This window comes from Electrophorus electricus, chromosome 12 (genome assembly GCF_013358815.1).
Source record: "Electrophorus electricus isolate fEleEle1 chromosome 12, fEleEle1.pri, whole genome shotgun sequence".
NCBI lineage: Eukaryota > Metazoa > Chordata > Actinopteri > Gymnotiformes > Gymnotidae > Electrophorus > Electrophorus electricus.
In genome coordinates, this window is record NC_049546.1 from 13556965 (window position 1) to 13701143 (window position 144179).

The window sequence follows — 144179 nt, forward strand, 5'->3', positions numbered from 1 at the left end:
TTTAACTAGATTGCTGATAGACAGTATGAAGTGTACACTAGTACACTAAAATCTGCACAAGTGAAGGTCACTTCTTTATCCCGAATACCTGATTTCCCAGAGAGAGGTTCTGGTACTATTGCAACAACATGAGTGATATCATTCCAGAACCACTTCTTGTCACCTCAGCTTGACACTTCAGTGTTTTGCCAGATATATGGGCAAAACACAGGGAAATCACATAAAAATGACTAAAAATGTTTGGTCATACATTGCTAGTCTTTTGAGAATGGATGGCCATTAATTTCATTGATACCTGTACATTATGTTGATTCTATTGAGTCTGAAAGGTCTTTGTTTAAAATTTGTTGAAATTAAAAAAAATATTAAGCCTCATTTAAAAAATATTCAACTTAATTTTTCATATTAGTTAAATATCCTAAAAAACAAAGAAACTCTTCTGGTATCTTGGTGTGTCAGATTAAGTTCATGACAACTAGATTATCTGATCTCTATCTCAGATGAGTAGATCTACTTTTTTTTTTATTTGTTGCCAGTGAGAGTATAGTGAGAGATCAGACATTTTGTGGTAATTGAGAAGGAGTCAGACTCATTTAATTCAATATGTGCTTTGTCATTTTGACTTTTCCCATTAGCTTCAATTAGACACAAGAGGGCGTAGTTGACTTACTTATGGTTAAACTGTAATTTCAATGTCATTTTGTAAAAATGACTTGAAACATTAAAAGTGAAGGACATTGCAATATTTACCACTATGCATCACAAGAGAATTGATTTAATTTTGGGGTGCAGCCTATCATGATCTTAGCTAAATCTGTGGCTTGGTTGCAACTTTCCAGTAAGAAGTTTGCATATATTGGCCTATCAAATGGGGTTTAATGATAATAGCACTGTTGGGGTAGATCACCTAATACCAGGGCACATGTACATGTTAGGAGCAGTGCTGGCAACCTCAGATATGACTTGCTTCTGTTAAGAAATTTTGTGTGATGAATTTACATACAAGAAGATCCAAGCCATGATCATGGATTGTACAGATGTCCAAAAATGAAACATAAAGAACAGTATTTACAGTATTTAGTTTTCCTTGTAACTACAAAATAAAGTTTTATTCATGTACTTTGTGGTTTGAGCTGTAAGTAACAGCCAAAAATAATGCTGGGAAATGTTTAGTTACAAGTCACATGACATAACTAGACAAGTTACAAATTTAATTGCAATTTATTCTATTTGTAAACAACATAGCTACCAATAATGTGTGTAATTTTGCAGGCTGTGTAATAAATCTATAAAGATTACTACTGCACACATCTTTTGGTCCTGTAAAAAGTCTGGTATCCACATTTGAATTAAAATGTATGCTGTATCTACGCCTGTGTAATTCTGCAATTCATTTACCTGTCCAATATGACAGCGTTAATAAAATATGCCATAAAACATAGAATTTCTTTGTATTTCCAGAAAAACTAACTAATGAAATATTTTGTTCAAGATTTTTAATTTCAGAAATGTTTATTTCTTTCTTTTATTTAAGGAACTGAATAAAATCTTTCCTAGAATCAAATAATAATTTCAGGTCTTCCACAGTGTCTTCAGTTGCCTAGCAACACCAGCCCTAGTAAGGACTAACTTCGCGATGCTGTCTGGGTTTGTGAAGGTAATTCAGGGGACAAGGAGATTTTAAAATAGGTTTCATGTGGGTGGGACCTGAACTTTACATCAGTGTTACTGTGGAGTATCGCTCCCAGTTTGGGTTGCATTACTGTCGAAGCCAATATGACTATTAACACCTAAAATAATTTGTCCAGTCATCATTTTGCTCACTGAGCCCAAGCAGAGGGACAAAGGTGAGTGGATGCATTAGGGGCATCATAATGAATTTAATTGAGAGAATATTAATTCTTAATTACTTCAGAAATAATACTGTATATATTTTGTGGTGAACAGGATCCAGAATTGTCCTCACGGCCAACAGTCATAAAGTTTGGGTTCTTTTTACTGGATCAGATGGTGAACTTGTGTTCAATCAGATGCAATATCAATTTTGTCAGCTCCCATAAAGAGTCTTCATTTGTTGTGGAGATAAGATAAGACGAGTCAAATTAAACATGAGGGTCCTGTTCTGAGCCGACATCCTGCTCAAACAGACTTCAAAATGAAGGCCATTCAAAAAATAAAATAAAAACAGAAAAATGCAGGTAAGTCTCTCTGCCATCATGGAAAGAATGAATAAGCAAATCTGCCTTGTTTCGGCAGGGGTAGCTCAGCAGTTAAGGTAATGTAATATGATAAAAATATAAAGTACAATGAAGTAAAAAGTAAAAGCACACACACACACACATACATATATATATATATATATATAATACTCTTGTACCATCAATATCAAAAGTCAAAGTGAATCTCATATAAAGAACAGCTTTTTCTCTGGAGAATGATTTACATTATTCTTGGCATCCAAATGGCTTACCTCCATTAATACAGAGACTGCAATCCCATAGCCCTTGGTTGTTGTTTCTGCTGCCTTTCCAGGTCTTTCCTTGCTCTGTCAGGGTTTGCTCTCCTAAAACAATTCCACACTGCCTGCAGCAAATCACCTAGCCTTTCATCCCACTCTCCATCCCTGCATACATTAAACTTTCATGCCTGATTTTTTTTTTCAACTTTGATAGGATATGCATATTGTATGGGAGAACAGTGAAAGCAGGTTGCATCAAGTGGCTGGCTACTTACACGTCTTTATTTGTGCTGTAGCATCATATCCCTTGTCTGTCTTTGGCTAAATGTTTTACTTTTAAGGCATCAAAATATGAAGATTGAAAATGCTTCTTTATATAATTCACTTAAGCACAATCACTTGGTACATCCATAGCAACATTCAGAGCTGTTTATGCATTGCATGTTCAGGTGAACAAGCCATAATCAGCTGCAGTGTTGACTTTTCCAATGCAGGAACATTCTGTTCCATTCTACTTGCACTTTTCTATGTGAGAAGACGTGGTTTCGTTTTAATAATACAGGGGCAAGATGACCAGGGCAGAGAGAATTTCGGGTGGCAAATGCCGCAAGACAGGACCGTTATTAAAAAATCCATCACTGTCTGGGTTATGGACCTACTCTTTAGTCAAGGAACAGTTTAGTGGCCCAGCATTCAGGAAGAATCTCACAATTTTCCATCTCGCAAACTTCCTGGAAGAAGCCAGGCCACCGTGATCCTGCTAGAAGGGGTCAGACATGACAGGTCTGTGAGATGGAAGGTGTAACATACCTATGCATGCCTGTGTCAGGTTGAGTCAGGGAGGCTCAACAAACAGCATCCCCAGTACATTTGCACAGCTCTACTTTCGCCTCAAAATCACTTTGTCACATACTGATGCATCATTTCACATGTTGAGCTTTTAAAACTGGGGCTTGGAAGTCCTTTCTGAGCATACAAGATCCATTAGGGGAGCAAAGAAAAATGATTCATGTGACTCGTACATTATTTATCAGATGATGAAGAAAAATATGCGCTCCTCACTTTATCACCATTGTTGACCCTCACGTGATGTATCTCTTTGGGTCGGCCACCTCATTGCTCAGATAGTTCTCTGTAGACATGGTGGGTGCAAAATAATTTTAGATTAAACAGAGCTATGGCCCTTGAGTGGCTTGCGTTTGTAAAAAGGTCACAATTTTATTAGGATCACATATCCTCTCTGGCCCAATATCCTGCACTGGCTTCTTATTCCAAATGTGTGAGATTACCTCTCCGTGCCAACAGTGATTTTTTATATAACTCGTTTTCATATGCACCAGCTCATGCTGAAAGATGCAGGTGAAGGTAAAGTTGATATCCACACTGGCAGAGGTGTTTGAAGCAGGTGAGAATAGGGATGAACTGCAATGGGGAGACAGCTGAACAGTCCTTGTGCTGCATAACTAGAGTTCAAACACTGAACGCACACTACAAATAGAAGGATTCTCTCTGCTAATGCAGGCATAAACAAGCCAAACCTACAGCAATATGTCAGTGATTGTATGTGTGAATGCAAAGCACTGCAGAATGATTGTGCAGTAACGAATGTTCCCCAGACAACATTAAAGACGGGAGAGCTTGTTATAAGTGTCCTTACCATCTAATGTGGCCTTTGTATGTCAAAGAAATTAAGTATGCTAATTTTTTTTTGTGTTTTAACCATTATATGGCAACTGCAGAACACTGGCATTGTATAGGGATATAAAAGCATTTTGCTCATAAATCAGTAATGGATTTTATCTGTTTAAAGGTACAATAGGGAACTTAGATGCAAGGGGCTATAATCATATATTTTGAACTGAATAAGAAATGCCACAGCCACAATATGGTCATACTTTGTGACGAATCAGCATGCAATTTACCACAATCCAGAATCTGAAGTGCTTTCCTTGCAACCTGTCCGCACAGTATAAAGTGCAGTCAGACCCTACAGGCAACTGCACAGATCCTGACAGCAGGTTTGCCAGTGCTGTATTAGCGCCGCCTGGCTCTCCCTCTCTACTGTGACAAAGGGAGCAGATGGAGGCGTCACGGGTGGGAGAAGCCAGAGCTTCTGTTGCTGTGGAGTCGGAGGGAAATTAAGCTACGAACCCGGCCAATCGTCCCCTACCCTCGGCAGGAGCCAAGGTGTCGACGCTTGACGGCGATAAACGGGAGTGTACGGACGCTAATCAAGCACATGCTTGGATGGAGCTGTGGGCCAGGACAGTTTTCATCTCGTCTCATCATGAAACTCAGACTAACTCAGCTCAGTGTTGATTCACCCAGGTCAAGATGAGGTCAACTGTGTGGGTATTGTGTAGCTACGGAACAATGCCTGCATTAATTACAGTGGGCCTTTGGTATGGCTGAAGCTGAGATAGACTGTGCATAAATGTTCTTCCGTTTTTCAATGCTTGTGCTTTGATATGCTGAAGTGATGCATTTGCAATGCCTTCTCTATTTGATTTCCTGTCTTGGTTTGGGCTCACCTTTTGTTTGTTAGTTTTTTACTCTTGAAATTCTCTTTTAGCACCATGTAGTAAATAATTGATTTAGTCTCCTCTTTTGATATTTTCTTCCAGTTGCTGCTTTCTCTCTTCACGCACTACTTAAAATCCAGTACTCTGCTGCTCACCTTGTACAACCTATTTGCCTTATATAACAATAGATCTCCTCTCAAGGAGATACACTGTTGCTCTCTTGCAATTATATATCAGTTTGGAATGACTAATGGTACTGGTATTAATGGCATTAATACCATTAATTGTTGTCAAGGATGTGTGGTTTAATATGTAAAGAAACTTCTTTCCAATCCAAGCACTTTCTTTTCTTAGGTTTTATAACTCACTGAACCATATCTCATATTTAGCCAGAGTGCTCTTTCTCTCTCTCTGAAGCTTCTAGGGTTATTAAGCCGCCTACAATAGTCCCAGTTCAGCAAAAGGAAGTTTCGCTTTACTTATTTTTATGCTGAATGGAGTGAATCTAACCCTTACTTTTATCTGTGCTTCACAATGAGAACTATTGCACTGGCCTCCCTAGCCAGTCACCTTACAGATCACTCTCACAGGAGATTTACAAATCAAATGTTTATATCAAGCCATAAGCATGAACCACAAGCATCCATAAGAAGACTTCCATTCACAAAATCAGCCTCTTCATCTTCTTCATAATACTTATCTATATTCTGCAGAAACAATGGCAGCCTCCCACAACACTTTCCATATGCTATAGGACTGTACTGCTGTTCTTAGGTAGTAACCTTCAGCAGGACAGATTCTGCAACAAGCCTTGTGGAGGTGAATGCAAATCTTCTTTCTGCTGCTGTGATTATTGTCTTCCACAGGAAAGATGTCTTTCAGTCAGAGGCAGTGACAGCAAAGCTAAAGGACATGCCATTTCTAATTGAAGTACCAAACATTTTCATTGGCCTTATGACCTACATTTGCACCACTGACACAGCCAGATACAAAATAAGTGAACACAGCTTGACACCAAGCTTCATTAAGGAAGCTTCACCAAGCTTCACTCGGACAGTGCACGGTGCATATTCTTATCCAAAAGAGCAGCCTGTGCACAGCCTAATGAGCACAAAGCAATTACCAATGATCACAATAGTACCCTGGCACCTAAGTCCGAGCATAGAACAAGAGCCGTAGCTAGCCTCTGGAGGGGGCAGTGAGGCAGCATGCTTAGAAGTGGCCTCAGGGCAGTAGTGTGCTACTTCTGCCAGCCCCACCTGTGAAGCCCTGCTCACTGACATTGGCAGCATGCATTCTGGGAATCCATCTGGTGGCGCCGCTGATGAGAGGAAACCTACTAATTAGCTCTCTCGGAAAAGGGGCTGGGTCGAGCCCAATCCCCAGCTGTCATTAAGCACACTCAGAGAAAGAGAGATAGTGGAAGAAAAGAGTCCGAAACACTGGGGAAACACATGTTCTAAATCCCCTTTTCATGGGAGGGTAGAGGCCGTGAATCTGTTTATGCATGGAAGAGGAGCTACTCCCCAGGAAAAAGTGCCAAGACGATGGCGTGTGAAATGCCATTACATTCAGATGTGCAGAGTAATGATGCGCTCCGTTCATGCCCGTTTGATCCGGGGGAATGGGGAATCCCTGGGCGTTGCCTTCAGTGAAACCCTCTAATTCAGAGCCCTGTAGTGGGAAATATGACAAACCTCCGAACACAAAGAACCCAAGTAGAACATATGGTAACTATAGGATGCCTTTTAAAATTAACACAAAGACAGTGTGAGTCTGTTCCTTGGGGTGCCTATGTCAGTTAAATTTAGGGTAGTGTATGCAGACAGCTGTCAAAATGCTGCATCTACCTACTAGAACTTAAAACAGTAGGCATGTATGCTTTTGCCTTAGTTTAAAAAGAAATAAATGTTCCATCTCCATCCTTTCAAACAGGCAATACAGTTATTCACAAATAACTGACTATGGGGTAAGCAGTGGGGGCCTATTTTCTAAAACAGGGTGCAATTAGTCTTGAGTCATTCTTTTTGAAAGTATAAAGGTTGTAAATCCCACTTAGTCGGTCAGTGCTCACACACTGAGAAACTGTCAGACTTGCTTTCCCTTGGGTAAGCTGTTTACACGCAGGACCCACCAGGGCATTCTCATTCAACGATTAAATTACATTTTGCATCAACCAAAGAGCATAGCAGCCACTCAGATCAAAATGGCTTTAGTCTCTGCTCTCTGCACAGTATTGCCAGGCCAGTAGAGTCAGCTTCACAGGAGGTGGTCACAGGGCTTACCCCAGCCAATCAGACAGAGCAAGGGTTGGGGAATGGTCGAAATTTACCCTTGCATGTGAGCCAAATCAGTAATTAGTATTCTAGTGAATTCCCACCTGAAACCAAAACAATAAATATGTAAATCAGAACAAAGCAACCCATCTTTTGTTCTGCCTATTTTGCAGTTGTGCTACATTAGTCAAGTATCTCTTTTGCATAGAGCTCAACACTGCATGGAGTATTATTGGAAAGACACACTTATGAAACTACATGTTTATTTCTTGCATATTGGAAATGATTATTCCTCAAGACATTGATATTGGGATTTAAAAGCATGTATCTGCATATGCTTAATCACCTTTGCATTGTGAAGACACTGAGTTAAAAATAATCAGATGTAACATTAGATTAATTTCAATTTCATGGAATAATGAAGAAGCTGCAAAGTGATAATTAAGAATAAAAGCAATTAAGCCAAAGCTGGGATCTTAACTCAGGGAAACAAGGAGGGGATGAGGGACAACATTTTGGTTTCTTCATATTATGAGTATAGTGGTTTAATCCAAAGAAGCTTCAACTCTGTAAATTTTATACTGCTCCCCTCGGAAGGGGGATCAAAATCCTACTCGTATCATCCGTGACCGTCAAATGGATGTACCCTTGGTTACCTAGTAACTCGTGCTTGTGTTGGCGTTCCCGAAAAAAAAAAATCAACTGTGTTCGCGCAGCGCGCACTCGTGAAGATCGTGTGGAGACCTCACGAACAGGCAAGACAAGAGGACTGAAGCGCGGAAGGAACGTGCAGAAATACGAAGAGAGAAACACGAAGGAGAAACATGAAAATATGATCGGAGGGTAAATGAAGGACGTTTTTATTTGGGGAAAAAATCATACGAATTGCAGGAGGAGTTGTATAGGGAAACCCTATTGAATTGCGTAGGATTACAATTAGTAAAGCAATATACCTAGGTTTTTTTGGAAATAAAATATCAGAAATGGAGGATTTGATAGTTCGCCAAAGCAGGTGAGTCATTTTTGTGCGCCTGACGATCTGTGCAACATTAATATAGCGCAGTTATGCACATTATTTGTTTTACATATAGGCGAAAATGGCGTTTAAGTTATTAATAAATGACAACAAAATGTAGTAACAATCGTACCGGTTTTGTTCTGTTTTAACGTAGCATGTACACGTTTAGAACATAGTGGATAACGGCTGCAATTAGTTATGTGTACAGTAAGATAGCTTTTTGTTTGGAAAACGTGATTACATGACGGGTTACTGAATTTGGTTTCTCAAAGTTAAAAGCCGAAGCGGTGTGATTGATGCCTTCTAATGTCTTCATATGTTGCCTGAACTATATCGTTATAGTCAGATGTCGATCTAAGGTAAAGATGCTACCGATAACACCTGGCAACACTTGTTACGTGAAAGGCATGTTGCTTCAGTCTATTGTAGAGACTCAAGATTATATATTTTAATGAGTATCTAAAGCTTGTCCTCTTGTCTATGTAACAGGAGAAAAGAACGAATGAAAGATTCACTGACACTGAAAACGGCTTTGTAATAATTTTACGAAGATTGCTCGCTGAGGGTTGAACTAATTTGTTTTGCTGAATATCTTGAGGCATTTGAGCTTTTATGTAATCTTAACATCCATAGTAATAATCTACATGCCAAAACCGTTTTGTTTTTTTTTGTTGTTGGTTTTTTTTTTTGCGGAGTGAATAGACCCATACCTTGTAATTCACAGATATAAAAGCGAATTGCAAGGGAGACTGCAATGTGCTTTGCTGCTAATTCTTAGTCGGAATTACGAAGAAATAGTTGAGATCATGTTTTCTGATATGTAGGCCAATATGGATGCACACCTTGTAGCTCCACTATATAATTCAAATTGATTCACAGACAATGAGAGTGGCTCAATAGCAGTATACGAGGACTAGCAGACATTATACTTCTGTAATAAATTTTCACAGCCATACTGGTTATACCTGATATGAATGGAATAACGTACTCCTGAAAGTCACAGAGTAACAAATAGTTTTTGTCACATATTTTTTATCGAAGGCCAATTCATTTGCCCTACGATTTCCCCTCATTGCAACAGATATAATTTTCTTATGAGTATGTTGTCATCAGAGAAGACTTGGTAGAAAGGGCAGAACTGAAAAGGGGAAGATATGAGTGAGGGAGAATGTGTGCCTCTGAGTTGTCATGGTGATTTTGTGAATAAGCAATTGTTGGCTATAAAGCCAGAGCATTCGAAGTAGATTCCTACAGCCTATCTGAGCTCTTAGTTCAGCATTTGCTAACAGAATGATGGGCCCTTAGTCAAATGCTGGGTTTCGTGCAGTTTCATGCAACTTAATAGCTCTGCAGAGCTTGAAGAAGTTGCCCTGCAGCTCCATTTAGGTTAATCAAATAGCCCCTTATAGATGCCATTCACACCACCTTTTTTTCTGGATTGTATTTGTTATGTGACATTTAGCATCTTGTGAATGATTATACATGGTCCTGCTTTTGAATTTCCTCTCCTTCCATAGGTCTTTATTCATATTCTGCCCTCACATAACAGCTTTCAAGTCCCCCCACTGATTTAAATCTGTTTTCTCTTTCTGTTGTTTTTTCATGTTACAGGCAGATTGTGTCTCAGTGGCAGCAGTATTTGTGTTAAACAGAATTTCTTGCTTAAGTACTTTGAAATATATGGGCTTTCCTCCCATTTTAGAGATGGCATTGTGAAGTCCAGACAGGCATTTTGTAGGCGAACTATATTGCCATCAGGGATAACTATTTCATTGAGATACTCTAAAGATCTGTTTTGCCTAGGTTTTACTTGATACCGTGAAAAGTTTTCTAAATGAGCCAAATTTTATCTGAATTTGAATGCAGTAAGTGGTAATTAATTATTCAAGATTATAATATTTTCCATAACTCTCACCTCAGAGCTGAGCAGCATGACTGAGTCTGTTATCCAATGCATCCCAGTCTATCATTACCTGGCTCAAATGTGCTGAAAGATGGGGGGGGGGGGGAACATTTGTTGGGTGGGAAAAGTTGACCCATGAGATAATAACATTTTGGTGCATGTGATGAAGGTTTGAAGTTATAATATTCTGGCTTTATCACTGCAAAGGTTTCAGATTCCTGAAACTGATTAGTCAGATTGCTAAGCTCTATTTATCTGAAGTCCCCTTCAGAAGACTAAATGTAGTTGCATGTAAAGCATCCCATCCCTATCAGGAACACTTACAGCACCTGTTTTTTAGTGTGTGCTAATTCCAAACAGCCAATCTCAGTAATCTTTATTGCCATTGACTCTAAATGCAACAGAACATAGTTTAATGATACAACTTGCTCTCATGGTTATTAGCCTTACATCTGTGTGTAACAGAAGATGACAATTTAACATTACCAATCCCTCCTTGTTCTTTTCATTGCATTGCTTATGAAAACCAGTTTTATTTTAGTAATGCATTGACTGGTTTGGAATCCTGGTTGTATTATGAACATAGATGGTGGTCCTTCAGTCTTCCATCAGAACAGCTGACTCTCTCCTTCTGCCACCTTTATTGACCTCTTTGACAGATATGCATTGGACATATGCCATCACACATCTGAAGGCCTTTTGAAAGACGCTTGTTTGTTTGCCTCTCTGGATCAGCCTGAAATATCTGTTGTAGGCAACTCCTTGCTCTGCACAAGCTGTCTGAAAATAACTGTAACACCAATCAGAAGGTACTCAAGTAAGTTTAAACAGTGAGTGGATATCAGTTCAAGACCTACACCAAGGGATATTATTAGTGCATCAGAAAGTCTGGTAAAACAACTTGCTTCCATTTTGCACATTTGTGTCACTGTAGCTTTTCTGTGCCTCATGTTTTTGCTTGACATCTTGTAATATCTGTCTCTTACCAAATTTTATTTTATTTTTTTTTGCTATTCAGTTTCATTTTCTGATTATTTTTTTTTTAAGCTTTGAAATGAATAATCTGAAATGAATACTGTGAATGCAAGCATACACATTGTTGACAGGTAGAACAGGCAGCTGCACCCAAAAATCTGTATAAAAGCTGCTGCTGCTGTATGGTTTTTTTTTCTTCTTCACATTAACATCTACCAGACTCGTGAGATTCACTTTCAGTTAAAAAGGTCAGCAGGGCTAAGGCTGGACTTAACTTGGATATACATGCAGATGTTTATCTGAGAGCTTTAGACAGATAAAAAAAAAAATAGTTCACCTTTCAGCAGCATGTGTGGCAATGGATTTATATGAAGACTGAAGAGGAAAAATAATGTTTGGTGACTGGACTGTGTGCTGTAGGAATATACTTTTCACCTGGAAGCAATAAAACCACTAAAGCAGAAAGATAATATTCAGATGAATGTTATGTCTTCTTAGTGGAATATCGATCTTATGGAACAGAATGTCAGCATTTGGTTAGATTGGGAATGATGACAGGAGTGAGGATATAGGAGTAGGCACATGTGTGTTCTGAAATCATTTTTGTATATTTATTTAAGAATAAAGATTTCAATATTCTGCCAAACAGCATATTCAGTTTACACATGTGATGGAAGAACATCCAATAATGTGCATAGATTAAAAAAATGTCTGTGCCTTGTAAATATAAATATTGTGCCAGTCCTTAAGTTCAGTGATGCAAACAAAATAAAATGATACGGTAAGATACATAATTACAATGTTAAATGGTTCCATAACAGATAAGGTTTAGTAACATTTTCCATTGTACCAATAGTAACAATAATGGTGGCTAATCACTAAACTGCCTTGTTAACAGTAACCTCATGTTGAACAAATGTGCTAAACAATTTACAACTCACTATATAGTTACACAATTACATATTGGTAAAGAACAATAGGAAAGATAACTTGCATGCTCTTATTTAATGCAAACAATCAAAATCCTCGAAGGGGACTTAATAATAAATTTGCTCATAGTGCTAGGAACAAATTGCAAAGCTCTGACCAGCAAGAGGATTGATGCATCATTAACAAGATGACATGTGATTGGCTCTGTCTTCCAAATATGTAATATTTATTTGCTTACTATTTGCTTATGCCAAAAGAGAATAACTAGGTTTTTATATTATTACTGTCCTCATATGGGATTAGATGTGCATAGGGCCGTGTATACAGGTGACCTTTTGACATCAACCTCTACAGATCCTGCATGTCCATCAGTGCCAGGGAACCCATTCACATCACAATCAACCAAAAAGCACAGGCCAATCATAACAATTATCTCAGTGGGAACACTTGTAGATCCTCTGTGCCATTTCAGACGAGTTTGGAGATTGAAGAGGTTTGTTGTTTAGAATTCCCTTTGTCAGTGAGTACAGTATTAAGTATATCATATGACACAGACTGAGAACCTATGGAGAGCATTCTTCACCAACTGAAGCTCTAGCTACCAGGTGCAATACACCTGGTAGATTCAAGCGGAATGTAATTTTCTGTTTGGTGAGGTGTTGCTAAAGTCCAGGGTAGAGGTTTGCAAATGCTTCCCTCAGCTCCATTTTTACTCCATAGAAATTCATGCCCTAATTAGATATTAACTCAAAAGATTTTCCCCTATGAGCACCAGATCTTCTCAAGGCCATTTGGAAAGTTGGAGTCAATACCAGTGAGTAGATCCAGATGTACAGAATTGGTGGTGAGATATTTAAAAATGCCCCACTTCTCACAGCACCTAAATACTTTAACTTGAAAGGAGGAAGAGCTGCCATTTTAGCTTTCTACCTATTATATTCTGGGCAGTCATGCTTGCCTCATGTCCTCGCAAAACCCAGACATTCCTCTTAATCTTTGCAAATATAGTACTGATACAATGCAGCAAAGAGAGCGCCATACCCTCTACATGGTGCAGTCTAATTCCAGCTCAAATAAGATGACTGGAAGCTAAAACTTTGGAGTAAGGGCACAGAGGCAGCTATTGGATGTCACAGGTTTACCTTCAACAATTGGTTCCCTTCTGGAAAACTATCCATTTGGGCATTCTGAAAGACTAAACAACAGCTGATTGTCAGATGAGATTCATAGAAGTTGTAGTGATCCCACAAAATATGCTTTATCTCTGATATTTAACCCCTGCAAGGACTTTAGCATGGGAGTATGACTGGCTATTCTGACTGAATTTCGTGTGACTGATTGTGAACCTTGTCTACACCGGTTTTGCACAGACAGCTTGGCTGATATAGTTACCTCTCGTGAAGTCATCACCAGGATTTCGCATACTTCCACAAATTGGTCAGCTCTTGGAATTCTACAATCCTTAACACTTTAAACAAAGAGAGATTATTTACTGTTGTCCTGTTAATGGAATACAGGTCTTATGGAATGAAATGACACTTACTTGGCAGCACTTAAACTGGGAATGATGACAAAAAGGAGGATATAGGAGTAGTGTGTGTTCTGAAAGAAAGAAATATATACAAAAATTAAGAATACAGATTTCAATATTCTGCCAACCAGTATACAGTTTACTTAGTAAAACAAGAATGTTGACTAGGGGTCACAATGCACATAAAACTTCAATATGACTGCATGTTGTCAGAGCTTAAGTAAATAAAGTTTGCTCCATGACAAACATAATAATCCTTGTGAGCTATGGAAGGCAATGTAATGACAGTGTTAAATGCCATGATAATACAGAGATTGTAACAGTAGTAACTGTGGTTAACTGCCATACTAACATTGGCTGCATGTTGAACAAACATGCTAGACAATTTACAACTTGGTATTTAAATATAATTACAGATTGCATATTGCTAAAGTACATTAAGAAAGATGGCATACATGCTCTTAATTAACAAACAAACAAAACTCTCAATGGGAAGTGAATATTACATTCACTAATGGCGTTAGGAACAAATTACAGTTCTGACAAGCTCTGACCAGCAAGGGGTTTGAGATGTCATTACCAAAATGTCACGTGATTGGCTCCTTCTGTACAGATAATGCAGATTATGGAAGCTCAGCATATCTGCTTCATTCCGTTTCTGTGACAGATGCCACAAGAATGTAACCACAATGAAATATAAATGCTTGGTGACGGTGTTTTCCTGACCTTGTCTCAAAAGATCTCTTATACTCGCATAAAAGCATCCCCATGTCCTCCACCTCCAAGGACGCCTTTATATGCATCACTTGTTTTGTGCTCCATTCACTGTGTGCTGGCGAAGAAAAAAAACATCAGTATCTCTTTTTAGTCATGTAATACAAATGAAACTCTTCCACTTTTCAGCTGTGCAGTGCACATTTTTCTTGAAAAGTGATATCTTAAAGAACTAAAGTTCGGTGGGGGGGCTGTGGGCTGGGTAGGTTTTCATGGATGTGAAAAGGAACATATGTACATAATTTATCTGCTTGCACAGAAATTACTCAGTTAGATGTACAGGTTTATTCAGGACCAGCACTGGACCCTTGGTGATGATTTGTTCCTTAAGTTGTTGCCACTTAAAATGTAAATGATTTTGAATTTTTTCAACAGCCCACACAGTGGTATTTCACAAGTGACCCGGAGAGCTGATGCTACAGAAGATGCCTTTTGAAGTGAGAGCTGGATCTTTTAAACCCAAGCTAAATAAGTGTACCTAAGGAGAGGTAAAGGGGCAAGCCTGTCATCTCCATTGCCTATGAGCCATCATATCTGCTGTTGGATCTACAGTGAAAACCAAGCCAGGCAGGCATCTCTACTCATCTCCTGTAAAAGAAGTCCTTGGGTTTACCAAAATATGCTGCCCTTCAAATGTCGAATCAAAATATTTTTCAAAGTGAAGACCACCAAGATTTGTAGTTTACCACTATAGGGAAGGTTGCCAGGAGCTGAAAGTGATTTCATAAGTATCTATGTTTTCCAAACTGGAACTGTAATCATAGCAAGGTTTGGGAAAGAAATAGTAAAAGATGCCATTTTTTGCATTTCCAGTCTGGATATCTTAAAATAACCATCGAAAACTTTGGCGATGTTTGTCATATTTCAAATGTCAGAATACTGGAGAATATAAATAGCTTATTATATGGCATCATACTGTTTTAGTGCAGCACAGCATGTAGTTTTGCACTGACAGATAATATTGCCCAGATATAGTTACATTATTATTCCACATAAAAAGTCAGACCATGGCAGTTGACTGGAATTTAAATAAAGGAATGTCTGTGATACACACACACAAGCATCAAGAGGTTATTTTTTGATTGTTTTATATGGAAATGACTCCAGAAAATGAATTGTATCTGAGAGAGAGAGAGAGAGAGAGAATGACAAAGACCTTATTTTCCACAAATTGTAAAATTTGTAAAATCCATCTTTCTTTTACAACAAGCACAGCCAATTTAGTGTGAATTGATTTATTATTTTAGTTGAAAACAAAATCATATTAAAATGTTTAAAATGTTCCTGTATTTTCCAAGAGCAAAGTTTTAAAATGCAATGACTCTTCAGGGTAAATTTAGCCCTTTGTGTCAAGCAATTTGCCATCACTAGACATTTGGAATTTTGGCCACTTCTACAAACCGTCCTACTAGCCATACAGATTCTTAATATATTATTGTTAGTATTTATGTAGTGCCTTTCTCAAACCCAAGGACGCTTTACAAATATCACTTTTTTTTTTCTTTACACACACACACACACACACACACACACACACCCCTGATGAGGTGTGGCAGCCTATTTGCACACAGCACTGCACTGGGTGCAGGGAAAGGGGAGGAAGTCAAGACAGATTACCAACCACCACTGGACATGCACACAAAAAAATATATATGACAATTTAAAGTATCCAGTCAACCTAACCTCCATGTTTTTGGACTGTGGAAAGAAACCAGAGAAAAGCCACACAGACAGAACATGGAAACTCCACCCAAATAGAGACTTGACCTCAAGACCCTAGTGCTGAGCAGTAAGCATGCTAACTGCCAAGCCAGCATGCCACCGATTCATGTTTAGCTGAATGATGCTTAGTAATAAGACCTGCTCCTTATCTATGGCATGGAGTGAAGAGTGGGGATGCCATGGTCATTGTGCTGTACAGTTTTTTGGATAACTTAATGAAGATAAGGCCTGGAGAGACTGCTTCTGGAGGTTATCAGTGATCCCTAAGGGCAGGCTTTTAAGGAGCTTAGTAAAAGCTGGTAGCTAAAAAATGTGCCATAGGCCACTGCAATTAGGCTGCTTTGGAGAGCTCCTCAATCAGCCTATATATGGTCTGCAATCATCAAAGGTCTAATCCCATTCATGGTATTCAGCCTTAATTTGAAGGAGTTCAAATGGGTCTCTATGGGCCATACATTTTGTTAATATGGTATAAGAATTGTTGAAGAGAAAATTGGGTATTTGAAGGATGGTGTGGAATTTCTAAGGCAAAAAAGAAATAGCATTTGGGGATATTTGAATATTTGTCATTGGACGTCTAATAATTGTTATATGTCTATACTGAATATGAATAGTATACTTGTTTAATTGTAGAAAAGGGTTTCTGATACTCCCCCATATGGGAATGCAGTACACACACACACACACACACACACACACACACACAAAGCGCAAGGGAGACAATTAGTAGCTGACTGGCTCCAGACTGCATGAGCTTCTTCCCCACCCCTTTTCCTCCCCAGCTGTCGAATCTGTACTCCCGAGTCCAGTTGTAGTTACAGGTCCATGCCATTGTTGAAAAATTAACAGTCAAGAGCCACAAAGGCTCATCAGAGGAGGCAAAGATGTGGGTCATAACATAGCGAGCCATGTAGAGCCTGAAGAACCCTACGTGCAGTAACCAGTGTGGGCTGGTCATGTTGTGGCTATAGCCTAACCTCGTCAGGACTTCAGATTTAAATAATGCAGATCTCTTAACGATCCATGTCAAGCTGTTTGAGTGTGCAAAGTGACAAATATGGGATACACCATCGGGACAAGACTAAGACCTCTAGAAAGTTGGACTAGACAGTTGCTCGTTTTTTATTTATTTTACTCTTAATATTGTTGTTATTGCGGTGACTGTTGTCAGCCAGAGGAGGATGCCCCCCCTTGGCTTGTTCACTGAGGGGTTAAATTTGGACATTTGTAACACTGCTTTTTGCTGTTGCAAAAAGTGCTATATAAATAAATTTTGATTTGATTGAAATATGCAAAAGCAGCTAACAGGATGTATAAGCAAATCATGGGCAGTTAGCATGACCTTGCCCTTTCTGTCACTAATAGCTTTCCTTCTTTTATGTTACCATTCTTGTTTGGTGTTTTTGCAGCACGTTGTGAATTTGGCAAGTCTCTAGATTGGTCAAACAGTACAGGCCCTGGCCTCGGGCTTCTGGGAGTAAAAGTGCAAGTGCTCGCAACTTTTAGACTTCGTCCATGTGCTTACACAAAGTGACAGTATGTTTAATAGCCCCTTATCTCTATGTAATGTAAAAGAGAAGGATATTTGACTGTTTTCAGGCAACAGTTAGCTTTCAGTCATCCTTCTGTAGTTTGACAAAATACCCTGAGGTTTCATGAGGATGTGGTAGTTGAAGACTGCAAAGTGTCAGCTGAGTGGACATGTAAGATTAGAAAAAAACATATTAAGGAAAGGAAGTTCATTTTTAGTTGCTCCAGCCCTCAGTCCAATTATTGAAAAGAAGCTACTTCCACAGTTCCCCTCCCCACTTGGTCTTGGGGGAATCCCATTCTGATTCTGCAGAGAGACGGGGTTGGTAGCAACAGACACGCTAACCCTCGGGTTCCCCTAAAGGAAAGAGTTTACAGAATAGTAGACTTCAGATAGTGTCATATTTGCTAAAAATAGCAAAAAGCATTTCTGATAGTGCTGATTGGTTGGTGAATTGACACTGGAGTAGCAGTATCTCAGCTGTCATGGCTACTACCACCACCCCCTGATGTCCCTTGCTATACCCCACCACACCTCCACCCCAGCCAACTACTTCTCGTTGCTCTTAATGGACGTTCTCTTGTGGGATGGGCTTCAGACACATGCACACCATTGGGACAAGACTAGGACCTTTAGAAAATTGGACTAGACATTAATTACTTATTTTTTAAATTCTATTATTAGTTATTTATTTTTCTCCTAAAATTATTATTGTGGTGACCATTGTCAGCCAGAGGAGGATGCTTTGAGCCTTGGTTCCTCTTATGGCTTCTTCTTCATGCTCTAGAGAGTTTTTCCTTGCCACCATCACCCTTGGCTTGCTCACTGGGGGCTTGGACTCTTGAATTAAATTTTGATTTTTGATTTGATTAGCAGAAATGTTAATGTCCTACTGCTCAAAACAGGTTTGCTGTAGAAAAAATGAGATATACAGGTTTGCTGTAGGGAAAAAAAGGAAATTTACAGGTAAGGTTTCTTTGCTATTTTTATTTATTTTATGTTATACCTACTTATGCTTTCCAAATTAAAGGAAGAGCCTGGCCAAGTGGTGAGAAGGTAGTGAAATTTTTCACTTTTAGCTGTTTAACTCCATCACCACCAATCATTTTGGACTCTCTCGTTGGCGCCTTTAGCATGTGACAAAAGACATTACAGAATGGCAGTTCTCCTTTAGAAAGTAGCCACTCGTATTGTGTATGTATGGTGCACATACAAAGTTCAGGAGGGTGAGGAGCAGAGACAGAGAAAAAAGATCACAATCAAGGCCTGGATGCCTCACCCTCCATCTCTGCATCCATGTTTTCATGCTATGCCATAGACGTTCTGGAAATTACACTGTTGTTGAACACCCTATGAAATTATGTGGATTTGAACTGTCCTACCAAGCTGAAGTGTTGTTTTCCATGCTTTTCATCCAGATAGTTTACAGGTATGTTGGGCTTTGCTGGCAAATCGATCAGATTGTCTTTGCAGATATCCAATTACTTATTGGATTTTGTTTGGTGTGGTGTGGCAGCACATACTCTTAACCAAATATCTATGCATCAGAAGAGACACTTTAGTAAATGCATTCCAAAAGCATGTCTGAAACTACAAATTGGATCAAGTAAGGAAGAAAAAGTAATGTGATCTATTTACTCAGATATCTGAATATGGCCTTACCAGCCAGTTAAAATGTTAGGAAGCACTACGCTTGAAATATAAACTTTTTCTATGGCCAATTATGTATGATTATGTATGTGTTTTTGGTACACAACATAGTATCTGGTCATAGTGACATCATGCAAAGTGATATTAAGATTGTCTGTGATGATGATACTTTATCACAGGAAATCATGTTGAACAAGACCTAATAAATGTAATTCCAGACATTCAATTAACCAGGGCTGTCTGAATCCAGTCCCAGAAGACTACAGCAGTACAAAATTGTGTTTTCAATGCTGCAACATTAGATCATCAGTTAAAGATTAAATACTTCATGAGTCACCAATGTACTTATCAATTCATATCTTGCCTCATCCAAATTATTCCCTCCAAAACTTAAGGAAGAAAAATTTAACACATGATCAAACTTATTACATGCTTGTGTTGATGTGAATTGTAGAGCTTGCCATTGATTGGTTAGTGCATGAATTACCAAAGTTGTTGCAAAGTTGCTTGCCACTGATGCTAGTCCAGTGATGTTTTACAGGTGTCAGTTTATAGCTTCAGCTAGGTAGGCAACACATCAGTTTCCCATTTGAAAACACTCCTATTACTTCATCAAGCCTAAAGCCCATCTGTGCCTGTATTTTCCTACAAAGAAACCAGCCTTTATAATTCAAGTATCCCCTTGTGATGACATTGTCGCTGCCAGTTAAGTAGACATTCTCCAAAAGTGCAGGTTCCAGGAAATTAATGAGATTTTAATCTGTCACATTGGACCGAGCGGAAATGAAGAATTTTTTTCTACCTTTGTTTTGCAATTCTTGATTAGATTTTGAACAGTCCTTCAAAGAATGTCTACAACAAGGTTCTTTTTGGTTTTGAAAGAGCCCTCTATCTGAAAAAAATGCAATATATTCAAAATTTGAGCTCTTAGAATGCATTGGTGTTATACTATCAATATAAATGAATAATTCCTGTTGATATGATGGCATTTTAACTATTAGTGTTCAGATATGAATTTTTAGAATACATTTCTATATTTAAAGACAAAGAAGAAAAATAATTGATAACATTAGAAATTTGATTCTTCCACAAATACATTTGTATTGGGAACTTTCTGGTGTGGCTGCATATGGATGAATAAAACTATGCATGTAGATGTATGTGCAATAGTAACCCATCTGAAAAGTTTTGTTTTTGTAACATTGTAGGAGTGATTTTCTAAAGTTCTTCTATGCAATTACTTACAATATCATTGTTATTTATGTTCACTATTAGGATGATGTTAAAGAAAGCTCGCAAAAAATTACAAATCTGTCAGTCTGTTCAAATCTAACCTTCTGCATTTGCTCTGGGAATGCTTACCCAATATTGGGGTCATTGCAAAAATAGACGACTGAATTGAGTTTCTAAGACATGTTCAGTGATGAATTAGTAGTTCTAGGTCAGTGTCACAGCGGTCTGGGTGAAGGAGACAGCAAAATGAGTCATTAGGAAATTCCCAAGCCACTGTTTGTTTGCCATGAAAACTGGGTGAATGTAGGGAGGGGTGAGGTAATTGTGATGTATGTGTGAGAGAAAGACAGACAGAGAAACTGTATGTGTGCCTTTACAGATTACAATTGAGAAGTCATCCAAACAACACCTTGTATGTGCTACAACCTCTCCTGTAATTCGCTCATGAAAGCCAACACAATCAATAGACTTTAATCTTGACTTTCCTTAGAGAAATGTATTATTTACAGAGCCTGACAAAAAGGATCAGATGTTGTATTGTATAAGAAAGGAAACACTTTCAACCAAGGATATATGATAAGCACACATTTCATTTAGTCTGTGGCTACATCGACAAAGTTCATAACTTTAACAAGAAGATCCATATCCCACAAAACGAGTATGGAATATTCATTTGCCCCCAACCATACTTTGACAGCTACTCAGGCCATTAAGTGGTTTCTTCCTAATATTTTTCTTCCACTTTACACTTCAACCTCCTACATTTCTGCCTCTCTAGCTAACAGAGGGACTTCTTAAAGCCCCATGTGAAAATTTCAGGGTACCTAAGCAGGGTGTTCTCAAAGCCATAATGGTAGTGAGCAGCTCATTTCTGAAGAGTGAAATAGCAAGATAGAATAAGCACTCCTGAGAGATGGGATAGGAGAGGACAAGAGTGAGAAAGGGAAAAGGGAATTTTGAAAAGGAACATCGGTGAAAAGTAGGAGAAGACAGCTGAGCGGACCAGCAGGTGATAAAATGGCATGGACTGGTAATTCCTTGGAATTAATGAAAGTAAATCAAATATGGCTATACTTATGTTGGGCATTAATGTGATCAGTGTCTAATTTCAGTGCTTTGTGACACTTCACAGAATACCATTGACATGCCCTAATTCACACCTTGTCTCTTTTTCTCTTTCTTTCTATACTGCTCTCTCACTTTCTCGCTCACGCGCACACACGCGCGCACACACACACACACACACACACACACACACACACACACACACACACACCTATAAAGAAAAGGTTATGCTCCTAAAACTGCAGTACTCAATGCATCAACTCAATGGTTTATTCATCCAAAGAATATAATCATGGTAAGGCAATTTGGTAAATTTATAATACTTTTATACATTATCATCTTTCTTTAATATTTCAACTTTCATTAGAAAGTATGAGTCATAACAAATAACCTGACTGTGACATGCAGAGGCAAAGCAGGATGCGGGGACGAGCCAAGTCTAACACACAGAACGTTTATTTTACACAAAGATCACAACGCGGTTAGCAAACTAACCTGGTTCAAACATCGACAACACCTATCCTCAGACACAATACTTATATACATGCACACTAACAACACACAATAAGGAGCAGGTTTGAAACACAGGGAAGGTGTGGCCATACAGACACACACACACACACACACACACACACACACACACACACTGGGAGACTTTGGGGGAGGGGACACTGACCTGTTGTTGTGTTTATCATCATCCTTTTGTCATATCCTCTTTGTTCTGCATCAGGGTTTTGATTTTACTGACTTATTTTGACAAGTAAAGTCAATAGGATGTCTTGATCTGATGGAAGGAACACCAATCAGCAGATACATTTCTGTGTCCCCTTGTCAAAAATACTTTTACACTCCCTGCAAACTGAGATTTCAGGCATTATACATCATCTTGTTTGCTAGTTAAATGCATCTTGATTTGTGATGCGAAACAAAAAGCACAACCTTTTAAGTTTGAGTCATGTTTAATTATCTACTTATTTGGTTCAACAACAAAAAATCATAATTACATAGTTTTAAATGACTTTGTGCTTATTAATTTTGCTGTCCTAAATTCCACAAACATGATAGTTCGATGTATATATTTCATCATTTAATTTTGACAGACTTATTAATTGGTAAATTGAAATTGAATTGTATGAAAATTATTGAAATATTTTTCTTTTCAACTGTCAGCCTAGATAATTCTTATGTAGTCAGATTTGTTTTTTTTTTTAATTTTCTCTTTCTTTCAGCAAATTATTAAAAATCTAAGTCACACATTTGTTGTTTAGATATAAAAAATAGAGGTCAAATGCATATCAAAATGAACTGTCAAATTAGTTCCAATTTTTGATCCCAATCCTCTGCATAGCACATTGCTAAGAACAAAATCCAACAATAACAATAATATTATCAGTGTAACAGTGTACAGATGTAATGCATGTTGACAAGAACATATTTCTTTATGAGTTGTACAGGCTAAGTTAACATCAATTTGATGTTGCCAGTGCATCATAAGTCCTGTGTATGCTGTCTCTAACATGACCTCATATCTGGCAATAGTGTATATTTTCTTGCACAGAGCTGTTCCTAGATGATTCTTAATATATAAAAACTGAATTTCTGAGTCTAGACTAAAACATTACATCGTTGCCAAGGGCTACAGTCAATGAACACACCTGCATGGCAGATTAGTTATTTCAAAGTGCAAGAACACTCATCTGACAGTGAGGCCTTTTCAGCCTTTGGATAAGGGCCTTACAGCAGATCTATTCATCTGATTATGATCAAATAATTCCAATAGCTGAACTGTGCACATAAAACCAAACTAATAAGGTCCACACTCCCAGCTTCATTGCTGGCAGAGGGTTTTTTTAATTAAAAGTGCCAAGGCACATGTCTCTAGCATTATGGCGAAGGACTTGGAAAACATGGCGAGTCTCCCAGGTGAGCACACTGCTTTTATTCCGATCGTGTTTACTGGCACATAAAGAGAGAAAAGTTGCAACACGAGACAGGGACCTGTAGATGTGCTCCTGCAAAAAGCTTCCTCCTCTCTGAGTGCCTTTAATCAAATCAGTGACCTGGGATTCGCCCGACATATTTCAAGACCGTAAAGCACTGATAGAGGTGTTTCACCCTCGGCATCTTTAGGAATCCATCTGGCCTCTATAAATTCCACAGCTAAAAGAGGGTCTAAACAGTTGCCTAGGTGATGCTGTCGGAAGCATAGAAAATGCAGATAGTGTAATGCTAAAGCAGGGGAGATCATTTAATTTCAGACTTAACTCAGCATATACAAGACTGTGCCAGCACCATGGGCAGTGCCCCTTTCCCCAGATCTCTGCTGAAAATGAAACAGCAGTCCATGCAGTAAAACAAGGGCCATCCTTTTCATTTGGGAAGCCCACACAACCTCTGCCCTGGTAAATTACTGCTTTGAAGGCCCACCAGCACCAAATCTTTTTACCATATTTGCCAGGTATATTGATAGGAGAGGCTGTGTGAGGGAATACACTAGAGAGTAATTCACAGGTATGACTTACAGAAACACATTACTCATCCAAAATACATTTTATCCCTTAAACAAATTACATACCCTATACAATGAATTATAAATTGCAGGGTTGTGTAAAGCTTTCAATAATTGACAGCATTTTTCATGTTTAGCTTAAGTGTTTGCATTTCAGGATTGCTGTACTAATGCAGTTCTTTGATGCATTAGTCTGAAGAGAGGTGCAAACAGGGAATAAGAGAGTCAGAGAGGATTGAATTTGCTAGCCACAACTTGCCACATTTTTCTTTTTTTCCCCCCAAATGCTCGGCTCTACATGCTAGATTCTGTGTTGTGGAGTAAGCTTCAGTAATTCACTAAGCATTGTTAAACAGAACATATATAAACATACATTCATAGATGTGATCATGTTTATAATTGACAGTTAACTGCTTTTAGCCAGCCACAGTGTAAATAATCCACTAAGTGAGTAATCTACTAAACTCAGAATAAAGGAAAATTATAAAGTGTGGTACCTTGATTGGGCATCTGATACCTGATAAAACTCAATATGTTTTCCAATGTTTAGTCATTGTTGCATGAGGAAGTACACTTGAATGTGTATTAAAGGAATGCTGTTTGCTTTGTGTTTACTCTTTTTTTCTTTTGCATTTCAGTATCTTAAAAGGAAAACCTATGACAGAATTTGTTGTTAGTCTTTGGAATCTGGCCTACTTTCAGGGATTTCCTAGTTTTCCACTGTAACATACTTTAACAACGAGAAAGGACTTCTACCTGCATAAAACCTACTGCCTCCCTGTTGCCTTGTAAACACACTGTAGATTTTGGAGGCCAATTCTTTTCTGTTTCTTACATATTCTTGCATATTCTTAAATATAACCTTGAACCATGCTGTCCTTTGTGATAAAAGAGTAGCATTTGACCTTGGAAGTACCTTGAACAGAATTAGTTTGAATGTATGCTCTCTAAATGTTCACATTTACAAGTAGTAATTGCTGAATAGAAGCAAGAGACTTTATATGGCACAGGTATTTCTTTACCATTAGTAATGTTAAAATGACATAACAATAATAGGCAAAATACATTGTAATTAAGTCATATCCACTCATATGTGGTCATATCCTGTCATACACATACCTTGCCATACCTTGTCATACACATATAATTGTAGTATCATATCCAGTAATAATCCTGAACTTATAACTACACTTTAACCCTAGCCTTTGGGTTTATGGATTAAGTAATATATAAAATTATTCACTGGGCTATCACTAAAAAAACCATTAAATCATTATTGTCCCCTAATCATTTTGCTGCAGACATGCAATGTTTTATTTTTAATTAGCATACTGAGTTCATTTTTAGACCAATGGCTTATAAGGCTGATAAAGAAAGAATTCTTGGTCAGTTAAACAGAGGCAGGAAAATCCTCTGGGTCATCAATGAGCATACAGGGCAGCTTCTTTCACTCATTACTAAATGCAAAAAGGATTATTCTTCGACTACCTTTCTGGTTCTCTTCGTGAGCTGCTTTCATGGAAATTAATCACATTTTAGTTACAGTGACTGTCCGTTCTGTCATCTTCTTTCCAGTCCAGTTGTGAAATGTCTTTGGGTGAAATAAATATAGAACAATGTTCCATCTGCAAACCTGTATCTTGACAGAAGAGGAATCAAGTTTGACATTTCACCTGCAGTTCAGTGCTAGTAATGTTATTAAAGGTGCATTCAGCACTTTGGATATATTCAGTATGCAATATGCTTATGTATAAATACAATGGCTATTGTTATGCTAGTGTTCTTATTGTATTGAGTGCATTGTATTAAGTTCCTATCTGATGTAGATGCTATTGAAATATACTAAATATAAAATATCAAAATACTGAATAATGCTTAATAAACTGAAAGCTTAGGAATGTGAGTGAAGCTAATACTTTTTTTCTTCTTTAAGAAGAATAGCAGTGAATGACAGGGAGTTTCACAGACACTACCTTTAAAGGACTGCTCTGTCTGATAGTTAAAAGAGCAGTTTGGGTATGGATACAGAGCTGACTGACATCTGTGGCGCCGGACATCCTGACCTTGTATGACTGCAGTCGACTGTACCATCTGAGTTCCTTATGGGTGTCTTGTGGTGATTGCAGTGTTGTGTGTGTGTGTGTGTGTGTGTGTGTGTGTGTGTGTGTGGGTGGATGGGTGTGTAGGTGTGTGTGTGGATATCTGTGAATAATGACTTGCAGCAGACAGTCCTGAGAGCTGTAGCCAAGACATCAGAGTCAGCAGTGCTGCCTCCCACACAGTTTGATGGCAGTGATGCATTTTTTTGTAGCAATCTCAAAGGATATCATAACATCCTTTACATACCATAATATATGATCTGTTCTGAACTTCTTTAACATCTTATTTCATTATTGTACTCACTTAGGACAGTTGTGTACTTGGTGATTTCATTAAGGTTTATCTGGATTAACTCAGTACTACCTTACACTGAGATTCTTTGGAGCTCTGTTTTCATAATATATTTAAGCCCCCATTGTTACATCCTTTCAGACAAAAAATACATTGGAGTCATGACAAGAGATGCATTACCTAATAGATTTGGCAGAATGTCTAAGTTCCAGACAGCCTGATAAAGCTGTGTTACACTACTTTAATCAATCACACTGACCTCAAGCCAATTTAGGAAGAAGACCCACATTCGAGACAGGCTTTCAGACAGGATTAGAAAAGACAAACACAGACGCGACACTTCTTCTTGGCTACACTGAGGAGGAGGGGAATGAGGGGCTCCTAGTACTGTCATATTCACTGCTGTCCTTAGGGACATCCAGTAGACACTGTTTCCTGTGTCGCTAATAAACTATATTTCGTATCATTCAGCGGGGGGCCTCACTAAGTTGGAGCCTGTTATTCTTAATGAGAATAATTTACTATGCTCACTGTTCCTATAACAACATACTGGCAATGTTGATTGTTGGAGCTGGAGGCTGGAGCCAAAGACGTACCCACCATTAGAACACAATGGCCAGCCCTTTTCCTCAACAACTCATCATAGTGTGCAGTTGGAGCGAAGGCAGGTGTGGAGGTGCTCTGATATTCCCCATTAGCACACCCACCCACTGCCCACACCCGACTAGGCCAACTGCCCACTGGCCGTTCTTAATCGTCACTATTGCAGTGGGTGTATTAATTTCAGATTAACCTTCTTGAGAACTCTGGAGCAGCTGCAAAATCCAACTTCAGCACTGGCTGTCCAGCTGTGTTTAAACCAGTGCATCTGATATGTGATGCATATACAGATAGATATATCTGATATCTGAACAAAGTTGATTCAGCTGGCATGATTGATATCAGTCCAGTAATCCCTTTCCATCCCCATTAAATCTACTGGCTAACATATCTGAGGGAGGCTTTACCCCCAACAAGGATATTTTAAATGCATGGGACTATTTACCTTTTCTCTCGAGTACATGCTAGATTTTTTTTTTTATTTTTAGCCCACCTTCACAGCCATTTGACATCATTTGCAAGTAAGTTCTGTTTTCTTGCTGAAAAAAACTCATCAAGGTTATTTTGTAAAAATTGATTCTCTCAACATGCATTTCCTCCGTAGAGAAGTGGACAGGAGTGCTGTTGCACACAGCATAGCTCACAAAGATGCATATTAGCCTTGCTGAATGCATATTAGCTTTGATAAATAAAACTGCCATCACCTTGAGGAAGGAAATGTGAAGCTGCGTAGGTTCATTCATATGCAATTCACAAGGTTCTTAGCTTTGTGCAGTTCGGAGGTAGTCATCTGTACTAACAGATCAAATGAAGTACATTGAATCAGAAAGAGAAATATATGTTCTCTAATGAGAGGCAAATAGACAAATTACTTCCAGTTCATTTTGGAAACCCTCATGTTATCAGCTAGTCACAATGGATAATATTTCTTAATACAGCAGTTACATTGTATGCTCATCTGAATCTTTTTAAATAATTATTTCATCTGATGCATCGATTGAAAATGGATACACTATTATTTATTTTACCATAATGAATCTTTCCTGTGCATTTCCATACTGAAGTATGTCTGTTGGCTGTCTATAAAGTTAATTACATCCACATTAGCTCATGATAACATTTCTTACCTTTTTACTTTTTTTTTTGCCTCTTCACTTCTATCCATGTTGTTATAGCATTGCTCCTCAAGTCTCCTTTTTTTTCTATGTAGGAGTAAAATATTCCTCTGTATTCTAACTTCTCTGCTGTAGCAGACTCCTGTATTTTCTGCACCGATTTAAAATTCAAGCCTGTTACAAAACACATATTGACACTGCAAATTTCTTTTCAATCTCTTTCAATCTTGCCACCCTGCAACTGTAAGTTATTTGCATGTAAATGGCCATGTTATCCTACTTTTCTTGTGCTGCTTTTTGATTGTTGCTGTGCATCAATGCAAAATAAAATAAAAAAAATTCTAGGTAAAGAGGATTCATTTGGCTTTGAACTCTCTAATTGTCTAATGTATTTTGTAGTATGCACTTGCCAGTCACTTTATTAGAAACACCATTTCATTATAAATCCTTGAAATGGAAAAAACTTTGGCATGTAAGAGGGATTAACACACTAGTAAAAATAGCTACAATTTTAAACCTTCTACAGAAGTGAAAAGCTGATATATGTTTCTTATAAGAGACTCTCAGAAACAGAACACAAGAAATAAAAAAATCAACACTTTACTCATGTAAAATCTCAATCATTCAGAAATGAACCTAGAAGGCCACCCATATTATCCCTCTTGGTTCTGTTAACAGTGAAGGCATAGTCATTGCAAGCCTCTATGGCCAAAATATAGATGATCCAATATTTTATCATAATTTCTTTATTATTCTTTATAAATGACCAATTCTGATATCATTATAGGTGGTGACTTCAGCAATGTTTTTAACTTAACACAGGATAAACATGTCAAAGAAAACCCTGGCACAACCACTTCCATCTTACAACAATACATGACTGATCTCGGGCTCGGAGACATATGGAGATGATGAAATTAATCTGCTAGAAAATATGTTTATTTTTCTCTCATGCATCACACATTGCATTTATCAGTTCTAAACTAACAACTGTTACACCCATATTTCAAAATCAGAAGTTCACCACATGAACATAGTCATTTCTGACCATGCACCAATCAGTTTTGCCCTTTATAATTTTACCCTAACAAGTATACACACATAATGAGGCCTAGATGGCATTTCAATAACTCTCTACATGAAAACAGCAATATTAATAAATATTTTAAGGAAGAGTGGACATCCTTTATGACCTACTGGGAATATCAAAAGCATGGAAAACAACAAAAGCAGTATTAAGAGGGAAAATCATATAATAATTAATCCCTCAAAAGAGACAAGACAGCTTTGAAAAGACTGGAACATATTTAGCAAAATAAATAAATCAAAGAAACAAGGAAAAACATTCCGGCAATATAAGACCCAATTATTAAATTAAATTAATTCAAAATCCAAAAGAAAAAAATACATTAAACTTAAAATGGATTATAGCAATCTTCAAATAACAAAAATATAAATCTAACTGAGATCAACACCTTTTCCAGTATAACTTCCTAAATTTAATACAATACAAGCAGAGCCTTTGGATGCACCTCTTAATACAGATGTATTTTAAAAAGCAATCAAGCAGTTCACAAATATTAAAGCTCTATAATGATAGCACAGATGTGGGACATGAGAGGATCCAGTTGTGGCAGGTTTAACTCTAAAACAAGCATAGTTTGTAGTAAACTACAGTTATAACAAAACAGTAGGTGTAGTCAGTCAGGTTCAGGGTTTGCGTTAGCAGGCAGAGTCAGGCAGGTATCCAAGGGGTAAGCGGGGAACCTCTGAAAAGGAAGACATAGGTTGGTATGCAGGCAGGTGGGCAGGAAAAATGCTGGGTATACATTATGGAGTCAGCTATACTTTACATTGAGGAAGAAAAACAATGCAGGATAAGAAGGGCTGAAGAAGAAAGGTGATTGGAAGAGAAAAGAAGAAGAGATTTGGAATATTTGGTTAATATTCAGTTGGGCTTGATTGTGTTGATGGGAGTGTGAGCCTGGTGCATATCTGGGTAAGTGCGTGGTGGTCTGTGCATCAGGGAGTTCATATGCCACACCTGGCATATTGTGGATTTAAGTCTCTTTGTTGATAATTTTTTTTTTTTTTTTTTGTGGTCTGCTAGCACTAAGAAGGTGTGTTCAGCTCCCTCCAGCCAGTGCCTATGCTATTCCAAGGCCAGCTTAATAGCTAGAATCTTGTGGTTCCCCACATCATAATTATTTTTGGGCTGGCAGTAGTTTCTTGGGGAAGAGTGCCTAACGGAACAGCTTGAGTGGGATCCATTGTCTTTGATAAAGAATGGCCTCCATGTCCACGTATGAAGCATCGAACTCCACAATAAAAGTAAGTGTCGGGTCAAGCTGTCAGAGGATAGAAGCTGAGGTGAAAGCAGTCTTCAGGAACTGGAAGGCTCTGTCCGCAGTGGGTGTCCAAGACAGCTTCCCTTTGCCATGGTTTCTTAAGAGGTCAGTAAGGGAATGTGCCTATGAACCAAAGCCTGGGATGAATCTCTGGTAAATATTTGTGAACCCAGTAAGTGTTGTTAGTCCTTGTTAGGCCTTGACTATGGCTAGAGGCCTTGGCAGGCCAATGGAAATGCAATTGAGAGTAATAATGCACCATAGGAATGTGATGGAGATACAAAGGAATTCACATTTCTCGTCCTTGGTATATACAGCAGGTGGTATTGGTGCAGGTGTGTTAATACTGCAGTGACACATTTGATGTGTTCTGGCAATGACCAGGAGAAGACTGGAGTGCTTTCCCCTACTATTCCTTTAACAAGTGGCAGTATCAGCAATAAATTATTCTACTAAAGACACTACACTAATATCTTTAACAATTGCAAAGAAAATTACTTTCTAAAATAGGAAAAACAGAAACCACCTTTCAATGACACAATGGATAAACTTACTATATGAAGATCATAAGAACAGACCTCAGCTTTTTCTCATGTGTCTAATATTGCATTGTCATCCCTTTTTTATACCGCTTTATCTCCTGAAATATTGTTAGCCATTATTTAGCCTGATCATTTTGAGTGGCTGACTGCTCCCAACCCAACAGTCACATTGACATGTGCAGTATCTGAAGTCTTACTATCTTAACACCCAAGACCTAGCACTGCCATGTGAATTTTAATGTCGTGTTGAGATTGGTCTGCCCCCACACACAATATCTGGCCAACAGTGGCCCTGTGGTCAGAAACCAGTGATGAATGGGATCAAAGGTGTCTGACAAAAGGTGTATGGCAACTAACTGCATTGCCTGTATATGACTGGAAAATGACTTACACGAGAGTTGATCTTACTACAGTAGTTAGTGAGGAGAGATACAATGTATGCTTTTCTAAATAATAGAAAATAATAAAGCTGATAATGTATATTTTAGTACATATTTTGCATGTACAATGATGCCTAGAATATGCACTGTCACTCAAACAATTTTTCTGCAGATCCTCTTGGAACCAATTAGATTCTGTCATAAATTGCATCAGGTAAATTACACTGCATTATCCATGCATCATCGCAGAACTTATGACAGTAGGAATTTGTAAACTAAACATGTTTAGTGAACTTGTGTTGCACTTTCCCAATGAACTACAGACATTCCATAAATAAATACATCTGGCACATGAAACATATTGCTTGGCCATGAGATACATTTGCATTAGGCAGTCTGTGTTCCTTCTGCTGAACGTCAGACAGTAGGCCGAATTAATACTGCACTGGTGTCTGTGTACTTCTGACAGCATCTTTAATGTGGTCATGCTACGTTGCCCGCAAATGCCAAGACACATCTTGCTATTAATAGCACTCTAATTTTACATTTAACATCTGGGTCATTTTTTCCAACATCAATTATTTAAACATGTACCAGTCAAGTCTCTTTTAGAAGAGCCTTTTCTAAAAGGGCAATTAGAGAACTTGAGATTAATTAACTATTTGGGTTCACGTTGATTCCAGGCAGCTGCCCACTGCAGAATAAGGTTTATATTTCAGAATAATAATGTGGCCAGACCAAACAAAGCCATACTGAGTTTGAGATACACCAAACAAACAATTCAGTTTGAAATGGAGCCCAAAGATCAGACATCTGCATTACTATATTGTACTACTAAGATTGCTAGGTTGAAAGCACAGTAAATTCCTTGTAATTTAGCTTGAGTGTGAAACACAAAAGGCATTTTATGCTCAGTGCTATCATGTTTTCAAAGAATCTAGGTTGTGGGACACCATGGCATTGCTTCTTGTACCTATTATCAGAGAACAATTACTGTAAAAACTGACCAGTAAATGATTGTAAAATATATTTAAAAACAAACAAACAAAAACAAAACAAAGCAGAATATAACTTTGTTGGCTGCATACTAATGACTGTGAAGCAGGGCATTATACAGAAGGAAATTATTATTTAGAGTTTCTGCTTGTGTGGGCAGTGGTAGCTAAGTGGTTAAGGTGCTCCCTAGTTACAACTGTTGAGCCCCTTAAACCTCTCTTGATTGAATTGTATTCCATCATAATTGTTTGTCACTTTGGATAAAGGTGTTAGCGTATTTCCATAAATGTAAATTTGTTTGTTTTCACTATTGAATGATCTGATATATGAGTAGGTTTTTAACCAAATTTTGGTTGAGATTATCATAGTTCCCAGGGATATTCTGTAGGACCATAATCGTTAGATTAGAAACCTAGCTACCCTTTAATGGTAAATTAGATGCATACACCATACACTACATGTACATATACATGAAGTGTACATTTTTTATTGTTGTTATAAATCCAGGCAAAAAAATGTCTGTGGTAAAACAGAAAGCACAGAATCAGAATTAAGGGGGAATGGACAGGGAAGCATGAAAAGAAGAACTGATGCTGCCATTAACTGCAATATACAACCTCATACTACAAAACACATGAGCAATCTTACAAGTCCTACCCGTGTCCGCAAAATGGCAACAGACATCTTTAGTCGGTTTCATTGGAAAAATTTCAGATGAGAAGCATGTTCCTGGTTCCCAGAGCTTTCAGGTTGTGAGTATGAGAGGAATTTATTAAGAAATGTAGCTTTTTTGGCATCTCTCCAACATATACATAATTAGCTGTAAGGCAATCTATGGTCTAATATCTTATGAATGTCCTTCTTTCAGTGTATTTACCAAAGAATATTTGGGGCAAGGGTATAGTAGATCCCAGAGAGCTTCTAATAACACATTCAGCAGATAGTAGTTTTTCCATCTATTATTGAGCAAGTGTGGGAGATGGTGGTTTCATTAATTAAAATTAGGAATCTGGGAGAGCTGTTAAACTAGGCAGTGGATTTTTGTTTTCTTATACCCACTGACTATGAAACCTATTTCTGCATCACAAATGACCCTCTGGATAGAACTCAGATGTACTGAAGCATATTTAATTGAACTGATTGATGCATAGTTTTAACCTATTTCTGAGAGCAAATCAAAGAGACCATCCTTTCATGAAGGCCTTAACTGTATGCTGCATGAAGCCACTCTAGGAAATATGAATTGTAGTGTCTGCAGTAAATGGAACAGTATCAAAAACCAGATTGCCGCAAAAAACATTATGCTTTTCATTTTGTACAATATATTCAACATATGATTTACCTGTGCTCTACATAAACAATACTACAATGCAGAATGACCATGTTTTTGTTTGATTTTGTTTGACTGTTTTTCTAAAATGCTATTAATTACATGAGCATGCAATGTATAACACTGAACAGTGTACATAGAAGAGGATCGTGAAGCGTGGGTCCTTTGGGTTTTTGAAAAGGTCCCCTGAGCAGTGGTGTTGTGAGCGATTAGCTACAATACTTTAAATATCCTACCCCGAGATTGTCTAGCAGGAGCCTGTCCACCATGGATCAATACACACATTAATATGATGAAGGACAATGGAATTTTTAATTGAACAGTCTCAAACTCCCCAGTCCATTTTTAAGTCAGATGCAAGATAAATGTCTGGTACACTTTGTGAAATACTTTGTGAACTGTTCTTACTGCAATGGTTTCTACATTTGTTGTGTTCTTGCTAGGTGTATTATTCTAATGTAATTTTTTTTTAAATGGTCAACGCACGTGCCATTTTCTTTTTGATGTTTCACAATGTTTTTATTAATATCTTTGCAATAAGATAGAAATAGGGTTCAAACATCTGTAGATTTTCCCTTAAAATGTTGTTGATACTAACAGTAAAGAGCCTCTGAGAGGTTAGGTATAGAGGTTACATAAACGCCATCTGCGTCTCACCGTGTTTTGTGTGTCACTCAGGTCTTATCCATCTTGCTGTGTGATTTGATGAATTGTGTGAAACTAACCAATAATCATGAAATCAGGAAGAATTTTCACATCAGATACATTTCCTTCCTCGTTCAATCGACATCTAGCTAGCCAGAATGGTGTGCATCAAGTCTACAGATGCTGAACCTGCAGCCATTATGGAAAATAGTGATGAAAGTAATGAAGATTTAGATCCTGAGAAGTTTGATTCCATTGAAGAAGAATACAAAAATAAGAGATTGATGGCTAAATGAATGTTATTTTACAATATTGCTACAATAGAGGATTTAGGTAGCTAGGGTCACATTTGGGCACAATCCTGCTACTAGCTAGTAGCAGACTAGTTGGTGAAATTGATTTCTAATACAGTTATCCATCCAAATTTTTTTTTTTTTTTTTTTTGTGTGTGTGTGTGTGTGTGTGTGTGTGTGTGTAAAAGTAAGCAAGTATAGTATATATGAATGTATATATTTTGGTCATACTGAATACTGTTATGTGCAGCTTAGACTTTTTTTTTTGCCATTTTTTGGTTATATTTGTAATGCTCATTTTTCACTTGCACACATGAAGCTTGATTTATTGATACTCCATGAAACATGATATGTAATATAAAGTCATTGTTCAGTCACATTTTTTTCAGTCCAAAATTCCCTCAGTGCAGCAACCACCACACCATGCCTTCCCCAAAGCACAACTAGTCAGCACCTAACATTTGTTTCTTGATTGACGACCATTTTGGCCATTTTGTAGTACATTAAACCTTCACCTATGCAAATTTATTCCTGACGTGTTAAATTCCGTGAGAAAGAGCAGTGGCTTGTAGGACCATGAAAAATGTATAAATGCATAAATGAACACTTTAAGTAATAATTTTGGCAAACAAAACTACCCTTGGCTTTGACATGAAACCAAAAATGAACTTATATAAGTTCATTATTATTTCACAGTACTTATTAACAGACTATATTAAACTATGGGATACAAGCCTAGCAACCATTTTGTTATGTGGAAAAAATCAATGCTGTCTTTAAAAAGAAATGATCCTGTATGTATAAGTCTGATGCTAAATTTTGCAATGTTATACATTTTACCATTCACAAATTCTGTAAATTTGCTAAGCTATAGAACTAGCTGACATTTTCTTTTAATAAAGGAAGAGGAAGAACATTTGTTCTGTATTTCGCTGATGCTTCACGTTTTGTTGATTCACAAGTTTCAACACATCCCGTATTGATGATGCTAGAGAAAGGTGACGATGGTCAGCGCCCCTATAGCCTCCAGCCTGTGTCTTCCACACTTAAACTGAGCTGGTGCAGTGATCACAGCTCCGTGGGCCTGCAATGATTTGTCCTTGATATTAAGCCAAAGCCTTAGCGATGCAATAATGACTGCATCGGCTGTTTTCAGTGGCCAGAGTCTGAATCTCCCATGCCAAGATTATTTGGAACAGGCAGGTATTTTGACATTTCCCAAATGCGTAGTCTATGTGCAACATGCCAGTCTCTTTGATTAAATATGGTCAATATATGGTAAATATCGTCCGTCATGCCTGGCAGCTCTCACAAAGGCAGGGCCAGACGGCGCACAGTGGCATTTTTGAGTGTTGAAGTCATTGCTGATTACTGATCTCTTAGCCTGTGGTGAAACTTTGAAATTTAAAATAACTGGAAAGTGATGGAATGCATCAATGGTTTCTATGCTTTGAATAATAGACTAGTTTGGGAAGTAGACACTTCTTCAGCCAGCTTTCCATTCACTTGTTTCTTTCTTTCTTTTTTTATTTCCTGTTCTCTAACAAACCTTGTACATTGCACCATTTGCTGCCAGCTGGAAACAGAGTTATGATTAATAGGTGTTACTGAAGTGCTCACAGCAATGTTCAACCCAGTTTTTTTCAAAATCCATAATTACTTTTTAACTTTTTAAAAATGTCCTTAGGCAAATGAATACCCCCACAGAATGCAATGGGTTGCATGTTCTGCAAAAGGTAAATGAATATTGGCATTGAGCATTGATGTATCATTTTATTGTATCATTACTTAAAAAGGTTTCAATTAAATAAAACAAATGCTTTAGAATATGTTTGAGTGTGCTTAACAAATGATTAAATTGGCAGGTGATGGCTTTATAAACTCTCATGGGCCACCCACTAAAATTAAGGGTTTCCAGCAAAGGTTCTTCCTTCAAATATACCACTAGTTCAGTTCCACTTCCTAAAATAATTCTTTTGAGATAAGAAATACAAAATTCTCAGAATGATCTGTGATATAATGGCTATATTATAGCTCATATGATGTATGTAGGTGTTACTGAATTTGCACATTATACTCTAGAGACTTTTGTTATTTTTCTGTGAGTACAGAGATAAAGTGCAGTACAATAACTGTAGAACTAAGGAACACTCAAGGCTGCTGTTATTGTTGGCCTTAACAAACTCTCATTGGAAGCAGCTTTATTGCTAGAGAACTTTGTTACAGCAGCAGTGAACACTAAAGCTCTCCTGTCTCCATGGTCCTGGGTGCTAAGCTTTTAAGCACTGTGCTCAGATCTGAGATGTTGAGTTGCTGCAGCAAGCAGAGTTCTTCTCTACACAGTCACATGTTTGCGTAATTCTATGCATGCTATCTGTCAGTCGTATTCCACAAGCGGAGGTTCTGGGGTCTGGCTGGCGAGATAGAAAGAGAAAGGGGACCTAATGACATGTACATACAGGAAAGTAACCCACCGTTCACCACTAATAACCCTTCCCATCCGGAGCCGTTTTGTCCCTCTGCTCTGTATTTATGACCCAGCTGCAAGGCCAGGCAGATGAGGCGATCGATACTCCCCATGCTCAATGAGAACTCTCTCTCCAGCTGGGCATTCAGTAGGTGCTGAGGAGCTATAGGACTTCAGCCCCACCGCCAAATAACCCTCCAACTCAACCCCCCCCCCCACTACTGGTCATATGACATCACTCCTGGTGTCACCACATATGTGAACCTGCTGCTGATTTTGAGGGATAGCAGCTATGTTTTTTGGCCCCAAAATGTCTGGGACAAGGGTACACTTTTGCAGATTAATACTTAGTGAAACAGGAGATTATACTCCAATTCAGTTGCATAATTCATCTTAGTAAATACAGCACAGCTGTGAAGTCATTAACATGGCCAGTAATATTTTGCAGTGATTAGCTGGGCCAGTAGTAAGTACAGCCTTTAATGTGTTTTTCATTCCATTGACTTCTGATATGTATGAAAATGTTATTATTTAATGAGAATAACGGAATATTTTTATTTATTTTTACATAATATTTTTTACTTTGACAGTGTTGCTCATCCTATCCATAATTTCAAATATTAGCGTCTTACATACTAAATTACGTGGAAACTTATCCAGAGTGACCCCTGGTCATTTAGGTCTCTAAAATAATTCCCAATTTACCATAGGTTTTGCCCAAAGAGGAAAAAATAATCAATTATTTAAGTATCTCACAGTTCACTGAACAAAAAAAGCAATATGTTTAGAGACTATTCTCTATGACAGGAGAGTGATGGACAGAGTGAACGTACCCATGTTTATTATGCAAAAGTGGGCTGTGGCCCTCTCTCTTGGCAATACCTTCACTTACCCTGCTGCAAGGTTGATGTTTCCTGCCTGGCTGTTTTTTCAGGGGATATAAGTGTATTCTCATAAAGAGTGTTTTGCGTGCAAGAAGATGAATATACTGTCTTTGAGCAGCAAGAAGTGTGGCATCGTGATAAGTGTACCTAAAGGAGTGCTAATATTGCTCCTACAAGGTAGTTCCCACGCCTCCAACTGGGTACTGATACATTATGAATCATTTGCGAAGTCTTTCTTGGGTGCAGGAGCCAGTCTAGAAGCTCAGGTTCTCCTTACTCGTCAACACTCTGGAGCCCTGCGAGAGATGGCTAAGGAACTGTGGGTCTTGAGGTTTAAGAACTGAAAATTGATCAGTGCTGCATGGAGAAGAGCTCCACTCTACTGGGGACTCCCTGCGTGCTGCTACTGATTAGCATTTACAGTGCTTGGTGGCCAGCTCCTGTGCAGCTCTTGCAAATGTGATCTTTCCGGAAGGGCCCAGAGAGTCTTGGCAGAAAATGTTATTTTGCACATCTATAAGGTTCAGAAGTGGTTGTGGTTGGGTGGAAGGGGATTGGACTGCCTTGTTTGAAATCTTTTATTCTTTCCCTATAGCTGATAGAAAGGAAAAACCCCTATATCTTTGTTGGATCTAGACCTACATGCAGTACTCATAATACATAGAGTATTTTCTCTGTTGCTGCAGCTGTGTTCAGCTAACATGGAAGTCATGTGCAAGCTGCAGAGAGCCTCTTATTCTCATGAAGGCCAGATCTTGATTGAACAAATTGATGGCTGCATTAGGCCTAGTGTCATATTTATACCAGCTGGTTTATTGTGGTGCAGGAAGCACTCCTTTGGTCAATAAATTGAGTGAGCAAAGAACAAAAAAGTGAAAACCAGAGCAGAGCAGTCGGTTGTTTGGGAATCACCATTAATTTTCCTGTCCTCTTTTTCCCTGTGCAGGAGAACAGATCTGACAAGAGGACTGGACAGTGAATGAGGACCCAATCGAACAGGAGTGGAATAGAGTGTATATGCGATTTTTTTTTTCCCCTTTTTTTTCTTTTTTTCTTTTTACTTTTTTCACAGCTCCCTCTGTCATGGCCAATGACAAGAATAAAGAGTTGAGGGACTGAAGGACGGAGTCGTGTGCTGAAGGGAGACTGTCCCGAGTGTGTCCCAGTGTCTTGCATTCTTACGGATGATGTGGCCAGGAATGCAGAGGAACAGGCTTGTCCCGGTGTGTGGGACTTGCTGCAGCAGTGGACCGGGGGCCCCTCTGTGGATATGGATGTTTTGCTGCGGTTTGGCGCTGATCAGGGGACAGAGCTACTACCCCACAGTGAACACGCATTACGGGAAGCTACGGGGTGTGCGGGTTCCACTGCCCAGTGAGATCCTGGGACCTGTGGATCAATACCTCGGCGTGCCGTATGCCGCTCCGCCTGTGGGTGAGAAGCGGTTCCTGCCGCCTGAGCCACCTTCCTCTTGGTCCGGGATCAAGAACGCCACTCACTTTGCGCCTGTTTGTCCGCAAAACATCCACAATGCTGTGCCAGAAATTATGATGCCTATCTGGTTCACATTTAACTTGGATATAGTTGCCACATACATACAGGATCAAAATGAGGATTGCTTGTATCTAAACATCTATGTTCCAACCGAGGACGGTGAGTGTGTTGGGTATACAGGAAAAGCAAACAAAAAAAAAATCTTTTTACTTCTATTTCACCCTCTATATTGTGTTTGAAGCATGACTGGTTGTCTGGAGCATGCTGTGTCTGTGTCCACCATCTCAATACCTCATCTTGACTTGATCTACCATGAAGTCTGCTCATTAGCTCTTCCCTTCCATGCCACTGTTACGGGTTCCTCTTTTGTGTTGTTTTAAAAAAGCCAAAGCAAGTAGTCAATCATGAAAAAGAAAAATCTCTTAACATGAGAGCTCAGATTTTAATCTGAAATGAAGATTGGATTTAATGATCCCAGTGCACCTCCCTCTACTCATTGTCTTCACTGTTCTGGCACAGTAAAGATTAGAAATTAGCCTGCTTGGTGCGAAAATGATCTTTTTAGGGTTGCTGAAAGATTATGGAACACGAGAGGCCTGTGGCATCAGTCCTAGCCATATAAGACCCGTTACTATTATTTAAAGTCTTTAAAAAAGGTTGACCCCTCAGTGCCATAGAAAAATAATTAAAATACACAGAAATGGGTTTTGTGGCCCTGAAAGAGTGGATTTGCTCAGATACAACAATGCAAACAGCACAATTTAAACAACAGGAACATTTTTGATGCATTTAACCCCAAGGAGCATGCATTTCTTGCTCAATATTCCCTTGATGCAAGGGTGCAGGCAATGCAACAGGGAAAAGGTCAGTCAGCCTTCTTTGTGGTGGTAACGGGTCTTATATAGAAGTGCATGTGAAAAAAGGCTTCCTGTGTCCCAGGGTGCAGAAAATAAATTCCACCATTTTGGGATTTTTACAGCCATATTAATATAGGAGACCACAGTTTACTTTCTCAACAGGTACTATTTTGTTGTTCTTGTTGTTGACTGAGGGAAGGGGAGGGGGAGTGGGCTCAGACAAGTTGTTGCATGTTCTCCTCCCAAGTTTCTTCCAGAGCCTTCTGTTATTTTGTAGTCTTTTATTCATTTTACAGTCAAAAGAATATCCAAGGAATGTGCCAGAAAACCCAACAAGAAAATATGTAGAAAAGGAGGTATGTAAGCAAGCCAACATGGGAGCGAAAAACAGAGGAGAGCGACTGGCACGTCCTCTCTAAAGTCAGCGCCATAACTCCGTCATCTTCAGAGTCAGAGTTCTAATTGGAGCAACACGGAAAGTACAGTGCAGATGAGTTATGCCTGTATGTTTACGATATGATGTACAAACCATCTCGGAAGCAAAAAAAGAGTTTTCTCAGAATGTGTGAGACTTCCAGTGAGCATGAGTTTATTTGTAACATAACTGCCAAGTTGCTCATCTATTTCTTTTGATTCATACATTGATATACATTTATACAATAATTCTTAGTTTTCAAGGTCCTTGATGGAAATTTTATGCTTCTGAAGGTACTAACATATCATGAGGATAATCATTGTACTTTCCAGTTATTCTGATGATGCTCTTTTTTAATGAAAAATTGACTAACAAAAAGTGTACGTACAAACCGTAATACTCATCATAGTCTGTGTACATTACTCAATATTATATTTTCAAATTTATGTGATGAATGACAAAGCAATCTAGACAAGAATCTGCTTTGCCAGAGATTGATATTTAACAGATGTTTATAACCTTTGATTCTTAACCATATAGGACTGAAGAAAATGTTTTGTAGAAACTGTTTTGTCAGCAGGTAGCTAGGCTGTCAAAAGACATACTGCAGTCAGGCCACTGTATAATAATATGGTAGAGTCAAGTGAATAGTTCTCTCTTGAGTGTGTTATGTTCCACTGTATGATACAGTTGCACTGTTATCTCAAGTTTCTGCAATGGATCTATAATCAAGGGAGCTCTTTGCCAAAAACATAGATACTCTGTCACCTGAAAAGTCAACAAAATTGTGGGTAGTTGTCCCTATTCCTGTTCACTTGAAAAGCAATAATGCTATTAATAGTGACTGAATTAGTTTAACCATGGTAACTGCAGTAACTTAAATAATAAATAAATAAATTAGGAAACCACAGAGATTTCAGCTCAGTCATAAGGTCAATGTCTTCTTAAGCATAGGAAGCCGTATTTAAGCATTTTAGACACTCTGGTCATATCCAACTTCTCATCTCATCCAGCAAATGGTGATGCTAAGTCTGAATTACCAGTCAAATGTTTGGTCACATTCACTCTTTGTTTATTTTTACTATTAGCTCAGTGGTTAAGGTGCTTGACTTGTAATCGGAAGGTTCCTGGTTCAAGCCCCACCACTGCCAAGTTGCCACTATTGGGCACCTGAGCAAGGCCCTTAACCCTCAATTGCTCAAGTTGTACTCAGACGTAATTGTAAGTTCCTTTGGATAAAATCATCAGCTAATGTAATAAAATAACATGAATATGTTATGATGATTAATATTGACTATTTTAGATTCTTAAAAGTATATGTCCTATACTTTGACAGCTCTGCACACTCTTGGTGTTTCCTTAACCAGCTTCATGAGGCAGCCACCTATGATGCTTTTGTCTTGATGACATTCTCACATATGCAGAGCGCTTGAAGGGTGAGGAACTAAAGTTCTAAAAGAACTATTTGCTGAGGGTGCATCTAAAATTTTGTGTGCATGTATACACACAGGCATGTTTTTTGAAAGTTAATTCATATATAGGCTAGCACCTGTCCCAAATTATATTTGTCTTAGAAACAAGCTTAACCCGATGTGGTCAATGTTGATAGTAAGAGTGAAGAGTTCATGAGGGGTTAGAGATATAGGTTAAGATGCACGTCATCTGCCTCTCACCATGTGATTCACATAATCCATTATCTTAAAATGCTTTTGTTACTATTAAAAACATATTTTAAGTCAGGTATGTCCAGTAATATACTGTAATAATATGTCCGTTATTAAATATGTGTGTGTGGAGAAGGATATCAGTTTTAACTTCATCAGATGAATGTGCAACTTATTTCCTAACTACATTGCTTAATCGAGAATTTGCTGTTATAGTTGTATCAGAGACATTCATTTGTCAAAATATCCTCCCTTGTGAAAGATTTAAAATGTCCTTGTACCAGTAACAATAACACAAAATTCCACCTTTACTACTACACACGGAGTCATGCTGTGGGGGGCCTATAAACACCCCACCAAACACTGTTGAATATAAAGACTGAAACACAGCCTTATAGCATTGTGAATTCAGCATAATTATTTATGGGATCTGTCTACAAGAGGTACTGCATGTAAAGCAACACAGTTGATTAATTCTCACATTAAACGGATTGCTGCAGCCTTTTTCAATCAGTGATTTGAAAGGAAATAATCAGAAGTGATGTATTCTATGCAGATTTTTCTTATATTGTTAATATTTAAACAGTGTTGTTCCACTAAGCCAATTATAGCCTAGACAGACAAGACCTGGGGGCTTCAAAGTCTGAGTAACTATCCATTGAGCAAGAGCAGAAGTTTGCCCATTTACATCCATTTGCCCTAATATCTGTATTCTGAATCATTGCTTACTTTTGATATATTTGAGTAATATAATCTTTACATGACTACCCCAGGGTGCCAGGCAGCAGGTTTTAAGTTATTGTAAATAGGTTTCCTCGAAGTGAAGAAACCAATAGAAGGCCTAGTCACTTGGGTGAAAAAGAACATGATTGCATTTCTATTTCTATTGGCTTAAAGTTGAGTGAAGAGCTAGTTGGAAAAATTAACTGCATTGTCTTAATTTTAAAAAGCAAAGCAAATATTTTGAAAGCCACTTCCACAAATAAAATCTGCAGCACATGGTCAAACTGAATGGAACCCTTTTCCAAATGAATTCTTCATTCACTATCCCTGTGGATATGGTCAAAGAAGAGACAGAATTTATGAACGGTGGAAAATTATAGGTTTGTGAGAAGTATAGCACAGGATGAATCTGTAGTGGGTTAGTAATGTCAGCCAAATTATTGAAGGCAATGAGTGTAAGGTTTTTTGAAAAATAAAGGCAGTTACTGAAGGCGATATCACTGGATTCCCTCCCATTTTTATCACAATGTGCTGCATGGATTAGTGTTAGGAAGCAATGCATGAAACAAAGAGAGGAAAAGCTCTTATTTGACTTAATACAAATAAAGAGCATTATCAGAGCTCTGGGAATAATTCAGTAATTTTGTCAGTAATCTATAAATTATACTACTCAGTAATAAGTGAATTATATCTTTTATTTCATTTTCATGTCTATGGAAGAGATTTAGCCTTGCAGTCACAGGCATGACCGATTGCTAGCAAGGCTACGATCATTGATATTAACATTATTGTTTGTATCTTGTACACTCTGATCTTTTTTTGAGCCACAGAAAAAAAGGCTTTATTAGATTCAGTGCAGTAATATGTAATTTCATGTAAATTTTGACAAATTAGCATGATATCGAACCAGCAGTATCTGTTGCCAAGCAACAATAACTCATCAGCTCTCTGAGCCTGTTGATCATCCTTTCGAGTCTACCTTGGTTCTTATTTCCTATTTATCTAATCAACCTAAGGGAATACAAAAAGATGAAATAAGACATTAGGGAGAAAAAGATCTTCCATTTGAGCTGAAAAGCAGCAGGACAGGACAACACAGGACAAAAAAAGTAAAATCAGGTACACTTAGCATGAGTTTCAATTGTGCCAGTAATGGTAGGGCTTGCCGTAAGTAACTGTATTGTAGTTCATCTTGTTCTCATGTTTGGCTAAGCACACAACAGCATGCTTGCTTGATGGAAGTGTTTTGAGGACAAATGTTGCAAATAGGTGGTTGTCCTCTTTATAATTGAAAGCAAACCTCGGTATGATAAGTTTGTCAGAATTTTGTCTTGGTTAGAGTAGCATTACTGGTCATGGGACTGGGTTTGTAATGTCTTTGTACTATACTGCATATAAATATTGTCTAGGTAAGGGCTCCATTAAAAAAAAGGTTTTAAATCAATTAATGCAACCATTAGCATTCTCAGTGAACTCACTTTTACCTACAAGGCTGAGCTAAGATTAGTTGTATACTTAAGATCGTATAATCACTGCTCAGTTTAATCACTGTTGAAGTTTGTAATGCCCATATATTTTTACAGATAACATTAATAGACTTTCTTAGAATACAAGTTGAAATGATTGCAGTTGCATTAATAGCATTTGTTTGCTATTTGCTGTGTAAATGTTCATATTTCAGTATTTACTTTTGGGAGCTATTCATATATTTCAAATGGGTGATGACACAAAAAGGCCTTACCATCTTAGAAACCTCAATAAAATTTATGCTTCAGAAAATTTTTCACATTAATTGTTTGAGAGAGGGGAATTTGGTAGAATCAGAGCAGAGATCTCATTTACATAGTTCTCAGTGTGCCTGGTGTGAAAAAAAGCTCTTTCTGTGGGAAATGTGCTCAACATTCAGGGCTTAAAATCGCAGGTTGTAGCCAGAGCATTCGTCATCTTGCCATAGATCACTCCAGTCTGGTAGGCGCAATAAGGACACCAAAGTGCCCTGGTCACTGCAAGGCCAAGGAATGACTAAGCACAGAATCGGTTCTGATAGCAGCCTTGTCCTGATCCAGAGAAAGAGTGACAGTGAGCAAGAGTGCATAAGCGTGCGTGCCTGTGTGCGTGTGTGTGTGTGCGTGCGTGTGAGCGGAGCTGCAGACTAGAGAAGCAGCAAGCAAAGCAGCAGAGCGGGTGGGGTGGTTGGGGACGGATGTCCCCTCCGTATGATATGGAACAGCTCTGTTAAACGTGTCACAGGCACAGCTCTGCTGGGAGCTTTGCCTTCACCACTAGTGCCTCATTCATTTTGACTTGAAATGCAAGACACAGCCAGGCCAGGAAGTTCCCATTCAGTTCCCCTGCTGCTCACTGGCCAAGTGTATCTCCCCCAATATCTTCCAAATGGCTTTTGTTGCCAGTACCCATAGAAATGCTGTGTGATGCTTCTGATATAATCGAGAAAGATGGTAGTGCCCAACTCATTTTCTGCTATAGGCTACTTCTGATCTGAGTGTTTACTAATTCACCTAAAATTGTCTGTTTGAAAAATTAATAGTTTACCTATGTATGAATTTTAGTATGTTAATGTAGTGTTATTTCAAAAGAGATGTTTTTTACATGGGCATACAAGTCTTGGATGCTGCTACAGTGATTAAAAGCACAATGTTAGTCTCTTAACACGACACGTAGTGGCAGTCTGTTCAATTCTGACCCTCTTTACAACAGTGGCCAATTGTTTTATTTGTGAACAGCTGATTAGTGTTCACCTTTGGCCTCCATGTCTGCCATGTCTTTGCACACCTTTTTTAGCCTTTGTTTCAAATACATTGCCTGTAAGTTGAGCCTTAAACGTCAGCATCTCAAATTCATAGGAATTTATCAGAGAGGCAGAAGGCACAGCTCTCCAAAGAGAGAGAACAGGAGAAAAGCCACCTGAGGATTGGAGACAGAGCCTGTAAAGTGAATAACAGGTGAATTGTTAAGCTCCAACGTTTCGCCAGGAAAATCCCAGTGCACGGTTTGACCTTTACGATATTTAGCCGTGTGCTCGATCTATTGTCACCCTCCATGTTCCCTCTGCATTCCACCCAAGACTCTGCAAGTGCCTTCCTCCACTGCTCAGATGGGTGGTATCGAGCGCATCAGCAATGTGGTCTGGAGGTCGTGGAGGGAGGTGAGAGAGCATATATCTTCTGCACTCCCCACAGGCCCTGATGGGCTCCCTGTTCGCTGAGGTTAATATCAGAGTATATTTGGAAGGCAGCTTGCAGGCACTGTGTCCTAGGGCAATCCGTCTCTCTGATCAGCAAAACGGATCTCACCCAGTTCTCACCCAGTCCCTCTCACTCATTCCCTTCTTCAGCGGCTCTGCCGCAGCATGGTGACAGTTAAACACACACACACACATACATTTATCACTCAAACACTGCAGCATGCACACGCTCAGAGGAATCCACACAAACGGATTTGCAGGCAACATCCTGTTTTTCATAGTGACAGAAAAGCACAATGGACTGAAAGTAGAAATGGCAGCTGAGAATAACAGGGATGAAGTTTGAAATCCCCAAAATCCAAAAGCGAAAGGCCTTATTAGGGTTTTGAGCACAGCCGTCCTTTCGATGCTTTTTTTCTGTATGTCACATTGTTTAACTGAATCTAGAATTTTAAATCATATTTATTTACTGAAATTGTTCATGAAAATCTGCTTAACTGGAATGGGCAACTCATCCAGAGAATGAAAGCATAAAGAATGAGAACTGTTTGCAATTTATGTAGCAACATATTTGAAAACTATAAAGTAAAGAATATGAAATTAATTATTGTTCCATGCACATTACTGGTTTTAAAAACCAGCCACCCTTGTCATACTTATGGTCATATTTAATGCTTGGTCTGAATAAAGGATAGAACTGAAGACCTGAATAAAGGTTTGAGTGGAATGGGACAAAAAATATCCCAAGCTTTAATTGTCACTTTTTTTGACACACTGCCTGAAGATTCAGCCCAAATGGTTTAGATAGCCTCATTATTCAAGTGCTGGATGGTTGCCTTCCAATGAAGATTGGTTTCTCTGATCTGACAGATCCAAATGATTTCTGACTTGAACTGTATGACCATATTAGAAAGCAATACCAACAGTTTGTTTGAAAACAAATATCTTTCTGCTTTTGGCAATTCTCTGAATTATATTAATGTCACTTTACAAACATGCTGATTATGTAGGTAAATCAGCAGAGTAAGTCACATAATATAATTAGTTGACATCTCTGTTCATCATGGCAAGCAGTTATAATGAGTCTAATTATAAACAGACTATGATGAGTATTTACAAATGAGACTACGATAGAACATTCAGTACTTAAAGGCACTATGTAAATTTTAGAGTTAGTTTTTGTCACATATATAGTGTATATATTAAACATAGACTATCTATATAAAACTCATTGTCATTGTTATTCTATCTATTTACATAGTTCCAACCCCTTCCTCTAATCCTTATTGTGGATAATCAAACAAAAGGCCAACCCATTGTGCAGTGTATTTTTAAATTATTTTAAATAAATGATATGATATTGGATATAATATTACAATGGTGATTAAAGAAATTTGAATCAAATGTTTTTAATTTGAGATATATATATATATATATATATTTATTTGTTTGTTTGTTTGTTTGTTTATTTTTATTATTTTTAATTAATATTTCATATTGCAATACTCATACTTTACTGAATTTACTTTGGTAATTTATGGGCAGACAGAAGAAGGCTAGGTGGTCCAAATCAATTACAATGCCACTTAATTTCTCATATTAAATATATTAGAAAATCTTGAGTAAAATATAATTTTATTGTTTAAACTCCAATTACATTTCCATCTATTAGGTTTTGTCCAATTAAATGTGACTTGCATGTCTATTTATCTGAAATGTATATTTACTATCTGAAATGTATGTAAGAAAATTTCATGTTCTATAAATCATCCCTAATCCTTTTATTGTAAGCCAGTTGATACAATCTTTTTTTTTTCTTTTTTTTTGCTTAGAAGGTTTAGAACTCCATCCCTGTTTCGATGGTTGTACTTCTTTGAATTCTCTTGTGCCTTTTGTGTGTTTTCCCTGCTTTGTTTTTAGGGGCCCATGCCAAAAAACAGGGAGAGGATTTAGCCGATAACGACGGCGATGAAGATGAAGGTATTCTCTTTGGTGATGAAGGCGGTTGCATGTTTATAAGTTTGTTTGGATTCTTTTCTAGTACATTTTGAATGCAACCCCTTAGTGTATCTCTTTTACAGAGTACCCAGTATCACACCCAAAGAGTCATTAAAGCCCCTGGAGCGACTGAGGATGAATGTGAATGAATGTGTATTCGACACTGGTTGTACTTGAGTTATGTGTGTTCTGTTCTTTAAAGTCTTGTTGTCATTTAACCTTTTATTTATTTTATTTTATGTTGGTTGGTTTGTGAGTTGGTTTTTTACTCATTAGGCCTGGTTATACTTTTGATATCTATCTTTTGAGCAGTATACAACCAAGATCAAAAACAGGTTATTAATGCTGTTGAAACTACTCACATGTACCTACCTGGATGGGAGCTCAAGTGAATGCAGTAATATTAGATTCGTCTAGAAGTGTAAATGAAAATTAGAATTCAGCTTGAACTCTCATCTATTGCAAGGCACAGAAGATGAAAGTATGGTTTTGAAATCTTACTTAATGGTTTTAAAATTTTACTTAATGTTCTCTATAGTTGCAAATGTTACAGCTCTGATGTGATGCCTTTTTAGCCAAATCCAGGCATAGTTGTTCTATATGATATACATGTGGAATATTTTTTTAACTGAGACCTCTTTTTAAGAGGTTATAGAAACATTGTTCTGCTTGCTTACTGCTTTGAGGTTTTTTTTTAATACAGGTGGATTTTTTTAATACAGGTGGAATGAAATTCAAACTATACTAATATGTTTAACTTGTATCTCAGTAATTAACTTTGGAAGAACTTAATGCATTGGAACTAGGTCAGAAAGGGCTACCAGCTGCATGACTGATAAGCAGCCATAATTATAAATGGGTCATACTAGCTACATTATCTCAGGTGTAATTATTCTTCAGATAGGAAAGGGTCACAGGGATCGCAGCGGATAAGCAGAAATAGCTGGCCAACCATAATTACAGCCTGATGAATAATTTGTCAATTGTTGAGTGGGCTTGCCTCTGAAAGCATTATTTACAAATCCATGGTTTAGCAAAGGCCTTTCTAAATCCTTCTAATAGTTAGACTGTTATCAGTGTCTATCAACAGTGAACTCATTCAACTGGAGAAAAATATAGAACAGCAAGGAAAATGTATGAATGTGAATTCAACCATTGCTTGTTATAATAAGTAAAATACTTTTGAGAATGCTCTGAAATAACATTTCAGATTTTTCTATCAGTTCTAAGGTCTCTTAGATGAATGATGGCTTAAGTTACATATGTACATATATTCATGGAAAATAGAAGTCTTCCATGCATGGAATAGCTAAAACCAAAGAATCTTTAAAATTGAAATCTTTAATGCAGAAGAAAATGGATTTAGCAGTCATTTCTTGAGGCTTTCTTGAAACAATGCAACTTGTCTCATATTATTAATTTTCACAAAGTTAAACTGTGATTGTGGTGCAATTATACATGCTGCACTGCATGTTTGCCAGTGTGAATGCTACTACTGGATATCATGGTAGGCTTTTGACACAGTGAAAGCGAATGGATTTAGATGAAGAGAGGAAGGCTCATGAGTTGTGGTGAGAGGATTAGCAGTCGAGAGAGGAGGAAAAAATGAAAACATTGCCACTCAGCTATAATAGCATTGTTCAAGTTCAGTATTTATCTTAAGACATTCCGGGCTCAGGGTGGATATCTGGTGAGATTAGAATATTCTTTCCATGCTACTGAAAAAGGCTTAAACCTAGGATCTATATAATAACCCAGCCAGTGCTGCTCCCCAAGTTGTGGATTGTTGTGGATTGTTCAGGTAGGGAGGATATGCTCGGCTCTAGACCAATACCCCGATCTGCATGTGCCCTGTGTGGGCTCACCAGGCTGGGGCTTGGTTTATTCTGGAAGCATGTCCACAGGTCAGCTGTATTCTGGTTAACCAGGCTCATGGCCAGGACTTTACTCATACTTTTGAAGGCCTTGCGTTGTGTAGCTGGAAAAAGAAAAGCAGTTATTTCGAACAGCTCTTTTGGGAGGGAGTTATCCGTGGCATTAAGTAGCATGGAAAGGGCTTGTTTCTCCAGCTGCAACAATGGCAGAGGCCATCGCATCTCTCCATGTTGTGGGAGGCCACACATCCTCCAGGATGGTTCTGGCATACCCAAATCAAAGTGGCCATGTTACCTTTGCATTTGGCTGAAAAAGATGATCCAGTTGCTGCCCTGTGCAAACATGCAGTGCCTGGTGTGCCTCTTCCAGAAAAATCCACTTGGCCAAGTGCATGTAGTGCCATGCCCAAATGGCTGGGTGTGCTGCCAGATGCGTTGCCACCCAGCCTAGAGCTCTGCTTCCAGCTGCCTTTGGAAGCAAGGCATGGACACTGGGGTTGGGATCTCAGACAGAGTGGGTGCATGCCCAGGGTGTTCTTGCAGTTATTTTGCATGACGAGCCAATTGCCCTAGATCCATGGGCCAGATTATCATATTGTCTGTTGAAAGTTGCCTGCAGAGGGAGCATTTGTGAACATGGTTTATAAAGCTTTAAGAGCACCAAAATAGTTGTTGATAAACAAGATGGAAGCAAAACGCCAAAGGCATATGCGTGGAACTGAGTGTGTTTTAGAGCTACCTTGTTAAATCTGCAGGTGGATTTTTATTATATTTATATAAATAATTAAATATAAAAGCAATACCTTCATTGTTAGCCCCTCTAAAAGAAGTATTGCAAGAGGCAACAAATCCAATTTGATGTTTCAACAGTTTTGACACAACTGTTCACAAGCTGTCTCCACTGTGTTCTTTTTCTTGGAACCAGATGCTTATTGTCTTTAGCTTTGGATGAGGCAACTCTATATAGGGGCCCTGGTATGGTGTAACTCTGCTATGGTTTAGCCCTGCTATAGTGTATGTCTGTTGTAGTGGTTTATGCCACAATATTCCCTATGCTCTCCAAAGTCTCTCCATTGGACAAGCAAATCCACACCAGCAAAGCAGAGCTTGTGGACAAACATATTCTCTCTGCCTTTCCTCTATCAGCTTGCTCAGCTCAAGCACTCCTATTTATCACCCATCATGCAGTCTGCTTAGAGAGACATTGTCATCCAGGATCAGGATTCTGGATCCAGGATCAGAATTCTGTTTATTTGGCAAGCCTCAAACCTGTTTCAGGTTGCCCCTCATCCAGTTAGGACAGCTCCGGTACCTGTCCAGGGCTGCTTGTGGGTGCGAATTTCGGCGCACCATCAGTTACAGCCAAGCCATAAAACATCATTCTTGTGACTGCATCATCCCTGTTTAGGGGACATATTTAGGAGCAGCAGAGATTCTAAAACTTTGAGGGGGGCAAGTATGGTCACCTTAAGAGGCAAAGGCACTCACCCAGGTTGTTACCCTGGCCATTTTATGGCAAACGAAGCTTACTGAGCTTCATGTCCTAATGAGGACAGAGAATCCTTGGCCGGCTCTGGTTCTCTCACTATGATGCCCATGACCAGCCCTGCTCTACCTGTTAGCATTAATTATATCCAATTCTACCGGTCATTCACCATGGTTTAAAAAGACAAAAAGAAAGTCAGCTCAAATACATGCTTGCTCTCATGAGAGAAATGATCAGCTATGGCACTGGTGGTTCAAAAATCTGAAACTTGGAAGATTTATGGGCTATAATATAAAACCTACAGAAAGGTCTTTTCACCTGGCAGTAAATGCTTATTACCCAGCAGCGGTGTAAGCAGAAGATGACATTTTAGCAGTGCAGATGTGAGCTGTGTGCAGGCTACGGCCTGCCTGGCGGCAAATCTGCATACAGGTGCGGTGAGGTCTCTGAACTGGACCTGAGGGATGCTGCTGCCTGCTGCCAGCCCCCACCCACCCACCGAATCTCCTTCCCTGCCTCCCTCTTCCCCTTCCGTCTCTGTCCCGACCTCTCCAGCTCCCTTCGTGCTGCCAGAGGCCAGGCTTCAAAGAGCACATCAAACCACCTGTCTGTGCGCTTAGCAACAACATATTTCATGCACAAACACCATGGCCCCAGCCTGAAGAAGTCGTCTTCTTCAAAGGTCACTTTCCCCATCTGGTTTTGGGGCAGAGGTGTCGGAATCAAAAATAAATACACAAATTGCCACACACAGGCTCCCCCCATACGCACATTGTGTTGTGCACATACAAAGTGGTTGCTGACCTGAACTAAACCTCAAATAATTTTTGAATATCTGCACTATTTTAATGCTTTACAGGAATATACCACTTGTATGCACTACAGTTCCAATATTGCCTTCAGATCTCTTAATACAAACAATAGTTACAGGCTCATGGTGAATACCACATCCATAAATTATGTAAAACACTCCTGTAAAAAGACCCAAATCATCCTCAATTCTTCTACAGTGACAAAACAGTTTAAACTTCCCAAGGATGCCCTAATCACCAGCTGTCACTCAATCACGATCTGCATTAGGCGTGACGAAATTCACAGTGGCGACAGCTGCACACGTTAAGTCAAGACCCACTCTTGTCAACCTGGGCGTCCTGTCACTACAACAGGCCTCATCAGTGGCACTCACTCATCTTTCACTCAGTGTTGTCCGGCTCCTCCAAAGTGACGGGACTGACACCGTGCAAAGAGGTCCAGTGAGATTTATAAGTGTGCAGGAGAACAGCCGAACTGACATGGCCACAGCCTCAGTCCTGAGTTACTACACTCACTGATGTGCTAGTCACCAGATAGAGGGGTGTGATGGAGAGATGTATGTTGTAGGTTGTTCAGTACTGGCATGCATGGATGTTATTTCCACCTGTTTGTTAATGAGAGTGAAAAGCATTCTTGATCCTCTGTGCTCACAAATGATTGATAGACATCAATAACAGAGAAATATGTGTGTGTGTGTGTGTGTGTGTGTGTGTGTGTGTGTGTGAGAGAGACCTAGCATGCCTGTGTCACCGACTCCTGTCAGTGAGAAGCCCACATCCTCATATCAGATCTCGTTGTATATTTGTGATATCGATATTATAACTAGTTTCCCCATTGAAACGTGAATGTTTTATTTATTTATTTATTGAATGTCCATAAAAATTTAAATGTGTCTGCTGTGTAATTTATTAATGCCAAAATGCCTTCTATACATGTATTCTTTTCATTATTAGCATATTCTTTTTTGAAATGCTGTGAAGTGCCACAGATGTTTATTGTTTACTGTTTGCCTTGTATAAAGAAACCTAGGTAGAGCTCGCAAATGGTGATTACTGTCTTAGTACTTAGAATAAACCTGTTGAAAAGACAAGGTACTAGAACTATTGATGTAACCTCCAGTCCTGCGGGGTTTTTATATTTGTTTGCTTGTTTGTTTTTTTAAATCAGGTGCAGATTTTGTCAAAGTAACTATGTTTAATCAACAAAAGAGGGTACTGATAACACTGACATGAATAATCTTTCTTCTTATTCCTCCTGGTTTTATTTCTCTCTGTCTCTCTTTTGAACTCTCTCTCTCTCTCTCTCTCATTGTTTTCATTTTATTTCCATTTACTCAACTACAGGAACTCTTTCATTCTCTCTCTTTCATCTACTTTTACCACTCCATGAATCATTTTTTTTCATGTAAAAGTGTCAACCAAGAATTGTGGGTCTTAACATCATGCTATATCACAGCTCTCTCAGATACCAGATAAATTAGTCTTAAATGAGCGTGAGAATTTAGAACGGAAACACTGCAGACTCCACAAGACCTTCATACTGAAAGAATGAACACACTGACAACTGGTTGGGAGGGGGGAAAAAAGATAACACAAAGAACATTCATTCTTGTCAGCGCTCAACAATAATTCGCTGTGACTACACACATGTAAACAGGCGTAATATGAAGGGCAGTGGAGTCTGCAGATGGAAGGAGCCACACCAGCTAGAATGCGGTTTGTGATTAGTTAGCTGTTTCTTGAGGACTTGAAATTTGCTCTCCAGTAGCCATGGCAACCCTGAATGCAATATAAGGGCTTGAACACAAGCCCAGCAGTTCTCTCCCAGAACTCAGAGCCAAACAACCACCATGCCTGAAAGAAGGGGAGAGTCATATCTGTCAGAAAGGACTTTCTTTCTCTTATGTCTTTCTTTGCTGGAGCACTTCATTAAAAATTTGACAGCTCCCTTTAGTGCATCACGTGTTAGGCTTGTTTCTGTAGAAAAAAAAAAAAATAGGTCTACCTGATCCAAATAAATTGCAGAAAAGGTAAAGGCAGCACTCATCTTAACATGAATGTGGGATTCTGGTGTCTAAAATGCCTTTTTGTTTTTTGTTTATTATTTAACAGCTAGTACAATGTCAAAAAATATTTTATTCCCTGACTGGGAAAATCTCTGCTCACCTATTGCCTGGGCCAGTGAGTAATCTAACAGTTCCACCATGTTCTTATGCTGCAGTAAATTGCTGCCAAATTGCCACTATGAGATTCAGAGCATTTATTAAATGTAAACATCATCTCATCACTGATGCAACAAAAATGAGCCTGGCCAGAGCAAGCTTACAATATGTAAATATATTCTGATCTTGAGAAGGGCATTATCTGTTCATATCTATTTGCTTTGCTCCGTCAGTTCGTTAAGGAGAGATGAGTACACAGGCATTTTCATGTCACGGTCAGGCTGTTGCTTGGTGGCTGGTATCTGAGAGGGCCACGTGCCAAGGTTGCACAGCAGTTGTGTTGAGCCTTGCTTTGCTGGGTCCATGAGGGGAAAAGAGAAGGTTTAACGATGACCACTCTTGCAGACATACGAGACACTGGTGCCAAGCCCGTGATGGTGTACATTCATGGAGGCTCATACATGGAGGGAACAGGCAACATGATTGACGGCAGTGTGTTGGCAAGCTATGGGAACGTCATTGTGATCACACTCAACTTCCGGGTTGGAGTTTTAGGTAAGCGACTTATTCTTTATATATTAGACATAGCTTATAGAAGCAATTAGTCATTTTCCAATGATTCTTCTTCACATTATGAAATAGCCATTATACTCACACCTAGTGGCCCAGAGATTTGATGAATTCTCTACAAAATGTATTTTAAACATAGCTGCCTCTTATCTGGGGAACCTGCTTTATGGAGCATAAACTGGTTCATTTGAGGATAACAAAGCAATTAGATTTTTCATCTTATGTGAGCTGAACTTTATCAAAAAAAAGTAAAAATATGTGCTTTCATAAATATTGTTTGCTTCTATAAGATGGTAACGATGATTGATCCTTTAATTAGTTTGTCATTAATCACTAATATGACAACTAATTTAATACTATATATACTATAGTATAAATAGTCTAAATCTACAAATAGTAGATTCCTTGTAGTTTTCAAGATAATTTTGACAAAGTGATACATGGCTTATTGTTTGAAATTTGATCACCAGGAGGTTTTTCTAACATTTTCTCTAACAATATTATCATTTTCCCAAATGCTTTGGAGCACAAAAGCGGCTCTATGATGATGACAGTCACTTTAAAAATGTATTATCGCCTCTGCAGTTCCATAATTAAAGAAGCTGAGACCATTTTTATGTCAGACTCTACAACATTTAATCAAGTGTTCAACCACATTTTGTTTAAGGCATATTTGTAACATTTGTAATGTCATTTAATGGTGAATGTAAGAAGAGTAACGTTCTTTATGGATTCAGTGGAATCAAGACTTTGAATGCCAATGGAGCTATATTCAGTAGAACGTTTTATAAAAACTTCACCTGTAAAGTTTGCTTGCAGCTTGGCATACCAATGCCGTATATATTTATTTATTTTTAACTTTCCGGTGTTTTGATAAGAGCTTGTTGAAATGTCTTTGCGAACATGTCTGAGCAACCTTTTTCTTACAACTTGAAGAACAAGCACAACACCAAAAATATTTCACTGTGAACATGCAATGTAGAAAGAAAAAAAAGAAAAAAAAAATTTCAAACTTGAATCTAAAATTTCCTAAACTGTTCCAAGCTGTTATATTTTTCACCAAGATTGCAATACCCAGAGACTATCAACTGGATTTGTGGGCTAATTCTAAGTATTTTAGTGCTGAAATTGTAAAAGTATTCTTATGAGCTACTTAACCAGAGCCGGTGTACACATTTTATGTACTAGTGATGTATTTTTCAGAGAATATTCATTATTAAATTTAGAACATTAGAACACTATCTAATTTAAAGACAAGTAATCAGATATACTTTTATCATTAAAGCAGAATCCATGACCCTTGTCTTCAATTGCAAAGACCTCCAAGCACAGACCGCTTCACTATGGACACCATTCTTATAAGTGCATTTTAGGCAGAGAATTATAGGCCGTTTATGATTTCAGGGCCAATGGTGACTGATATTATTTGGTTGACAGACCATTATCAATAAGTATTAACACTGACATGGAAGTGGCATAGTAGCAGGTGTTGCACTGGTATATCAGGCTCAGCAGAAACAGGTGAGAAATTGACTCTTGACAAAGAGTTGGCGAATGGCTAACACAAACTGTGCATGAGCCAAAGACTAACTGCACATCCACAAGATTTTCTAATAAATAAATAAAGCTTGTACATGCTTAGAGCTACAGGAATGTAATTGACATCCAAGGCAACATAAATAATTAATTAAATAAAGCAATATTAATGCAAAACAAGCAGTCTTTTTAATTAGGCAGGTTAAAGTGATGAGCAGGAAATAACTGAGGCTCAGAGAGTTAGACAATAATGAAGTGAAAAAAGACAAGGCAACTTTAATGACTGTGACACCAACCCAGGTCTCTCTTTTCCCCAGGCAACATTAACAACGCATTGACAAAACAGTAAAAACTCCTTCAATGTAGTGTGCCACTCTATAAATATTCATGTGATAATGGTGTGTGTTAATTTTGTATTTAGCACACAAGACCATAAAACCTGTCTGAATAAAACAAGATCTGATTTCTCAACAAAAGGCTGCAGATAAGGGTTCCTTGACAAATGTAGAATTTAAGATTCACAATTCTACTGCTATGCTTCTGAGAGCATGCTGTGTAAATCCAATTGGAATGGCATCTCTGATTTATCTGCTGTATACAGTTTCAGTTTGATGGTTCATAATAATGTGACTGGTGGTTTGAGCACCTAGTTAAATCCGACCTCACATTTCTAGTATATGTGGAAACTAAAAGTACATGACTGTAGCTGAAACACATTGTCCCTTTACCAAATTGGGCCAGGGTCATCATGACCGCAGATGCTGTTGTCTATTAATAAAGGCTATGTGACTACAAAAATTCCTCTGAGTACTTTTACATACTCACAGCAACTGCTTTTAACCCCTGCTTCTCCTTTTGAAAATTTGACATCTTGCTCCTACATTGTCTCAAGTCCAATAGAAGTTGTACTTATTTGCTTCAAAGGATGGACCCCCCTCTCCTGGGGCTCTATCTGAAAAGCTTTACATCTGGATCCTTCTCTATTTAAATGAAGGATAATTTATTACTAATTTAAAATTTAATTACAAACGGCAGGCCACTGTGATACCCCCCTACTAGGATGACACATATGCAGACTTGGATGCTCATAAATGATAGGTTTGAGACCTAAGAAATCTAGTTTGTTTACAGAATTGTTTCCTTGTTTGCAGCCAGGCCATTGATTTTGTGTGTGTGTGTGTGTGTGTGTGTGTGTGTGTGTGTGTGTGTGTGTGTGTGTGTGTGTATATCTTGTGGAATAGGCCTGGGTTGCAGAGTCTCTATAATGATGTGTAATGAGCCTCAGTCGGAAGGGAGTATCATGTATCACTGCTCTTCACAAATATAATTACTCACTGGTTCTTCGGAGCATCACAATTTCCAGCTCCTATGGGGAAGACTTAATTACTGTTTCCGAACGCATTAAAAATGAACAACGACTGCCTCTCTTCTCCAAATCTAAGGTGATGCAGTTTGTCAAACTGGCTATTCAAATGAGCAGTGCTTTATCAAATGTGAAAATGTGATTGTAAAAAATCTTGTTCTTAAATCTATTGCTATGACTTTGTGAACATGGATTGGTGGTCAATTAAAATAATAAAATGTCACTTTGTAATATTCCTTCTTTACTGTAAGTCCTCAGTGTTCTCTTGGGAGTGTGGGAATGGTGGCCAAGGCTGCTAATTCAAGCCACTGCTCACTATTTCGCCAATCATGTTGATACAGTCTATGACAGTCTATGCAAAGTCATTTGTAGGGAGATGGTGGAGAAATAAACTTTATTGAAATTATTTATTTATAATGGTCATAGTCATTCTATCTGTATTTGAACCAATTTTTAAAAACTAAACTGTCATTTTCCACAAATCCCAAAAAGTTCATTGACATTTCAATGAGTTCATTCATATTTCATGGGGATAAAAAACAAATTCATCTTATTAATGTCAAAGAGTGAAAAATTGGAGCAGTGGTGTTCATGCATCTCCCTACTGCAAGTAACTGGCACAGGGCTACTGTAAATCAAATTGAGAATTTTAACATCCCGCTTGCTATTTTCTGCTGAACTGATGCAATTTGCCAAATAAGATCAGCTGTTTGTGTATGGATTTTCTGTGTGTGTCACAAAGCACTATTATTAGTAGTGGTTGTCAACGAGAAATAGTGAAAAATTCAGTATGCCAGTTGTTTAGCAGAGTTGCATTTGAAAGGGAGGAGCTTTTCAAATAGTTCTGGTTCTATATCAGCAAGGCCAGTTATATTGCCTTATGCATCATACTTACTTGGAGTGATAACATTTATTATTTCCTGTTTTTATAACCTGTTTCTAATCGTATGTAGTGTAACCTTGTTTTTAGAACGCATAAAATGTTGATTAACCATTAATTTGTCATTCAGTTTTGTGCATTTTCCCTTTAACTGGACATTGAACATCTCTGATCTTTGTTCAGCATTAGAAGACAACATTAGCATTTACAACATTAGCATTTATATGTATTGTTTCTGTCTTATGAAAACATAATGGTTGTCTTTGTCCATGTGAAACTACATGGTCATGAACATGGTTTAAAACAAACAAAAGCTCTTACATGACAAATGTCTTTCATCTGGGTCAAGGACTTCAGATGTATTGTGTGTGAAGTGGAATACTCTAGCAGATTAGATGTGTTGTCATATGATCATTATAATACAGTGTCTTTTCTTCCTCATGTAAACAGACGTTGATGATGACTTACTTTTACCCAAAGCAAGAAAATAGCTTGTTCTTTGTTCATTTGATGCATTTGATGTGGCTTTTATGCTTTCTTCAAGTAGCTGTAGATGGTGTCTGTGGGTTAAACCATTTTTTAAATTTCAAAAATAGTTGAAAATAAGGGATGCTTGACAGTTGGCCTGTTTTCCATTTAGTCATGCTGAATAGTAGGAAAAAGTAATGAGAAACAAAAAAGAAAATAATAAGAAAAAGCTTATTAATGAAATGAGCACAAATTAAGTGTGTGCATCTACAAATAAAATGAAACGTCAGTCCGCAGATGTCAAACAGAAAAAAATAACCTCTGTCAGAAAGAAGAGAACTATGTTCAAATTTTTTTCCTGTTTTTCTTAGCTCTAAATTCTGCTGTAAATACAGACATAATAACAAGGAAAACCAAAGATAGGGACAGTAAGTAAAACTGTGAAAGGCATTTAGACCAGATTTTGTCTTTCATTGTCCTGCAAGAAAATCTTACTGACTACTCAGTAGTATCATGTGTTAGCCTTTGATGGCTACTGCCTGTGCTGGCATAAACTGGGTTATTACACTGAGTACTTTTAAATATAGGCTTACACTGTAATTTCAAATGCACTGGGAATTCAATGAACTGAACTACATAAGAATTAGAATATCTCTACAAAATGACAGATACCCAAAACAATGTGGTACATCCCTAAATTGGTATACAAACTCATGTCACTGCCATGGTCTGAATTGGTAATGATGACACTAAACTCTTTCTAGTTAGATGGCTTTATAAATGTATCTGGGCAGAAATACCAAGACACACCATTTCAGTAGTACATCAGTGCAGGTCAAGGCAATGTATAGTGTTCACTTAGTCTGTCAGAGCAAGAGACACAACAGGCTGTCTGAAGTGACATATATCCACAAACCATTTTGTGAAGTGTGGGTTTTTTACTCCATCCCCTTGGTTTTTGCAGAGTGACCTATCAGGGTTCACCAGTCTGTTTATTATAACCATAGAACATCTACAATTAACAAAAAGGGAAAACTGAATCAAATTTAAAAGAACCAGAATTATTAAAATGGCTGCTTATGAATAAATTCTTTTCTAGTTCAAGATTGTCTATCCTAAGGTAAATATTTGTATTTTTAAGGTCTTCTATATGTTGGTTACAGTACAGAGTGTATTCCATCTTATTTTTATTTATATTTACATCCTGTCTGTGACCTGGTGCTTGTCTTGAGGAACACGAAGAAGCTGTTGAATAAAAAGTGTTAATTAACAAAAACGAAGAGATTACATGAAGTGTGATAGATGATACACTGGACAATAAAGGAAAAATGGGGGTATACTATCCCATTATTTTCTCTCAAACCTTATTCAGTGGTGTCCCTGTAGGAAAAGGATAGCATTTGTTTGTCTTCAGGTGCATTTTGGGTCACGAAGGATCCTCCTGGGAAGAGTTGTGTGAGCTTGCCGGCCAACGCATGCTACTTGTCTTGTTGAGAAATTAATCATACTTTAGCCTCACTGAGGAATCAAGGTCACTAGTCTTCATGTGTGTGGGAGTCAGGATTGGCCACATTGTGCTGCCTCAAATGAAGTGAGTGGGAGCTTGGCAAAGAGGTTTGAAGGTGGGAGCTGTGAGTGCAGAGGTGGGTGAGAGATGCACTCAGCCTCTCTGAATGACTCCACAAGAGAGGAATTCATAAGCAATGCAAAAAGAAAAGACTCAGAGTAGGTGTTGCAATTATTCAAATGGGGGAGAGTGGTACACACTATGGTGACTGCTGTTCGCGGAAGCTCTGAAATTTACCAGTAATGCTATGATGATTTAGAAGGGTTCTTATTGATGCACAGGGAACGTCTGTGTCATGTAAAACTCTTATGAAAAATTGAACTTTGTGAGCATTTGGAATTTCATCCAGTGTTATTCCCTATGTTGTAAACAACCTTTCTCTATTGGCTATGCATGCTATACTAATGGTTTCTAAATTTCTATCTGGAATTTGCATATCGATGTAATTCTATTTTGTTTAAACTGCTGTAAACAATTCTATATCAAATGGTCACCCATTTATGACACTACACTCAATCCAGTGTATAGTATAATGAATAATTTATGTGGGGGAAAAAATGTTTGTCCAATGCATAATCATATTGTTTCCAGTGACACGGCTGGAGCTTTAAACACTATTTTTTAACCTGACTTTTTACTTTTTTGTTTTTTCAAAATAAAAGGAAATCAGTTGCATTTTTTCATATAAAATAATTGCATGTCACATGCAACACCTGTGATATTAGTAGTTTTGATCATTCACAGGTTACTACAGCAGACACTGTGAATCTATACATGCCTCAAGTAAAGCAGAAAAAGCTCTTTAAAAATGTAAGCTGAAGCCCCAACTTAGTGGAATGGTTGTGGGCAGGTCCTTCTCAAACACAATAATGAGGGCAGCTGAGCATGATGGGATGCTGCTCCTGTATTGGCTTTATTCCATGTGAGCTATGACCACATGCCACTTGTCCTTTACTCAGTGCAGCCACATGCTGTTGTCATGACCTTCTGGAATAACCTGCAGCGCGCTTGTCATTTGAAGTATAAATATTATTTCACATAGCCATTGGAATGTGTGTGTGTGTGTGTGTGTGTGTGTGTGTATATATATATATATATATATATATATATATATATATATATATATATATATATATATATATATATATATATACACACACACACACACATTTACAGCATTTAGCTGACTGAGTACAACTTGAGCAATTGAGGGTTAAGGGCCTTGCTCAGGGGCCCAACTGTATGCGTGTGTGCGCTCTCTCTCTCTCTCGCGCTCTCTCGCGCTCTCTCTCTCTCTCTCTCTCTCTCTCTCTCTCTCTCTCTCTCTCTCTATATATATATATATATATATATATATATATATATATATATATATATATATATATATATATATATATATATATACACAGTGGGAGGCGATCCACTTACCTAGCTATATGTGTGTCTCTTGACATTTGACTGGCCAAATGAGTGTGCATGCAGGCAATTCAATTAAACCAACATTAGGCTGTGAATGCTGTGAAACATAATGGAAGGTAGTGGATGGGCAGCTGTTTGCCGAGGAAATGATGTTGCCTAAGCTCTGCATGCGTGTGATAAGAGGCTTGTGGGCAGAGGACTGACACATGGGATGTTTGTTTAAGAGTATGGTCCTGAGAATATGTAGAATAAAGTGCATACTGTGCTCTAGGACAATCTTAGGATCAGCATATGCTCTCTCTCTCTCCCTCTTTCATTCTCTCATATCTACTGCATATCTAACTATGGAATCTTTTTCTCTATTTCTTTCCCTCCTTTCTGTTAAGTTAATGCATATGCCCATGGTATCTTTTGCACCCTTAGCTGTCTCTCCCATCTCCCTGTTTCTTTGTCTCTATATTTTTTCTTCTCACTTCTATTTTTTTAGTTACATCTCTCTCCCTCTGCCTGTGTCTACATGGCGGTTATGTCTTTATCAACGCTTTCCTCATTATCAGCCTGTTTTTACACTGGGTTGACCTCAGGCTTATTTTGCTGCAGGCCAACTCAGCCGAACCCAATAGAAGCCCTAATATGCTGGTTTCACTAATGTTCAGTTCTTCACACAGTGGGTTCAGCTGGTGCAAACCTGGTTCAGAGGATGGCAACTGATCTTGGAGACCCAAGGCACAAAGCTAGACAGTTCAGTCTGTTTATTCGGTTTAGCTTAAAAATGTACACCTTACACCCTTATACATTTATTCCTTTTTGCAATTAGAGTAGTATTGAAATATAATAGCAAAAGTTGTCAGGATGGAAAATAACTAGTGTCTGATCAAGATTCAATAATTATATCATAACAGATGTATCCAGCTGAGAAAAAAAATCATAAAGGTGGTTACCAGAAGGCATTAACAAGCCCGCCACTCTTTGAAGTATCTCCTAAAGAGCAGAATGTCAGAACACTGTGGGTGATATGATGCCAAATTGCAGTTGCTTTTTCATTCTTGGGTTTTGTCTTAATCAGTTGATCTGACTGGCATGGTATTTCCTGTCCTCTGAGCCAACATTATTATGGCATAAAGAATACTGGTGCATTTCAGAGAACTGGTAATTCTGTTGGGAGGCTATTTCAGGGTACTGTGGATGACATTTTTGGTGGAGGGGATTCAAGCCCCACATGCCTATACCCTCTGGTACCCTAGTTTTTTTTTGTCTTCATCCCACACAGAAGACTGAATGCAGATATTTTAGAGTAGTAGCATTGCACTCCAATTGTGTTATTTACCCCTATATGTCTGTGCTGCAGGGCTGCAATTGTTCCATTGCTGTTATTCTTACAAATTGATTCCGATAAGAGGCATGTTAGCATGCCTGGTCAATTATAGCTTGAGCATGGTTTTTGCCTGCAGCATGACTGTTGAAAGGCTCTCTTGCTCATTAAATGAGATTTGTATATTGGGTACATGTATGACTTTGCTTACATCTGGTTTATGATTAGCCTTCATGTTGATATCAAGTGATGTATTCTGAGACAGGGTTGAAATATTTGCCATCCTCCCAGCAGCACTTTGGTGTGGGACTTGGTTGCAAATGGCACAAACCCTGCATGCCCAAACATGACCTTGAGCCAGGACTCACCTTGCTGCATCTGAGGAGCTGAATGTTATTAGATTGTTGTTGGTGGGGTGGGGGTGAAGGTGGGGGCCTGAAAAAAAACAAACTGTTGGGTTTCTTTTACATTCAACTGAGCACATTAGGTCAGAAAACAAATGGGCCTGTCTGGTTGTGTTTGGCTTTGTGTGGGTGGTCAAATGTGTAAAGGGCTACAGTACTACACAAAAAATATTCCAGAATGATTTTCTAGACCTGGGGAGCAGAGGCTGTAGATGCTTGGATTTCATTTTCTTACGTGATAGAACAAGGTTCTGAGGTGCTGAGGTTAGCAGGGAAAATTCACAATTTCTACTCCCGGGATGAGTGGTGTATCTCTCTCATCCACTCTGATATCCACACCAAACTAAGTTGTTTTATAGGTGTATTCATTCTACTTGAAGGATTTTCCCCTACTTAAGAGGTTGCTTTCCAACACAAACACATACTGGCTAAGATGATTTGCATTTTGCAAGTATGATGCCTTGAGTTTTATGATAAATATATACTCTTAGAAATGCCTAAGTATTTATATGTGTCTATGTATGTGTGTGTGTGTATATATGTGTGTGTGTGTGTGTGTGTGTGTGTGTGTGTGTGTGTGTGTGTGTGTAGATGTCTCATATATATATATATATCACACATACACTGCCTGTCCAAACCCTAACTGATGCAGTGTAGCTTCTCAATTGTTAAACAACCATGTTAATAGATGCATCCTGTGGTCGTGGAAAAGATGTTAATCTGTTTCAGAAGGGTCAAATTATTGGTATGCATCAAGCAGAGAAAACATCTAAGGAGAAACTACTAAAATCAGGTTAAGAACTATCCAACACATTATTAAAAAGTGGAAGGACAGTGGGGAAACATCATCTTCGAGGCAGAAATGTGGTTGAAAAAATTTTTGAATGATCATCATCAGCGATCACTTAAATGTGTGGTGAAATCAAATCGTAGAAAAACAACAGTAGAACTCAGGGATATGTTTAATAGTGAAAGTAAGAGCATTTCCACACGCACAATGTGAAAGGAACTCAAGGGATTGGGAGTAAACAGCTGTGTAGCCTTAAGAAAACCACTTGTCAGTGAGGCTAACCGGCAAAAACAGCTTCAATTTGCTAGGGAGCATAAAGATTGGACTCTGAAGCAATGGAAGAAGGTCATGTGGTCTGATGAGTCCAGATTTACCCTGTTCCAGAGTGATGGGCGCATCAGGATAAGAAGAGAGGCGGCTGAAGTGATGCACCCATCATGCCTAGTGCCTACCGTACAATCCTGTGGGAGGCAGTGCTATGATCTGGGGTTGCTGCAGTTGGTCAGGTCTGGGTTCAGCAACGTTATGTGCTCAAAGAATGAGGTCAGCTGACTACCTGAATATACTGAACGGCCAGGTTATTCCATCAATGGATTTTTTCTTCCATGATGGCGCAAGCATATTCCAAGATGACAATGCCAGGATTCATCGGGCTCTAATTGTGAAAGAGTGGTTCAGGGACCATGAGACATCATTTTCACACATGGATTGGCCACCACAGAGTCCAGACCTGAACCTTGGGAATCTTTGGGATGTGCTGGAGAAGAATTTGCATAGTGGTCCAAATCTCCCATCATCAATACAAGATATTGTGGAAAAATGAATGCAACTCTGGACAGAAATAAATGTTGTGACATTACAGAAGCTTGTGGAATCGATGCCACAGCGAATGCATGCCATTATCAAACCTAAAGGCGGTCCAAAGAAATATTAGAGTGTGAGACCTTTTTTTTTTTTTTTTGGCCAGGCAGTGTGTGTTTGTATATATATATATATATGTGTGTGTGTGTGTGTGTGTGTGTGTGTGTGTGTATACACACACACACACACTATTGCATCTGGGTTGGTGGCAGTGCTGTCAGATGACATCCAGTATGCTTTAGAATCTTTTATGAATCTTGGGCCTCATGGCAGTGTTGACACGTGGAAAGATGAAACGGCTGCCACCATTTTTCACACCGAATTCTGAATTCAGTTTGAACTGCCATAACTAAACGAATTTGCATTTTCATGCTAAATCTTATATGCATTTTGTAATGTGACAGTTTTATCAAAATGATAATGGTAATTTCAGTACATGGTTTGAATAAACAGCGAATAATGCCTCATGCTCTTGAGGGAAGATGGAAATTTAAGTTTTAATTAGTTTTGTGATTGGACAGATCTGGATGGATCCTTTGACATTTAATAAGAAATTTTTTGTTTGAACTCACCATGGGGAGTGAGTCAGGTGTCCAGTAGTGTGCTGATCTAAAGTGGTAAGACATGCGGTTGAGCAATGTTAAGGACTAGCATGCCTGTAATTCTTTTAAAGATGTGCTCTGAAATGACTACTGTGCTCACTGCTGTCTCATCATGTACTAAGATGACATATTTGTAGACATATAGTGGCAGAACTTATCTCAGGATGTTCCCTTCAGCCTAAGAATCTGGGTTCTGCCAGCAGCACTGCTATAATATGGTTGTCATAGTTTCTCCACTCCTTTCTGGAACTTTCCTTCTCTGCTCTGGTTCCACTTCCCTTATCCCACTTTGGTCACACCACTTCTTTTTATGTTGTTTCTGTGTCTAATTGGTAAAATGCCACTGTTAGCTAGTGTTTGCATAGTTCCTGTTACATAATATAGTTTGCACCCTAACCACCTCCACCTATTCTGTCCAAAAGTTTTGTATTTGAATATCTGATTATCTGAATCAGGCACCAGTAATTATGAGTGGTTAGTTTGAACTGCTTGGCCAAGCCATATATTCAATAATCATTTAACCAGCATCCAAACATCTCTTGAAACCATTTTGACCAACGAACATTTCATGTCACTCTTCTACTATTCAGTAACATTACTGAATGTTACTGCCATGTTAATGATTTTAATAAATGCGCCCATGAGAGCTTATGGAAACTCCTGTGTGAATTATAGCCTACACCTATACTTCATATGGAATCTGACCAAAGAGATGTCTCTAACACATTCATTGTGGTGTGATATTCAGGCAGATCCAGAAATTCAGAATCACCACAAAAAACCTAAATCTTTGCACTAACATCTTTCTGGAGATAGAGCACATTAGTCAATTAAATAATGAATGAATTGCCAATTAAATTAAATAATGAATTAATAGAATTTTGAAATGTACCTACAACCAAGCCTAACCCTACTAATGGTTTAATTAGTGCAGAGGCCTGCCACTCAAAAGTCCAATTCCACTTTTGTGATATTCTAGCCCTAGATACTCAGAAAAACCAGATAACACTTCAACCAGGATTCCGCCAAGTCTTACACCAAGAATTCTGTCCCAGCCGAGGCAGTTTGTTGAGTCGTAATATTAATCTTAATTAGCATGGCTGTAGTCCAAATGGCCAGCCAGAAGCAGCCAGTGATACACCAGCTGACTGGAATTGTTTGTTATTGGTTGAAAATTGTGATATTTGAATATCCCCAACCATATAAGCAGAGCCGTTAGCTGCTGGCTTGTCCTATGAGCCATAGCAGTGTGGGAGTCAAACACAAAGAAGTGTAATGCATGCACAAACTAAACAGCCACAAGGTCACACCACAATATCATCAAAGGGCATAGTTGGTCTGACGCAGAGCACTCTGAATAATGAGCCCACTTCCTTTTATGGAGCTTTCACCTCATCTTTGCTTTGACACACCGAGGCCAGAATTCTGTCAGACTAATCCTACCTTCAGCACATAGGAGAGGAGGAATAAATGAGATGACATCTACATGAGAGAGGAAGAGAGAATTCAGTGAACGCAGAACAGCCTCTTTTCTCTGAGCCTCCCAATATCTACGTTCAAACCCATAGTACACAAAGACTTGACAGCCATACTTCAGAAGCTGGGAAAGGTCCACTGTCAATGCAAAAAGACAAGTAAATTGGTAGGCACAGTACTTACTCAGTGACTGAAAAGTCTCATTTTCATGCAAGAGGTTGAAGCCCTCTTTTTTAAATCTAATGTTGCTTCGTCTCATATTGCACTGATTGGATCTGGAGGCAGCTGTATTATATACACTTGCAGAGAGACATTTAAGACAGGGGATCATGTTCAAAAGTGACTCTTGACTGATAAATACCTCTCTACACAAAAAAATGAATTAAAGATAAGATTTAATGGCAGTGGGGGTTGTACCAAGTGGGATAACTGACAGATCGACTGATCCTGAATGTAGAGCCTATCATTTAAAAAAAAAAGCTGGAATGCCCTTGGAAGCTTTTTTAAATATCACTCATGCAAAAATGTGCAGAATGTGTCTTGCTAGACTGGGTCATGTACGATTGCTGTGGCAATCTCTCCCTGAAATTGGCCCATTGTCTCATCAGCCCACTTTTAAACCACAGTTATTTTATTTTACTCTATTACCTACCAAACTGTACTCCTTTTATTTGTTTGTTGGACAGGGGGATGTGGATGCTGGGATGAACTCTTATGGGCAGAGTACATTTATGAAAACATGGATGCACTGCATGGAAGCTGCATTAACTTGGAATGACAGGCTAAATATCAATTTTTAAAGAATTTAAAAATAATATTGATGATCTCAGTAAAACTCAGGGCCAGTGGAAAGGAAAGTGGTTTGGAGCAGACCATGTTGGACACTTTGTCCTGGCTGTAACAAAGTGGCCCCTGTCCAGCACGGACAATGAGCATTTGAGGTGCACAGCTTATCAGCTTACCGATGGGCAGGACTGAACAAAAGCCACAGTGACATTCCATCTGACAATGGCTCCTTGGGAAGGAAGAGGTGCTGCCGAACTGACAGGGCAATTTCTGGGAGATGGAGAGGGGAGGAGAGGCAAACAAACAAAGGGCCTGGCACTGTCTCTTATTGGCAGGCAGAAGAAGCTGAGCTCCATTGGTGCCTGTGGGATCGCAGGAAACTAAAGATGAAATGGAATGAGAGCTCTAACCTTTTTTTTCCATGAGAATGGAACAGATAGATTAAAAGACAACAGTAAAGTAAAAATGGAAACTAAAAAAAAGGGGAATCACCTTGGTTGCTATTCACGATTCCCAATAGAAATAGGACTACAATACCAATCACGCCCCAGAGCAATGAAACATTCACAAGGTGTTCCTTTCTAGTACGTTCATAGCTGCAGGAGATTTTTCGGGTGAAGTGTGATGCCATAGTCTGCAACCTTTATACTGAGCAGAAGAAGGCAGGCAGTTGTACTTCTGATCTAAAGATACCAGCTGACAAATGGGCTTTTCCATTGGAGTTCAGTAAAGCTCATATTTCATGCCTTTATGTACAGTTATTGGAAACCACTAAAAGAATTATGCTGTCTTTGATTTTGAGATATTACAGAGCAATTATCTATATTGTACATTGATGAGACAGTAAGTAAGATTGTGATTAATATTTGGCTTTTGTCTACCTCTACTGCCATTTTTCCTACAGATGACCCAGATTGGACAGTGCACTTCAGGTCACACTTTCAATAAAGCACACATAATAAAAATGAGAATTGTGCACTAATTCCATTACCTAACAACCAGCGCTAACTACTATATGATACTGTGATTGATGCATTTGACATTTTGGGGCTGTCTGCCCAATGCATGCATGAATGTAGAGCTGTGATACCATACCTCTCCTTCCAGAACGCTTCAAACTCATCCGGCTTATTCGGACAGATTAAGAGCTCAGGGGAATAGCCTGAAGCTATATGTTAAACTCAAGTTCAGGCCCTGGGAGGCAGTGATGAAATCCCCAGCTCAGCAGCACAAGCTGAGACCCTCGAAGAGCTTCGTCGGGTTCACACAAGGAATGCAGTGCATCCCTTGCAGATCCCCTCCAATGCCACCAGGGTCAGTATGCCAGGATGTGCGTATCGACTCACAGTGTATCAAGTGCATCAGTGGTTTATGGTGATGTGACTCATTATAATGACTGCCTGTCATCAATCCATGCCCTCGTGCCTCCCGTTTAGAGAGAAGGCTTGGCTCATGGTATTTCCCTGAGGGGCTGACTGTTTACAGTACTGCTGAGTATACCCACATGCATGTGAGACAAATGATGAGGAGATGCACTCTAATGATAAGTCACTTCAAACCTTAGTTAATTGCATAGGTGTTAAGCAGTGAGTGACAGTTCTTGTGTGAGAAGAGATATGCTTTGTGTAATGAGACGAGATGGTTAAGGGAAGGCTGAAAACTGGTATGCCATTAATAGTGAATGATTGATTAATTTGAGAAGCAGTGCTTATGGATCGCTGCTCCTTGTTAGAAAGCACTACTGTCAGTTTGACTTGATAGAGGTATGTTTGGCAACCTGAGGATTTGGAGGGAGGAACTGTGTGTGTGTGTGTGTGTGTGTGTGTGTGTGTGTGTGTGTGTGTGTGTGTGTGTGTGTGTGTGTGTGTGTGTGTGTGTGTGTGTGTGTGTGTGGTGGGGGGTGTAAATGTGTGAGAGAGAGAGAGAGAGAGAGAGAGAGAGAGAGAGAGAGGGAGAGAGAGAGAGAGAGAGAGAATTTGTTTCTAAACTGTGCCAGAGGTGAGAGTCGGTAGTACTGCTAGGAAACTAATTGAAATGAGAGGCGATGTGCAAGTCTTTGCCAACGTTGCCAAGCCATTCGTCAGGGTGACATCACTGCACTCACAGCCCATCCATCTCCTGGCAGTGGCCTGAGCGTGCACTCTTCCCCATGATTAATATCCATGCTACCACACGGCATGCCACCAATCCTGGAGCCTTTGGACACACACCCCCACACTGGGAGGCAGCCGCCACCTTCCCCTATAATCTGCTCTTAAGGTGCATGGCCCAGGCACCATCTTTCCTCTGCACTGCACTACCGGCACTCTGTAGGAAAGTATGGTGTTGGAGGCCACGTGAGCCTTTAGTCTATGTTGTGGGCATGCCTCAGGCCAGCGTTCCAGCAAGGGGTGCACTACAAGTTTCAGAGCTTCGAAATAGAGCCACTGCTCTGAGAAAGCAGTTAGTCATGGTTAAAGGTGATGTGGCCCTGTCAGCCTTTTTAAGTAACCGCATGCAAATCATTAAAGAAAGATGGAGGATAAAAAAAGGCTTTATAAAATAAGGCAGGCTGGCCAACAGGAGTAGCAAGCTAACCTGTCTTAGCATCTCCAGCAAATTCCGGAGGTCAGGGTACGTCTGAAGCACTTCATTACTAAGGAGTAAGAATGTGGATGCTGCATGAGATCCAGGACGAGGCAGACTTTGAAGTCTGTCTCGATTACGATCCTGTGTGTCTGTTCCCTTCACATTATTTGCTTTGATAAGCCCTCATCTCTGACGTGCACAAACATTTGCATTTGTACTGTGCCACCTGAGCAGCATGAGACCCAGGTATTCAGTGCTGTGCGAAGCTTCTACTCAGATTGAAAGCCTTTCACTGTCTTTGAGTGCCTGTCTAAAGCCCCAGTATGCAGTAAACTCCCACCCACCCCTGCCCAGCACCACAACACTACACATTGTGTGTGATTGATTGGATTGTATTCCATTAGAAAGGGGCACATTCCATGCAAGCTGCTCTTTTGTGGTTCCAGCCGGAGCCAGGCGAGTCTCAGGATGCCCAAAGAAACAAAGAGGACAGGTCATGTAATCAGATTAAGAGCTAATGTAGCAGGCGGCAAGGGCCAGCAGCTTTCCCCCATATACACATGCACATGCATACACCGCATGTACACACACACACCCATACAAACGCTCTTCCAAACCCTTTCATCCTGATGTTACTATTGATAATAAGCCTGCTATGTGATAGCTAACTTGTCTGCTAACTGGTATGGTTCCATGTTGCATAGTATTCTGAATTAGATGTGTTCTGTTATGTATATGTGATAGATTGCAGTTAGACATTTAACGTTCATTGTGCAAATTGATAAAGTTAAATTTCATGGTACAATAGGATATTACATTTTGAGCATAGACCAACTAGAGCTGAACATTTTGGCTTCAGTGAGTTTAAAAATTGCGGGTTTCAAAAAGCAGTTCAAAACTAAGTAAGAAGTATCTGCTAGCCTGAGATTACACATTATATGGTTTGACATATAATATATTATCTCATGGCCGTATAAATTGCTCCATCTATTCATAACTTAGACTGTGCCATCCATTATTATGAATGCAGATCTTCAAACCTAAACTGTACAGGCAGATGGATCTAAGGCTGTATTCATTCAGTGCCATTTGGAGTTTTCTACAAGTTGAAACAAACAAGACTAAACTACCACATATGTAGACCATTCCAAGCATCTGATGAAGCAAGAAATACAGACTTGCTGCATATTTGATCATTCACAAATCCTGACTGTTCTTGTCATTCCTAATTTGTCAACAAATGTCTCTCAATTTCCAAATTTATGGTCATGGCCTCTTCGTTTTTCTCCTACCACCGGAAACAGAGAAGCAGGAGGTGAATGGAATTCAGTGTTCAAAGAGTCACAAAAAGGCAGTTCTCTCCTTTCTCAACTCCTCATTCGCATTATTGAGCGGCCAGAAGGGGAGTCACTGAGGAACTGTATCATGATATAAATGGCATTTCCCTTCTCTCACTTGCATGCTCTCCTCCCCTACCTGCCTCTTTTCTTTTCAGTCCTCATATTTTTCAGAATATGGCCCTTTTCTGACAGGGACTGAGAGTTAGTGGAGTTGGGGGTAGGGGAAGATAGTGTGTGGGAATAATGAATAGCTCCCTCGAGGTGGAGGGTTGGGCCATGGGGGTGGGAGTGTCCAAGAGGCGAGTTGAGACACTGGTTCTTTATGTGGATGTTTGGAGGGTGGCCGTCTACCTCCTCCCTCAGCATCCACACCCCAGAATCTTCCATTCAGGCACCAGGGAGCGAAGGCTTTGGGGGATGGAGGAGCTGGCACTTCTTTGTCACGCTGGGAGGGAGGGAGGATTTTGTGAGCCTGTCAAGGCCAGGATTGTATGGCCCTTTTTTCCTCTATCTGGGATGTTGGGAGGGGTGGAGAGCTGGAGTGGTGGACAGTTGGGACACACAGACAGCCTTGTTAGCGAGCCCCCACAGTGAGGGCACTAGGGAGAGCGAAAGAGAGAGGAGGGGTGGGACTGGCAGTGACCCAGTCCTGAGCCTTTATTGCATCATCATCTGCAGCTTCCTCCTTTTCCTCTTCTTCTCCCTATTTGCTTAAGCCATTATTCAAATTTCTGAGGGATCGCAATGATAGCCCCTCTCTTCAGCTTTATTACACAACCATGTGGTCCGAGGGAGAGGCAGAAAGAGAAAGAGGGAGATATGTTTAAGTACTGTCCATTATTTAAGGCTCAGGAATGTACATTCAGATTTGGCTCCCTGTTTGAAACCCCAATGTTTCATTAATGATCAATAGCATACTGTGGAGAAAGAAACCCTTTTTTTTGTAAATGCAAAGACAGTTCTACCCTGACTGTCAATACAATTTCACTCAGTTCAATTGCATTTTCTACAAAATGCATTTGGCATTTTATTGGTGTTAGGCCTCTAATGTGTCTATTTGCAACTCTAATGCCATTGATTAGGTAGCAATTGTAAAATTACATATCAACTATACATACATATCAAATATACATAGCAACTTTGTTGCACTACCCATTTTATGATGTCTATTAGAGGAGTTTCAGACAGACTGCACGTATCGATTGATGGAGCAGACATATTCCTACTGGCTAGTGATAGTCAGTTCACTTCATCTATATATTGTCACTTACTGTAAGCTAAAGATATGCATACCTTATTAGCTTTTATAGCCTTATAACTTTAAAACCAAGACAATAGATCCACTGCACATTTTGAAGGCCTGCATAAAGCTCATGTATTATGTATTGTCATTTCGTACAAATATGAAGGAATTGCTAGAATACACCATTTAATGAATATAGTCTTTGATTTTCACATGACATTCAACATGACATTGTGCTCTCATGTTTAAATTAAGGTCTGTTGCATTTCAGGCTATTTTCTCATTGCAGATGTGAAATTTTCAATATGCTGTTCTACAGACACAAAGTTAATCATCCGAAGTGCACAATCGGTACAAGCATAATCATAATCATAACATTGGAAGTACATGACATGCAAATGCATATGTCCATATTTATGTATTCAAACCAGTCAGAGGGAGAGGCTTTCAGGTAAGATGTCCAGGTGACAGGTCAAAAGAAGTCAGAATTGGCCCACTTTTGACCTGCTCAACATCAGGCAATTTCTTGGCAGAAAATATTTTTTAGATGGAGATGGGACAGCAATACATGCAAAAGCCTTTACGTAGGTCTTCTCTCAGGAGGCACAAGATGATTTTTTCCACTCCCACTGGAATCCATAGCATAAGCAGTGCTGGAAGATGGAATTCAGACTGTTTCTGGTAGTACTGCATTGAAACTAGCACAATTCAGTAGTTTACTTAACTAGTTTGCATGAACTCCATTAGTTTTTGAATGGTGATTAAATGTCATATTATTTTGCACAGTACCTATGCATGCATGGATTAATGCATGATGGATGGATGGATGGATGGAGGGAGGGACTTTCACAAAAAAATCTCAAATGAAATGCAAAATGTGGACTACGTGCAATATATATGCAAGAATATATAAGAGTATAGGAGATTGCTACAATAATATTGGCTGTATTAAAATTCCATTTAAGCATCATCTTGTTTCAGTGTCTCAGTAGCTGTAAGATTTGTTTCTAAAATTCCTCTTGCCAGGGTCTTTATTTTTACTGATACACTGTTGCTACAGAAGTAGCACACATGTAAATAGCACATAATGCATTATCATTAGAATGCATGAATTCAATAGAACCTTATCAAAACTATGAATAGCAGTGTCTGAAAATAAAACTTTGACTGTAATGACTAACTGGATAATATTACCCAGAGTGTAATCGCAATACTGTTATTTCCTTACTTATGATGAAATAATATTATTCTATAATACATCATTGTGTAATGTGCTACAACCAGTACTGTACACACAGGCAAACAGACAGACTGATCACCATATACCTTGCCTACTGTAGCTTGGGGAAGTAAATGAAAGGAGGAGTGTGAGACCCTAGTGATATGTTAGCTTTACATACTGTTATGCCACTAGTTGCTTTCTCACCTTTGCAATTAAAACACATCCATAAGCTGCAGTTTATTTTTAAATATAACCTCTACATTGTTCAATCTTGTCTTTTATAATGTATTTAAATCTCACTTTTGAGATTTTGTGAACATCCTGCATTGACAGAAGAGCATTTCAAAGTGTTAATGGTGAACATATCTGGCATCTTTGCACTGTATCAGGGCAGGTTCTTTTGGTATGTGTGTCTTCATAAATGTTCATGTCCTGAGTTATGGGAAAACCAGAGAAAAACAGGGATAGCCTTTCTTGTCAGGATCACATTGCTGTTTTTCAATACAAAAAACAAAACAGAGACACACACAAAAACGTTCCATTTTTTAACCTGAAAAAAGTAAAACATGTATTTTTTGGTACTGAAGGTATATGTTGGCTTCAGAGTTATGCTTAGAAAATGTTTATTACATATATGATACATGTGACATACTGTATATGATATATCTGTTTTTTGTAGGGTTATTATAGGACAATATGAAGTCTGATGCTCTTGTTGTGTATGTGGGAAAAAGTGTTTTTCTTACATAATCTTCACTTGAAGATATATATGCACTCTTTAATAGTAAAAGATTAAAAGAGGTATTACATATCTACATGTAATCATACCAACATTTACAGCAATACAGTGGACCCCACCCCCTTGAAAACAGTAATACTATCTATAGTATCACTGTACTACTGTATGTTTGTACATATCTTAATTCACTTGTTGAGATTCAACTTTTTTTATATGTTTACAGCAATGGATAATGTATCTGTATTCTCAAGCAAAAATAAGGTGGTTAAATAGAAAAAGTATATGTGGAAATACTTTGCATGTTATGAAGATGTATGAGGTTTTTTAAGCCTGCACATTTCTGTACAGATAATATCCTTCATATTTCTGTGTGCTGCTTGAAGATAAATGAGACTTTGGCTGCAAGCCAAGCTTTACACTCAGCATAAGTATGATGGAATCACAAAGGAAGTACATTAGCTGCTTCTGTCATCCCATAGCCAATCGAACCGCGATGTGGAGAACTGCTGTATTCTTGCACATTGCTCTTATGCACATGTACGTATGAGTGTCTATGTACTGCAGTGCCATGCAAGCTTCAGATATAGATTCTAGCTATGGCTTGCTCTCAGGTGCAAATATGGTTAACATTGCTTTCTCTGAAGCAAACTCTAGCTGCTCTGGCAATCTCAGGGAGCTCTGAATGAGGTCAGCGGTTGTTCTGTTTGCCCTGTCCACTCTTCCCTCACCAGTGGGCCCTCTGATTACAAAACTACATTCAGCAACTACAATTATTGATCAACATGAAATTTATTTTATCTCAATTCACGTACGCTTCCATATGACCTCATTTGGCTCCTTTTTGACTCCTAGTGTGTCTAACAAGTTCCCTAGAGATGGCCGGATAAGAATTTGGTAGGAGATTAAACATTGTGCTCTGCTGTGCATAAAAACAAATATCAGAGGAGAGAAAATGGCATTTTTACGCAAATTTTGAGGGTAATTCATTTCAAGTGAGGCAGAAAAGTAGCATGAAAAATCCACAACAGTAAGAGGTGGCATTATGAAATGCAAAATGTCTGACAATGCCCTTGAGAAGGGCGGAAAAGGATTTTTTAACCATTTTTTGAAATGTTAGCAAGCTCTTTTTTCATGCTAGAAGAATGGTTTCAAAAAATGAGCTCTATTTGAAATGATAATAAATTGCATGCTCTTTAATTGATTTGCTCCTGATAAAAGTTTTGTAAAAATGGATCTAGAGAGAAGAGAATGGTGAGCTGCCACACCCCTCCTCTCCTGAGTGGAAGAGTTTAACCTCTCTGTTTTGTACCCATGTCTCCTTAGGCTGAAAGGGGAACGTTCTGGGCTTGTCCTAGCTGTCCGTTCTGCACATTGTGTTAGTGTTCTTGACAGACATTGAGCCTGCAGTGAAGAACAGAGTTTGTGAAACTCACTCATATTACTCATCATTCATGCATCCCTGGCCTTTGGAGACACACACACATTCCATCTCTGGTAGACATGTTAACAGCAGCCCTACAATTTGAAACCTTCCCCCAAGAGATGCTTTCTTGTCAAAGCTAACCATCCTCTGTCAATGTGATGAAAGTAGCAATTCAGATAAAACAGTTGATCTCCATGTATTATGAAATAAATTTCTTCACCTGTATTAATAAGGACTCTTAAGGAAGTGAAATGCAGATCAGTGCTGCTATACATGTCACTTGATATTCATCACCCTTCAGAGATTGCCTTCCCCTCATACACCCTATGTACATTTGATTCAGACCACGCAAATTTGTATTGGTTTTCTATTAGCAAGGCAGGTGTTGTGTTTACCACCCTGGTCTGTTTCCACCTTGGATCTCTGTCAGAAACTGGCATGAGCTGTTATCTTCCTTAAGACCAAAATGACCATTTAGATGGGCAGTCACGTTTTCCTGTTCAGAACTCTATTTAAAGTTATAACAGCTCTAAATAAAAAAGTAGAAGCACATTATTTTCTAACTCTAATAAGTTTACTTATTTGATTTTTCATCATTAAACACTACATAAATTCTTCAGTATCAATCATTCCTTCACTATGGTATTTAAATCAGTTTGGAGCTATTGGCAGTGTTCTTTCTTTGACCATGGCCAAATCACTGGAAAGACTTATTTAAGTCTTATTTAACTATATCTCAGGGTTGCTTCCATTTTACCATGTCCAAAGGAGGAAAATTCGAGGACATCCAAGATTGCACTTACTTTGAAATTCCCTATAAAACTTATCCAGTCCTTGAGAGCTCCTTGTAGTTTATCCCAAGGCCTCTGAGTGAGTGTCTTGTGTTCTTATGTTCCAGGGTTCCTGAGCACGGGTGACCAGGCCGCCAAAGGAAATTATGGATTGCTGGACCAGATCCAGGCATTGCGCTGGATCAGTGAGAACATTGGCTACTTCGGTGGTGATTCCAACCGCATCACTGTTTTTGGATCAGGAATCGGTGCCTCCTGTGTGAGCCTTCTCACATTGTCCCATCACTCAGAAGGTAAAAGAACATTTTGACAGTCTGAGAAAACCATACATGCCTGACTTAAAACCAGATTTTAATTTCTGTGAACATTCCATTTGTGAATTATTGAGCAGAAGGAAATAGATGGAATAGAAGGAAAACATATCAGTGCCAAAATCAGTTTTTAGCATTGCCACTTATCAGTGTGACCCTGCTTGTTGTATTATAGGAAGATGCATTAGCTTGCTTAACATGCTGTTTACTAAAGTTATTTACCAGGTGAGCAATAAATTCATAATGGGCTAGATTAATGACATGCATGTTCAGAAGTGCTGTTTTTCCGCATGCTGACAGTTGCCTGTTTGCAATTCAGTATATTGCGGCTGCCAAAGTGCTTTTAACCAGTGCCAACAATGATGAACCTTCCGCTGGCTGCAATTTTCAAGCAGACTGTGAAAATTAACACGTGTTGTTATGTATTTATGCAGCCATAAAGCAGTGGCAGTTATTCACCACCCTCACCCATTTTGTAGACTTCATCACAGCAATCTGAATGCTTCTTTGTGCCTAATGTAAGTCTGGGGAATATGCCTTTGGAGGTGTTTTAGCTGCAAGCTCAAATGGTCACAAAAGTTGTTTTGTGTCAACAATTTGCCTAGTTGCCACTTAACTGTGAAACTTTGATCTGTTTGGAATTTTGCCTGACTGGCTTCTAGAACATAATCTGATCTTCATGTAAATCATAATAAATAGTCATTTAACAAGAACATATTCAGCATTTTACATTACAATTTTCTTATTGAACATTTAAGGTCACTGGTGCAAAAATATGTAACACTAGAAAAATTGCTTACCACTAACTACTTTTCTTTTTGGAGCAAATACAAATATATTGCCTTGATAAATATATTTAAACACAATTTTCTTTATAAATGCATATTAGTCTCTTAAGATCTCTTAAGTGGTAATCCATGGCTTCCTATTTCACTAAACTATAAAAAGAAGGTGTCACACAGACCAAACACTCTTACTCATTCAGCAACATAGGGAAATTCAAAAATACATCAATAAAATGAGACAAGGTTGTGAACTTTCATAAATCAGGCAATGACTATTGAAATAGTATCATACCTACCATGTTCACTTTTAGACCAAAAAGTTGCTTAATTCAGAGTTCACAAAGTCTCCAAAACTACAAGCAGACCCTACCTCCATCAACAAACTATTTAGAAGACATGCAAAAGATATTTTTACTAAGTATCACTAGTGATTAGACAAAAATATATCTTTCTGACATTGAACGCTAGCAGGGGCTTTCGCCCAAAAAGAGTAATGGTTATACAGAAAACAGCCTGATCTCCAGGGTGAAGTATGGTGGTAGATATGTTTGACGTGTCAAACACAACTAAGCGTTTATTGAGACACAAAACAAAGACGAATGCGTGGCTAGCAAGCTAACCAGGTTCAATCATCAACAACACTCATATTCAAACACCAGACTTATATACATGCACACTAACGATACACAATGAAGAGCAGGTGTGAAACACAGGGAGGACGTGGCCATACAGACAAACGTGCGCGCACACACACACACACACACACACACACACACACACACACACAGAGGGAGAGGTTTGGGGGAGGAGCCGTACCGTGACAATATGTGATGCTGTGGGGCCATTTTCCTTCCCAGTGCCTTGGAAGTCTTGTTAGGACACATAAATTCATGCAAAATTATGGTTTTTACAGAATCAAAGTTTGTTGTGGTCATGCTAGTTCCATGACCTAAATCCTAATGAAATCCTATAGAGTAACCTGAAGAGGACAGTCTAAAGGATCCTGAAAGATCTAGATGGATGTTTGGTGAAAAGGACTCAGGTTCCTTTATATCCCACCTCATCCAGTAATATCAGCAAAGACTCAATCTTCTTATGATGGCAAAGGGATAGTTCACAAAGTATTTAATGTAATGGTTCCAAAGATAAAATAATGATTTTGTGTTTTAAAGAAAAACTCTATTTATATGTTAACTTTTTTAAAAATTTATTTTAATGTACCAAAGGTTACATTTCTCCTGTACCTACATTGTAAGATCAAGCTGACTAGCATATTTAATTCATAGATTTTTTTGAAGATTTTACCAAGGGCGCCAATAATTCTAGCAGGCGCTGTGAAAGCTGGGAAATGTACATTTTACAACAAGTGTACAATTTAGGTTGAACAAATTGTTGTACAGTTTAGATTGTTATAACAAAGAAAGCTCCAGTATGTTCCTGCAATTTGCTTGTTCAGATAAATAGCACTTGACCTTATATCAAGTGATTTGCTAGCGGCTATTGCAAAACAGCCCAAATAATTTTCTCTCTCTTTATATGAACTGAAATTTGACTGGACCTTCTCTATTAAGATAATGCAGAGGCTTGAGTTGAGATGAGGTCAGTTTCAGTTTCATGTCACTTACTGTAAGGGGGATTTGTGCAGTCCCCTTCTCCAATTTTGCATCAAATTGTCACTGATTGCCTAGATTTCCTTAGAAGAATGATGTCTAGGTTTGGATTTTTTTTTTTTAGCCCTAAATGAATTTTTTATCCATACTCCATAATGCCATGCTTCACATAGCATGTTATTATACTGCCACATCAACCAGCTCACTCCCTTTTCAGTAAATTGGATATTTCTGATGCTGATATTTTGCCTGAATAGAAATGTATGCACTACTTGGCTTGATTAGATTAACAAAAGATTAACAAACTTGCGAGATCCTTGGAAATTGAAACAGGAAGCCATCTATCGTGAAAAGAAGCTCTTGTGGCGAGTGCTTCCAATATCAATCAGCCATCTCAACAATGGTTCTCAGAGCTGTGATTTTAGTCATCAAATGAAGGACGGGCAATGAAGTGGTCTACCGATCCGTGCTGATACAGCTGAGGGGAATACCGAGCAGGCGAGTGCAGTAGCATGCGATTACGGCTCCCTCACTTTTAGGTGGATACTACTAGAAGATTATATGTGATGTTGTGAAGGATTTATGAGTATGTTAAATTTTAATATGAACATGCTTTTGGTATTGGGTAGGGAAGACTATAATATAAAATGAGAATAGGTATGATTTGCAATTCTGTGCAGTTTTGTATTGGTGTCTGTGTTGGGTATCAGCCATTTTCAGTGTACCTTTTAAAACATAATGCAAGAAACTATTATACTGATATTATAACCATATTATATAAAGATACTATACTGTAGTTGTTTTGTGGTTTATTTAAGTGTACATTATCGCTCTTGTTTTTAGTTAATAATTGCCATGCTGCATCTGAAATGTTAAAAAAAAAAGTTAGATGTTCTCACTCAGCAACAATGAAATATATATATATATATATATATATATATATATATATATATATATATATATATATATATATATATATAATTTATTTATTTATTTGTTATTTGTTTATTTATTTATTTTTAGGAAGACAGAGATTAATTGAGAGATTTCATAGTCCAAATAACAAAGTCAGTGTCTACATTAGATATCTGAGTGGTTTATACAGACCCAATAACCTAATTACTGCAATTCATCAAAATTACATGTACCCATTCTAATTTCACTCAATATAGATTTGAGTTTATTCCTTACAGTAGTGTATTGCAAATATACAAGACAGTGAGCCTTGAACTGGTTAAATGTTCTACATGATGATGTGTAAGGGTTTGCAATTCCATAATAATTGTATGTATATGCACTCAGATATGCTGTAGATTTTCCAACAAACTTTCTAAACTACAGTACACACAAAACAGGTGGAAATCCTGGTAAAAGGCTTAGAGCACCTACAGAGAAAAAGCTGGCCAGATTTACTTTTGCCCCAAACCACAGGAAGATACTGTTGCCTGAATCCCATCAGTGCAAATACCACAGGTCACATCACAAAACACTGCCCCAGGTCCAATGTGGAGTGTGTAAGATTGAGTTCACTGCATGTTTGGCAAGTGCATGTGTGCGTGTGCATACATGAACGCGTGCCCGCGCGCCTGCGTGTGTGTGTGTGTGTGTGTGTGTGTGTGTGTGTGTGTGTGTGTGTGTGTGTGTGTGTGTGTGTGTGTGTGTGTGTGTGTGTGCATGCATGCATATGTGATGATGTTAATGAGGCCATTGTGACCTGCCTCCCTGTAGCCTGGCTTCTCTGCACAGATATCCTGCTGCTTGCCTTGCCCAGCTCCCACCATCTGGTTGTTGGGCAGACCAGGAACCCCATCCATCATCCCACTCCCCTGCTGACACAGGGGGGAGCCACCCGCCCACGAGGCCCCCACTATTCAGAGAGCTCATGTGGTTATAGCCCCTGTCATTGGGCTTCTGGCTCATGCCTTTGATGTTAATAGTGACCCTTCATGCAGACAGTGAGAAAGCCGTGAGGAAGAGAGAGAACAACGGTCCAGGTTCGATCTCAGCCTTCCACATGCATGCAGGGTACCTGCACATGTTAGCAGGATTTGGCAACCTGAGCAGGAAGAGCCACAGAAAAGTGGTCATTAGAGCCAGGGGACTAGGTTACAGGGAGGCTGGAGTGCCTCTGACCCACTGATTTAATAGGATTCAACAGTTGCATCCCTGCTGAGGAGATTTTGTCTCTTTACTCTTTTCTCCCTTATGTTTCAAATATCAATAATAAGAGAGTGAGAGAGTCACAGAGAGGGAAAGAGAGAGAAATGAAGGAGAGAGTTAGAGAGAAAGAGAAAGAGCAGATTCTAAAGGGCATTATCCAATCTCATGTGTTACTATCTATTTGGCATTGGGGCTTGCTCTAATTGAACATGGAGATTCAGCTTTTTCTTCCTCTCCCCTAATAATAATTATGATGTCAAATGAGAGATGGCTCCTCCACACGCCTTTGGAATATTAAATGCCAGCGCTTTAAATGCATGTGCAGTGCAGGGCGAGGAGGTGGGGGGGAGGCTACTACCAGTAGTGCCGGTGAAGGTCGTTGCTATTTTTTTCTTTTCCTGTAACTAATCAGGCTAAAAGCTCTGCTTGTGAGGAAGTGTTCCACTTTTAATGGAATGCCTTTTACATTAAAGACACAGTGGAGGAATACACATGACCATGTCAGCTTCAATTTTTATTAAGACTTTTGGGTTATTGACGCCCATAAACATGGCTGCTTAAATTGCGCTGGTTTTATTAGTAGGATGCTAGTACACAGAGAGCCTATTAGCACATTATCTGCAAATACAGCAACTAAGATTAGCCCCATGCTAAGTATTAGCTCAGTATTACAGTTGGAAACACAAATATAATGAAACAATAGCATTCTAAAAGACTTTATGATCAAGTGTATCTACAAGTAGTGCTGCATGGTTGCCAGTCAGAACACTGAGGAACATCAGAAAGATAATTCAGGGTTACCTGAAGATTATTTTATGAGGATTTAATTAGAGCAATTATTCAGGTAGCAGCACCATAGCACATCATCAGAAAAAATAAAATAGCTGGGCAAAATGGGTGCTCTGGAAATTCACTCTGGAAACAAACTCATCCCCTTCTTTATGTCCTTAATGTTACAGACATGAGGCCTAAGTGAGTCCATTTGCTTTTAGTAGTTTGAAACCACTTAGCACTCCTCTACAAACAACTGAGCATCATTCCACCAGTAGTCTCATATCATATAAACATGATATTTTTATACTTCTAAAAGTAACAGTCTTGTGCTCATTCACTTCTTTAAAATGGGCGCAGACACATTGCCTTTCTTTCGAAATCATTATAGCATCATTGTCTTTCAGGCTGTCATGTTGATTTTCTAAATTGCTTCTTGTGTTATTAGGGGAGAGTAAAGCATCATGGTGTACTTAATTCATGACTCTAAATCATTGTATTATTCATCACATCATAGTTTCATTGGAAATTACATATAGTCGTGTTACAGGGTTGCAGGTTGTAGTCTATAACATTATGGCATTGGGTTGGTTTTATATGTGATATGTGCAGTTAATAATCCTGTTTGCCCACCATGACTCTCTTAAGATGATGACATTTTGATGCATCTGTAGTCAACCTTCATCCAGCTAATGTCAGGAGACGATTAAAAAAATTCCTAACAAAACAGCATGCCCTTGCACCAGTGGTATTTATAGGAAGATAGTATTGCTTTCGTACCTGAAGCCCCCCACAAGCCACGTCCCTACCCACATGCAGAGTTTGCAGTGCCAATTCTGAATCCAATGCCCCTGCAGGGCCTCAATTGATCTCATACCATTGTGCTTTTCAGTGGAGCCATTTTCATAGTCCAGGATATGTTGATCTCACCACTATATGATAAACATTGCAAACACATTTGTGGTTGAATGTGGTGTATGTTATGGTCGGCTTGTGAATAAAACACACAGTTGCATGCCTTTTGAAATATGTATCTGAAAATGATGTGCATGTTATATAACATTCAGATTAATCTCAATTACAAACAGAGTTCTGTAAAGATACAGTGCCGTTTTATCAGAACTGGCAAAGTGTACCATGAAAAACCATACTTTGTCACCCAGTCTTTGTGTTAATCCTCACTACCTTAAGGGTTGTAGCTGTGATGCAGCATGTCCACGCTAAAGTATATGGAAATTGGGATGATAACCATCTGCATCTGGAATGTGTGGACAAGAACAAGTACACATATCTGGTACACATACACACACACACACACACACACACACACACACACACACACTTGACAATCCTTGAGCTTTAAGGCTATATATTTCTGTTTGTTTGTTTTCTTATCTCTGGCACCATTAACGTTTTTGCATCTTTAATAGCAGGTACCCAATTTTTCAATACCACAGAGGAAAGCATATGAGTATGAGTATATGAGGCCACTGTCTGTATTTGACCTGTAGAGGCTTTAAAAGGCAGTATCCTTGACAATATCCCTGCTGTTGTCTTGTAAAAGAAATCCAAAGGACTGGAGCCAGAGCAAGTATTTGGAGCTTTAATGTGTAAGCATCATAACCACCTCCTGTCCCTACACAACATTGCCACAGGTACATGTCAACTAATATAACAGCTTAAGGGAAATGTAAACTGAGCATTTCCCATATAACCACTGGTTTAATTATTGAGTACTGAATATTATATTGTACTGAATGAAACCAGAGTCTTTTTTGGGCAGCCAAACTATAATCTCTGGCAATGACAACATCTGAATGGTCCAATCTCAGAGGTGTCAGTTTCTCTTTGAGCTGTGTTTCCATTAAATTATGTTGTTGTTTTTTTTCTTTTTACCTCTGTTTGCAGAGTATGCCTTCTGGCCTTGTCTCTCCCCATTCCCCTACTTCTCTTTTTCATCCAATGTTAATTTCCAAGCACGTCGATGTTTTCAATCGATCATGGCATTGCGGAAGAGGAGCCAGCGAGTAGCACTCCTAGCTGCTGTCCAGTGTGGTGCAGCAAGCCCAACAATCAAAGCGGGTGCATCCTGTCCATGTCTGATGTGAGGAGGCTCCCCCTCCTGCAGACCATTTCACATGCACCTTTCCACACTCGCTCATTTGAGCAGCCGTTTGGTCTGCAGGCCTGCAGCAACATAGTGGCGGGTTGAGGTAGACCAACAGGTCTACCTCAACCCGCCACTATGTTGCTGCAGGCCTGCAGACTAAGTCACATGTTACACATTCCCGTGAGCCCAAGGACCCTACTTGGAAGCAAGAACTGCGATCGATTTTGCACTGGGAACCCGTGGACACCAGGCACTGCGGCCAAAGGCCTGAAAAGGTGCACTGCTCCATGGTGCGGCGCTGCGGTTAAGTGGCTATAGTGGACAGAAAAGCTTGAGAGCAGCACCACAGCTGCTGTATGGAGTGCAGTTCGGGTATCCGCCTCCACAGGAATGAAGAGGTGACAGATTGCTGGCTGGTGGGAGTGTAGTTCATTCCGAGACCGCAACCGTTACTCTGAAGCCCACTTGCTGCAGCCATTCAAGCCTGGAAAACATAATACCTAGTGATTTGGCGGAGTGGAAGATGGACAGAGAGCAAAAGGGGGAGCACAAAGTGCTGAGAGAGGGACAGAGAGAGGGAGTAAGTCATGCAAGGTAGATACTGTACATTTTTACAAGGGTTCCCTAAACCGTGTCCTGGAATACCACTGCAATGTCCACTTTAGTGTTCTCCCATTTCTCACATGCCTGACTTCTCTCTAGTTAACAATTTGTCAGTGCACTGGAGCTGAATCATGTCTAGTATGAAATAGGTCTAAACTCTACATACCCCCTTGTAAACATGTAAAGATACTAAATCTGAATGTGAGAAGTGTGCTAGATTAGGTTCCAGGTTGAGGAATGAACACTCCAAATTAATTATTTGTTAAAAAAAAAGGTTCAGGCTTCTTTTCCATGCCTTGTAAGACAAGCAATGGAAGGCACATCAGTGGGGTGCACCTACAGATAGTCTAATCTTACAAAGATAAGTACACAGTGATGGATGGATCCCTGGGCTGGCTTCAGCTGCCATGGTCTGTGATTGGATTATGCTGCATTTTTTGGTTTGCAGGTCAAGTAGTTGCATATGCAAAAGGGGAGATGAGGGGAAATGTGTGCCATGTCCTTACAATTATGCCCCAGCTGTATTTATAGTGTGGTACTATTCTCTATCCTTGGTTATGTGCAATCAGTACATTTCTGGACTGTTCTGCGGTTATGAAATGGTGTGAATGTTATGTGCTAGAGTATTTCTCCCAGCATAACTTCCTTCTTTACAGCATGTTGCTCAAAGCCCACATTTAGTGCCCAGGGAGCTCAGATTCTGCAGCACACATTTCTGTCTTGTCTTTTATAGGGCAGTACAGTCGTCTATCGTTCTGCAGCCTCCTCTACATTTTCTTTCCCTTTCTCTTTCTTGCTCACTCCCTCTCCCTCTTTTGCCTGTCCCCTGTGAGAGCAAACCAGTGAAAAGCAGCCATTATGGCTGAATGCATGGTCGTCTGTGTTGCAAGCGAGGGTGCTGGCACTCCTCATTCCCCACCTGCACAGGAAGCCCAACAGAAAGAGTGTGACAGCTGAGTGCTCCATCCCTCCCCCTGCCCCCATCCCCCAATCTCAGTGCCCATGTCAACTAGCTCTTTGTCTCCACATCTGATAACATCAAACATGACCAAAATAAAACTGACCATTCCGGCATGCAGCCATGCCAATCAGCCTGATGAAAAGGCAGCTCCACTATCTCTATCCATGTGTTTCTGTTGCTGTACTGGGGAGCACACATGTTAATTTGAGAGTTGACAGGACTAGGTCAATTTGTGGTCTGTTTCATTAAGAGTTCATTAGGAGTAGAGGTACCTGCAGTTGGCATTATGAGCTCTCTGTGGATTCAGCTTGTCGCACACGTTAATGTTTTTTTCAACAGCCTTAAGGTTTCTTCAAACCTCTGCTTTTTCTATTTTGAACACTATTACAATTATATTGCTGCTTATTGCAATTGCAATATGGTTTGTACATGATGAAAGTACAATGGTGCAGCATTGATATGACATAGTTAAAGACTACATTTTCTTTACTAAAATGATTTATGTTTTTGGATCATATCAATGTCATGATTCATCAGAACACCCACAGTGCACTCGTCTGGAATGTCTGAGACTGGTTAAGATATGAACAGCACACCAGAAAGGAAAATAAATCATATTGCTCTTTTCTATCTTGCAGCGTTCTCTGATATCATCACTGCACGGGCTGATATTATGATAATGATTAACAAACGATTCTTGAACGGTCCTAGTCTCCAGCTGCCTAGGCCTGCTTCAGCCTCTCTCTGGCACTGCTTTCTTCTCTACTGATTGCACCGTCCACTGCAGCTTGAATCATGTTGTCTTCTTCCCGCAGAGCTACAGCTGGAGACATGGGCTTCAGTGCTCTGTCTCTGCTTTCAAATTCTCACAGAAGATTCTGTTTATCTCTCTCTCTCTGCCTCATACTCACTCACATTCTTTCTTTCTTTCATTCGCTGTCTGTCTCTCTCTCTCTCTCTCTCTCTCTCTCTCTCTTTCTCCTCTCTCTTGTTTCCCTCCTCAGCACTGCTATACAAATTACCCAAGCCTTTCTCTGGTCATCCTATTTTCACTCAAGGGCTCTTTAGGGCACCTCACCTAGCTAAGGAATGATATCTCTTTCCCATTATTGGCTAGTGCTTATGATTTCAGAATATTCACAGACAATGATCCTCCTATTCCCTCTGACAATCTCTCAACCAGATGAAAATAATTAGAGTGGGGATGGAAAAAGATGTGTTTTTCATCGCTAACCATTACAAATCAAAAACACGCCAGTGTCTTGAGCTATGGCTTTCTGTGGTGCACATGGTAGACAAAACTGAGTCATGGCAGGCAGCTCTGATGTGTTGTGACCTGCAGAGTGTATACCATCTGGACCATTAGAAGTCATTATAAAACCTAACACAGGGGCAGTTTGTTTTCGTTGCATACACACATCACTCAGCCCAAGATTAATGGTCTGTTAAGGGGTGGTGGTGGGTGCTCTGTCTGAGCATAATTTGATCTCAAATGGAATAACTTTAAAACATGCTGAATTGCAAAAACTATATAAAAAGCCAGTACCATACCTGGCTGAAAAATCTTAAATCTTTAACCCTCAAACATGCAATACTGCTGAGGATTTCTGGCTTGAGGGAGGAGATAAAGCTTTAATAATTAAATATGTGGATTGTTTTGGTGCAGTACACCAAGGAAAATCTATTGCATTGCATAATGCCTCAGAAACCAAAATGAACTTACATTAAAGAAAGATTCATATCACTTCTTTGGTCCCAGTTGGAATTTTTTCTGGAACTCATGCAGTTTGTGTAATCTGCCCAGATAAGACCATCAACTGCTATTTTAGAAAAATGATTTAACACCAGTTAAATGCAATTTGGCTTTGTATCTATATATGCAAGCACAGGTTTTGTCTGAGTACATTAGCAGGGACTTTTATACAACATGTTTGCACACTGTGCCATTAGATATGGACTTTTTGTCCTCATACATTTGTTTATCAGACACAAGCTGCATGGGAAAGCCTCAGATCTGCAGCTGTACTCTCCCTGAGCATCCTGGGACTCCTCCGAATTGGTAAAGGCTTCATTAGCTGTGACCGGCACCATTGCGGAAGGAACATCTGTTTGCTAACTGCTAGTGTCGTTACCCAGCCTCCTCCGTCTGCGTTATTGCCGGCATGGTCCCTTGTCTGTTAATAGAATCCTCGTTAGGCGGCTGCTTCTTGATGAGGAACAGTGCAAGTGCATGGCGTCACACTCCCTCCGGTGTCTATTAAGGTGGGCAGGCAGAATTATGCTTTTCCTCCCTGGACTGGCTAAGTTCACCTTGGAACTCTGTGCGTGTGTGTGTGTGTGTGTGTGTGTGTGTGTGTGTGTGTGCGCGCGCATGCACCCACTTGCGTCTTTCTGACCCTTCTGTGGAGTTTTGCTAGCTTAGTGAGCTTAGTGGTGCATGTGCTAGCATTGATTCTCTACTATTAGGTATCAAGTCGCATGGCAGCTCTAATTTAAAGGTAATAGGCTCTGACCAGAAACAACACTTGTGCCTTTTACTCCTTTTACTCCTTGGCGATGAGAAGGTTAGAGCTTTTTTGTTTTTTGTTTATTTATGTTTTTGTGGGTTTTTTTGGTGGGGGGGGGGAGTGTAGTAACAACAGGCAAGCAGAGGACGGGGCCACTGAAACACTCTGTCAAGCAGCGCCAGGAACCTAGGCAAAGTCAATTTCTCAGTGTCAGAACTAATAAAGCTCTGATGCAAATTGAGCAAAAAAAGGGTACTCGGAATGTGCAATCTCAACACGGCCAGATCACTGGCATATTGTGGCTGTTCAGCTTGTCACTGGAGGGGGGGAAATGTTTTGGGCAGAAATAACAAGAGGTTGAACAGTGAACAGCACTATGAAAAGCAATTAGACTTATTACATACATACCAGGCCCAGTTGTCAGTGGTGCAGTCATGCAGTTTCAGGTGGATAATCATTACAGTTAGATAGAGGCAAGTGGTTGTTTTTTAAAGAGCAGTTCTCTTAAAGTGTACATTAGATGTGAATCATGAGAGTATGCTCACCTGCCCATACCTTTATGTAGTACAAGATGTGTTCGGCATAGTGAATTTCCACATCAGTGCCTCTCCCTCTCTCTGTCTTTCTCTTTTCACAAGGATGTTCAACACCAATGTGAGTGCTTATTCCCCAGAGATGGGCACATTCTCCACCCCTGCCTGTATGCAGACACCTGGGAAATCTACACTGCTACAGCTGTGTGCCCACTAGCTGGCATAAACATAGATGGAGGAAGGGAATGATGAGGAAAAAAAACACACCAAAGCTCATATCAGGTGTGTGTTTGTCGAACGGGGGCAGGGGACAAAGAAAGTTCCAGCCCTTTTTTTCACCACCCTCCTCCATCATCTAGAATGAATAGGCAACTATTGAATGTCCACCATATTCCCCTTAGTGTGGATTAGACTCACAAAAAAGCACACAGATGCTTCCAGCTCTGAACTCAAACTCAGCTGCGTGTAATTTGTGGTGAAACACCAGACTACTGTTACTGAGTTCATAATATGTCATTGAAGCCATCAAGCTAACACAGCTTTACAATCTGTCTCTTAAGATTTGACAAACAAAAGAGTCTGCCACAATTTGCTTCTTTAGAATATTGGTTGTGCCCTGCTGCCTCAAGGTATAGCTGTGACATGCTGGGGCTGAACAAGCCGCAAAATACGACATGGTATCTAGAGGTATCAGAACTGTCAACATAGATTTGCTCTCTGACTTAAAATACTAACAACAAAAACAAGCAATACATGAGTAAAGCAATAAATGTGTATTGAATGTCCATCACCTTGTCACACTGGGTCTGATTAACTCTGTGACTGAAATTAAAATTAGAGACCATTAGCTCGTCAACATGTTTTCCCAGTGTGTATATGGTTGGAATTGACTGTTCTTTAAAACATTGAAGATAATTACTACATTTGCTTTAGCACAGTAGGTATCCCTATCACAAAGAAAGTTCTGGCAACTGCTAAGACCCATGAGCAGTGTTGATGTACAAAGCATATCTCATATTTCTTTATAGGGAACTTAGTCAAAGATCCTCATTGCACTGTGTGGGATTTCATGGAAATCAGAGGAGTACTTAGTCAAAGGGATTTGTGCATGGGATTATTGTTTTATTATTATTGGTTTTATAACCATTCAGTGTATGAAAGGTAGGCTGTCTATGGCATTGTTTAGTTACTGTCATAAACCCTAGATATGCAAGCTGATGCTAAAAAGTCATGATTGATCATCATCGCTTGCCTACTTGTTTTTTCTGCCTATACGTTGACAGCACAGGGGTGGAGTGTTACACCCCTTGGTGGATTAACCAATCAGAACAAACTAATACTTTTTTAGTCCTGCTCTCTATGGTTCCTCCTAGCCTCCTGTGCTCAACTGTAGTTCTTAGAGTGGGAGGAGAAAATTACCTGTTTAAATGAGCTTACCAGGCCCAGAGAAAGATGAGCTCATTTTGTGGACTGCATTGTTATTTGAGTTATCATCTATGCATGACTTCTTAGGTTTCTATGGAAATATGTGCAAATAAAGCCTTTTAAGTGTCTGGACCCATGCACTTCACACCTCTGTTGCTAACACCCCTATCATCACTCAGTTTGGCCAGCATGTTCTTCCAGGTCAGATTCGGCATCCTGCTCAAGGTGAGCATATCCTTTTGTTAGATCCTTTTTCTGTCTGTATATTACAGAATAATTATCACTATGTAATTTCCCCATTGTGACCCATTACTGAACACCACTTGTTCCCAATTTCACAAGCAAAAAAAAAAAAAAGCTGTGTGTATAATTAATATACATCTTAATATCAATTTTATCATTCAAATACTCCTGGAAATGAACAAATATGGGGTATCATTTTATTTATATAAGGCAAATTGCCTATATAAGGCAATTTGGTCTTTTATATTTTCCTTTTTTTAATGTTCCAAGTCAGTGCTTTTAAGCATATGGTTGCATGTGGTTTAGAAGTTAACTGGGGACTGGTTGGAGAGAACGTGTCCAGAAGTAGGTTGATTGGAGGTTTTGGAGTTTTTTTGTCCCTTCACCTGCCCTGGCTGATGTAATTGTGGGAGAGGCAGTGTGTGGGCCCCAGCATGACTGCTTTGGATATAAGAAAATGTCAAAGCTTGACACATCATCACTTTAAGGAGATTTTGGATTTGTGCTGTCTCCCCATTAGTCTCTTTCCTCTCTGACTAGAGATGTTTGATCATATCTGCAGAATATTCTAATAAAATAATGCTACTGCATATGGTCAAAATGCTGTATTCATTGTTATTGTTGCAAACAAAATGATGATTGTGATATTGTTTACAATAGAGTTCCCTTGGTATGATGTAATAAATATTAGTCTGCATATTTTTGAACAGAACAACAAAACACCCACACAACACTCATCTGGTATGAGATTGGTTAGGATGTCCACAGCACACAATACAAAACTGTGAGTTATCAGAGGATGTTTGCATGTCACATGCCTTCTGCAGTAAAAGTATTTGCAATGGCATCTTTGCCATTTTTAGCAAATGATGTTATGCATTTTTTATATCACTTTGAGAATGTGAAGCAATATATGCAAGGATGTGTCCTGATACAGCAAAATATCCAATAAAAGGTATCTGATTTTTTTTTTTTTAAAGTCATCAGTATATGCAAAACAGTCTAAATCGATTAAAATTTCATTGCTTTCTTTAAAGAGATCAACCCATTTTCTGACCTGGACCAGATTGCTGGAGCTTTTTTTTTTTTTTTTTTTTTTTTGCATGGCAACATGGGCCAAGTTTCCACTGGCAGCTTGATCACGTGCTTCAAGTCAGGGGGTCAGTGTTTCTGCATGGCCCAAGATTTTGTCTGTGGCGCTGTGTGCATGTGCCATATGTCATGTGAACATACTGCATATGGCTTTGTTTGTGAGGGGTCTGAACAGGCCAGTGAAATTGGACATAAGAAACGTGTTGTACTGCATGGTGTATTTTTGCTCTGAGAGTGCAGATGGCTAGTAACCTACCATTCGATTGCATCACGGAAATGTCACACAACACTGCATTGCTGTCCCTGTTTAGCCTTGGACAGCTTTGCCTTCAAGTAAAGTAGCACTTATATATTTGAATAAATAGAAAAATTCTCAGTAGCTTGTACTGAGCAAGGAATGAGTGAAAAACAAATGGGTGTAGCCACACAAATTTGACAAAATGAAAAATCATGACTCATTTCAAAACATGAAAATGCTTGTGTGTATGTGTGTGTGTGTGTGTGTGTGTGTGAGAGAGAGAGAGAGAGAGAAGAGAGAGAGAGAGAGAGAGAGACAGATGGAGATTTTTGCTTTTTTGCTTATTTTATTCATGCACAGCTGCATAAAATACAATGCCTGTTCTAGATCAGAGAACTATGATTTTCTATGGGAACATTAATACAGAACTTCCCTCACATCTGAACTATAGAGGTACCCATTCACTAGATTCACTCTTTTGTTGTGTAACTCCATCAGTGGCATTTTATTCATCTTCACACATGGAGTGTTCTGTTCCTGCTTTTCCTTTACAATCATGGGTAGCCTGTCAAAGTATTTATTGGTTGTTGGTAGCAATTATGGATTTCAGCGCAATAAACCTATAAATCTGCATCAGTTGTTTTGCAATTATTAAGGGTTGAGCTGAGGGCAGCAAACTGTATTTGCATCTGTGATTAGGACACTACCATGACATAGCTGACATGCTGAATCAGAGCTTGAGCAGCTCCTGTTCTGAGCTCTGCATTACATATATCTGAGTGACAGACTAGGCAAGAAGGAGCGTGACGCACGACCATAGAAGCACACGGCCCTGAAGTTTACCGTTCAGGAGCCTGACTCACTCACACACGCAATTTTGCCGCAGTGCCACAAGCACAGAGGCCAGCAGTGGCCTCGCCTCTGCCTTTGCGGTTCACGTCTGGTCTTTAATGCACCCGCATGAATAAAAGCAGTGGGCTTCTATTTCAGGCCCGCTTTTTGAATTAGTGTGCACGTGCTCACTGTCCTCCTGCAGGGTTTGCTCTAGTGGTGGATGCAGCCTGAAAAGTGGCCTTGGATGCAGCCATCGATGCCCTTGGGCCAGCGCCATTGATGTGGGCCTCAAAGGGAGTCAAACATTTACCTGTTAATGCTTGTGCAAACATTGGTGTAAGGTCAGTATTGGTACTCTGTTCCCATAATGTGCATACAAGGAGGATGGCTTTTTTCTATTTTTAGGTAGGGGCAAAAAGAATCCTGTCGGGAGAAGGGGTTGGCAGATTTCAGTGATGTCCTGGGAGATATTCTGAGCATGTCTTTCTGCTTGCTCCTTTCCTTTTCTTTCCTGGAATAATGTGTTGTGGGACAGCTATTCAGAACTGTGGGGGAGCAGGAGTGCTGTGCACAGTGCCTGCAGTGGGTTTGGTGCCTAATGAGGAGAGCTTGGTTGGGGGGGATGTTGGTGAAGAAGAATGAGAGAAAGAGAGGGGGTGAGAGAAAGGGAAAGATAGAGAGATTGGTAAAGGAGAGTGAAAGACAGAGTTAGGGTGAGAAAAAGAGAGAGAGAGAGAAAGAGAGAGAGAGAGAGAGAGTATGCATATCACAGCAATGGCCCAAAGGTATTTCTTTGCATGTCATAGCGTAAGAGTAGGATTCAGTCTGCCTGAAGATTGTTTGCCATTTAATCAATGGATCTGCATGTGTACAACTATGTGTGGTGTGTGTACATGTGTATATTTATGTGTGCATGTGTATGTGTGTAGGGCTGTGGGTGGGTGTATTGTTTATTGCCGCCCCCTCCCCACATCCATTTCTCTCTCTCTCTCTCTTAGCATTCGGAACACCATGTACACTCTTGGACTGTTGGTTTCTGAGATCCCCCTCAGGGTGTCGGTCTGCTTCTGATAATTTGTCTGTCACAAATTTAACTGCCTCATCCACACGAGCTCCCAGCAGCTAAAACTGTGCCTCAGCCATCCCATCTGGTTGTTAGTGTCAAAGTTTGGCCAAGAATAGAAAATGTTCCATCTCTACACATTTCATGGTTGAAATGCCTGTATTAGTCTGAGACTGTATATTTCCCCTACACGCAAGTCAGATTACAAATTTGATTAATGCTTTTCAGAGTATGCCACATTTCAATTAAGTTTTCAAGGCCCATCCCCCATGATTGGGTTGTTTTGAAGTTTTGACTGATTTGTACAAAAATAGAAAAGAGACTGGGTTGTCTAGAACATTCTCCTGGTTGCAAGTTCACTCTGTGTTTGGTTGATTTCTATTTGCCCTCAAAATAACTGTCCTGAATATAATGCAAACTAATCAATTCTAATCTGTACACTGGAGTGAACCCATTTGGCTGCGATGTGTGGGGACGAGGAATCAGAAAAAAACACTTTAATGGGTGTTGCATCTAATGAGATTAGCGGAGAGGCTTACTCAGACATGGCATTGAGAAAAACAGCGATAACCCAATAATAACTCATTATTCCTCCCATATCTGAATCGAGTTACAGCTCTCTGGCATCTTGTGTTGGTGTAAAGAGTTGCTGTGTGCGACGGTGTCTATGTTGTTATTATCACGATGTGGAGAGGAAGGGAGAGCATGGTGTCGCGCCTAAAAACGTAATGCTAGCAATGTTTGGATGGGCTCTGTAAGAGGCCCGGAGTGTTGTCTCGTGCAGACATGCCAGCATGCACAAGGCAGTGGGACGTCCCCTAGACAGAGCAGGAGGAGGGGAGTGGAAGGAGAGGAGAAGGAGGGAAGGAAATAAGATCAGTCTCAAACAGGGAGACAGACAGGGCATCGGAAACAGCAGTAAAAGAGACACTGTGACTGAGGGAGGGAGGGAGAGGCAAAGCTAAGCAGAGTGTCCAAGAGTAATGGAGTAAAGAGTAAAGAGTGTGCGGCTTTTGTGGCAAGACCAAAGGGAAGGGAATGAAGCAAGAAAAGAAAGGAGATGTAAAGGATGGAGAAGAGGAAGACAAGGAGGCCAAGCAGGATCCCAAGTGGGAACTGCATAGAGGGAGAGATGTGAAGATGGAGTAGGCAAGAGTGAGGCAGAGTGGGAGGCATTCAAATGGGGGGAGCACTGGTGGCTGATGCACTACAGCTGTGTGGGCAGAGCAGAGGCCCAGTGCGCCTGATGGGCACTTCTAGAGTGCACACTATCAACTTGCACGACATCATAAGGTGATTAGCAGAAGGTATTGCTTTTGTCCCATCCAGGAGACACATCAATTCAACGGCCTAGAGCTGTCGATCAGGGTCAGTCTTAACCACCCCTGTTCTCCTTGATGACTAAGGACTTATCTATGACCGAGCTCTCTTGCTCTCCCTTTCTTTCCCTCTTTTTCTCCCCCCCACCCTCCATCTCTTTTTGAGTCTCTCTCTGTTCTCTTGTTCCATTACCCAAGGCTGCTCCTCTCATAGGACCACTTTATGGAAACTACTCTTGCTTTCTCTCACAGATGCTTCGGGGAGGCCTAAGAAGCATGTAGGTTCTCTAAATGACCATTAGTACAGAAGCCAACTAGTCAACTCATTGTCTATAGGCGTAAGTGTGTCTGAAATAAGAAATAACCTAACCTTTGGTGCTTAACTGGAGCAACTAATTAATATGCTGCTGTACGTTTGGTTAGATACCTGCACTGTTGGCCTCATTGGTGACCTCAGTCCTGATATGAACCATGGACCTGTGGCTAGACACCTCCAGGGAACCACCATTATAATCATGAATCTATGCTAGGATCTTTAAACAGACTATATATATATATATATATATATATATATACACACTCACACAATCACACACACAATATTTGCAGTAACTACAATATTTGACCATAGTGCAGTGACATAATTTGTAGGTTGTTGCCTGAAATTAATTCACTTGTTATTCAAAGAAATTCTCTAATAGAAATTAGTGAAATGAGAGTGGTACCACTCCAGAATGGTACCTCCACCACTGTCATTTGCAAGCAGCAGGAGCAGGGAGAGGGTGGTAACCGACATGCACTCAGACGTGTAAGAAGCGTAGCAACGAAGCCTTCTGATGCCACGTTTCATTGTTTATGATCCATCACATTAACGGAGTGAAACAGCATCAGGCTCAACATAATCCCCGAGCTCCTTTAACAGGCCGACTGCATCTGGAAGGTTTGAGTGGAGTGTGATATTCTATAACTCGAGTAACAGGGGGGTTTGGGGATGTGGGGGTGGAGAAAGAGAATGCTATTTGCTTTATGTGATTGCAAAGAAATCGATTTACAGCCATTCTACTGTCTAATCTGTAGTGTCTTTATATTGCAGGGGAAGCAAGGACATTGCAGTGTGTCTGAAATCGTGCCCAGCCCTAGAGACAATTTGCTGCATAATAGGAGCTCCTCTGCTGCTGTCTTAGAAAAAGTGAACACAACACCACCTGAGTTTGCTGATAGCCTGCCCCTAGCATGAGTTGTTGCCATGTATGTCTTGGCTATAGAGATGACAGTGTCTGAGTCATATAAACAAGCAAAGATGAAGAAGGATTTGCTCTGGTGGGAAATCTCCCCTGCACAAATGGCCCTGTTGCATCAAGGGTACCCTTTCTTAATGCAACACCATCATAGCTACATGTCTACAGTGTTTTAAATCTAGACAGTTTTTAAAACTATATCATTTTAAAACAGAACCAGAGAATAGGGGCAGCATGAGAAAGAGAGAAAAGCACTGGTAATGACATGGCAGGCAAGATGAAAGACAGCCCCTCCACGGGATCCCCGCACTTCACGCCTGCCAGCGAGACCTGAGGGATTTAGCAGCCATACCGGGCAGACAGCTCAGGAGAGCAAGCCCTGAGCACAGCCAGGCTAAAAAGCCCTAATCAGCAGGGAGGCTGCTCGAGTGTGCACGAGAATGCGCGTGAGTGTGCATGTGTGCTCAGAGCAGCCAGCAGAGGCTGGGGTGAAGCTTATGAAGCTGAGAGCTCCTGCAGCTTTCTGAGGAGGAGTGACAGGTCTGCTCCAGTTCTACCAGTTTGCTGGTGTGCCACTGCTTTTTTTAGCTGCCTACCCAAACTCAGCCTCATAGAGCTGTATGTGTGTAGTCACATGCATGGATTAGTGTTGCCACAAGCATATCATAAAGGAACTCGCATTATTCTGTTGTAAATAGATTACATTTTTTAACCACATGACAACAATACGTGTTAGTGTTAACACAGAAGTGTTAAAATGTAAAAGCTTTCCCTCATGCCGATTGCTCCAATGAAGAACAAATCAGGTTGTGAATCTCCTCTGTCACAAATCTCTTGTGTCTTGTCCCTTTAAATGGTGGGATGTAAGTGTTGGGGTGTATGTTTTTGTCAGCTGTGCATGCTCTGCTCAAGAAGCCATGATGTGGTGCTACTCATGATGCAAGGTCACTGTTTAATACCTGTAATGAATTATCCCCACTTTCATCCAATCGGAGCATCTGTTAACTAGTGTCTTGAGAGGGGGCAAGTGGTTGAGGTTGACAGATCCTAGTGAAGCAGGTGCATTTTAGCTGGGTTAAATGAGTGATTACCTCCCAGCTCCTATCATAATTCATCCTGACCTCAATCTCCCATCAGAGATGCTGTCTGATGGATAGGCTTGTGGTTCAGGCGCCATGGCGCATTTCTCACACATAGTTTTATAGAGTCCCTGCTATCTGTCATTTGTTCAATGCAAACAGATTCGATAACATGGACAACAACAGTCCATGTCTCTGAAACACCGCAGTGATGCCGTTGTACATGGTGAAGACTCATTTGCTCAGTTTTTTTAGCCAGTGCACTCTCTTGAGTTAAGTGGCTGGTCAGAAAGAAAAAAGAAAAAGAAAGGTTTTATGATAAGGAGAATTATGTAGGTAGGTGCAATGAAAAGCACAATTTGCATTATTTCAAGAACAATTCCTCAATCAGTAGGTAATTTGCCTCTGCTGTGCCCTAGCAAGGTGACCCTGCACCTGAAATAATTACTTCGATCAATCAGTGAGTCAGTGAGGCAGTGTGACGCCCACCGTCCTCCACAGCTCTGCCGAAACAGCCCAGGATGGCGGTTGATGGGGCACAGAAAGGTTTTTTTTTTTCTTTTATAATTCAGTGCAACATGCCACAGTCAAATCAAAGATCTTTCATTGCACGATGCTCATTTGAGCAGGGCTGTAGGCAGCAGACAAAGCTGTGGTAAAAAGGGTAAGGTCAGAGACAGGGTGGTCATCTTTCATCTCACTGCCACCCCACTAATGCTTGGGAGAGTAGATGATACCTTCGACATCTGCTCGCCTCATGGCAGGAGTCTGGCCACTGTCCTACCGACGGCTTCAGTTTCAGTCATGTAACTACTCCATGTAGTAGAGTTGACCCCAGTCTCTCTCTCTCTCTGTCTCTCTCTCTGTCTCTCTCTCTCTCTCTCTCTCTCTCTGTCTCTATCTTTCTACACATCTGCATACACACAGGCACAAACGCCATCACTGAGCCAACCCCCACAGATTGTACATTGTGTTTCAGGAGTCTCAGCAGCATATTACAGCTGTGACCTGTTGTGACTGAAAAGTATATATTGTATAAAAGACTCCATGTACCAGAGTATTGGAGTATGCAAGCTCTATGATTGCACCTGTTCTTTCATTCTCTTCCACTGGGCCTGTAAAAAGTTATCTTTGAGAAAATGAGGATGCCTAAGTGGTCAGTAAACTTTTTCAGTGTTCACTGGGGACCCATGGAGCATGCAGGGCTGCTGATCAATTGTGCAATCAGGTAGGAGATTGCCCTGAGGAGGTTGAGCCACTAAGTCTTTAAGAAACTCAGTCTAAAAAGAAGAAAGGAGTCTTGTACCTTTGCAGCAGCAAAGGAGCTCTTCATATCAGAGCCTGACCTAATCTCCTATCAGAACCCAAGCATTCCAGTGCATGTGGGACTATATCTGTATATAATTTCCCAGGTATGCAGAGCTGTCGTATAGCAGTGCTGCAAGCACACATACATGCCAGTTCACTTTTGTATTTATAGTCTCCCAGTAGCGTTGTGTGTGAGGAAGAATGTGGGGAGTTGACTCTAGCTCCATTTGCTGTGGTGCGATTACTGTGCAAGGAATGCTGGGTAGTGGCTCAGAGCAGCCATTAAAGTAGGATGGAGGCTTGACCCTTTATTGGAGCATGCAAGCAGGTACTCGCAGCAGGCACATCTGGCACACTACACTGTCGTGTGCCTACGCTGGGAGCCGAGGCCTCTTTGTTGAAGGGATGGAGTGGGCGTGGGCATTGTGATGGAAAGAGTTAGATGCAGATCTCAGCCACTTAGTGGCTGAGTAATCAGAGGTTTCAAGCAAGATCTGCAAACTTCAAAGTGACATGTCCACCTGTGGTGTACATGTAGGATATATTTGAGGCATGTAGCTTGGTTTGCATAACTGCACACACACTTGCATGCACACACTAAATCTTTTTTTGACAAATATGTTGAAGAGAATCATAGTAGTAAATATGAGCATAGTGGGAGATGGAAAAAATGCATCTTATATAAATAAAGGTACTTTTGTAGGTGGCCATATGTTTTTAGTTGGGGGTTAAAATGGGGGTTATCTGAGCTTGAGGCTGAGGTTTAAAAAGGTTGGTGAATTCTTAACTTAGTGCACAAAATGAAATAATATGAGTTATTATATCATCTTTGCAATCACTTGTGCAGACATTCAGTCTTTCATTTTTACTTTCAAGTGATTAGTCATCGAAATGTCTTCACTCCAGAAATACCAGTTTAACACATAGTCAAAAGAGATATTTGCAGTGTGATTTGAGGTTTTCTTTTTCTCTCCTTCTCACAGGCCTGTTCCATCGTGCCATTATTCAAAGTGGTTCGGCACTTTCCAGCTGGGCTGTTAACTACCAACCAGTGAAGTACACACGATTGCTGGCTGAGAAGGTGGGCTGCAATGTGCTGGACACAATGGACATGGTGCACTGCCTGCGCAAGAAAAACGCTCGCGAGCTGGTGGAGCAGGACATCCAGCCAGCACGTTACCATGTGGCGTTCGGGCCCGTCATCGATGGCGATGTGATCCCAGACGACCCTGAGATCCTCATGGAGCAGGGCGAGTTTCTCAACTATGACATCATGTTGGGTGTGAACCAGGGCGAAGGCCTGCGCTTTGTTGAGAATGTTGTGGACTCAGAGGATGGAGTGTCAGGCAATGACTTTGACTTCTCCGTCTCTGACTTTGTGGACAGCCTGTATGGGTACCCGGAAGGTAAGGACACACTGCGGGAGACCATAAAGTTCATGTACACGGACTGGGCGGACCGTGACAACCCTGAGACACGGCGCAAGACCCTGGTTGCACTCTTCACTGACCACCAGTGGGTGGAGCCTTCAGTGGTGACGGCGGACTTGCATGCCCGCTACGGCTCGCCCACCTACTTCTATGCCTTCTATCACCATTGCCAGAGCCTGATGAAGCCTGCATGGTCAGATGCAGCACATGGAGATGAGGTGCCCTATGTCTTTGGTATTCCCATGATTGGACCCACTGACCTGTTCCCCTGCAACTTCTCCAAGAATGACGTCATGCTCAGCGCTGTGGTCATGACCTACTGGACAAATTTTGCAAAGACAGGGTAAGTGCCAGTGCTCAGAAGGAACACACTGAACCAAACAGCCAATTTGGCTAGTGTTAAAGTGGGTTGGTATGTTGTAGAGGTCACTGGTAGAGAACACAAATAGGAACCAAAAACCAGATGACATCGATTATTGAATCTGTTTGTGTGTGTGTGTGTGTGTGTGTGTGTGTGTGTGTGTGTGTGTGTGTGTGTGTGTGTGTGTGTGCGTGCGTGCAAGTTTATGCTGTGCATGTTAGGAAGTGTGTGGAAAAGTGCAGAGCATGAATGGAACAAGGGGCACAAACAGAAACTTACTAGGGAAAACGTATCACATTCTGGCCCAGTGAGGAATTGATCACCGTTCCTCTCCACAGTCGATCATTGGCTGCATGGCTGACTTGATTTTTTTTCTTTTTTTTTTTTTTTTTTTTCTTCCTTGGCTCGATTTTTTTTCCCAGAGCACAAAACTTTATGGATTTGTATGAGGAAGGCTTGTAATCAGGTCTAACAACACAAATCTAATTTGACGACCACTGTAGCTAGTGAAAAATTGATTGCTCATGCCTCTCCTTCTGTAAATTTTGCTGTTTGCCATTCACAATAAACTGACATTGCCTGACATTTATTAATCATACCCTATCTTCTGAGAGAACCCAAAAAGCTTAGTGAGAAATATGACAGAATAGAAATGCTATTAGAACTTTAGTTTCTGCCGGGTTACCAAAAACTCCAGACAAACATCTATCTGGGAAAAATCAGACAGTTACTCTATATTTTTTATAAGAATTTAAGATGCTGAATATGAGGACAACATCTTGAGCAATATATTTTCATAGGAATAGACCGTCTGTGTCCGCCATAGATGGCACTGGACTTGACTTGAACTTCACAAAGATGATTTACCCTTGAACTTGACCCATTCATCCTATTAACCATTTGGTACAATCCATCCCTGGAAATCTACAGAGAGGATGCCTATGTGACATAAGCAGGGCTTTCCTATAAAACCAACCTCACCCAATGGCCTCCTTATAAATCAGCTAGCCTTTCCAGCATGAGTATCTGTCTGGCACAAGTGGAATGCACCAGCTTTTGGAAGTTAAGGGCATTAGCTGGAGTTATCCCTTTTGCTGTGGCATTGTGGTTTGGGAAGATTATATGTGGTATAAGAGTGGGCAACTGAGCTTATAGCACACTGAGGATTAGATGCCAGGATAATGGAGAAGTTTGAGAGCTGTTCAAAGTATAATTTAGCACAGCTGTGGTGAAGGACTGTACAACTGAACAGGTAGTGAGAAGACAGAATAAATTCCTGTCTTTAGTGCAGAAACAAACCAACTCACAATGAGATCAGCCTCTGTTTCATCTATTTATGGATGCCCCGTCTTGCACCATGACGCCATTTGGGCAGCACCTCCCACTCTCAAGTGGATAGCCATGTTTTAATGCCACCACTGTAAACAGAGGCATGCCCTCCACAGTTGGTTCATAATAAGATGATCAGATCACAGTCAGTGCTCTCACTCTAAGGGAGAAATATGTACTATATTATGTCAAGGCCAAGCCAGATTATGTCAACATGTGTCATGTCCCAATGCTAAATTCCACTTTATGCTTCATGCACACCTGCTTTTTGAGTCATTGCAATAGTAAAAGAGCATGAAATTTTCCATTTGCAGTAGACGGTGCCATGTTTAACAGATGACCAGAGAATGGAAAGTAACATATAGACCCAGCAGAGGTGATTTTTTTTTTTGTATCCTTGATAAAATAAAAATCTATAAAATTATATACACAATAAATTTCACTAATTTAATCAGATAGGCAATATTTTTTCTCTGTTTATAATTCAGCCATGCAGTGCTCGTAGATGTTTCCTCTCACATCATCTTGGTCTTTTTTTGTTTCTTGATTAGCTTGTTTGGCTGAGAATTACGTGAATTCCACTATTCTTGTGCAGGTTAACATGCTTTTTTACCACTTCAGTTTAACCAAAATGACCAAATGATTTATATTAGATTTAAGTGCTTACATCATGTATGTCTTGGCCTTAATATTTCAGCAGTTTGACTCCAACATAGGTTAGTTATTTATTAATTTAAATATTCTTGGAAAATGGAATTATCATGGGTTTGCCTTACTGAAAATTCAATTACCAATTCCTTCTCTTAAGCATTAAATCTCACATCCTTTTCCTGTCTTGTCTAAAATCAAATCAAATCAAATAAAAATTTATTTATTTAGCTCTTTTTACAAGATGTCACAATGCAGCTTTATAAATGTCCAAGTCCAAACCCACAGTAAGCAAGCCAAGGGCAACAGTGGCAAGGAAAATCTCTCTAGCGCATGAGGAAGAAACCTTGAGAGGAACCAAGACTCAAAGGGGGTGCCCATTCTCCTTTGGCTGACAATGGTCAACACAATAATAACAATTTAAGGAGAAAAATAAATTTAAAAATTTAAAAAATAAGCAATTAATGTTTAGTCCAGCTTTTTTGAGGTCCTAGTCTTGTCTCAAGGTGTGCATGTGTACAAGACCCATCCTGCCAGAAAACGTCCATTAAGGGCTATGGAGAAGTAGTTGGCTAGGATGATGGTGTGGTGGTGTGGTAGGAGTAGCCATGGCAGCTGAGACGGGATGAGGCTCAGTAACATTATGACATCAACCTCATAATGTAAGATTTATTAGTGTTGGGGCAGAAAAGAAATGAGGTTGGTAAAACCTAAAAGCCTGAACCTACAACCTAAAAGTCATTGCTGAATCTTAATCAGCATATTTTTTCAGCTATTACAGCCCAACAAAGAGGAAAACGCACTAAAATATCAGTTGACCCCATTACACAAGCTGGCACATTCTTTCCCAGGCCCGGTGCTAATTACACACCTCGTCATCTGGCTTTCACACGGTGCCACTCCCATTGGTTTGAAGGGGTTCAATTTGTATAACAGGCCCCTCTCTCCATATTCTTTACCTACTCAGTTAAGCCCAGCAATTGATAGGTGAGTTGCTGCCAATATGCTAGTTCATTTTTAGTGAAACTAAAGAAATGGTTTTAATGGCCCTCAGACATCTTTTATCAGAAGGTCATGCTATAACCAGAATGCAATGAGGCAGGAGGGGTTCGCCGCAGCATGGGCGAGTGTTAAGATACATGGTAGCTGTCACTCACCTAATCTGATCAATCAGTAGAAGCCGTTATGAAGAGTGGACAAGATCCAAAAGCTGTCCTGTAACAGTCACCCATATCCCTGGAGACACTACCTCACCTTGGCTCTGTATTCCATTTCCAGACGGTTGCATACAGCAGCTAAAGAATAGATCCGGAAAATATGTCCGGACACAGGAATTTTCCACTTACTTTGAAGGCTTTATGAGTAGTGTGAGAAGCTAAAACTGCTCAAGGAGTCTGTATCAGAGCAAAGGTCCTACAACAGTATACTGTGGTGTTGTCACTCCCACTCTGACACACTATTTTCACTGACATGAAATCATTCAGACATCTAGAAGTCATGCTGATGTTCCTAGCAAACATGATTCTGTGTATGCAGTAATGGCCTCTCTTTTGTGACAGCAGAGTTTCAACATTTGATCCACCAGCGGTTCAAGAAGTTCCTTCTCGAAGTCACACACTGTGTTTAATGCTACATTTGTTGTGACTGTGTGAGCACAGAGACACAGTTCAGTGCTGCTTCTTTACAAAATGTAGCTGTGTGGACCTGCTGAAACACTATTTTACTGAATCTTTGATTTAGTTGGTGTATAGGAAGCTGTACCAAACTTATTCATAAAAAGACACCAAAAGGAATTTCAAAAGTGTAGAGAACAGCATTTTGATCACATTGATCTTGAGCACATTGATAACATTGATGCCAACAAGCTGATGCAAAGGCAGGGTTTGAATTAAATGAGTAAACCGGATAGAGCCATTGAAATACCTTGTAGTTGAAAGAGATACGTGCATGATTCCTTGGGGTCTTTGAACGTGTCTTTTCAGATTTGGTGATACTTACATCCGCAGTCATTCATGCACTGTGAAGTAGAGGACATATTCATAATGGGGACACATCAAATTGCTTTTGACTCTTTGGCACTATCTCCCATTTATTTGATCTGTATGACTGGTACTGGCACTCATGAAGGCCTAAAGAACTTCTTATAAACAGCCATTAACACAACTGAGATATGCCTCATGCGTATTAGAATCCTGCAGTCCATTATTCGGTAAAATATACATACACATTTCTCTTCTAAATCGAAGTATCATGTCCGACATGCTGGACCTGAACGTTACTTGTTGCATGAGCACTGATTTGTTGCTCCACCATAGTGACCTGTGTGATCTGTCATGATGTGACTCGGGTTTGACCGAGGTCTCTAGCAGCTTGAGAGACCCTTGCCATAGCAAATGGTATCAAAATACTTCCTCGTTTTCATGAAGAAGTCTTCAACATCACAAGGCTGCTGCATCCATGGCCAACTCTGGATAGGCTAAAGTAGGGGGTCAGACAAGATGCCATGAGCAACTTGTCTTAAACGCATGCAAATACACACACACATACACACACACACACACACACACACACACACGCACCCACGCACACATACATATAGACACACACATATACACACACTTTCCTCTTGCTGCCACACACAGTCCAGTCAGCAGGCTTACTTCCCACTTCTGCCTGTAGCAAAAGAGAAAAAATGCAAGCGCTTTATTATTGACGGCGCGGCAATTACCTGGCACGTGCATGCGCGTAATTAGATATAAGGCACATGAGCCGTTTCCTAATGTCACAAATCAAATTAGCCCAAGATGCTGCATTGATTCCATGGAGTGACTGAATTATTCATGTTCACCCACAATGTTGCACCTAAAAGTGCCATCCACACAGCATGGCCCACACATGTGAATAAAACTCCTACATTTAACAGCTCTCTGGCTCTGCATTCCACCACACATGGCCAGGCAGCTATGCGCCATTGACTGACATGGCAAGTACGTCGCCACCAAAATTGGCGGTTTGTCGCAGGTTTGTCGCAGATGTGCCATGTGTGGTCACAGCATGCTGATGCTCCTCGACATGCGAGCTCCCAGACCTGAATGTCATGGTCGAGAACATGCGCTATATATTCACACAGCAGATTTTCCTATTAAGGGAAGCTGCCCTGGGTTCAGCAGCTGTGGCTCGGGTGTACGGGCTCTACTGCAAGAATTCATAAAGTTGCCAGCACTGCAGCCTCATTGACAGCCAACTCTTTGGCATGTTGAATGGCAGAGAATCAATATGACCTTACTTCTGCTGCGCACTCATTTGAAACTTCATTACTGATATTCAGCTACAAAGTCTTCATAGCCTGGCTGCCAATATTCGTTGGGGATCATTACTAGCCTAATAAAACAGGTTATTTACAGGCTCCACTGCTGACATCCTGCCTCACTCTGGGATTTTAGTCCAGCAGTCTCTATTTGCTTCTTTGCTTTTACAAGCTCTGAACCTGAAACACAATAAATTGACAGAAAGGAAAGAGCTAGAAAGGGAAGCATCTGAGTTTTAGGGTCCCAGCACCTTTTTGGGAGTGGACTGCTGCTTGCAGCAAAACATTCCACCACACCACATTTCATCACCGATGAGCCGTCTTTCAAAGCTGATTGGATGGTTACATGGGCTCACTCATAGATTATGTTGATTAAACTGCTAGTGTGAGCATGAGGGAGGTGTGAATAAGTCTCAGTATGCTCATCTGAGGCACTTTATAATTGACCCCTGTCATACTTCATGTAAAAGTTCCGCTGACACTCCACTGACACAACATCTACTGACACAACAAAGACACCTGAGATTGTGATGGAATACCATAATTTAATGCAATTGCTAAATCAATAGTGCCATATAATGAAAATTGGAGGCCACCTTGTACCGCAGTATAGGATTCATTAATGTAGCTGGGGAAACACTGACCCCTGGAGGCAACAAATTGTTACTGTGTCCACTAAGCTCTTCTGCCTGAAGCCCCCTACTGGTTCCACTGCCCACCCCCAACTCCATGCTTTAGTGCCCACTTTCTATCAGCATACTTGCTGTTAATGCATACTGTACTGCTTCTCCAAAGCAATTAGCAGAAGACCCACGCCACTGTTGTTTTAGCAAAAACAAGTTGCTTCCTGAACTGCATCTAAGCAGGTTAATTTATTCATATGTGTTTACTCTAAAAGGTTCTGCCCTTGTTTCCTTCTTGCCTTTTTTCATAAAAGGGGGTGGAACTCAATAGTTCCACTGGCACATCACACTAGGCAAGATCACAGTGACACAGAAGAGACAGGAAATGACAGTCTACATTAACATTGTTTATGCACCAGGCATGCACTGATCTCCATTGCTTGTATGAAGATAGCAATTTTAAGGTGTCTGGTTTGTATGATCAGTATCATTATGCTCTAGAGGGGGGTATTAATTTCAGGTCTTTTCCTTGTGCCATTTGATGAAGGTCATGCTAAACACATCAATAGGAAAGCAATGCGGAGCCCAAAAGGGGTCAAACAAAAATGTTTTAGAAGAAAAGACAAGCTTCTTGGTTGAGTGGAAAAGCAATAATGTTCAGCAGTCCACTATGTATAGGGTGATTCATGTGCAGCGTAAAAATAAAGTGTATGTTGCGGTCCGATTTAAATGTTTGTGTAGTACATGTTCTGTGACTGAAAAACTAAAGTTTTTTTTTTCTTTTCTTGTGCATGTCTGTGTGCATGTTTTTGCAGAGATCCCAACAAGCCAGTGCCCCAGGACACCAAGTTCATCCACACGAAAGCCAATCGCTTTGAGGAGGTGGCCTGGTCCAAGTACAACCCCCAGGACCAGCTGTACCTGCACATTGGTTTAAAGCCTCGCGTGCGCGACCACTACCGTGCCACCAAGGTGGCCTTCTGGAAGCACTTGGTGCCACACCTTTATAACTTACATGACATGTTCCACTACACATCCACCACCACCAAAGTGCCGCCACCCGAGACCACGCAGAACTCACTGTCCACCAAGCGGCCCGGTGGCAAGGCATGGCCCTTCAACACCAAACGGCCACCTATGTCGCCTGCCTACAACAGTGAGGGTGGAAAGGAGCCCTGGAATGGTGAGGAGGAGCCTGGCCCACTCGTCGTGGAGAACCCACGCGACTACTCCACCGAGCTGAGCGTCACCATCGCTGTAGGTGCTTCGCTTCTCTTCCTCAACGTGCTTGCTTTCGCCGCCCTCTACTACCGGAAGGACAAACGGCGACAGGAGCAGCGTCCACAGGCAAGCCCCCCACCACATGCTGCTGGGGCCACAGGGGCTGGAACTGCCAACGACGTGAGCCGCCATGCACCTGCCGAGGAGGAGATTGTTTCTCTGCAGGTGAATCAGGCTCGACGAGAGTGTGAGGGTGGGGAGGCCCTGCGCCTGGCCTCACTGCCCGACTATGCGCTGACACTGCGCCGTTCGCCTGACGACATCCCCCTCATGACACCCAACACAATCACGATGATCCCCAACTCACTGGTGGGCATGCCCAACCTGCACCCCTACAACACCTTCACTGCCGGCTTCAACTCCACCGGCCTGCCCCACTCGCACTCTACAACTCGTGTATAGCTTTAAGGAAACCCATCTGAGTGGGACGTGCAGATGCAGGAGAGCTTTTGGTTTTCTAAGAATATCGCAGTGGATTGCATAGGAAACAATAATGAAATGTTTTAAAGTGATTTTTTTCACAGCAAATCCTGCACATGCTCTCTGGACGTCTGGTGGTTACAGACCTGTCAAAAGGTCAACTACTCCATCTTCACTGAGATGTGTTTCAAGCAGTATTTTTTTCTAATAATAATTTTAAAATGGGGGGATGCCTTTTTAAGAAGACTGGGGAAATATCAACTTTTTTTCTTGAATAATTAACAAAAATGCAGAAAAGTGCTTTTTATTTCCCATTTCAGTCTCTTGTGGGAAACATGTTTCAAAACAATGGCCTCAGAGATGACACGTGCATAATATCTGTTGCTTTTTTCTTTTTATTGCCTTAATAAGAGCTTGATTTTTGTTGTTCTACTTTTTATCTTTCACTGAAATGAGCGTGTATGGAGTATATTTGACATAAGCAGCTGGATTCTGGAGAAGCATTTATAGAAATCACAGCAGTTTGAATCCATGCCAAGTTGTTTTCAGTTGCTTTTCCTCATACTCGGTTTTACCATTTTCCCCTTATTTCCAGTGAAGATTATTGTCTGATACAAACTTTGCCAGACAAGACTGGACAAATAAACTTTACTGTGATTGTTTTGCTAAAAGAAAAGTGCATCTTTTTCAACAAAATGAACTCTCAACTACTGGATGAGATCTTTAGAAACTGCACACTCACATCACACAGTTCTCAGAACATCTTTTTGTGTGAGTGCGTATTTGGGCACATGTGTTGAGAGGGGATGTGCTGGTGTTTAGAACACCTGAGAATGTCTTGTATGGTGTGTAATTGGGTGGGTGTTCATATTAGTAAGAATGTGTGTGCTTGTGCTGAAAACACCTGAGAATGAGTCTCTGTGAGTGTGCGTGCACGTGTGTGTGAGAGAGAGAGAGAGAGAGAGAGAGAGAGAGAGAGAGAGAGAGAGAGAGAGAGAGAGAGAGAGAGAGAGGGAGGGAGGAAGGAAGGAAGGAAGAAGAAGCGAGAGAAAAAAAGAAATGAATGTGTGAACACTTTTTCCCTGTTTTTGTTTAATTTGAATTTGAATGGTAGGAGTGGGGGAAGGGAAAGCTTCTTTGCAATGTCATTCAATTTGTTTACCACAAGTAGTGTTATGGCTGCATCTCTGGTCATTTGCAAAATAGCACTTTTGGTTGTTTTAAAAAATTATATATGTCTAATTTTGCTTAAGAATTACAAAATAAATCTATTATTATTTTACATGTAGAAGAAAAAAATAGCTAAAGATTCAACTGAACTAACTGACATGATTCCATTGACTTTGTTCCTCCAAGAAGGAGATGGTGGCCTGTTTACACTGAATAACTTGACTTCAGTGTAGACCTGTGTTTCTTTAAATATATATATAAATATGAGCATACATACATATATGTATAGGGCTTTTATGAAGATTATGCTCCCATTGAACTGAAAGTGTAAATGACCATTTCTTTAGGTTGAAAACACCAATATCCAGAAGGCAAAATGATTAGTGTTTGTGCTAGTCTAATTCTCAACACCATAATCTAAGGCCACACCAAGTGTCTTTTTAATAGCTCTATATGTATATTTATGTATAAATATATTTAATATTTATTTATGTACACCAGATGTATACATGCTGATTGTGCCATGTGCCAAATTAAACCATAAAACTGGAGAAGACATGTTGCAAAAACACATTATTTATCATGAAATCTGATTGATTTTTATCTGATTGATTTTGCTTGATCAGGAGGTTTTAAGAGAGTTAAATCATCAAAGCATGCTGTTTGACATCATATGCTGTTCTCCGTCCCACACTGCACTTAAGAAAAAAAATGTCTCACTCTGCTTGCTAATATTAGATGAGAACAAGCAAGGAATGTAATTGTTCAGAGGTAGGATTTTTGAATGGAAGATAGACTTGTTTGCGTGAGCAGTTCTGCTCATTTTGAACACATTGCTAGTCAGCCATGGGAGATGTGGACAAAAGCCAGCTTATGAAATGTTCTATCTTGACAAGGACAAGCTTGGCTCTAGCCAAAGTGTTCTCAATCAGTAAGCACTTGTCTTCATTGAACGTAATGATCCCCTTCCCTTTCTAAATCACAGTAGTTCTTGAATGCACTCCCAGGAGGTTCAGCAGGAGGATGAGGATATCCATGCTAAAGGTTAGTTGATAAATCAGTTAGCATCCAATCTCCTGAGAAATGTCCCATCATATTTGCATTTACACTTGTACTTGCTCATCTGCTCAGATTGCTCAGAAGGTGCTAAAGTGCACCATTGTTTCTGATCTAGCTAAAACTAGCCACAACTAGGCTTAAGTAGCTGTTAATCCTGTTGTTTAGGCCTAATAGTGAATGAATGTTGCATTTGCTCATTTGTCCTGATTAAACTGTAGGGAAAAAAGTGGTGAGTCATCAAATTTTAGAGTTTGGCACTGAAGAAGCAATTTGGGCTTAAAGTATACCTAAACAAAACTACTGAAGAAGAGCCATTTTGCAAACGATTTGAATGGAGAGCTGAATTTTCTGGTATTGCTGCCATCAGTTTAACAGTGATCAGCTGGATTTCTGCTGACCAGGAATTTTGTATAAAGACCACAAAATGTAGCATCAAACAAGCATGTTATCTAGAATCCAGTTCCCTTAGGTCTCCACCTCCATCACAGCAACCAATACAGAGGATTAGATGCTTTATCGAATTTCTCGATCAGGTCTTTGAGATGGCAGCAGATGGTCAGAGCACAGAGGTCAAACTCAAATCAATATTGCACTCTGCATGGCCACTGCTATTTCATAATTAAATATTGAAAACAGTGGAACATTTGAAATTTTCCATGCTAAACAGAAATGCCCAGTCTAAAAGGAAATGTGATGGTGTTTCTTTGTATCTTTCTATGTTTCCTGTTTAATAATGGTTTGGTAAAATTGATAACTTGTTTTCAACTTTCTGAATCACAAATTATCTGGTGAAATTAAACCATTTAAATTTTTCCATTGATGGTATAAATATTTTAAGCTCTCCTTTATCAGATTATACATTTGGTTTCTTCTTCTCAAAACATGCAGGTGTGGTGGATTCGTATGCTTTATAATTTTTCAAGGTTCATCAAAAATATTAAAATTACACATGCATCTCCACTGTAGCCATTTTAAGGCTAGCTTTTAGGAGTCATACCCTGAGGTCATTTTGGTGTCAGTAAGTTTGCCTTATCTCATCTTATCACAAACCCTTGTTCTTTTTGGATGTTCCTCTTTGCAGTAACCCAGCTAACAGGGAACATTCCCAGAACTTTGCTTAACATTATTTAAATGTTCTTAAAAAGTTTAGAAAAAAACATTCTTAACAATTGTTATTGTTATACTCTGCCTGCAGTATTATTTTTCACTTATCATTTTAATGTTTTTATTTGTTTGTTTGTTTAATAAAGCTGGTCATTATGAATGTTCCCAGAACATTTGAACTGTAATGATCATTTTGAATATTCTGATAACAAGAAAAATGTTGGCCTGTAAAATGCTGAAAATGTTTGTGGAACATTTTCATAACCATGAAAAATATTGCATGGCCATTAAAAAACTGATTAGAAATCCTCTCAGAACATTTTATATTTTAACATAATTTTATATAATGTTCTGAAATCAGCAACAGAAATATACAAACACAAGTAATGCCTCCATATCCTAAGAGCAATGTTAGGGGAATATTCTTTTTTAACATAAATTAATTAGCTGGGAAGCAATAGCAAACTTCCTCTGGAATGCTCCCTGATGGTATAGTTGTCCGGTTTTCTAGAAGTCCTAGTCTGGTCTCAATGGTGTGCGCAAATCCGAAACCCATCCCGTACGAGAACATCCATCAAGGGCAACAGAGAAGTAGTTGGCTGGGGTGGATGTGTTGTGGGCTACAGCAGGGGACATCAGAGGGTGGTGGGAGTAGCCATGGCAGCTGAGAAGGGTTGAGGCTCAGTAACACTATGACATCAGGGGTAGGTGTACCTCAGCAGAAAGAGAGAATACATTATTAGGCATGTCCAGATACAAGGGTATATAAATTAGGGGACTATAATGTGCATTGATGGACTCCAGATTACAACATCACATCACTAGGCCCAAAGACAGACCTAGCTGTTTCTGGGCCTAATAGAACCCTTGTTTTGTCAGAATTAAGTGAGAGAAAGTTTCTGAACATCCAGTGTCTGGCGTCCTTTATGCTTTCCTCAATAATATGATGCTGATATGTCCTCTGGTTTGGCTGAGCCATATAGCTGAGTATCATCAGCATAGCAGTGGAAACTAGCACCTAGCACAGTGTTTATGTTTAATGTCATACCTCTAGGTGACTAGAGTGTGCTAACATATATAAAGATAAAAAGATAAAATAGAGGCCGTAGAACAGATTCTTGTGGGACACTATAGCTAACCTTGTTGTATGCTGAGAAGTCTCCATTTATGTTAACAAATTTAGGAAAGGGAAATTCCTCTAATCCCAATAACATTTTTGAGTCTATCTAGTAAAATGTGATCTATAGTGTCAAATGCTGCACTCAGATCAAGCAATATAAGCAAAGAAATATAACCCTGGTAAGAAATAATCAACAGGTCATTTAATCAGTGCAGTCTCTGTACTATACTAAGGCATCTGGTTCTGATTGAGGTATGAGCTTGGCTGCTGATCTTTTTCTAGGATCTTGGTAATAAATGGAAGGTTTGAGATTGGCCTGTAGTTTGATATGAGTCAAGGTTAGATTTTTTGATAAGTGGTCTGATTACTGCTAATTTGAACCCAATGTGCAAAAAGGAGTTTATTAAATTTAGTAAAGTTTCAGTTACTTCAGGTAGGACTTCCTAAGGAAGTGTGCAGTGGTTTGGTAAAATTGTGAATCTAGTAAGCAAGTGGAGGATTTTGAGCGTGAGATCAGAGCTGTAAGTTCAGGATCTTGGATAGGTGTAAAGAATTCAAGAGTCTTTTTTGGCTTGGTTGTTCTGGTCTCTAAGTAGCTGCTCGATGTCACATTAATACTCTGAATCTTATCACTAATGTGCTTAATTTTCTCAGTGAAGAAATCCATGAACTCATTACTACTGTGTGATGTTGTAATCTGAGCAATGGTGTCAGTTTTATTCCTAGTAAGATGTGTAATTGTACTAAATAGAAATCTAGGATTCTTTTTGTTATTTTCTATTAAGCTTGAGAGATAAGCTGTTTGAGCGGTAAAAAGTGCCTTTCTTTACTTGAGAAGGCTCTCCTTCCATGCAGGTTGGAAGGCTACAAGTTTAGTGTGGTGCCATTTACATTCTATTTTTTGAGTGTTTTGTTTTAAATTGCGAATGTGATCATTATACTGAGGTACAATTTGTGTGTGGGTTCTATTATACATTGGATGAAACCAATTGATTCTAATATAGAACTAAAGGCCGATCTCAAAGGGTCTTGGGCACTATCAAACTGAATATTGAAATCACCAGCAATAAAGGCTCTTTCTACTAGAGTGACTAGTATACTAGTATATACAGAGGAAATCTGCAAACTTGGCTTGTAGATGCCAATCAGTGGAAGAGGCTGGGTGGGCTTTGAATCGCCAGCTACATCATTTATGCTAGTAAAAATAATTTCAAAGGACTCAACATTATAACCAGCTTTCTGGTTTATGCCTAATGTGGCAGTATACGCAACTACAATGCCGGCTCCACAGGATGTTAGACAAGGGCGGAGTGCATTGCTGTAGCCAGAAGGATACGCTTCGATTAAAACTGTGTAGTCATTTGGCTTTATCCAGGTTTCTGTTAGACAAAGTACATTAAATCTTTGATCTGTTAGGATTTCGTTTATCATGAGTGCTTTAGATTAATTTTTTATATTTTCTATATTTAAAAAAAAAAAACAATGGAGGCATCAAAAACATGAAAAAACACAGATGTGATTGTTGTTTCAAATAAATAGCCTCAAGTCTGAGACTCTTAGATATTCTTCAAAGTCACCATCCACTATGATGAGAGCTCTTGGTGTTCTCTTAATCAGCATATCAGCATCATGAGGCTTCACCTTTGATGTTTTCAAGATATTCTCACACACGGTGAGTATTTGTAGGGTGATGTGCTAATGAAAACTCTTTGCTGAGGGGGGCATTTTAAATGTAACTTTTATTTTAATGTTTATGTTATAATGTATTTTTTATTTTGTAAATCAATTTGTATGTAGGCTGTCATGTTTCGCTATTTATTATTGTCTTAGAAACAAATTTAAGACTAAATCATTAAATTACAATGCCTTTAAGACTCTAAAAAACATTCATTCATGTTTTTCAAACCTTTGACTAGTATTGTGTGAGTATATGTGTGTGTGTGTGTGTGTGTGTGTGTGTGTGTGTGTGTGTGTATATATATATATATATATATATATATATATATATATATATATATAATAGAATTCTGTAATTTATACATATATATTATAGAATTCTGTAATATATATATAGTATTATATATGATAATGAGTTCACTGTAGTCAAATGACCTCCACAGTCACCAGACCTCAATCCAACAGATCACCTTTGGGGTATGGTGGAACTGGATATTTACATCCCTAGAATGTTCAGTGTGAGCTTGAAGAAAATGTATTCATGCATCAGTGTTCAGTTTTTAAATGTTGTTTGCTTCCTATAATGATTTTTAATTCTAGCCCTTATGAAATCTAGAGTTTCAGCATTAATTGTGTGTGTGGCTATTTTATACATGATAAAGCAATAACAAAACTGTTCAGTCTGGGCTGTGCAGCAGTGCTGTATAGTGCTCCTTAAGGGACAACGAGCCCAGCTGCTGCACTGACTGGAACAATAATGATTCTGTCTACGTGATGGATGGCCCAAAGAAACCTAAAGAGTGAGACAAACATCTAACAACCACTCCAAAGCACACTCTCTAACTCTGTCTCTCTTTCTCAGTCCCATAGAGTCAACCATCAGCTTCCACACCTCTTAAAGATAATTAACTGTAGTTTTACATTCACAAGGCCCTGTTCCCCTTTAAATGCACTATCACACAGCAATAGGAGATATACTGTAATTGCATGCACTACGTCTTGCACATTAAGGAGAGCTAACTGCACGTGCTCTAAAGTGCAGTGTAGGAGGGCTGTGGCAAACTAACTATGCAAATAAAATGCATTAACCTTGCGTACTACAGGTAATTACCCAGATGCAGCTACTGCATCATAAAAGGAAAATAAATGCATTCTTTAATATTATTGGATGTTATGCTGCTTTAGACAATAAAATCAGGCACTAACTATAAAGAAGGCAGCTGAAAAACTGTATGGAATTGATTTTAAGTGAAATGTGAAATGGAACTGGGAATAGCTTGATTTGGGCATGGTACATTGTCATCAGGTTAAACATTCCAACTGTGTGTGATGTTAGGATAGTTTCAGACTTTTCCTATGAGACCTATGTGTTTTATATCTGAGGAGTGGATGGTTAGTGAGGGACTAACTGACTGATCTTAACTGCAGAAATAGGGCTTTTAAAAAAAGGAAATCATCAGTTGACTTTTGTTTGCATTTATATCACTGAAATGCCCAACCCTAAAACAAAACCTAGGGGATCCCTGGGACTGACATGGGTAATTTTATAGACAATGGATTATTGAAGTGTGTAGTGTCTCAGAGTAACAATATATGTTTCACTTTTTGATAATAAACATACATAAGAGGAAACAAAGTAAAAACCAAATAATCACATTCCTGTTTTGCATAGTTTACAGCACTGACCCCAGAAATGTTAACAAAACAACTTTGATTTCTCCACTGAACCAAAAAGAATTTGTTACAACCTCATCTCGGCTGGGAGGCCATAATATAGGGTTTGAGTGATAGTGACAGGAATTTGCAAAGAGAATGACACCAAACATCAAGTATATTTACAAGTTTGGTGTTCAGGTAGAGAAATATACAAGAAACTGGTGCAATTGCTTCAGGAGTGGCCCAGGCCAACACAACAAACAAAACTAAGCTACAAACAAAAAGACAACAAACTAAGCTAACAGAAAGAAAGACACAATGACTACACTGACTATACTGACATAAAGAGACAAACCCACATCCAAACAAAATGGCAGTCACTCCCTAACATGTGTAAACCAACCAATATATATTTAGTTTTTCCTTCACACTTGGGTCCACTACCAGAGGCCTGGGAGCCTGAGACTACATAGTATCTTAGCTGTTACCAGGACTTCACTCTTCTGGGCCAAGATTTCAGATAACATTCCTGGTATCTGTTGGAGCCATTCTGCCAGTTTGGGGATTACAGCCCCTAGTCCAATTACTATGTAAACTACAGTTGCTTTCACCCCCCCCCCCCCCCCCCCACATCTTTTCTATCTTGTCCTTCAGCCCTTTCTTGAGCTTCTCATGTTCCTTTTTCCTGATGTTGCTATCACTCGAGTTTGCAAGTCAAGTCAAATTTATTTAAAGAGCACTTTTTACAACAGATGATGTCACAAAGCAGCTTTACAAATGTTTGAGTCCAAGCCCTCAGGGAGCAAGCCAAGGGCAACAGTAGTAGGGAAAACTCCAGAGAGCTTGAGGATAAAACCTTGAGAGGAACCAAGACTCAAAGGGTTGGGCCCATCCTCCTCTGGCCGACAATGGACACCACAATAGTAGCAATACAGTCAATGAGGAACAGAATAAGTAGTGAAAATATATAATAATAAAATGAAAAAATAAGCAATTAGTGTGTAGTCCCATTTTTCTAGAAGCCCTAGTCTGGTCCTGATGGGTAGCATATGTCCAAAACCCATCACGCACAAGAACATCCATCAAGGGCTACAGAGAACTAGTTGGCTGGGGTGAGGGGTGGTGGGCTACAGCAGGGGACATCAGGGAATGGTGGAAGTAGACATGGCAGCTGAGATGGTTTGAGGCTCAGTAACATTGTGACATCAGGCATAGGTGAACCTCAGCAGAAAGAGAAATAAATAATTTGGTATGTCCAGGTATGAGGGTGTGTAAATCAGGGAACTATAATGTGCAAAGATTGACTCCAGCAGATCTAGCTATGGCACCACAGCTAAAAGGATAGAGCCAGAAGGAAACACTTCAATGTCCCAGATCTACACCTTTACCTAAGATGAGAAGTAGTTAATAAAATGACTGTACAGATTTCAGCCTAGCCATAAATATTAAGAGTGTCTGAGTCTCGAACATTTACAGGAAGGTCATTCAATAGTATGGGACCCCCCTGTAGAAGATTTTCTTATTCTTGGTACTAGTAAAGAGCCTGTACCTTTTGATCCTTTTAAAGCAGACGTGGTGGATCGTAATCACTACGAAATTTTACTGGGAGCCAGTGTAAAGTAGCGAAGATATGAGTGATGTGATCAAATTTTCTAGTTCTAGTAAGAACTCTGGCTGCTAGATTTTGAACTAGCTGGAGCTTGTTTAGGCCATTAGTGGTACAGCCAGGTAGTAAGGTATTACAGTAATCCAATCTTGAAGTGATAAATCCATGGTCTATCTTTTCTGCATCATGTGAAGAGAGTATGTTCCTAATCTTTGCAATGTTCCTGAGGTGGAGAAAGGTGGTCCTAGAAATATTATTTACATGAGCTTCGAATGAGAAACTGGGATCCATAATCACTCCAAGATTGTTAGATTGTTAGAGAAGATGTGATTTGGAGACCACTGAGGTTCTTTAAGTAATTAGGGTAATTAGAGAGTGAGGACCTAGCTGTCTCTGAGCCTAATAGAAGCATCAGTGTTTTGTCAGGATTAAGTGAGAGACTGGATGTTTCTCAACATCCAGTGTCTGATGTCCTTTATGCATTCCTCAATAATACTAATTATGTCCTCTTATTTGGCTGAGACATATAGTTGAGTATCATCAGCGTAGCAGTGGAAACTAGGACAGTGTTTATGTTTAATGTAATCTAGAGTATATATATAAGGAAAAAGCAGAGGCCCTAAAACAGATCCTTGTGGGACACCATAGCTAACCCTGTTGTATGCTGAGATGTCTCCATTTATAACTTTAACAGCAGAGGTGAGGCAGGATGCAAAGATGAGCCATGGTTAGACAACAAAAATGTTTATTAATACAATGACGAACTAATTCTAGAGGAAAACAAAACTATGTTCCTGACTAACATAACAAATAGCAACACAAATTCATGTGGTGATTTCACATAACAAAGCACATACAGCATGGTATAGCACAGAGTCAAACTGACAACCACAACAATAAATCAAGGGTTTAAATGTGCGTGCTAACAGTGAACAAAGCTATAGACAGGTGTAACAGAACCAATGAACATGGTAGGGGCATGACGCTAGACATACACACACACACACACACATATACATGCACACTGGGAGGAGCCTATGAGTAGGGGGCCATGCCATGACAGAACTTTCAGGTGCCTTATCGTGCCTTTCTGCATAGCAGGCTGACTTCTTTATATATATATATATATATATATATATATATATATCTCACACACACACACACACACACACACACACGAGACATATAGCAGCCAAACCAACAAGGGAGAAAGCAAACCATAAGTCAGGAGAGTCTTACACATGAATCCAAATATCAAAAAGCAAGCACAAGTACAAGCATTATCAACAATGCCCTTTTCTCTACTCAGCCCTCAGCTAAGCTCTTCTTCCCTTTCTCTTTCTTTAATATGGTCCTCCTGCTCATTGGAAAATCTAGTATGGATTAGAAGAGGGAACACAGGAGTGTCAAAGCTAAAACCTGGAACACAGATACACACAGGTGGACAAACCCACTCAGCTTTCTCCACTATACCAAAAAGAATAGGAGAAATAATGACTAAAAAGCAGCATCAGCGAGAGTTGATAATGAGATGACAGTCTACATACACTCACTTACCACTTATTAGAAGTACTTATCTTGCCATTTAATTATGTACACATACCTTAAGTGAATTTTCTAACTATACAATCACAAACTGTAATCTGTTGGCATGCTCAACCTTTTCAGCCATCCTCTAGCCTACTGGGCATCACTAGTGAATTTCTACAGACCAAATATTATTTGGGTGGTTGATTCTTAACACAGTAGTGGCAATAACATGGTGGTGGCATGCACCTGGTGGAGGTGGTGTAACGAGTAATGCAGGGTTCAGAGCAGGATGCAGAGATTCCCTCACCTTTGACAAACATTTATTGACATGCAACCAAAAAAATCCATCCAAAAAAAAAAATAATAATCAAAGTCAGAACCTTTTCCATATTTGACCCAGATTTCTTCAGTTTACTGTATCTCCAATAGCAGCATGGAATTTCTTCAACTGCTGTCTCCTTTAAATTACTGATAATCCAGAATAAGAAACATAGTGGCACTTTGTGTAGTAGACATCAGATGACTGAGTTAACTTATTTATAATGTGTGAAACGGACATCTAAGGTATTGTTTTGAATAAGAGTGAATTCTTCATGCTTCCTACTTTAGACAAAGGGCTTTGGATAGATGTGTATCAGGAAATTAACTGATACTGTTTGAACCCTTTTCAAAAGCAGCAGCTATTTTATTTAGGCATACAACCTTCATAAAATAATTAAACTATATAATTGTATATGCCACTTTGGTATTTTATTACCTACCACACTGCATGGCCCTACTTAATGGGCTAGTTGTAAACCTCAAATTTTTTGCAGCACTGTTTGCATTCTGAAGTCACTTGGATGTAGCAGGGTAGCTGAGTCTTGAACCCTGTATAAGATGCAACACTTTTTGGCTGTTTTCATGCAATTTACTTTTGACCAGAAATCAGGTGTATGACTGGATGTGTTTAGTTCACACTTACAGATGCAGTGGGCCCTTGTAGCACTTAGGGTGTTGGATAAATTTATGATTAAGCAGATGAGTTGTTCAAAGGGTATACTTAGCACTGCTCACTATATATGCTACAGATCAAATTCAAATGCACTGAAATATATTTCAACTTTATACAATTTTGAACATTTATATAAACATATCCAAAAGATCCAGAAGGTATTCAAACAAATACTGATGCTATTGTGCATATTACAAGTGTTAAATTAAGATAAGATAAATTAAACTATTAAATCGGTGGTGCTGACATGTGAATATATGGATTATATGCCAATAAAATGTATTTTACTTACTATACATATTATTTTGTGTTCTTTCAATAAAAATGAAGGATCAGTACAAGTTTTACATTAAGCAGTGTTTTGATGAAAGTCAACAGAAGGAAGTGGCTTAATGTGCCTTAATGTCCTAAATTCAAATATATCTTTATGATGGTAGACAGTGTTTGACCACTGAGAGAAATGTATTCCTAAGTTATTATTTTATTACAATAATCCATGTTTTTATGATGCAAAAAGTATGTTCTGGCCATTTTTATTTTAATATAAGGTGTAACAGAAACAAAAACATACTGATGCTGATCGTTTTATATACTTTGTAGCAGATTAATTGCAGAATGCCCCGTTTCCATTAACTTAAAAAAAAATAAAAAATTATATCAACTTTGGGGTGCAAATCATTGACAGGGTATCTGTCATATAAAGGCCTTTAAGCATCAGGAAAAAGGTGTAGTATTACAAATCTGCCTTACCTCAAGGTGTGGTGTTAAATTAGTGAATTGGCAGGAGTTGGAGGTGCCACAGATGGGACAGCATGCCTAATTTTCATTCCCTGCCAGACTGATCATATATTGTAGCCAACTCAAAAATTAGCTAAAGGAACAATGGGGACTACACCTGTAAGGTATGCTTTGTACTATTTTTAAACATTATGTCTATTGTTCTGTGTCCATGTGGTTTCAAAAAGTAAATGCACATTTTACTTTGTGGTGTGTTATTCTAACAGTAGTTTTTAAAAATTAATTAAATGTTTTTAAATGAAAATGTAGTTAATTCATTAGTTTATTTATATTTTAGTTCTCATTTGATCTTTTCCCAAAACAAATCACACACTCTCTGTCTTATTTAGAGTGCAAGATATTCTTAACCCTGTGCCATACAGGGCTGAGCACTGGGCCATGAAATGTATTTGGATTAAATTACCAAACATGTTTGGGGTGACCCAAGTGTTTCTACAGCAGAACTATATACTGGGGAGTGCCAGAGCCTGTAAAAAATAATCTTACAATATACTTGTTTACAGATAATAATTGTTATAATTTTACTTGAACTTTATAATAGGCTCATCCTACAAACCACATCCTCAACTTGAGTCTTGTCAAAAAACTGTCAGTGTTGGGTTATTGCTACATTTTGAATTAACTGCTCTCAGGCAATAACCATATATGTGTTTCAGACCATCTGTCTTCTTTGGAATATGAGACCAAGTGTATGGTGGCCTGGGAGTACAAAATACTTTAATAAATTAGAAATCCCAATGACAAAACTACAAACACAACAGCACAACCTTTATCTACTAATTTTAATGATTATCTTTTAACTATTATCTTTAGCTTTTGTAATTTACAATGAAGGTGCAGACAAAGAATTATGTCTTTTCTGTTGAGAGGTTTTTTGTTTCGTTTTGTTTTGTTTTTTTCTACCATTTTCCTCTGTTGGATTTTAGTTGGGTGGGATTAACTTTGCCGTACCTGAAATCAAATCTGCCAAAATACCAGTCAGAGTTAGCAAGTTTACATCACCTACTTGCTGTGTTCGGGCAGCTTGTGTATTTCACAGGTTCTGTTCATTCTGTCACCTCTTGTCATGTATATTAGTGGGTAAATTACTGGGGATGAACATAGGGCTGTACAATACAAATTGCTCACATTTGCAATTTAAAAAATACTCTGCTTTGAGATACATATTAATTCATCATCATCATCTACATTAATTTATTGAGATTTGCTAAATGACCTCATGAATTTGCTATCCCATCTGAAAGCAGCCTCTTGCTTTACTGTACATAAATCAGTCTCTTTATCACTTAGCAAACTTTAGCAAAAACAGCTAGCATTTTGGCTATATAACTTGTCATATACAAGGGCCCTGTTCGGTCAGATGTACAGCTAAACCACACTGATAATGTTTGCTATGTCACTTACCACCGCCACTAATGCCAGGTTTGTTATGGGAGGTACTACTGTCAAACATTATACAATCTGACACACCCTCCTGGTTCTGTGCTTGCAAAAACTCCCTGTTTTCGAGCCTTTAATTACTATCAAATTGCATAGTATAATTTTATCCCACTGTTCACCAGAAGGATAAGGATAAAACTGTAATATTTACTTAGGCAGCATGCTATACTACCTTCAACTGCAGGGGACAGTTGCAACAAATAAACATGAACTACCAGTAATAACATTTCAGATAAGTCAAATTGTTATTTTCTCCCTCTTATAAATGTTCAATATAACATCAAAACATGCTATTGATGCAACTCTCCTTACTATTCATTTTTGAGTGGTGGCCCATTCTCAGCCTATCAGTGACACTGAGGTGTGTAAAAGCTCCAGCAATGACACTGTATATGTTACATGTATACTAGAACCTCATACACTATCAGGCCACTAACATTCTTTTTATTGGAAAAAACATTTTACTTTTATTCACTATATAGATGGACAGAAGATAGTCTATTTGTTGTCTAGATATGATTGGTGGAGCATTCTTAGTGTGTCTACTGTAATTGTGTTACAGGTGTTTATGACAACATTGGGGTCACTGCTAATCTGAGAGTGGTCCACCAGCACAAAACATGCAGCCAAGTGTTGTCTGTTGTCAGACACTGATCATTGGTGAAGTGCTACACACAAACTCTGAATCAACATACTCTGTATATACAGTACTTGACACTGTATATATGTCAGTGCCAAGTACTATGTCAAGTACTACAGCCAAAAGATTTTGAGACTAGCACAAATTTTGGTTTTTCCAAGTACTCTGTCAAGTACTACAGTTGTGGCCAAAAAGTTTTGAGACTAGCAAAAATTTTGGTTTTCACAAAGTTTGCTGCTTCAGTTTTATAGTGGCAATTTGCATAAACTGTAGATTGTAAAGAGTGATCAGATGAATTGCAATTAACTGCAAAGTCATTCCTTGCCATGAAAATTAACTTAGTCACAAAAAATACTGCATTTCAGCCCTGCCACAAAATAGCCTGCTAACATAATTTTGGTGATCTCATTAGCTCAGGAGAAAGTGTTAACAAAGACAAAACAATTGATATCACTCTGTCATGCTGATTAGAAGCACAGACTTGTTGCTTTAAAAGTGTGGTTTAAAAGTGGTGCTTGAAGTTTTTGAAGGCTTCACAGGCAAGGACATTGATATTTGTAAGAGTACCTAAATCAACCATTAACCAAATCATGAAGAATTTCAAGGAGAGATAGGTTCATTTGGAGTGAAGAAGGCTTCAGGGCACGCAAGAAAGTCAAGCAAGCACCAGCACGGTCTCCTAAAGAGGATGCAGCTATGGGATCGGGTCACAACCAGTGCAGAGCTTGCAGGAATGGCAGAAGGGAGGTGTGAGTCCATCTGCACACACAGTGAGACGAAGGCTTTTGGACGATGGCTTGGTGTCAAGAAGGGCAGCAAAGAAGCCACTTCTCTCCAAGAAAAACATCAAAGACAGACTGACATTCTGCAAGACGTATAGGGATTGGACTGCAGAGGACGGGTAAAGTTATTTTCTCTGATGAAGCCCCCTTAAGACTGTTTGGGACATCTGGACAAATCATTGTCTGGAGAAGAAAAGGTGAGTGCTACAATGAGTTCTGTGACATGCCAACAGTGAGGCATCCTGAGACCATTCATGTGTGGGGTTGCATTTCATCCAAGGAAGTGGGTTTTCCCAAAATGTCATGAATAAGGAATGGTATCAAAACATCCTCCAAGAGCAACTTCTCCCAATGATCCAGGAGCAATTTGATGAACAATGCTTTTTCCAGCATTAAAGATCACCATGTCAGAAGGCAAAAGTGATAACCAAATGGCTTGGTGAAACAAAACATTTAAATTTTGGGTCCATGGCCACTGTGATCAACTCCAAGCACTGATTAGGAAAGAATAAGTTGCCTTCAGTCAAGATTTTGCCCAGAAGCTGATATCCATCAAGCCAAGGCAAATTGCAGAAGACTTAAAAAAAGAAGGGTCAACACTGTAAATATTAAGTCTTTTCTTAAATTGGATGTATTTGTTGATAAAAAGTTAAACTTATAGAATGCTTATAACATCTGAGAGAAGGCTCTAAAAAAACTGAGGCAGTAAACTTTGTGAAAACTAAAACTTGTGTCAGTCTCAATCTGGCCATGACTGTATTTTTGACAATGACAATATTACTATTTCTACTGAGACAGCCACTTCCTAGCTGGATACCTGATCATGTAACCCTGTGGTGTCAAAGTTTGATCCTGGAGGGCCAGAGTCCAGTAAAGTTTGGTGATTGTTCTGCTTAGACCTGGCAATTAATATAGTTTAATCAGATGTATTTAAGCAGGTCACCAGTGTTTGACATGATGTAACTATTTAAAGTTCTTACAAATAATCACATTATTAAAAAAATGTTAAGACAATAATCAACCCTATATTTTGAGTTAAATACAACAGTGTCATCTAAAACAGTGTTTTTATGCTTAAGGCAATTTCTTGCTAGACACAAGGGCTGCAGTAACATGTATGTATGGAGAATACAGCTGTCTGTGGTGGGGCTGGGAGGATGAGGCCTGAGGTGTATATGAGAACATATCTCCCCAGACCTATATAATCATAACAAAGAAAAAATCATTCCCTACCCCTTTAAAACATAACAAATTAGACATAGGAAAAAAATGTGATTTGTTTGAATTTACTGATGGTTATTCTAAAATAAATCAATTACACAGGGGTAATGAAAGTATTTTCAAACTTGAACATTTCAAACATGGCATTTTTCTTGGTGAGTCATGCAGAGGTGCTACCACTTTGGGGATGCCAGCAATTAATAAACAATAAGATAATATGATAGTCCTGTGGTAGATTGGCAGATGTTATTTGCTATTGGTCAGCTTCATACTGCAGTACACTGCAGTTTTAGGAAGCACAGTTTGCGACAAAAACAATATCTTGTCTTGAGGTCCAGGAGGAGAACCAGAAAGAGCAATGTTGCCATCTATGCCATCTATCAGTTGATGGAAATCAATACAGACGCATCAGGTTCAATCCCATTTTGGCACCATCACTACTGGTGACATCCAGGGGCTATTTGACAGCTCAATAAATCCAGCTTTCTGGATCTCCACAGAAGAGAGTGGGCCTGTACCATGTCTGTTTCATTAGTGTGACCTACATAAGTTAGGGAGGTGAAAAAAATTATGAAGTGTTAATACAACACATCCCAAAGCCTCAAGTGTCGCTCAACAGTAAGCCCCTCACTATTTTGTTCTAACAGAGCTCTATTCATGGCTTCTCTAAGTATGGAAGAAAGTGATTCTCGCATACTTGTCTATGCTACAGAGTGTTCCAATGCTTTGGCCGTTTGCTGTCTACAAATTTTCTGTGGCAATGAAGGGCTTTCCATTGGTGGTGTGGTCATGAAAAATAGGCTCGGACAGTACTGTAACAGTAACTGCATAAGGACGGTCCTGATGAAATGTTAAGATATCATTAACATTTCAATTCAGTTTAAGGGTATCATTACAGGACCCTGTTTCAAAGACCCGTTCCCATCCTCACTGAACCCATGACTACAAGCAGAACTCTCCCCTGTGGGTGAACGGAACACACATAATTGAATAGAATGGGGTATCACAGATTGGCTATCCACAGGGGAAAACAGTTCATCATCCACAAGCATGGAAAACCGTAAGGCCATCAAGAACTGACTTGTGATGGAATACATTATGAAAGGCAGCAAAAGAAGTACAGTTAGGTTCACACAAAGGAGAATCACCCATAATTGAAAAGTTGTTATGTAACAAGTCTCTTATGCATTCGGAAGTCTTCAGGAAGTCCAAGCCCAGGAGACAGGGCTCATAAATATCTGCCACCCAACACAACTGCTGAAAGACCCTTTCACTGACTAGGATGTCAATTAATGTCAATTAAACAATTGTCAGGTCACAACTGTATCCACAATATCACTAACTATTTTTATTCCATTGTAATGGGTAACCTACAACCATGCATTTTCTGTTGATGATTGGGCCACTGTTTACACCGATTTGTCACTGCTAAGTGTTATGACGTTTTAACTGCAAGATTTCCTGCAAGATTCTCAATAGGTCTACTACCTTGACTGGTTAGATTTGGGCAGTGATACTGAATGTGAACCAACACACCTGAGTTCTGGCTTCTGAAGGCATGCGGTTGAATTTTGTAAACCTGGGTCCAATTTTACACATTTTCATAATGAATCATTCCTCTTCACTAAATTTGGAGAAAGCCTTATTAGATAGATGTCAGGGCTCAATGGTATAAACTCCTAGCTTCTCACCACTCTTACGGAACATTTCATTACACTGTTGCCTGGCTGCCAAGTGTTATATGGGTTCTCCAAATTGCCTCTTGTCACAGAATGCTCCACTTCCCACGGTTCACATGGTACAGCTCGCCATATGATGGGGTAGTTTGTTTTTTTGTTTGTAACCAAGCCCATGTTTGCACACCTGCACCAGCTTCTGTGTCTAATGGCTGTATGTATTTAAACCGTTTGCAGGACAGTGCAGGGTTGTTGGCCTTTGTTCATGTTTGGCTATGTGTTCATGTTCACGGTAATATTGCATGTCATGTTTGTAAATTGTTGCCCATGTTCACCTTCCTTGTTTTCTGTGAATGCCATTATGTTAGTCCTTCATGTGTGTAAAATAAATGTCTGTCAACGTCGAGAGAGCCTGTGTGTCCTACTCCTCACCTTGCGGCACTTGAACCTTTGTAAGTCACTCTGAATAAGAGCATCTGCTAAATGCTGTAAATGTAAATGTAAAAGTCTTACTTTATTTTCTCTCCTTTTTTTTCAGAGCCGCACCCAGTTAACATGGCCAGGACCTACATGGGCATCTTCCCCTGCTAAAAAACTATTTTGGACAATAAAACAACTCTTCTTTTTTAAGTATCCATAAGCATAACATTACAGTATGTAATCCTGGTGAACTGCATCAAAGTCCTTTTCAGCTAATGATGTTAGCTAACTAACATATTGGACAATGAAAGCACCCAATTATTCTCATCGCAAACAATGTATTTAGAGGTTATGTGTTTAGAGGTTTGTAATTTCACTATCAATAAACTAGGTTTTGTCATCAGGAATACCACATATCAAACACTATCATGTCTCATCCCCTCACAAATAGGAATTTGATGCCTGTCCAAATGCCACTGCTATATCAAGAGGAATTTGTACAGTATGTGGTTAACATGATTATGTGATAAGTATCTCAGAATAATAATGAAATGCAATGGAATGTCATCTTAATTTACCAAGTAGAATAAAAAAATTATTTGCTGTTGAAGAGATATTTTATCTAGGGTTCTTCATACCCTAGATAACACCCCTCCCCTGAGATAATAGGTACCACACAGTTAACCTTTGCTAACGTAATAACGTAATATACTTATTAAATAGCCTATCCCTTCACATCAAAGTAAAGCCATAACAACTTTGGTAATGCTACTGTACCACAGTGTAGAAAACCACACATATATGTAAAATTCTACGCAATTGGGTAATATACTAAATAGGTTTTTTTGCCCTTGACCATTTGTTTTGTGTCATACAGTTGACACAATTTCTTTAAGAGAAAAAAGAGAATCTGTCTTTGAATGTGTGATGGGTGGCTTAGCTAACAATCAGTTTTTTGAGGCCATTTTTTCCTTGCATTAAAAGATCTTCATTTACTTTTTCTTTGTTTCTCCTACTCTAGCATACAGCAGTGAGTGATTTTTTGAGTAACAAGAAAGAAGGTTCTAAAGTATTACTTTTACAAGTGTCTTCTAACCAAAGATATGAACAACTTCATTGTTAATTTTGTAAATCATGAGGACAGTTTCAGTGACTGAAATACCATTTGTCTAAGTCTAGAAAAACCTTGAGCTACATTAATGGAGATAGAACATATCTTTAGTCTTTATTGTACAAATTAAGTTAGTTGTCAATTGTTTATTGGTATTATTTTCTACATATCTGCAAAGTTAGTATGATTTTATCTGTAATGTTTTATGTTTTCTTTAAACAATGACTATAGTATTTCTGTAATAATGTGTTATGTTAAATGTTAAAACAATAAAAACAGTTACTAGATGTTTAATTAAAAATGTTATTGATGATGAAACATATCTAAATAAATAAACTTGTGTCCAGATGAACTGAGTCAACTTTCTTCAAGTATTCTACTTGGATTACTGAGCATGCATCAAGTCAATTGCCTGGGTTATTTTGTTTTGCTTTTCCACCCTTTTATTCCTATCTCAGATGATCCAAACTCTTCTTTAATTCTGAGTCAACACCTTATTGCCCTTCAATCTTCAGAAGCAAGAGCAACTCACTTTCTATGTAACAGCACTACCTAGTGTGTGCTCAAGCTAGCATGGGTGCTAAGAGCTTACCTTGACACACTGAAATCCATTCAGTGGGAAGCCATTAAGTGCTGTGTTTCAGGAGGAGCTCTCACAAATGTCCAGGTTACTAAGTGCTGTTAATGAATGAAAGTGAGGAGGATGAGGATGATGACAGGCAAAGACCTGAAACTGAGGAATCCAGTGAGTCAGAGAAAAAGCCCTTTGAGATCTGTTACAAAGATACCCGACTGAGGCCTAACCAGATCTTTGACAACTGCAAATATCCCTAAACCTGAGTGAACAGTAATGCAGACAGGTGGGCCTAACTTTAGAAAAAGTAGCTGGAAACATGTATGGGCTCATAGATGAAAGAAATTTACATTTTAAAGGGTTCATTCTTATTATTTTTAGGATTGGATCAGTTGTATGTCTAAAGGCATCCATAACCCAGACTCTGACGTATGGCAACTATAAATGTGCATATGCTCATACATGAAAATACATTTATACCTTTTACAGAGTGAAACCATGATTAAAAAGATTGCATGGTTGATATAAGAAAGAAGATTTTCAATCCTTCCTTGCCAGTGTTTATCTTTCTCAGAATGACTGAATATTTAGCAGTGCATTTTAAACTTGCTGACTTCTGCTTTGCTTTGAAACTGATTGGCTTTCTTTCAAAGTTTGCTTCCTGCCACCTAAATAAGTGAGTATAACCTTGGGTAAGTTATAAGAAGTGGATTTGTATGTGTTTGCACAGATTAAATTAAATTCATGTCTTTCAATTGGTTTTGGGTGTGTTCCTTCCTGACAAATGATTGTTTCAGTAATTTATGAAACTGGAACCCTAACCCTAACAATAGAATTTAAGAAAATAGGCTTTACTTGATCCACATTGTTGATAAAAGAATGAATATTTTCAAGTCTTTGTTGCCACTAGATTTCTTTCTACCAAATGCTGAATATTTCAGTCTATATTTTAAACTTGCTGGCTATTGTTTTGCTCTGAAACTAGCTGGCATGCTGTCTGCCAAGTACAGACAGGCGGGCCAACCTATTTGTGTATGAAGTCTGGATGTGCATATGAATGAATGAATTAAAACCATGTCTTTCAAACAGTTTGGGTAAATTTCTTCCTGACAGAGTTATTTTCCTGAATGGTTTAGTTGAATCTGTAATTATAACCCTAACCCAAACTGTATATTGCTTGTTTGAAGCTTGCTGTTTCGTCTTATACCAAATTATAAATGTCATATATGAATAAGAAATACTTGTATGCTCTCAGATGAAAATGCCTTTTATACAGTTTTTGCTGATAAAGTTATTTTTAATATCAGTTTTATTTTAATGTCAGTTTTATCTCTAAACACAACCCTAATCCTAATCCTACAGTTGAAGAAATCAGGAATTCAGAAAGACATGTGACTGATAACAGAATGAGTATTTTTCGGAGACCTTGCCAGTTGCTTTTTCTGATAAAAAGAATATTGTTTTAGTTTACATTTTAGTTTTCTTGCCTTTTGTTTTGCTGAGATAAGTGTGGGTTCTCATTCGAAGCTTGCTCTATGCAGACAGGAGGGCTTAACTTTATGCGTATGGGAGTGACAAATGCGTATTGGCTCATGGATAAAATGCAAACTTTTAAAATGATTCTGGGTATGTTTCTTCCTGACAAAGTTATTTTTAGGATTGGATCAATTATACATCTAAACACAATCCTAATCATAACACTAGATTTAAGGAAAAATGGGCCATAGGTGAAACTTGTAAAATATTTCAGATTTTGCTTTGTTGAAATAAGTGTTGGTTCTCATTTGAAGCTTAATATATGTCCACAATAGACAGGAGGGCCAAAGTCTGACATATGGGATCTAGAGTTACGTCCATATCACAGACACCCCTCTTGAACGTGATAATCCAGGTCCACAAGGGCACAAAATAAAATGCACAGAGACGCACCCTTCCCTGGTTTGCAGTGCTGTATTCTTTTGTCTGTATAATGCACAAAAAAAGTGTAATCACAAAATAAGCCAAACCAAAACAGGAGCATCTCTTCAGGCTGGGCTTATACCAACACAACAAACAAAAGATAACTAACACCAACCTGACCACTAATTTCTCTTAAAAAAGTAAAATAAAAAAAAACAACACTCCTATCCTAACTCTCTAATTCAAAAACAGAATATAGAAAAGGCAAAAAGGCACACACCCCTACAACTCCAAACACACAAAAAAAGAATATTTGTATATTTGTCTAGTATATTTGCAATATACTAGACAGTCGTAGATAGAATCTGTAAATTGTCCCATTGGCTAGTTAGGTCATTCATTGTAACAATGAGTCACATCTCCACATCTCACTGGTTCCTCCCAGAGTGCCCTCATGTGGGTAAAGCAAAACATCAAACCACAACAGCACAAATAACAATCCCACAACGTCCAAGGAATTACAAATTAAATTAATTGTATGCCTTTGAAAGTGTTCTGGGTATATTACATCATGGGTTATTATTTAGCATTGGTTCAATTTTTAAAGGGCTACCCTAACCCTAGAAACCCTAGAAGCCATGCTGATCATATTTTTAAGTCAACCCTGCTACTGGCTTTTTCCCAGGAAAAAATAAATAAATATAACACATTTCATTGTTCTTGGCTATAGTGTTGCTTATGTTCTGGGTAAGTTCTTTTTAGGATTTATTTTTGGTTGTATCTCTAACTGCAACTCTAAATTTAAGCCTAGAATTGAAGAAAACAGGATTTAAGAAAGCAATGTGGGTGATACCAGAATGGATATTTTTAAACACTGCCCTTAGTTCTAGTAAAAATAATGTTTTAGTATACATTTTAATGTTCTTGCCTATTACTTTGCTGAAATAAATGTGGGTTTTCATTTGAAGTTTGCTCTATGGCACCTACAGACAGGAGGGCCTAATTCTGACATATAGGATCCAGAAATACATATGCACTCACAAATTAAATTAATTGCATGCCTTTTAAACGATTCTAGATATGTGTATATATTGCATGATCTGAGTGCAGCATTTGACAACATTTTACTAGGTAGACTTAAAAATGTTGTTGGGATTAGGGGTATAGCCCTTTCCTTATTTAAATTTTATCTAAACGATCGCTACCAGTTTGTTATCTGTTGTGTCCCACAAGGACCTGTTCTAGGGCCTCTGCTTCTTTCTTTATATATGCTACCTCTAAGTGACACTGCTACACTCATGATACTCAGTTGTATGTCTCAGCCAAACCACAGGATATATATGTCATCTTAGTATTATGGAGGAATGCATAAAGGACGTCAGACACTGGATGTTTTCTCACAGATAGCTAAGACCTCACTTTCTAATTGTCTTAATGATCTCCTGACCACACCTTCTTTAAGAGTTAAAGATCTTGGTGTGATTATAGATCCCAATCTCTCATTCAAAACTCATGTAAATATTTCTAGGATTGCCTTTCTTCACTTCAGAAATATTGCAAAGATTAGGAACATATTCTCATCACATGATGCAGAAAAGCTAGTTCATGCATTTATCATTTCAAGATTGGACTACTGTAATGCCTTACTATCTAGCTGTACCACTAAGTGTTTAAACAAGTTCCTTACTAGAATTAGAGTTCTTACTAGAACTAGAACATTTTATCACATTACTACTATCTTAGCTACATTACATTTTGTAGGTAAAAAAGACAAAAAAGTAATCAATCTCATAAAATTACCTAAAAAATGTTGGAAGTTTATTTGATATTAAATCAGCATTAGGCCAATATTGATATCTAATATCTTAATACAATAAAAGTCCAACTACTTGTTTTAACCTTATCAAACAAGTCTAACATTTATAACAAATTCTATTGGTGATAATACTAATAATTATACTCTGAAGGCTATAGTCCTATAATAGTTCTGGCTTCAGTTTATAAATGAGAGACAACAATTCAGGTAACAGGTTTCAACATAGGAGATACATTTATTAGTTAAAATGTCACAACACAGTTACAACAAAGGTGAACTACTAACTATTTGCATGCATGCATGTGTGTGGGTGAGTATGTGTACATGCATGTGTGTGTGAGTGTGTGTGTGTGTGTGTGTGTGTGTGTGTGTGTGTGTGTGTGTGTGCACGTGTGTGTGTAATCACAATGTAATGACAAAGGAAGCACAGTCACTAATGTACACAAGCTGTGTTATGCTATAGCATATATTAGATTACTCACAAAGCAACAGAGATAAATATTAAGTGGTTAACGCTGAGTTAATCAGGAATTAAGGGAACTTCACCTGTGGAAAAGGGAGGAAGATTGAGAGTGAGAGTTAGGGATGAGAGAGCTCAAAGTATCAGAACAAACAAATTCTTTTATCTTGGATCTATGATGCCAAATGAAACTATCATTTAGCATAGCATCCCTCTTTTAAAAGGGGTCCACCTGATGATGTAAAGGTCTACATGTGTCCTGTACATGGGTAATACCACTCATCCCCTTATCTGTGGAGGTATGATGCCAACATTCCCCCTTTGGTCTGATAGTGAAGCCACAAAACCTTCAAAGCAGATCATAACAGACTGTGATACCTGAGCAGGAAATATAGACTGTGACATCTGGGTAAGATATATAGACTGTTACATTTGAGCAGGTCATGCATTACATTGCAAGAACAACAAACAAGGAAGGAATAAAAAATACATGACAAACATTAAGCAATTAACTACACTAACACTATACAGTTAGTATGGCACACTTCTAAAATTAAGATAAATGTATGTGTTTAGAATGTACAAAAAAAGGAAGATATAGAACAGGTATCAGGATATACTGCTGTGTAGTCACAACAGTGGCCCCTGAAGAGGAGAGAAGACGCATTTCAAATGGTTGGAGGCAAAGATGTTGAGGGATGTTAGTGAGTAAATCAATTCTAGAGTGTAGTACTTTGGTGTACCTAAGGAGCATCAGACAAACACCTGCAGTTAAGGCCCAGCCAATGAGGATTAGGCCAAAGGCAGCCATGTTCACCATGTTCCATGGATCAGCATGTCTTTTTTGCTATAGGGCTCAGAAGAGTTGTCTGGATTCCAGACTGGTTCAGGGACATCAAAGTCAGTAACCAGCAGTTACTGACTTTGATGTCCCTGACCATATCAATGGAGATCAAGTAAGTAGGCTAGTTATTGAGGAGCTAACCTCATAAAGTAGATCCTCTAAGAACTACTTAACCTTATTGAGCTCTACAAATTCTGATTCTACTATGTGACATATCTTACCAAGGGTCTGGACCATAGTGTTGAGGATGACTCAATGAGTGCTGAGCATGAGAATTGTACCCTGCAGTGTTTTTACCAGCCCTCACAGCTATTGCTGGAACACAAGCTCCTTCCAAATCTGGGGCATTTCATCATTCAGGTCCTTAACTTGTTGTCTAGAGGTGTTCAGGCTTACTGCATTCATGGCGGAAAAGCCAAGCGAAAATAGGGAGCCAATGGCTGAGGCTGCTGATAACAATTCACCTAAGAAGTACTTTTGTCTCTTTGCTCCACCAAGCTTTTCCCTGGTGACCAAGAATTTGTTCAGTTGGTCAAGAGTATGTACAGTGACCTGTTGGGCATGTTCAACTGCTTCTGAGATGAGTGGTTTGATGAACTGGTCGCCCCTGCTATCGACTGTGGGGTTAAGGAGACGTGTATGAAAAGTAATCCCGGGGTGAAAGTGGACATAAATCCTCTGTACATTAAATTGGTAGTTGGTCAGAAGTAATCCTGGGTTGTCTTTAAGAACAATATCAGTAGATCGTCCTGGTTCTAGCACATTTTTCATTAGGGCTATTTGAGGGGTGATGGCTACTCTTTCCACTCAAAGAAAAACTCCCTAGAGCACAAGGAAGAAACCTGGAGATGAACCAAGACGCAAAGGGTTGGGGGGGGAGGCCATGGCATCCTCTTCTGGTCAACAATGGTCACCGCAATAATAACAATTTTAAGAGAAACATTTTTTTTAAATAAAAAAAAGCATTTCATGTTTAATCCAACTTTCTAGAGGTCCTAGTGTGCATGTGTCTGAGACCCATCCCGCAAGATTCTCCCACAAGAATGTCCATTAAGGGCAACAGACAAGTAGGTGGCTAGGTGGGCTACAGCAGGGGACATCAGCGGTTGGTGGGAGTAGCCATGGCAGCTAAGATGGGTAGAGGCTCAGTAACATTATGACATCCCACAAGAGATTGTCCATTAAGGGCAACTGAGAGTAGTTGGTTGGGCTAAGGGTATGGTGGCCTACAGCAGTAACATTAGTAACATCAGGACATCAGGGGTAGGTGTATCTTGGTAGAAAGAGTGACTAGATTAGGCATGTCCAGGTACGGGGTTGTGTAAATTAGGGAACTATAATGTGCAATGATGGACTCTGGCAGATCTAGCTATGGCAGTACAGCTAAAAGGATAGAGCCAGGAGGAGAAACAGATATGAAGGCACCCTGGAACATCAGCACTCTGCCACTCTCAGGCAACAAACTTGAGTGACAAAAGAAGAGGGGAAGTGACAGCAACATAACATCCCAGTTTACCATAACTCTCAATATCAATGGACCCCCAGATCTACACCTTTACCTAAGATGGGAAGTTGTTAATAAAATGCCTGACTACAAATAGGTTTTCAGCCTAACCTTAAATATTGAGACCGTGTCTGAATCTCGAACATTTACAGGAAGGTCATTCCATAGCGTGGGAGCTTTATAGGAAAAGTGTCACATCCGCAGAACTGAGCGTCCCTCATTGTCATGGCAACCGAAGCACTTCTGGGTTTTCATTCATCTTCATGGTTCCCTGTCTCCTCCCCTTAGTAATTTGTTCCTAATTGTAGTCCTATGTAAACCACGTTCCTACATCTCTTGGTTGTTGGTCATTGTTTCGATCATTACGTTTGTGGTTCGGTAAGATCTGTGTTTAGTTAGCTCACGGTGTTTCCTCGCATATATGTGTTTAGTTAGACATCATTTCTCTCAGTGTTTCTTAGCTCGTATGTGTTTAGTTAGTTATCAGATTTCCTCGTCCTTATGTGTTTAGTTAGATATTGTTTGTTATCAATGTTTGTTATCTACACTGTCTTACCCGTTAGTGCTGTCTGTCCTTAGGTTCTGTTCTGTTAGTGGTTTGTTTGTTTGTTTGTTATTAAACCTATTATTTATTTATAGTCAAGTTCCTTATGGCATCTCTTATTAGTTCCGTGTTACATAACATTCAGCACATCAGCACTTCACAAATGTGTTTGCTCGTCATCCCTCCCATGTTACAAAAAGGCTCTGCCCCTGCAGTACATTTTCTTATTCTTGGTACTAGTAAAGTGCCTGCATCTTTTGATCTAAGCAGACGTGGTGGATCATAATGCACTAGGAGTTCTCTAAGGTACTGTGGGACAGGACCATTCAGTGCTTTGTAGGTAATTAAAAGTATTTTATAATCAATGTGAAATTTTACTGGGAGCCAATGTAAAGTAGCTAAAATAGGAGGGATTTCTAGTAAGAAATCTGACTCCTACATTTTGAACTAGCTGGAGCTTGTTAGGCACTTAGTAGTATAGCCTGATAGTACGGCATTACAGTAGTCCAATCATGAAGTAATAAACACATGGACTAGCTTTTCATGTGAGAAGAGCATGTTCCTAATCTTTGAGATGTTCTCTGAGGTGGAGAAAGGTGATCCTAGAAATATTATTTACATGAGCTTCGAACAAGAGACTGGGATCCATAATAACTCCAAGATCTTTAACTGTTAGGGAAGATGAGATTGTGATACCAATGAGGTTCATTGAGTAATTAGAGAGTGAGGACATAGCTGTCTCTGGGTCTAATAGAAACACCTCTGTTTGTCACTATTAAGTGTAAGAAAGTTCCTCAACATACAGTGTCTGATGTCCTTTATGCATTTGTCTATAGTACTAAGATGAAACGTCCTCTGAGACATATAGCTGAGTGTCATTAGCGTAGCAGTGGAAACTAGCAGTGTTTACATATAATGTCACCTAGAGGTAGCATATATAAAGAAGAAAGCAAAAGCCCTAGAACAGATCTTTGTGGGACAACATAGCTAACCTTGTTGTATGCTGAGAAGTCTCCATTTATGTTAACAAACTGGTAGCGACCATATAGGTAAGATTTAAACCAGGAAAGGGCTGTTCCCCTAATCCCAACAACATTTTCGAGTCTATCTAGTGAATTGTTGTGATCTATAGTGTCAAATGCTGCATTCAGATTAAGCAATATAAGCAAAGACACATAATCCTGGTCAGAAGCCAACTACAGGTCATTAATGATTTTTCTAGGATCTTGGAAATAAATTAAGGGTTTATGATCGGCCTGTAATTTGACAGATAACATGGGTCATGGTTACTTGAATGATTTAGGAACGTAGCCAAGGTTCAAGGAGGTATTTATTCAATTTAGTAAAGTTCAATTCCTGATGCTTCCCCTTCTGGGATAGCGAACTCCAGGCCACTGTGCACACATACAAACACCACACAGCATTGCCCGGTGCCCACCCAGCACAAAGCGGGCCAGGAGCCTCCCACTTGGGAAACCTTTATAAGCAAGGGAGAAAGGCAGAGTGCCTGCCTCTCTCAGGTCAGTCCGATATGCTCCCCGCAACATGATGCACCTGAAAACACACACAAGGTGTGAATACACACAAACAATAGTGCCAATCCACAAACACATAAGGCACTGTGCTGCAGCACCTGCTAACCCCACAGGTGCTGTAAATGTGTCCTTGAGCCCTTCGAACACCAGGGGCACATGTCCGCTCTGGTTCCGTACATGCAACCTCCCTTAATTGTCCTCCTCAATTCTGCCACTCTAGGAGTGCCCCAGAGCAACTCCCCTCCATGACTTTGGGCGGACCCTTCTACGGTGGGTCTGTAGAAGTGGAAGAACTCTGTCTCTCTCATCTTTGGCCTCAGATCTTGCCAATTCGATCGCCCTAGGCCCCCCAAAAAATTTTCCAGGGGGTGCTCCTCTCCCCTTCCGGAGTTTCTGCGAACTTCGGTCATTGTACTCTCCCCAATCTCCTGCCTCTCTCGGGTCAGTCAGTAGTCATTCTACACAAACCAACATTACTGCTACAGTGCTAGGAGTTCACACACATGTAGCGACAATGACCAACAAAGGAGCACACATGGACAGGGGTTTAAATAGACACATTAACACTTAACAATAAACCCTGTACACATGTATGCAATCCCGAAGGGGCATGGTTACAAAACAGATATTCACAGTACATATGTGGATCCCCCTGCATGTGGCAGGCCTTACCACATGACTTAATGGGGGAGGAGCAGTCCGTGACAATTGCAACTATGTGATTTGGCAATCTGAGCATTGGTGTTAGTCTTATTCCTAGTTAGATGTGTAATTGTAATAAAAAGAAATCTAGGATTATTTTTGGAATTTTCTATTAGTGTTGAAAGATAATAAGTGCTTTTCTATACTTGCGAAGGCTCTCTTTCCATGCAAGCTGGAAGACTACTGTGACTGGGGCACATCCTCTGGATTAGTTTGTATGTGCTTCGTAAATCCAGTTTCATGAAATACTGGGCCCCTCTCAGTTGTTCTAGTGTGGCTGGTACCAGGGGCAGGGGATACAGGTACTGCACCAGCAGCTTGTTGAGTCCTCGGTAGTCCACACAAGGTCTCAGGCCCCCGTCCCTCTTCTTCACAAAGAAGAATCCTGCTGATGCTGGAGAGGTCGAGGGTTGGACATACCCCTGTTGCAGCACCTCTTTGATGTACTGTTCCATGGCCCACTCCTCCTCCTGAGAGAGGGGGTGGATCCTGCATTGAGGGGGCACCACTCCCTCCTTGAGTGTTATGGAGCAGTCCCAGTCCCTATGCTGCAGAAGCCGCGTGGCTTTGCTGGGGCTGAAGACCTGCTCCAGGTCCTGGTACTCGGAAGGAATAGGCACCCACCTATCAGCATCCGAGCTTTCTATTGAAGTAGCCTGGAGTGGTGTAGCCTTGTTGGGGAAGCACCTCCGATGGCAGGACTGTCAATCAATCAATCAAAATAAGCAATAAATAATTTTGATGGACAGTGTATACTATTCTCTCTCTCCCACTTTCAGAGCACCCAAGAATCATGCACCCAGCAGCTGAAATGGCAGATGTCGCAACGCAAACAACATGGCCCACACCTAGAATGTCTGCACTGAAACTAAGTTTTGACACTGAGTATTATCTCACTACTTTCAAGCACATTACACAAGCAACATGCTGACCAAAGTCAGAGTGGGCAATACACTTTGTCCTACTCCTAGAGGAAAAGGTGAGAGCTGCTTAGGTGGCCATGGAGATAGAGGAGGCTGGCAATTATATCAAAATAAAGGATGTGATCCTAAAGGAAATATGAAATTAATAAGGCAGTGCTTTAGGAGCAACATCATACATGAGAGTGAAACACTGAAAGAACTTTATACTCAACCCAAAGGGTTGTATAAGAAATGGATTATGCCAAAGGAAAAGACAATGGAGGAAATTAGAGATGCAATAATCCTAGAGCAAAAATGAGTATAGTAAAGACCAAATGAAGGAACTGGATTATTGAAAGTGGTCCAAGTTGCCAGCAAAAGATATAGAGATGGTGGAAGCATATTTGGCCGCAAGACAAAGTGAAGGCAGGTTTTACCTTGGCAACAGAACACATTTAGCACAACCCAATAAGTCTGAATTGCACATTGGCAGTGGTCCTATTTTTAGAGGAAGGCACATGGCAATGCATTCATATAGAGGCTACACACAAAATCACAGAATGCCTCAAACTATCTACGGGCACTAATCATTGAAGTTATATCCCCAATTTAAAAAACAGCATACAAGAACTTGATTGCATTGAAATCATCATACCGGTCAAAATAGGGTGAAAAACTTACAATGCACTAGTAGCCACAGGAGCAAGCCAGACAGTGATCACACTGCAGTGTCTCCCCACACAACAGCTTACATACACAGGAAATATAAAGGTCAAATGTTTCCATGGAGACAAGCAGGTTTACCTGATTGTCACTATGACAATCAAGGGCCAGAGTTCCCTCATAAAAGCAGCTATTGAACAAAATGCAGCATATCCCATAATTTTAGGGCACGACATCCCAATATTGGTGGACCTATTAAATTCAGAGCAACATACCACCAAGGTATTGGTAATGACTAGGCAACTGGCCAGACAGAACCTGGCACCAGATAGTGCTGCAGAACTTTTAAAGGAATTGCCATATGCTGGGGAGTTTAAAGTGAGGAAAAGCAAAATAGGAAAAAAGGCAAGAAAAAGTTAAAGGGACTAAAATAACAGAGCAGCTACACAAACCCACAGGTGAAATTTTTATTTACTTGCCAACTTAGCTGAACTACAGAAGCAGGATAAGATGCTGAGGGTAAGCAGACCATAATAGTCAATTAATCCTTAAAAAAAACAATATTTTATATAGAATTAAAGACAGGGTGGAACAATTAGTGATATCGAAGTGCCTTAGGGACTTAAGTCTTGAAACTGGGTCACTCAGACCCCTGGGCAAGCCACATAGACAATAAACAATGTAGCAAACAGGTTTTATTAGCTGAGGCAATACTAGACATGGTTTAATATTATAAAACATGCCCAGAGTGTCAGTTAGTAGCACCAGAAAAGAAGGTTGACATAGTGCCTTTGATTCATTTACCCATCATCGAGTACCATTTGCATGTATTGCAATGGATGTGGTTGGCCCCTTACCCAGGAGTAGGACAGGAAACCAATACATCCTAGACATCTATGACTATGCTACATGTTACCAAGAGGCATTCCCACTCAAGGAAGTTAAAAGAAGGCAAATTGTAAACCCATTCATACAACTCATCTCTAGAGTAGGAGTTCCCAGAAGAGTACTCATAGATCAGGGTACTAATTTCACCTCAAAACGGCTCACTGACTTTTTCAAACTGTTAGGCATACAGACCAGGATCCTCAGATGGACAGGCTCATTGAATGATTTAATAAAACACTGAAGGCCATGCTATGCAAGTATTTAGCAGACACGGGTACTAATTGGGACACTTGGCTTCCCTACCTTTTTTCATTTACAGAGAGTTGCCACAGTCATCACCCTTCAAGAAGATTAGGGAGAACAGTACTTCCTTTTGACAAGAGGAACAACACCACTACTGGCATTCGCCCACCTCACAATTGAATAACAGGAACAACTAAGCATTGTCATCTCAACACAACTATTCAAGGAACAACAAGGGTGCAGGAACATCATCCACAATGACCTACATCTGGTAGAGACAGAACCCATATGGCAGACATACTGCAGGGTCCTATCACATCTGGTTCCTGAGCTCAAAAAGGAAGTTGGGACAATGTTGGATACAGGGATCATCAAACTTTCTAAAAGTGAGTGGTTTAGCCCAGTGGTGTTGGTGTCTATATTCAACTACCATGGAGGCAGCAAAAACCAAGATGCTGATGGATTGTCACAGCATCTTTATGGTGACCTTGATAAAAAGATGTTCTTTCTCAGAAATAAAAAAGAAAAAGTTTATTCTTCACAAAAATGGATAATAATGGCATTACAGCTCAACAATGAAGTTGTCAAAGCAGTGTGTGACAAATACATGATTGTAAGTGACTATGGGAATTTTGAAACACCCATAATACTATTAAAATATCTGTTTATGCATCAACAATCCATACAATGCAGTTTAGAAGCAGAAAGGTTCCTGGGAGGTGTCATGGTATGGACCCTCCTCCCAAACATCTCCCCATGTGTGTGTGTGTGTTCATCTGTGTGGCCATGCCCCCATGTGTTTCACACCTGCTCCTCATTGTGTTGTTAATGTGTGCATATATACGTCCTTTGTATAAACGTGAACATTCAGTGTTTGATCCCGCGATAGCCTTAGAGCTATGTTGTCTTCTGTGTTTCAAAATAAATTTCGTTATATATATCATGGCTCCTCTTTTGCATCCTGCCAAGCCTCCCCACATTACAAAAACACTGACCATGCAAGGATGTCAGGGAAGAGGAGCAAGAAGATGAATAAGGGGAAGAAGGCACGTAATCCTTCCTCCCCAGCCCTTGTGGGGAAACCCCCCCCGCATATTCTTGGGAACTTTCCACACTTGTACAATAGGGGAAATTTTGGGAGGGCCCTAAGTGTAGTACGGGCTCAGACTCAGTGGAGTACTACAGACCCTTGACGGAGTACCGGAACAGGTATGAAGGTGACCAGTTTCCAGGGTCAGACTCCACGGGGTCCTACTATCCATATTGGGACTATCGGGAGGACTACGGGGAGTATGAGCAGAGTGAGGAGTGTCAGGACATCAGCCTCTGGTCATAAACGGAGGTCGACTGTTTGGAAAGTCCTGTGATGGGGGTAGAGGAGGCCCTCCATTAGGATTCCCCTTTTGTGATGGACACATGGTCGGCAGATTCAGAGTGCAACAAGTCTCCAGCGCCCAAGGCACATCACACCAGAATCAGCAAGCTGCCCCACATAACTCACAAAGAGGAGGTGCTGTCATCAATTGAGGACACTCCCTCACCTGGGGCACACAGCCTCAGAGCTCGTGTGCCTGCACGCAAGCCTCAAGGAGGCAAGAAGGAGACATCACCAGTGCCTGCCCCAGAGACAGGCAAAACCACTGGTGCACTTCCTAAGGTGTGTGCCCCAAAGCCAGAGAAGCCACCGCCACCCAACTTGGCAAAGGGTGAACCCCCACAGCAGACTCAGACTTCGACCCAGCCGATGACTAGGGGACAGGCTGGGGCTCCTGCCAGCTTCCACAGACTTATTCATAACCTGTTGTTTAATTATGTTCATGTAAATGTCCCAGTCACTGTGCCAGTCCTAGTCACATTTACTGTGTCCATCACTT

At 39.5% G+C, this 144179-nt stretch overlaps 1 protein-coding gene across 4 annotated transcripts; it reads left to right on the top strand.

The window, feature by feature from the left end:
- The first annotated feature begins 8000 nt into the window (after positions 1 to 8000).
- On the top strand, positions 8001 to 110715 carry nlgn3a (neuroligin 3a). Of its 4 annotated transcripts, XM_027008642.2 has the most exons (8): positions 8001 to 8268; positions 39035 to 39741; positions 40736 to 40795; positions 48367 to 48426; positions 55184 to 55333; positions 78246 to 78431; positions 101312 to 102101; positions 108842 to 110715. In XM_027008642.2, exons 2-8 carry the CDS (start codon positions 39273 to 39275, stop codon positions 109707 to 109709), a joined length of 2583 nt encoding a protein of 860 aa, XP_026864443.1. In that variant the 5' UTR covers positions 8001 to 8268; positions 39035 to 39272; the 3' UTR covers positions 109710 to 110715. The 4 variants fall into 4 exon arrangements, with proteins under 4 accessions (XP_026864443.1, XP_026864444.1, XP_026864446.1 ...); XM_027008643.2 differs by lacking the exons at positions 40736 to 40795; positions 48367 to 48426; XM_027008645.2 differs by lacking the exons at positions 8001 to 8268; positions 39035 to 39741; positions 40736 to 40795 and adding an exon at positions 40877 to 40942.
- The last annotated feature ends 33464 nt before the right edge of the window (positions 110716 to 144179 follow it).

What these genes read in the sequence shown, in the direction of transcription:
- nlgn3a (XM_027008642.2), top strand. Translation starts at nt 39,273, where the DNA reads ATGATGTGGCCAGGAATGCAGAGGAACAGGCTTGTCCCGGTGTGTGGG. An exon ending in GAAAATATGTAGAAAAGGAG is followed by an intron (nt 40,796 to 48,366) that starts GTATGTAAGCAA and finishes CTTTGTTTTTAG; the next exon opens with GGGCCCATGCCAAAAAACAG. An exon ending in CTTCCGGGTTGGAGTTTTAG is followed by an intron (nt 55,334 to 78,245) that starts GTAAGCGACTTA and finishes CTTATGTTCCAG; the next exon opens with GGTTCCTGAGCACGGGTGAC.